At 38.8% G+C, this 135,477-nt stretch overlaps 1 protein-coding gene across 1 annotated transcript; it reads left to right on the top strand.

The window, feature by feature from the left end:
- Nucleotides 1–18,036: 18,036 nt before the first annotated feature.
- On the top strand, nucleotides 18,037–116,663 carry WDR44 (WD repeat domain 44). Its single transcript, XM_002763194.6, has 20 exons — nucleotides 18,037–18,477; nucleotides 47,857–47,890; nucleotides 56,563–56,637; nucleotides 61,978–62,614; nucleotides 63,399–63,529; nucleotides 64,600–64,695; nucleotides 66,315–66,451; nucleotides 67,966–68,049; nucleotides 78,021–78,127; nucleotides 80,245–80,396; nucleotides 82,863–83,001; nucleotides 84,197–84,261; nucleotides 99,652–99,765; nucleotides 102,769–102,891; nucleotides 107,945–108,136; nucleotides 108,816–108,917; nucleotides 109,136–109,251; nucleotides 110,745–110,872; nucleotides 111,240–111,374; nucleotides 115,596–116,663. Exons 1-20 carry the CDS (start codon nucleotides 18,401–18,403, stop codon nucleotides 115,688–115,690), a joined length of 2,739 nt encoding a protein of 912 aa, XP_002763240.1. The 5' UTR covers nucleotides 18,037–18,400; the 3' UTR covers nucleotides 115,691–116,663.
- Nucleotides 116,664–135,477: the final 18,814 nt, after the last annotated feature.

Here is a 135,477-nt window from a genome sequence, read left to right on the forward strand (position 1 = left end):
GAGGCAGGAGAATCGCTTGAAACCAGGAGGCGGAGGTTGCAGTGAGCCCAAATAGTGACACTGCACTCCAGCCTCCACGACAGGGTGAGAGTCCATCTGAAGTAAACAAATAAAACCAAAAAGTCGATTGCACTGGAACTAAACATTAAATTTAATTTAATTTAAACGTTGATCATGATTATGGCAGTCCACTGCTTAAAGCCCTTCACTGGCTCCATAAAAATGCATTAAGTACAAATGTCTCTTCAGGGCCTTTTAAGATCTGGCTCCTGCCTACTTATTCAAACATGTCTTTCACAGCCCCTTCTTGTGCATGCTAATATCTGACACTTCTGAACTTGCAGTTCCTCCATGTATGCATTTGCAAGTGCTATTTCCTCTGCCTATAATGCCCTTCCTCCTCTTTTTTGTGTTGTGAGCTACTCAGCATTCAAGATTCAGCTAAGAGGTTTCCTTCTCTTTCCAGGCAAAAGTAGTCACTTTGGTTCTGCCTGGGCATCAGGATTTTTAAAAGGCCTCTGGGTGATTCTGATGTGCATCCCAGACTGAGAACCACAGTCACCATATATCTTTAACATTATATTGCATTTCAGCTAGTTTTTAGCATATCTGTCCTCCCTTCTAGACTATGAGGTCTTTGAGGGCAGAAACCATGTCATACTCAATTTTGCAATCCCAGTTCCTGTTGAGAATACATGATTGAGTGCATATACCAGTAATATAAAGGCACAAATTTCCTTTAATATTCTTGTTGTATCATAAATATATATAATTCTCTTTTGTAAAATACGATGTAGCGTTACCTTGTAAGAGTACTGTCTTGCTCTACCTGTTACAAGGTAACGCTACATCGTATTTTACAAAAAAATGTCTTGCTGATTTAGACTAAATATTGTCATCAATACTGTAAAAGAAATGGCTTCTCTCACTGACATCAACCTCAACCTGCTCAGAAATATACCCGTAATAATTCCAAGTTCCTGTAATAATTTATTATAAAACCATTATAGGTGAATTAATAAATCTATTCAGAAGCTATTTATAATTTCAGTTAGTCCTACTTCCTGGGGATAAATTCACTCTTGGCATGCAGCAACATTCCAGGGCCTGGTAACAGACTCAGAGTGCAATGAAGCCACCTAAAATTTTCTTTTTTAGACAGAACTCAATCCTGGCACCAAGGACAATTTATCCCAAGAGCAGTTTCCCTAGATGGCTTCATTACACCATCACATTCTTATCAACAGCTGCTTAGCTAAAAAGTTCTGAGGACAGTTCAGCCAGCCCAGCTCAAAAAACTTGAAGATATTTCTGGAATTATAAGAGAGATATTTAGGAGGCCATGGAAATAGAGGACACCTGTTGTCATTTCACCACAAAAAAAGACACTAGAAAACTTGATCCTTTATCCTATGTAGGAGTGCCTAACCATAGGTTGGAGGTCTTTGGCAATGGGGAAATGTGAAGATCTAGCCTGAGTTGAGTCTAAGACATGTATTCTTCAAACCTGCACTCTGCTTTGGCAGGGGTATCCTGTTAAAGAGCCCTCTCAACTCCTTTCACCACATTTACCCAGACACATATAGGGTACATGTGGGCCAGGACCATTACCTCTTTCCAAAAGAACAGGAACCTGAATATTTTCTAGAGCCATGAGCGGGCAGCAAGAAAGTGCTTAGTTTACCTGTTGTCAGTTCAAGAAAGCCAGGGTTCAAAAGTGGGCCAGGTGTGGTGGCTCAATCCCAGCACTTTGGGAGGCCAAAGCAGGTGAATCACCTGAGGTCAGGAGTTCAAGAGAAGCCTGGTCAACATGGTGAAATTCCATCTCTACTAAAAATACAAAAAAGTAGCCAGGCATGGTGGCACATGCCTGTAGTCCCAGCTACTTGGGAGGCTGAGGCAGGAGGATCAGTTGAGCCCAGGAAGTGGAGGTTGCAGTGAGCTGAGATCGTACCACTGCACTCCAGCCTGGGCGACAGAGAGAGACTCGGTCTCAAAAAAAAAAAAAGTAGTTGAAATACATATCAACAAACTTTTATGTAGGAACATAGTCTTAAGTTACAGATACAAGGAAGCTAGACATTGCCTCAACCATAGTCTAACAAGGACTCTTTGGGATAAAAATGACATTCTTCCTATTTTCAGTACTTAAGGGGTAAGCATCTTTGTTCTTCACCTAAAAGCTTGATTGGGCTTGCAGATGCAGTGAAATGGATATGGACACCCTCTAGCTGACTCCGACTGGCTCCCTCAGTCTATTCCAGAATGTAACTAAACTGAAAGCAATGAAAGGAGAATTGGGGGAAGAGGTACTTATATTTGTAGTGATGACAAATGATTGCTTAACTTTGCACAGGTGAGACTATTAACAAAGTTTTTTGAATATTCACTGTTAACACTCCCTCTAATACAGTGACAATAGTCACTACACCCCAAACTTTAAGTTTTAATTTTTCAAATTAATCTTCCCTACTTCCAATTTTCAGTTCCAGATTACAATACAGGCTTTAACGTCTTTCTTGGTCTCTCAAGAGGCAAAGTCCTTTGTTATCTGGTCTTCAACAGACAGTTTTTGGCTTCTGATTGAAAGAGCACTAACTTCCTGGCTACCTCTCATCAACCGCTTGACTAGTTTCCCTCTGGCTGCTCCTAGGATGTCCGGTTTCTCCCTATCTCCTCCTCCCTGCTTGTGATAGAGGCTCTGCTCCCACACTATTCCCGGTCGCTGTCTACAGGGTTATAACATACTGAATGTCTGCCACCGTGCCTGGATCCTGCACTTTGCAGCCACCATCATATATTCTGTACCCAGCTCTCATAAGCTTCTTCCTGACCCTGACACTGATCATCTCATGTGTTTTTTGTCTCTTCCTTTTTTCCCAAAAACACTCTTGAATTTTGGATTCGATTTTTTTTTTTTTTTTTTTTTTGAGACAGAGTCTCACTCTTGTCACCCAGGCTGGAGTGCATGGCGCAATCTCGGCTCACTGCAACCTCTGCCTCCTGGGTTCAAGCGATTCTCTTGCCTCAGCCTCCTGAGTAGCTGGAATTACAGGCCCGTGCCAGCACACCCAGCTATTTTAAGTAGAGATGGGGTTTCACCATGTTGGCCACGTTGGTCTCAAACTCCTGACCTCAGGTGATCCACCTGCCACAGCCTCCCAAAGTGCTGGGGTTACAGGCATGAGCCACCGCACCCGGCCTTAGATGTGATTTTTTTCAAGTCTACACCTGTGAATCACTCATCTGCCATATTGGGCTGCATGTCCTTACTTTCTTCCAGTTTATACTTTCCTCCCATTCAAAAATTAACAATACACATTTTCAAAAGCATGCCCACCACCACTAATTGCCACAAGCATTTATAGATACTTAAGATTCTTATGTTTATATTTTAACACTTCCATTTTCTGAAGTCTCCTCTCCAAATTTCACAGTCACTTGGAGGAAGAAAGGCATTTCTCCATAGATGCCTCTGAATATTATGGCTGGAATCCTCAACCTGACAATGAAATGGCAAATCTTCACATCACAAAAATATAATGCAATGATTCCTCAAACTTTGCTTGAAGTGTTATCTCAGGACCACTTGCATCACAGTCATTTTGGGAAAGCTTCTTAAAAATGCTGATTTGAGGGACCTCCCAGAGGTCAAAATTCAATAGATCTGGAGTGAAGTCCCAGAATCTGTATTCTAAAAGTCTCTCTAGTTGAGTGTATAGTTTGAAAACCATTGAAATAAGAGATGCTGTTTATGTAGCTTCGTTCACTTTAGGCATCAGGATCTTGACGGTGGTCAGCAGGCAATGCACCTGTAAGAGTGTGTGGTATATGGAAAGTTCTTTAACTTGAGACTTTATGAAGACAGAAGATATATCTGTTGAGAGTAACTGAAACTGGCTGGGTGTGATGGCATGTGCCTGTAATCCCAGATACTTGGGAGGCTGAGGCCGAAGAATTGCTTGAATCCAGGAGGCGGAGGTTGCAGTGGGGTGAGAGTGCACTGGTGCACTCCAGCCTGGATGATGAGCAAGACTTTGTCTCAAAAAAAAGAGAGAGAGAGAGAAACAGAAGCTGAACTCCAAGAACTATATACTTGCTCATGCACACACACAGATATACACTACTTATTTACTTATTACATATATTTCAATAAAGCAAACTATAAAGGTCTGTGGTGGGTTTTGATATCAGTCTCCAGGTCCTCTTTTCTCAGGAACAGACCCTGTATACATTTTCCTTTTAGTCTGGGAATCATCACCTATGTCTCCCAAGTTATCATCCCAATGACGACTGATGTGGGAGATCCAATTCTCAGTTCAGCATGCTTATTAGGAATCCCCTGCACTTGCTCTAAGTATCAAAAATTTATGCATTCTGATATTAATCTTTATTTCCTTTTGATGTGCTCTGTAATTGGTGGGCTACCTGCTGTACTAGTTAATAGGAACTGGCAATACTTTCAGTCAATATCTAATCCAACAGCTCCAAAAGCAGGAGTTGGCTGGAAGGGAAAATCATCTGAGGAGCTTTTTCAAGTGACACGTGCTTTCTGCCCAGGATCTATGACATTTTGGCAAGACCCAAGTTTGTGGATGGGGAATGGGGGTCAAGAATCCCTGGTCTAACCAGCAATCTGCATTCTCTGAAGCTGTTATATTCTCTCATTTTTAAAATCAGCACTCTTCAAGGTGAGACAATAGGAGGTGCATTTTAAATCCCTTTTGCTTTTTTGTTTTTGTTGGAAAAGCCACTCCTGGTTTGGAGTGTAAGCTGAAAACAAATTCTCCCATTTTCTTCACTATACAGGTCCATAACACAACACTTCCTGCATAACACCATAAGCATTCCTCTGCTACCATCCCAATCCTTACTCCTGGGGGAGCACCAGCTCAGGGTATTACTAATCACTTCTTGCCTTCTACCCCCTAATTTATAGAATGACTTCTGGATTTACAATGAGCATCCTCAGAGACTGATGGGTTGAAAGTCTTTCCCAGGGCTGGTATGATACATGGCCTAGACTTCAAGTTTCCTACCTATAATATATGACAATGGGAAACTGGTTTCTGTTACTGGCCTCATTGACTTTCATTCCTCATTGAATGGCTGTCCACTAACAAATGTATACTCAATGGAAGAAAACTTGGATTTCAAAGCAATCAATGACCCTTTTTATTTATGTATTTATTTAAGACCACACAATTAATAGGTTCAGACTCCTTTTTAGACAGAAGTTATGGATCCTCAATAATAAATTAGCTCAGTTTCAAATGGATTGAACCTCTATCCTTTATGGACAGAGTAGATATCCTTACACTCTCTTGGAAAAAAAAGAACTCTCACCTTTTACCCAAACAGTGTTTGATCCACTTTCTGCAGTTATCCAGTCCCAAGAGTAACTGGCCTCTTCAGGACTTGCTGCTAGTAGAAGTAGCTATGGCATGCTATCTGATCCAGGACTTCAAACACCATTGTTTCCAAATATATTTTATATAGTTTGAATCTGTGTCTCCACTCAAATCTCATGTTGAAATGTTATCCTCAAGGCTGGAGGTGTTGCCTGGTGAGAGGTGATTGGATCAAAGGAGCGGTTTCTCATGAATGGTTTAGCACCATTCCCCTAGTGCTATTCTTGCGATAGAGTTCTCACAAGAGCTGGTTATTTAAAAGTTTGTAGCACCACCTCCCTCTCTCTCCCTCTCTTCCTCTTGTTCCAGGATGTGAAGTGCCAGCTCTACCTTAGCCTTCCACCATGATTGTAAGTTACCTGAGGCCTTCCCAGAAGCTGATGCCAGCATGTTTCCTATACAGCCTGTGGAACTGCAAGCCAGTTAAACTTCATTTCTTTGTAAATTACCCAGTTACAGATATTTCTTTATAGCAGTGTGAAAACAGACTAATACTACACTATAAATAATGACATATACACTGCAACAACTATGCAATATCCTAATCAATATAGTCCCAAAAGCAGAACTTGTATACAGTTTGACTTTCTGCCTAAAGGACTGCCTCCATGACAACTCCATCAGAACTTAATCCAACCTATCCAAATCTCCATCTTTCTGTGGAATAGATTTTAACTGAGGTTATATAGCAGAAGAGATAGCCAAAGAAATACCTCCCAGTACAGCACATCTTAAAATGATGATAAATTATAGATAGTAGATAGATGAATAGATAGAATATATCCTTTTAAATGCATGACTGATAGCTGAGATGGTGAGAATAAGAGCCAGTAAGAATATGTTAGTATTAATCCAGAAGGAAAAGGAAGCTATGAATCTGGCATTTGCCTTTGGATAGCTACTGGTTCCTAGTAACCCTAGAGAGTAGTTTGTTTTGTTTTGTTTTGTTTTTTGACCAAGTATTGCTCTGTCGCCCAGGCTGGACTGCAGTGGTGTGATTTTGGCTCACCAAAACCTCCACCTGCCGGCTTCAAGCAGTTCTCCTGTCTCCACCTCCCAAGTAGCTGGAATTACAGGCATGCACCACCACACCTGGATAATTTTTGTATTCTTAATAGAGACAGGGTTTCACAATGTTGGCCAGGCTGGTCTCGAACTCCTGACTTCAGGTGATCCACCCATCTCGGCCTCCCAAGGTGCTGGGATTACAGGCGTGAGCCACCACACCTGTCCCCAAGAGAGTAGTTTTAACTGATTACTCAAGTGCATAGGACAAAGGAAACAAATCCCAGAGCCCAAGCAAGGTTATACATTGGATCAGACACACACCATCCCCATTCTTCCCTGGTTAAAGTCAGACACCCAAATGATAATGAATGAACATGGGGTAAAACTACCACTCAAAGGCAGATGGTAGAGGTATGGGCCTGCCTCAGTTTTAGCTCTGTGAAGTATGGGAAAAAAATGCTTCATAACTCCGAACTTGTAATCAGGTCTAGGTTCAACTTTCACATATCTGCATGGTCAAGACATTTCACATTGGAAATTAGGCTTAAAATCAATCTGGATTGATAGTAGTCCCTAGTTACTAGTAGGGTTAAGTGCAACTCTTCTCTGGAAGAATACACTTTTTATTTATTTATTTATTTAATTTAATTTATTTTTGAGACAGAGTGTTGCTCTGTTGCCCAGGCTGGAGCGCAGTAACGTGGTCTCAGCTCACTGCAACCTCTGCCTCCAGGGTTCAAGCAATTCTCCCTGTCTCAGCTTCCCTAGTAGCTGGGATTACAGGTGCCTGCCACCATGCCCAGCTAATTTTTTGTATTTTTAGTAGAGACAGGGTTTCATCATGTTGACCAGGCTGGTCTTGAACTCTTGACCTCAGGCAACCTGCCCACCTCAGCCTCCCGAACTGCTGGGATTACAGGCATGAGCCACTGTGCCCAGCCAAGAATACACTTTAAACCTTGGTCTCAAAGAGTTTCCACAGAGGAAGTTCCAATGAATATACGTTCACAAATAAAGATCATAGTACACATTTTAAAAATACAAAATACAGGTTAAGGTATATGGGTGATATAATAAGAAGGACCAATGTGTACCTAATGTGAGTGCCAGAAGAAAATATTAAGGAGAATAGGAGAAAGGCAATATCAAACAGTTAATGGCTGAGAGTTTTCCAAAATGAGAAAAATATACAAATCTTCAGATTCAGGCCACATTTAATTAGCATCCTCACTCTTTCTACTAAACTAATTAGGCTAATGCCAACCCTTCATTAGCCTACATGAGAATCCTGGATTGACCACAGTCAAGATACCCAGTCATGATATCAGCCTTTAAAAGAGCAAGGGACAATGAGTGCACTTGATTGAATAAGCCTCATGGGTTGTTTCAGAACACTAGAATTGAAATTATGTATGGTCAATGTAGACTTTCTTTTCAGAATCAGAAGCAGCATCTGGTAGGTAGGCTCTGTTAATACTAACTCCTAGCTGAGCCACTCTGCAATTTCCAAAAGGAAAAATGGAGATAAAAGTATACATTTAGTGTGGTATATCAGGAAAAGCATGCACTTAAGGCTCAGGACTCATCTAAGTTCAAATTTTGACCCTGTCACTGTGCTTTAGATTCCTACCTACAAAATATAAATAAAAATACAGTGGAGAAAGGTTTGAGAATTAAATGATTGAGATAGCTTGTAAAATATTAGTTAGATCATAGGTATAGACTGAATTATTATTCCCTTTTTTACCCCCATCCCTCTTCTTAGGTCATGACTTTCAGACTTTTGCCCAAGACTGAGGCCAGATCCATGTTTCATTTTTAAACAAGTTGTCTACTCTTTTGTTTCGTTTTGTTTTGAGATGGAGTCTCCTTCTGTTGCCCAGGCTTGAGTGCAGTGGTGCAATCTCGGCTCACTGCAACCACTACCTCCCAGGTTCAAGCAATTCTCCTGCCTCAGTCTCCCAAGTAGCTGGAACTAGAGGTGTGTGCCACAATGCCCGGCTAATTTTTGTATTTTTAGTAGAAATAAGGTTTCACCATGTTGGCCGGATTAGTCTTGAACTCCTGACCTCGAGTGATCTGCCTGCCTTGGCCTCCCAAATTACTGGAATTACAGGCATGAGTCACTATACCTGGCCACAAAGAGTTGTCTACTCTTCACAAAATGATCATTCTTGGTATAAAACTTTGTCAGAAAATTTGAAAAACTAAAATTATGTCTACTGTTTCCCAATTTTAAGAGGTATATGGCAGGTCTAAAAGAATAGATATTCCCAACCATACCAGCCAGCCACTGTGACTTAGGTGGGCAGTGTGTAAAGGTGGACAGGATGACAGAAGAAAGCAAAAAAAAATCCAGCAGGACAAGCTAGGTTTCAAGTCCAGACTTAGTATTGGCCAGGGAACATAGGAAGACCATACTCACAGCAGTCTAATATGCAGAATATTTGGCTTCACAGATGAGGAACACAGACAAAAAAAAAAAAAAACATAAGTGAAAAGTTAGGGATTTCATTTTTCAGGGACTGGGCAATGACTAATGGGAGCCCCACCCCCAGATGATATGGATCATATGTCAGATTCCAGGTTTAAAAAACGAAGATGAAAAGCTCAGTCAAGGACTGGGCCATACCACTGTTAACCCAATATGTAGTACAATATCTGGCATATAGTGAGCCCTTAATCTGTTGCTAATTCTGTGGAAGAAGGGATGAATGATAAGGCAACCACAGTGACATCAATTAATGACACCAGAAGGTTATTAGTAAGATTAACATTGAGGAATACTATTCAGCCTTTAAAAAGAAGGAAATACAGTCATTTGTGAAAACACAGATGAACCTGGAGTACATTATGCTAAGCGAAATAAGCCAGGCACAGAAAGACAACTACTGCATGATCTCTCTTACATGTGAAATCTAAAAATGTCAAACTCATAGAGACAGAAAGTAGAATGACAGTTGCCAGGGCCTAGGGGGAGTAAGGGACCACAGCCAAGAAATGGGAAGATACTGGTCAAAAGATACAAAGTTTCAGTTAGGCAGAAGGAATAAGTTCTGGAGATCTATTGCACAACATGGTGAGTATGGTTAATAATAATGTATTGTATACTTGAAAATTGCTTGCAGCCATAAAAAAGAATGCGATCATGTCCTTTGCAGGGACATGGATGGAGCTGGAGGCCATTATCCTTAGCAAACTAACTCAGGAACAGAAAACCAAATACTGCACGTTCTCACTTATAAGTGGGAGCTAAATGATGGGGACACATGGACACAGAGGGGAACAGCACACACTGGGGCCTATCAGAGGGTGAAGGTTCAGAGGAGGGAGAGGATCAGGAAAAACAACTAGTGGGTACTAGGCTTAATATCTGGAGGATGAAATAACCTGTACAACAGACCCCCAGGACACAATTTTACGTATGTAACAACTTGTGTCAGCTAGGGGCACTTGTACCCCTGAGCTTAAAGTTAAACAAAGAAAAAGTGAAAATAAACAGGGAAAATGAGACCAATGGCTAATATAAATTACAGAAAAGAGAACTGAGAAAAATAGGAAGCAGGAAATTAGCAAATAATGGAGAATGTGCCTGATTTGAAGGATGTGAGTTTTCATCTGAAAGAATTCTGCAAGTGTTCTGCATCACACACACACACACACACACACACACACACACACGTACATCATTAGAAAGTCTAAGGTATGAAAAATAAAGAAAATTGCTAAAAGTAGATCTTAAATGTTCTCATCACAAATAGTGATATGTATGTCAGGTGATGGATGTGTTAATTCGCTTGATTTAATCATTTCACAGTGTGTGTATGTATATTTAAAACATCACATTGTACCCCATAAATATATACAATTTTGTTAATTATACCTTAACATCTAAAAGTATCTGGAATGAAAAAAATAAAGATTAACGTTGGAACTGAGCTCAAGTTCTAAAGGCAAGCAGATTCACCCAATGGGAAAAGACCACAGAGGAAGGGATCAGACAGTCCCTAACATCACATGTGTAGCAGGCTTGCTGGGGTTCTGGAGAAGGTTTTGTAAATGGGGTTGAATTTGGGTTACAGTGTGTGTAGTGTATATGACACTAAACACTTCTTTCATATCTTAAATGCATGTTAGGTGGTTTTTTCTGAATTCACTGTTTTTCTCTTAAGAGAAACACACCATAATGTTCACTCCAGTGTTACATTTATTCCCAAGTGCACCCAAGGACTTCAGAAAGCAAAGAGTCCGTGTTGATGTGTTACATGTGCTTTTACCGTGACCTTCCTAGATCTGTGGTTCTTAACCAGGAGAGAGGATAGTGATATGTGCCCCTGCAGTAGTTTTATATTGCTTCATAACAAATGACCACAAGGTTAGTGGCTTAAAACAATGCCAGTTTATTAGGTCACAGTTCTGTAAGCCAGAAATCTGAGTACAATGCGACTCACAAGGCTGAAACCAAGGTGTCAGCCAGGCTGTATTCACATCTGGATCTTGGGGTCCTCTCCTAAGCTCCTGCTAGCTGTTGGCAGAATTCAGTTCCCTGCAGCCACAGGACTGAGGCTCCCATTTCCTTGCTATCAGCTGGGGGTTCATTCTCAGCTCTTAGAGGCCACCCACAATCCACACCACATAGCCCTCATAGGCAGTTCATAACATAGATGTTTGCTTTCTTCTAGGCCAGCCAGACAGAGTGTATTTTTCTGACTTCCTCTTCACCGTCAGCCAGAAAAAAAATCTCTCTGCTTTTAAAGAACTCAAGAAATTAGGTTAGATCCACCTATATAATCTACCTAACCTTAAAGTAAACTGATTTAGGACTTGAATCACATCTGACAAATCTCTTTACAACAGCGTCTAGATTAGTTTTGGATTGAATAACTAGGAGATGTGTGTATACCAGGGGCTGGGAATCCTGGAGGCCATCCTAGAATTCTGCCTACCACAACCCTCCAATGTTGAGATGTACACATTTAGATAAAGTATATCATAAAAAATGAAAAAAGAAATATCAACCAATTGCTTTTTTACTTGTTGCAATATTATTATTTTAGATACTTTACTCATTAACATGGCTCATTTGCTGCAGGCTAATGAAACTCCAAACTCTGGAGAGGTAGTGAAAAAAATAAAATACTAAAATCAAATCAAAGTGTAACCTTAGGCATATCATCACTTTCAACATCTCAGTTTTCACACCTGTAAAGGTGATAACATGATCTTTCCTACCCTCAAAGCGCTTAAGAGTTCAGGCTCTGCACTCAGAAGGCCTTGGGCTCAAATCCTGACCACTAAAAACTAGCTGTGAAACATAGGGCAAATCACTTAACTCTTCTGAACTTCAATTTCTCTACCTGTAAAATGGGGAAAATAGTAGCATCTTCTTCAAATAGTGTATGAATTAAGCTAAATAATATATGCAAAGTACTTAATGTGGTGCCTGTTACCTAGTGAGCAGTAATTTAATGATAGTGATTATATTATCATTAAATAATAGATGAAACTGTCTTAGAAAGTATTGTTTTGTAACATATTATTACTACGTATGCATAGAGAACATACCATTATACAGGTACTGTTCACATATGGTGAACATATATAGTATCTACACATATTATTGCATGTTTATGTAATGCACCACCTTAATTGTATAGACAAAATTCCCATTTCTCTGTCTCTTAACACATTCAGTGTAAGCATATCAGTATATATTCCCAAGATAAATATACTACAGAGACTTGATAATCATCTTTGAAAAGATGAAAGGTTTTGTATGGACTTAGTAGCCAGAATCATAACCAGTGGATGAAAATTGCAGAAATGTAGATTTGGGTTAAATAAAATGAAGAAATGTGCCAACATTAGAAGTTACCAAAAAATTGATTGGATAAATACTGAACTCCATGTCCTTCAATGACCATTTATTGGTGAAGTTTGTAGAAGGAGTTCATGTATGAGATATGAGGCTTGGACTAAGTAACCTTGAAAGTTCCTTCCCACTTCCAGATACCATCACATTGGGGATCGGTTTTCAACACATGCATTTTAAGAAGACACAGTCTATAGCACCAGAAAATTCTAGTTGTTGCTATTGAGTGTGTCTATGTGCATATTAGCCTGGTGATTGATGTTTCTATATAAATATTTGCCATTACATTGAGTTTCAAGCAATTAAAAAAATAAACAAAGATACCATAAGTGGTGGACAAAAGATATCTTCTCCAGTTTGTGACCTAGAATAACTTTTTTGAGGACTAAAGTTCATATGTCTTTATTTCTCTTTAGATCATGCCATGTATACTCAATGTTTTGAAAAACAAAACTGTGCTTAGTCCATATTGTTAGAAGTATACCTCCAGCATTTTACCTTGCTGCAAAGAGCTCCACATCTGTTTAACAGATTCACCATTTCTAGTTGCTTTAGAAATTACCATTACTTATTACCTTTATGTATCAGGCTTGCAGTGCAGAAAATATGACTTTCGAGTGATAGACTAACTGCATTTCAAGATTTGCATCGTGGGTATTTTTTCAAAGTTCAGCTTCTTGGTGACATTTATTGAAGTGTTCCAGAAACTGTTTTACCTACAATAGGCTCAGGATTCATAGTCATGCACTATGTTGGAAATTAATTTTAGATTCTAATTATGTATGTAAATCTACCTTGTATATGATAGGTTATATATTTTCTTTTAATAATTCCCCCTTATTTACAATGTAATACATATTCATTGTAGAAATTCAGTCATTACACAAAGGTACAAATAAGGCACAAACCTCATATTATTATTTTAATCAGTAACCAAAGACACAATAAATCCTTTGTGAATATTTTTCCAGAATTCTCCATACACATAGGTATACATATGTGCATAGATAAATGATTTACATGAGTGGGATTATTCTATACACAGTATTCCATAACATCTGTTTTCATTTAACACTTTATGAGCTCTTTTCATGTCAATGAATATGGAGACTTACCCCTTAATAACTTATATAAACACGTTGTTACTGTCGCTAGTATCCTCTGTGTCCTTTTGTTTGTTTGTTTGTTCGTTTTGCTAGTATCCTTTCCTTGAAAAAACACCCACTGATTATTCTACACAGTCCTAGTAAGGAAGATAATCAGTCTCTCCTGATTTGGCAAGTGGCAAGGAATCAGCCGACCCAGGCCTGAACAAATGAGAGTTCTGTATGCTCCTAGTTAGATGGGCCTCCTAAGAACAATCAATATCCTCTCTGAGATTTAATATATAAACACTGACAGAGAAAGTCTCCCTTCCTTTAGGACTGAGAGTTATTCATTATAAGCTAACATTTCTTGCAGCTATCTTCACTAACTACAAGAAGGAAGTTGTTTGCAATAGGAAAATTGAAGTCAAAGCACAAAACGAAGCAGATGGACAGAAGGAGAGAGTATTGATATATCTAGGGCCCTGGATACAGCCATGCCTGAAGCTACTACTTCTGGACTACAGTCAGTTCTGCTATAAAGCGACCTGGGCATTCCTAAAAATCACTCTGCTATGCAAAATTATTCAATAAAAACCACAAGGTTTCTGGGGAAAATGGGTTAGGGGCAAAGAATTTAAAAATTCCATCAGTGATATCAACACAAAAAGATGAGAACCTAATAAAAATGGCAGCACAGTTTTACACATGTAAAATGATTAGGAAATACATAAATGCTGCAATAAAGACGGATCTTTATTTTCAAAAAGACCTGAAATTTGCTTGTGGAAGTAGGTATCAGAAGGGTTGCAGGTAGTAGACCAGGTACAGTGGCTGACACCTGTAACCCCAACACTTTGGGAGGCGAAAGCAAGAGGATCACTTGAGGCCAGGAGTTCAAGACCAACTGGGCAACATACTGAGTAATATTAAATCTTTTATGTCAACATTGTGTCTCAAGTCACCTGATACTGTACATTAAAAAAATTATTTTTCCTGAGTTATCACTTTAGCTCTTGTTTGTAATAAAAGGCTACACTTATTAAGATGTACTTGGAACACTGATGTTCTGAGTGATTGGTTACCTGTGGGGTTGGGGCAAAATTGGCCTCAAGGATGTTGCCAGTTTGTATTATTCCTGCCAAGAGGAGAGAATTAACATCCCACAGGTAAGTTGTTCCATACAGTGGCTGTGACCTCTAGTCTTTGGAGAGTAGAGTATTTGCTATGCAGATAAGGAATTTAGTTAAGCATAAAAATTTTCCTTAAACTCACTTACCCTTAGATCTATGAATTTTTATAGTCATTGGGAATGAGCCAGCAGAAAAAGGTTTTATTCTTATTTTTATCTACACATACGATTTTGCAACATCATATAATCTGCTGAAACCATTTAATTTGAGGGTATTTTTAGTTTTGAGGTACTCTAGAAAATAGTACCTTATGGACCAAGGATCTATAAAATTTTTCTGTAGAAAAGGCTAGATAGTAAATATTTTAGGTTTGGTGGGTCACACAGTCTCTTTCCCAGATACTCAACTCTGCCATGATAGTGGCCATATACAATACATAAACAAATAGTCCTGGCTATGTTCCAACAACATGTCATTTACAAAAACAGAGAGTGGGATGGATTTGTCCTGTGGAGTATAATTTGCCAAACCTCTGCTTTTTCATTTCTTCTTTTTCTATGAAGCCTTGGAACAGCCTCTGGAGATTTAAGGAAGGTCAAACAGACAGGGACCTCAACTTTGAAACCCTGTTTCAAACAGAGCAGTTTTTATTTGTATGCCACATGAACTTTTGCATAAAATTAAGTTTGATTAAGTTTCCATTTCTAATACAGAGAAAAGCTTCAAAATTGCTGCCTTGGATGATACCTAAAATCTGCTGCTTTAAAACTCAAGAACTAATATTTCAGGCAAAATAAACACATCTTTTACATCTTCAAAAGTGATGCTAGGTGGTATTTACATGTGTTTTAATGTTCCAGCAATTCATTCTAGCAATTCACTTTCTCATACAATTGATAAAATCATTTAAATGGGCAACTTTAAAAGCTCTAAAAATATTACCACTTTATCATTCTTATCCATTTTATCATTTTCTAAGTATAATGTTTAAGGCAACTTAAAAGGTCCAAGAGAGCTGATATAGTATATTAAAAAATAAAAAAGCACCAAACTAGGACTCCATATTTGTCTCTACTACTAGATTATTAGCTCCTGATACGCAGAAACTGAAGTTGTCTTTCTCTGTTTTGTTTCTGTTGTTGCTTTTGAGACAGAGTCTCACTCTGTCATCCAGCCTGGAGTGCAGTGGCCTGATCTTGGCTCACTGCAACCTCTGCCTCCCGGGTTCAAGGGCTTCTCCTGCCCCAGCCTCCTGAGTAGCCGGGACAATAGGCAAGTGCCACCATGCCTGGCTAACTTTTGAAATTTTAGTAGAGACAGGCTTTTGCCATGTTGGCCAGGCTGGTCTCGAACTCCTGACCTCAAGTGATCCATGTGCCTTGGCCTTCCAAGGTGCTGGGATTACAGGTGTGAGCCACCGCAGTGGGTCTAAATTGCACCAAATTGTATATGTTTACTGAACTGAGTGACTAGTTTTCACACATGGCATATTTGTGTGTGTGTGTGTGTGTGTGTGTAAGAGATAGAGAGATAGGGTGTGGCTCTGCTACCCAGTCTGGAGTGCAGTGGCGCTATCTCAGCTCACTGAAGCCTCAACCTCCTGGGCTCAAGTAATCCTCCCACCTCAGCCTCCAGAGTAGTTGAGACCACAGGCACATGCCACCACACCCAGCTACATTTTGAACTTTTTTGTTGAGACAGGGTTTTGCCATGTTGCCCAGGCTGGTCTGAAACTCCTGAGTGCAAGAAATCCACCTGCCTTGGCCTCCCAAATTGCAGGGATTACTAATGTGAGACACCACACCTGGAGCTAATACCTCTATCATATAGAGAAAACTAAATTTTTTTTTTTTTGGAAACCGTAAATTCACTATTAGATAACTAGAAAGAAAATATATTCAGGTAGCTATATCTTTCCATAAATATATATTTCTTTACCTTACACCGTGTATCTTTCCATAATCCAAAAAGAAAAAAAAAAACTATCTTAGTGAGCAAAACATTTTTAAAAATTAGTATTCTGAGGTACATTTTTATACCTAGGAAGTTAATTAACATGTTTAAGACACATAAAACCTAATAATTTTTAGCTTTTGACAAAAGTCAAACTCTCACAAGGATCCACAAATCCCTTGTCTCCAATCCTGAAACTCAAAAAGCTCTGGAAACCAAGTTGTGGGTTTTTTTTTTTTAGTAATTTATTTGACAGTCAAATGGATCTATCCTAAACTTATTTGGCAGAAGCGTCCGACTCAAACTGAATGAGGCTATTTACTAGTATTTATTTATCCCGTATGAACAATCATATGTCTTGCTGCAAAAATATTAATATATTTGATTATGGAGTGTTTTCCTTTAACTCCCTGGGATATTATAGAATATACAGTATATGACATTTGGTTTTACCCAAGTCCAGCAGACCACAACAGACCTTGCCCTGATTGCTTGACAGTCCAGTTTTCCTTTCCAGCCTGAGGCCATGCCCTTGGCTCCAATCCAGTCTTTTCTTGAGTAGTAATTGAGGCTGCATGAACAGCTCAAAATGCCTATTATAATGTCATTTGGAGAACTAAAAATGCTTTGTGATCATATTGAGTCAATGCTATCATCTTGATGGTCAATTACCCGTGGTTTAAGAAGGAACATCTCGGTTTTTTAAAAAGTACCTTTCTATTTTTATCACCGGACACTGGGCAGTTGAGGATCAGAATTAAGCCATTAGCTCGTAGCCTTGCAATGATAACTGCTCGATAAATATTTACCATTTAGCTGACGCACATTTTGGGCAGTATGTAAGAACTTCTCTTATATCAAGTGTCGGCAGAGACAGAGATGTGCGGACAAAAAGTAACCGGAGGCCTTATACTGGCTCAGCTCCAGCAATAAATCCATCATTACTCCACGGAACTGGCAGACTCCCCGTGTATATCTCAAGGACCCCACCTTCTGGCCGGCAGGATCGTATCTAGGGATCTCAATTATAACTCGTAGTAAATAAAGGCCAGTTATCCTTGCAATAACTCGCTAGAGGTGGTGGACCTGTCGATGCCCTAGGGTGGGACATTCCGGGCTTGGATAGTAAGACACTGTAAATATACGCCAAAATGTCCCTACCGACGTTTCCCGAGAGCATTTCTTTACAAGAAAAAAAAACGACTCAAAATCATCCCTCTCAAAATGCGTCTCTTTGGAACTGCAGAGTTAGAGAGTAAGACCTTCTGCCCAACCCCACCTACGTCGGGCGCGCGCCCTCACAGTCCGGGCACCACGCTGCTCCTGCGCAGGTCCTAGACTCCTCCCTTCGGGAGGCTCACTCCCTCCCTTCTCGGCTACTTCCGGCCCTCCCCGAACGCCCTCAACGCGCTTGCGCTGTTTTGATAGGCTTCTGAGGCAGAAGTAATCGGAGCGCTGCCTCTCTGGAACCGCCCCCGCCACCTCTTCGCCCCGCCTACGTGTTGCCGCCCCTCCCGAAATCTCGCGATGGTAGGTGCGCGTCGGTATTTTGCGGGCAACTAGCTCTCGCAGCTGCTGTAAATTGCTGCTGCGGGAGAGACTGGAGCCGCTGTCGCCGGCGCGCCCTCCCTCCCCCACTGCGAAGAGCCACCGCCTCTTTCGCGCTCCTTATACACCTATCACTGGGAGGGGTGGCAGCAAGAGTCTCTGGACCTACCGCCGCCTCTTCAGGCGGCCGCTCTGCGGGTTATTCCCGAAGCCCGGCAACTGAGGGCGGCCCCCTTTCCTTAACAGTCTCCTCGCTACAGATCGTACGCTCCCTCAGCCTTGCCCGGGACCCACTTCCCCAGTCTCGCCCGGGCGGAGGTCGACTAGAAGACGAGAGTCACCCTTCCTCCAGGCGGCGCCGGCCCCCTCACCCGCGGGTGTGTCCTATAAATGGCGTCGGAAAGCGACACCGAGGAATTCTATGATGCCCCTGAAGATGTGCACCTAGGGGGCGGCTACCTCGTGGGGTAAGTAACCGCAGCTGTGTCCAGGAAGCCGGACATCCCTAGCCCCCTGCATCTCCTGTGCCTTCCCCTTACACCCCTCCCAGGTCCCGCTGTGTCCGCCACTGCTGTTCCTCTCCGTCTCACTGGAGCACTTCAGAACCCAGACCTTGGGCTTCTTAGGGCGGGTGACTCGGAGAAGGGGGAGTCGCCCACCTCGGGCAGCCTTCAGGCAGTTTCCCTACTGAACGGTCCCAGAGTCTCTCTCAGAGCCGGTTTCTCGTCTGGTCCAGGATTCTGTGAGGGGGAACAGCCTACATGCCTGAGAGCCGGAGATTTCTATCTGTAGGGTTCAGAGCTTACCTTTCAAACATCCGTTTTGGCCTCGGGGACCGTAGATTAAAGGAGCACTAACAGGAGAAATGTGACTTGTAGTTTTTATTCTCCCCTTTACCGCTAACATACCTATTCATTTCAGAGGTGGCTGTAAGTCTCCCCTATTTGCCTTGCACACAGCGAGAAGGAGCGGGGAAAAGGTTGGGTATTTGCTTAAGAAAATCCTCTAGCTGATGGACTCTAGATGAACAGTGTTTTATTAAAGTAATACCTTGCCGTGAGATAAAGGAGATCGAATACACGGTCCCTACCATTAGGAAGAATGCGATCTAAAAGGATAGCCAGACAGAAATGTACACAACTGACTACAGAGGAACAAACAAGTGCTGAGTAATCTGGTGATTGGAAAGAGAGCCCCAGCTTTGTGTTTTGTATCTAATTCTGCAAGATGTTTTAGTGGTGATTAATATGGGTGATTCTGAATAGGAAGTACAGTAGTTGGAATGCTCGCTTGACTAGGACTTGTATTTACTTACCCACTTCTCCACTTTTCAAAGTTGAGGTAGTGCTTTAAAACGATTTCGCCGAACTCCCCTGCGAATGTTCGTGGAATTAGAGGCAGTTAAATATGTTTTCATGCTGTAATAACTTGAAGATTGGTAAAATTTGTATGTTAGTATAAATGACTAATATGATTACAGAAGTGAACTGGCTTCAATTCTCGAACTTATTCCGTGGGAGAAATGCCCCCTCTGATGCAAGTACAGTTAGCCGTGCATGCCAGAAGTCATTCTAAAAACTAATGTATGTTTATACACAATATACACCAAAAAGTTACAATACAAATAAATTTCATATGTGTGTCTTTCCACCAACCTTTGGATTTTGGGGTGGCAGTGGCCAATCTTGAGATGGCACTGAATCCCCTTCAAGTTCAATATCTGAGACAAGTTTAGAGCTAGGTAGTAGAGGATAGGAAATACATTTGGGTTTTGAAATATATTAGATTTCCGTGAAGTTTAACTTTTTTCTGTGTGGTTTTCCCTTCAAAGTAATAAACTGACAATACAGGTTAAATGAGAGACCAAGTCCTTTGGTACTTGTGTGTGTGTGTATTGGGGTGGGGGAGGGAAATAATCAGTTTACGAGATGATCCGTTTACAAGATGATCAGTTTAGAACTACTGTGTGGATGTTGTTTCTTTCCATTGAATAAGTTTAACTTCAAAGGACGCAAGTTATATCAGGACCTGTGTAAACTGTCTGTCTAGTACCTGGGCACAGAGAAAGCATTCAAAATGTTCATGATCTCCTTCCTTTCTTGGCATTGGCAAATTTGTTAACTTTACACAGAGCTTACTTTGGGAGATACAGAACTTGGAGCTATTTTACTTATCTAAACCAGATGAGTCATTTTGATAGAACTGATAGTCACTTCTCTCGTGAGGTAATATAGCTTCTCAAGCACTTTGATCCTCTGATATTAGGAAAGTTGCTTGGAACTCAGCTTTCTAATTTTATCTTTAACCTGCCCAATTACTAAGTGTGTTGAGCTCTATGGATAAAACTACTACAGGGTCAGTTTGTGGGTTTCAGAGTTCCTTACTGTATTAGAGGATTGGAAAGAGAATAGACTAATCTGGAGAATTGCATCTGAAAAGAACTGGCAGGACTGAGAGGGCAGTAAAAGGTTAGCATCATTTACATTTTCCTCTACCCTTTGTGGAAGGTTGTATCATTTGCATAAGACACTGTGAGCAGATCTGGCTGGGCAACTTATAACCTAGAAATGTAGTGAGAAATCTTGATTTGTGGAAACAGATTGCCTTACTAGATATTGGTCATCAGAAATATGTTTTGTTCCTTGATATGACTTGGAGTGGCAAACCATACAATTTTTAAAGTTAATAGACTGAATTTGGGCACTTCAGAAATGTTCCTTGCTGTTGTGTGTTTGGGAGTACATAGACTATGCCATCAAATCGTAGTAAACTGAGTAGGCAGTGGAGATTTGTCTCATGTTTTGTTAATTAGTGCAATCCTAATACACAGTCTATTTCCTAAAATTAATTTATTTCTTGCATTTCCCTACAGTGTTGTCTTCAGCTTTATTAATCTACTCTTTGAAAGCAAATTTAATATGTTAAAATCAGCCCAGTTTTTTAATAGAGAGTTTTGATTACAATACAGCCTACTTTTACACAGTGGCAGATCATCTTCACTTGCCCAGCAATATATACCATATTTATAATGCTTTTTTTAAATTGATATTTTAGGTCAGGTTTTCTTTATTCTTTTTTTTTTTTTAAGACAGGGTCCTGGAAAAAAAGGCTGTTGCCCAAGGTGGAGTGGTGGCGAGATCATGGCTCACTGCAGCCTCAAGCTCCTAAGCTCAAGTTATCTTCCCACAGGTGCACACCACCCTGCTTAGAGAAAGGTTTTTAGAGATGGTGTCTTGCTGTATTGCCCAGACTGGTCTCAAACTCCTGGCTTCAAGTGACCCTCCCACCTCAGCCTCCCAGAGCACTGGGATTACTGTCAGGCATAAGCCATCTCGCCAGGCCCAGGTTTTCTCATTCTTATCTTCATTTTTATGTGTGAGGAACCTTAGACTCGAGACGGGTAAGTGAATTGCCCTAGGAGACACCTTTCAAGTGGCAGAACTGGGATTTGAAACAGGCTCTTCAAACTCCTAGTCCAGTATTTTTTTTTTTCTGTGGAGGGTGGTGAGGGAAGTGATAAAGAGGTAGAGAGAGATCCTCCCTTAGTGGATTCTGGAGTAAAATGCTTTAGGACCAAATTGCTGAATTTAACTGATACATATTCTTTAAAACTAGCACCCCAAACTTTTTTGTTCTCTTGGTAAGGAATTCCACTTTCTTTCAGGAAAGTGTATTTTTCTTTTGTCAGATAGGAGTTTTGTAAGATCATAGCCTATTGTAGCTAGAAGGGACATCTAGTTAAACTCCTTCATGTAATAGGTTGTGAAAACTGAAGCCTAGAGAGAGAAAGGAACTTGTAAAAGCTGCCCCAGCAAATTAATGGTGGAACTAGGTCTAGAACCCGGTTCAGTTTAACAGTATGGCGTTCTTTCTGCTACTGGGCTGTCTTTTGATACAGTAGGAAAGAGGAGGAACTGTGTGGTATACTAGAAAAGAGCTGTAGAGTGTGAGTCATTTTATTTCTTCATCTTTAAATTGAGGGATTACACTCTTGAGAACCCTTCTAACTCTAGATGTCTTTATAGTGAGGTTTATTAGTGTGCTTGTATTGATAAGCTTTCGTTCTTGGTAAATCTTTCTGTGATTTTTTTTTTAACCTTTTAGTTTAACTTAATGGTATTTGGTACATAGTTCATGACTCATAAATTTGAAATAAAGTATTTACTGGGCAAATTATATATGAGATGAATGCCCCTGCTAACTCGTGTGGTTTATACTTACACATACTAAAGGCGGGCACTGAGAACATGTTGTAAAAATAAATGTAACATTTTCAGCACTCTTTGTTTTTTTAGTGGCAGCCAAAATATTTTTGAGGCCTTGGAAGAAGGCTAGAATCATAACATTTTTAGAGTAGGAAGGGATTGGCGATCATTTTAGCCCAGCCTTCCTTTTTAACTGAAAGTGAAATTTAGCATCTGAGAGGGGAGGTGACACATTGCTAATAGGGGCAGACTGGTAACTAGAGCACAGGTCTCTTGATTCCTCACTTATAGCACCTCCATCTGTGGAAGGAGGGAAGGTATTGCTGGGTATTCCTGTCATAGGTTTTGGCACTTACTCTATTAGCTGGGCTCTTAAGATGGTCTGCTTGACTGTTTCTTCACACCTTGCCTATCAGACCTTTCACTGTTCTAGGATCCTAATTTTGCTCTCTAGTTTTCTCCAAGTCAGGGTGGAAAACAATGGCAAAATAGCTTGTCTAAGAACAGTGATTATTTGTATTATTTCATTTTATTCTTAAGCATTTAGTTGCTATTAACTGCAATCTACCATATTCAGACTGGAATAATGATAAAATCTTAAATCATGGGAACCCAGACCAAACTGTCCTGAAGAACTTTTAGGTCTGAAAAATAAAAAGGTATGTAGCTGCCTTTGTTGAAAACTCAGCTTCTCACTTTACTTAGGTGTCAGAAACATTTCTCTCTGAATTGAACATTGATACAAGTTTTAATTTTAAAAATATCTGTGCAATATTTATTGCTTTAGGAAAGTTTCCTTAAAAATGGCTGTTTGTTGATGAGTTGACATTTAATCATATGTATTTGATCACAATTAAATTTGATTAATGAAGACTTTGTGGAATGATAGAAATATATTTACAAATGTTGTTTTATCACACTCATATAACATATTGAAGTGAGAAAAAAAACCCTCTGCATATTAATTAGTAAATTCAAGTTCTAAATTTAGTGACATCTAGCTGAGCACTGTGGCTTATACCTGTAATCTCAGCACTTTGAGAGGCTGAGGTGGGTGGAACACCTGAGGTCAGGAGTTTGAGATCAGCCTGGCCAACCCCATCTATACTAAAAATACAAAAATTAGTCAAGCATGGTGGCATGCACCTGTAGTCCCAGCTACTCAGGAGGCTCAGGCAGGAGAACTGCTTGAATCTGGGAGTCGGAGGTTGCACTCCAGCCTGGGTGACAGAGCAAGACTCCATCTCAAAATAAATAAATAAATAAATAGACTATATTTAGTGACATCCAACTGTCAATTGGTAACTCACAGGGCAAGACAGTCCATAGTGGCGTGGCAATTTGAGGGCTCAATTTGAATCTGTATAAACTCCTGTAAATTAAAAACTTTATTCTGTTCTTGTGATAATCCACTTTATAAGATAGGGCAGATAATTTTCTTTTTTTTTTTTTTTTTTTTTTTGAGACAAGCTCTCACTCTGTCACCCAGGCTGGAGTACAGTGGTGCAATCTTGGCTCACTGCAGCCTCGACCTCCCCAGGCTCAGGTGATCCTCACACCTCAGCCCCCCAAGTAGCTGGGACCACAGATGTGCACCACTATGCCCCGCTAGTTGTTTGTGTGTGTATGTGTATTTTGTAGAGATGGGTTTTCACCATGTTGCCTAGGCTAGTCTCAAACTCCTGGGCTCAACTGATCCACCCAACCTCGGCCTCCCAAAGTACAGAGATGACAGGTATGCACCATTGTGCCTGGCCCTTGATTTTAAAAAAGTATTAAAATCCTAAATAGTTGTAGGATATGAAGTACAGTGTTGGTCTTAAACAGAAAATAATTTCTAATTATTGGTATTTTAGACTTACTGTATAGCCTTTACATTACCCAACACTCCATGCGTTTGTTCTCTTCAGTTCGTTGTTAAGACTTTGACAAAATCAGGTGAATTTGCCAGGCAAGCGCCTTTAGGAGATTTTTTGTTTCTTCCTCATACTCTGCAATTTTGTTACTTCCTGGGGTAGTAGTGGAAGTGGAGGAAGGGAGTATAAAGAGATCATGCAGGTTGTGGTGATGGAGGTGGAGGAGGTAAAGGTAGCCCCAGCAGTAGGTATAGAGACCAAGTTACAGTGCTGCTTCCTGGGGCATGGATAACTGAGATAAGACAAATCCCATCATTTGATACACATGTTCACAGTATGAATTAAATAGCCCCTTCTGTAAGAGATTCATAACCTCTTATGAAATACCTTAAATAAAAGTTAAAGTAACAAAAATTGTAGGTACTTTATGATGCCCTACTGATATTTAGCTTGAATTGACAAATAACCTACGTTTCTCATTTCTATCCATAGTTATGCTAATAGCTACAAACTTTCACAAGGTCTGTTCCCCTCTCAAAGTTGCATGTTATTCATCTAACCAGCCAAACCTTTAATAGGGTGCTTTCCTTACTCTTCAGAGTGAAACTCTTTCTATTCCCTTATTTCAGACTGAGTAGTCTGTGTTAGTCTGTCATCTCATAATTCAAAACCAAGGAAAAAGCACCCTCAACATAATGCGGGCCTCATACCTGATGGCAACCCTAATGTTTTTCCTCAGTCAGTATACAAATTTATCTTGCTTACTGTAGCAACCAGTCTATCAGTTATTCTTCCAGCTCTTTTGCCTTCCCTCAGATACTAGGATTACCATATAATCAGGTTCTGCCAGAGTGCTTCAGGTCTTAGAGTTCTATTACCAGCTGCAACTATCTGGCAGCTCACAATTTGGCATTCCATCAGAGTCACTTGTTTTTTAAGTCCACAAGACCTTTTTGTCTCCAAACTTTTTTAAACATTTTGAACATACAAAATTTAACAAAAACATATTTAGGCAGCAATTTCCTCATACTAATTTTCTCAGTCCAGTGTTAGTCATTGTCTTGAAGATTGAATGCGTTGCATCACTGCATCCAATGGCCATCCCTTTGTAATAACAAGTAGAATCGATTTCCGGATCAAGGGTGACCATTTAGGAAATATACTTGCAAATGTGATGTTAGACTCAGTATCACAAACTAGCTAAAATGACTTAAAAACATCTTGATCATCAGTGGCTACCAAACAACCCAGCTTTTAACAAAAATGATTTCTATAGGTTGTAGAAATAATGTTTGGCCTTTAGATTAATTCATTTGAATTTGAGAAAACTTTAGAAAATTAATAGGAAGTGTTATCTTTCTTTCATAGCCCTTGAATAAACAGGAGGAGAACAGTAAAGACTGAATAGTTGTGTGGGTCTTTATTTTTTAAAAGCCATATGTCTTTCATATTTTTTATATTTATTTTCTCTCTTAAAAACCTCAGAATTCATATAACTAAAATAGTTTTAAATTATAAATATGTTTACCTGTTTTCCTCAAAATAAGGATTGGCCAGGTATAGAAGCTCACACCTGTAATCTCAGCACCATGAGAGGCCGAGTTGGGAGGATCACTTGAAGCCAGGAGTTCAAGACCAGTCTTGTCAATGTAGCGAGACCTCATCTCTAAAAAAAGTTTTAAAAAATTAGCTGGGCGTAATGATGCATGCCTGTAGTCCTAGCTATTTGGGATATTGAGGCAGGAGGATTGCTTGAGCCCAGGAGGTCGAGGCTGCAGTGAGCTGTGATCATGCCACTGCAGCCAGACTGTCTCTTTTAAAAAACAAAAATAGTGGGCTGGGCGTGGTGCCTTACACCTGTAATCCCAGCACTTTGGGAGGCCAAGGTGGGCAGATCATGAGGTCAGGAGCTTGAGACCATCCTGGCTAACACGGTGAAACCCCCGTCTCTACTAAAAATACAAAAATTAGCTGGGCATGATAGCATGCACTTGTAGTCCCAGCTACTCGGGAGGCTGAGGCAGGAGAATCGCTTGAACCTGGGAGGCAGAGGTTGCGGTGAGCCAAGATTGTGCCATTGCACTTCCAGCCTGGGTGACAGAGCGAGACTCCATCTCAAAAAATAAATAAATAAAATAAATAAAAAAACTATAGTTAAATTCTGATAATGCTTTAAGGAAATCTTTAATTGTACAAACAGACTTAAGAGCGGTTTCAGTTTCTCCACAGGGTCCTGATCTTTAAAATTTTTAAAAGGAGGGGAGGGGTCAGCTTTTAAAAAAATCTGAGGATGAAATATAAGATCTTTTTGAAACTTCTGAGGGAAAACTTGAATGGTATTTTCTAATAGGTATCCCATGCAGAACAAGCCATACCTGAACAAGCTATCTATACCTGTATAAAACCTACTTGTCCTCTACTAATTGTGATAGACTATTCCAGTACAAAACTCACTGAACCATGGACATTTTTATGAACCACAGATCAAACTTTCTAGAGAACCAATAAATAGTATGTAGTGCTGTATGCAAATTCACTGTCTCAGAAGCAAGCATCCTGATTACTAAGCAAGCTCAAGAGAAGAGGTGGGAGTGTTCTTTCTGACATTGTTCTTGAACTGGTAAAAATAGCTGTGGATGAACTTAATATCCATAGTCCTCTTTTCATTCTGCACCTGAAAGTCTTTATTGAAATTGGAAGACTGAGGGAATCATTTTTCTGGTTATTAGCAGTACTGTTAACAATTGAATATTTTTTAAAACTCTGTCTTTTAAAATATGCTTACCTACCCATGCCAAACTAAAATGGCAGGTGGATTGAACATTTCCCTCAGCCCCAACCCCACCCCTTTCACTGCCAGCTTTTTCTTTCCTAGCTTATCCGATGTCATTAGTACAGAGGTTTCCTAGTATAACTACTTATTGTCCCTTAAAACTGAGAAGGGTCAGTGATGGAAGAGACATAAAGGCTGGGAACTTTTGGAAGGAGTAAGGGAAAAATTGTTTAAATTGTATATGGTGAACAAGTTGGTAAAAATTGTTCAGTGTTATGGTGGGGGGGGCTTACTCGTTGAATTAGTGAAAGACAGGTGAGCAGAATGAACAGGTAGCTTGAGAAAACTAGTACCTTTGTGAGTGAAAGGAGGTAGGTTTGTCTGTATTTTGCAATGGGTATTTTATCTTTATTAGCTTGGGTTAAGGTTAATTATTGAGATCAGTCTTTTTCCTTTAAGTGACTACCGTGCCTATTATGTCGCAGATCATAGCCCTCAGCTGTTGACTTTTAACCTTTGCCTTATTTCCCAGCATAGTCCACAGTTATGTGTAGCAGTGCACAGAAGGTTTAGTTGGGGAGGTGGGTGGTGAGTAAGCATGGTCTATGGTAGCTACTACTCTTCACAGTTTCTTCTGTTTTTGAACTTCCTGATTCTCTCCAATCTCCGGTCACTTCTAACCACACACAGGTACTAGTTCCTGTAAGAGGAGGGTGGTAAGAGAGCTGAGGCAAGGAGAGTGCTTTGGATGTATAGGATCTTCATAACTTGGGGAGATCCTATTACCCAGTAAATATTAAATGATAACAGTGAAACCTTGGGAGGTGCTGCCAGTTATCCTGTATTCATATCAGTTCCTTGTTACCAACTTTTTGTGGGGGGAATGAATGTGTCCACAGTAAGAAAGAAGTATTATAGTGCTACATGTTACATGCAAAGAATGATAATGGCATAATGCTAACTAATGGTGGGCATTTGTTTTCAAAGTTCTTTTACTCATGTTATTGCTTCTGATTCTTCTGCAGTTCTGTAAGATGGTCAGGACAATTTTTATGAGATAAGTAAGACAATTATTGACAGCTCAAGGTGGGTAAAGCACAGCCATCAAGAGGTGATGCTTTGCAAACTTGTGGTACTTAAATGAATGGTTTTTAATGGAGATGTAAAATGTTAGGTTCCTCCCTACTTTCATTTTCTAAACTATAAACATTGTGCAATTCACATTTTAAATGTGAATCGTTAGAATGGCAATGCCAACCCTACTATTTAGGTATGTATAATTTACTGTTTAAAACAATAAAAAGCAGTATTTTTATGCCCTTTATTTAAAGTTTTGACATAATTGATTACAGTATGGTAGCCAGGTCAGAAAATGACCTTGCTACTGAAAGAGCTGGAATCCCAGACACTGCTCACTGAATTTCAAAGGGTTATTTATGTTCTTTGTTCCTAAGGGAAACCCCCTCAGGATGTGTGAGCCATTGCTGAGTTGGGCTTCAGTGCCCTGTCAAAAAGTCTTAATCCCAGATTTTTTTTTCCACTATAATGTTTTATAGATTGTTGCCAGTTGCTTAGTTAGGCCACAATACTGTGTTGTGTTTTGTTTTTATTTTGGTATAACTGATTCATTTTTTTGGCCACAAGCCACTAACTAGAAACACAACATTTCTTTTTCCCTTTCCCTTCAAATGTGTTTTGTGGCAAGTTATTAACATTTTCCACCCAATCAAACCTCTATTGGCTATCAAACTAATGGGAAAAATGCATTTCTAACAGCTAGGTGATTACAATTTTAAATCATTATTAATTACTATTTAAGTTATAAATAAGATTGAATAATTTTTAATAATAAATAGTAAGGGACTTAAACTTGGCCTATATAATGTTTTCTGTAGGTAAGCATTCTAGATAATTTAAGATTTTTGTAGAATATATATATCAAGTCATTGACAAATATAAAAGAATATAGAAGTAGGAATTCAAGTACGTAAACCATAGAAATTAAATTTAGAAAATAAAGTACTTAATAGTAAATTTTACTGAAATATCTTTGAGTTTCAATTATTCATGATATTGTGGGAAAACATGAATAATTAAAAGTTACCACTTACACCAAAATCTCAGTTCAGTCATTAGTTTACAACTTTCTTTCCCATCAAAACTTTTATCAGAGACTGTAACAGTAGGTTTTCTTTCATTTTCAAAAATAAATAGTTTGGTTTGAGTTTTGTTCCTCTACTCATCTTTGGTGATGAGCAGTGAATTTAGAAGAAGAAAAATAAGGAATCTTGAAGTCTGAGTAATCAGTTCACTGGTAATAGAATTTATCAATTTAAATTTTTTAAAAGGGGACCTCGGATAGGTGCTTTAGAACGCTAATTTTTATTTAGAAGTTACTGACACTTACTTTTTAAAATTAATACCCCACCAGGTATACTCATGCCTGTAATCCCAGCTACTCCAGAGGCTGAGGCAGGAAGACTCCTTGAGGCCAGGTACTTGAGAGCATGCTGGCCAACACAGTGAGACCCTGTCTCTAAAAATACTTTTTCAAACTTAGCCAGGGATGTGGTGCTTGCCTGTAGTCTCAGAAGGGTGAACATGGGGAGGGGGGATCACTTGAGCCCAGGAATTCAAGGGTATAGTGAACCATAATCCCACCACTGCATTCTAGACTGGGCAACAGTCTCTTAAAACACACACACACACACACACACATTAATACTCCATTTAATGTTTTAGGTAACTTATAAAATTAATATGGCCAAGCACGGTGTATCATACCTGTAATCCCAGCACTTTGGGAGGCCGAGGCTGGTGGGTCACTTGAGGTCAGGAGTTCAAGATCAGCCTGGCCATTACAGATGGTGAAACTCCATCTGTAATAAAAATACAAAAAGTTAGCCGGGCATGGTGTGGTGCACAGGAGCTCCTCCAGCTACTCGGTAGGCCGAGGCAGGAGAATCGCTTGAACCAGGGAGACAAGAGGTTGCAGTGAGCCAAGATCACACCACTACACTACAGCGTGGGCGACAGAGTGAAACACTGTCTCGAAACAACAACAAAAAAAAATCAGCACTTTAACTTGATAAAGCTTTTATAATACAGCCTGTAGCCCAACATTTTGTTTACTTTTTCAAAAGTAACCATGATCTAGCATGATTGCATTAGATACTGATTTCTCTAGGCAGACATAAATTTAGTTATCTGTTTCTGTCTCAATTTTACTGGAAATTACATCAATAATACTTTTATTCTAACCTACTTTGACAAATTGGGACATTGTGATACAGCTGCCTTACCTTGGACTTACATTTATGGAATGGTTTGTGAACATGTAGAATAGAATGTTTTTAGTTTGGAATTCTTGAGTAGGCCCAGGAAAATGGTTTTCTGTTTATGTCAGTAAATATATTGTCAAGCTGTTCATTTTTGTATTTTTTTACAGTCCAGAGGTCTTTTATATTTTTAACACTTATTATGCCATGAATTCATAGGGAATAGGTTCCAGCACCTCGGGCTCCTTCCCATGGTTCTCACACAGTGTGCTTCTCTGGGTGGAGCACGCTGGCGCTTCAGTTGAACCCAGGTCCCTTTCTCTTTGGCTTCTTTCTTTTTCTGATCATTTTCTTTCACGTGTTTCAGGAAGCTATCTCGGCTCTTAGAGTGCTTGACGTGCTCAATACACACATTGATTCTCTTGGCAAGAATCTTGCCCTTAACTTGTTTGTTTACAACAATGCTAACAGCATGCTGGGTAACATTGTAGACTCTTCCAGTTTTGCCCTGATAACATTTGTGAGACATTCCTTTTTGAACAGTACCCATTCCCTTGATGTCTACATTATCACCTTTCTTATAGATTCACATATGCGTGGCCAAAGGAACAACTCCATGTTTTCTAAAAGGCCTAGAGAACATATATCCAATGCCTCTCCTCTTTCCCTTTGTGTTTGTCATTTTGGCAAATTACTGGAAGATGGCAGTTCTGGCCGAAAGGCTGTCAAGCTGTTCTTTTAGGAATATGGCATAAAACTGCACTACATATATCATTTTTGAAAAATCACGTTGTCATTTTCGATAAGATATAGGTGTTTAAAGGTCCACTTGAAGTTTTGTAATTACTCTGTATGTGAACAGATATATATTTCATAACAAAGTTTCCTTTGATTTCATTGAAGTTCATTTATAAATATTCATTGAAGATCATTTGCAAATATTGCCACAAAACCTTTCAAAAGACATAGGCCCATTATGCCAAATTTTCTACTATCTATTTCTATTAATATCATTGATAAAATAATTATTAGTTGTTTTTAGATATTTTCTTCTATGCTTTCACAGTATTTAAAATTTAAATGTCCTTTCAAAAGGTCATAAAAGTAATAATTCACATCTTGAAGATTCAGTTAATTTCCTATTAGATAATTGTCATAACTATATTCTCAGCTTTTTGTGAATGTTGTTAGTAAATCAGTATTGCTTTGTTTTTAAGGAAATGCGAGTGATTTCTATTTTTTGCTGCCTAGTTACATGACATTTTGGGATATACTAGGAAAATCAGACTAATTTATGATTGCCTAGCACTTTTTTTCCTGCTATTTTTAGACTTTTCAGGTTTAGTTGGGATTATCACTTTTGGTAGTCAACTTAAAATATTCGTAGTCATCTTAAAATAGGACTGTGAGAATGAGAGTGGTACTGTTACAAATGATTTGGATTTGAAAGGCCAGCAGATGATTTTTCCCTTAGTTGCCGTTTCTTCAATTTGAGTAGTACTGTCTTTAGGTTGAAGGTGCTTATATACATTTCAACTCCAGTGTACAGTATTACATACCAAATTTTAAAAACTGTGTACTTAGAGCAAGATTTAAGAACAAAGCAAAACAGTTTCTTCTTTAAACTTGAAGTGTTTTTAATTTTTGGTTCAACCTAGGGTTAGTTGCTTTATTTGTTTTTATTTTTGGTTTTTGCTTCATTTTTTTTGTTGTCATCATTTTTCTGCCTGGCCTCAGTGGGCCCAAGAAAGAGTCCTTGTTAAGTGTTTTCTGAGCATCAAATATATCTGATTCCCTGTTTAGACTTAGCACTTCAGTGTTGGTCTTAGTTTGTTATCAAATCTTACTGTTTCAACTTGCTGGGCTTTGGAAATCAAAACCCTTAAATTAGTTGCTTACTTTAATGACTGGCTACGTCCTTATCTTGCTCATGTCCTGTTCACCTCAAGGACCTTAGAATCCTAGCACCTTCTTTGTACAGGCAAGCTATTCTTTGCTCTGCTTGGTTCAGTTCCTTGGTGTACTGCTTAAGCTCATCTCACTTTTATATTTTCCTTATAACAAAGGATAGAGGGGATAAAAACAAAATCAAGCTGTAGGGTAACTCCCTGGTGAACCTTTTGTAGTCACTTTCATGTAAGAAAATGTTTCCCAAGCAACCAGCTTTATTCTAGCTGACTCACTCCATACTCCCTCCTTCCATGTCATTGCTCCTTTTTACCTCTTTAGGAATCTGTTAGGAATTTTGCAACCTGACAAAAGGCTTCTGCAGAGCCAACCACCATTTTTCCCCCAGCTCAGGGCCTGAAAAAAAAGTGAGGCTTCTTACTGGCAGAAAAAGACAAAGAGAGCTTGTTAGTCAATTTTTTTCTGTATGTTCAATTGTTCTTATATATTCTTTTCATTGAGTATAATGAAAAGACTGAAAATAATGGTAAGCATGAGATTGCGCTCATGTTTCATTTTTGTACTTTAGGAGGTGGTTCTTTGAGTTCATAGTTGTTTAGTTGAATATGAAGCAGATGGCAAATGAGGATTTAGTCTACACAGTGATTCCTTCCTATTCGCAGAAGGGTTTGTGTGTTTTTAGATAATCTTCAGGTAAGGGATAGAGAAACACCAAGCCCAAGAGGCAGAAGGATCTGTCTATAGCTAATGAGTGAGAAACTAGCCGTAGGATGGTTTATGGTCTCTGGCTCTTTGAAACCACAGAAATTTAAAGTTCTTTTTAAAAAGCAGACTTGGCAGGGCACAATGGCTCATGCTTGTAATCCCAGAACTTTGGGAGGCCAAGGCAGGCAGATTTCTGTAGCCCAAGAGTTTGAAACCAACCTAGGCAATGTGGCGAAATCCCATCTCTTCCAAAAAAAAAACTTAGCCAGATATGGTGGTGCACACCTGTAGTCCCAGCTACTCTGGAGGCTGAGGTGGGAGGATTGCTTGAGCCTGAGGGGCGAAGGTTCCAGTGACTCAAGATCATGCCACACTGCACTACAGTCTGGGCAGCAGAGTGAGACCTTGTCTCAAAAAAAAAAAAAAAAAGGAAAAAACTTGACTTAAGTACTTACACCATTTTTTTAAGTACTGAAGGCCATAACGTGAGTGCTGAAGATCTGAATTTAAAATTGGAAAAGGTGTTCTATAATTGCCTGGAGAAAACCAATAATTGCCCGTAGAAAAACCAGTTGCAGAAGCTGTGAAAAACCGAGTTAGATTCCTACTATAGTTGGCCATGTCAGTAGCTGATTTCAGAATATGAGTTTTGCAGTAAGCCACGTAAGACAGTGCAAATAGCTTCTATTTGGGGAATCTAATCTATATGGGTTCTTAATATATACTTACATCAATTGCCATTCAAATCTAGGAGCTATTAGTGCTTCATTTGTAGGAAAATTGTGAGATTATGCATTGACGGAATTGAGAAGCAAATTCTGCTTCATATTGCAGAAAGCTCATCAGAGTTTAGATTGATAGAGAAATAATATAACTGAAATATTTCTAATACCCTTTTTGAAAAGTAAGGAAACTATTCTTAAATGACTGTATATATGTAATAACTGAATCCCTTTTTAATGACAATATAATTTTAATTGGCATTTATCTAGAAAGTTGGCTGTTGAGGGTTATTTGACCTATATAGGTTAACTTTATTTTGAACATGTTGACTGAGGACAGTTTCAATGATTATAAGTCAATTCAAAGTCAATTCACATATGTAGAGATTTTGTCAATGTATTAGAATAGCCATCTTGTTTCTCTGGGGGCAGTCTAAGCCAAAAATAATGAAGCTGTTTATATACCTTCCTGCTTTTTACTGAACATTTTTGATGAATTTTTATAATACTGTACATACAGTATTTGCAGAGTTGCTGGATAAAGTACAGGACACTCAGTTCAATTCCAATTTCAGATAAACACACTAAAAATGTATTCATTGTTTATCTGTAATTGGAATTAAACTGGGCATCCTATATTTTTAGTTCTTAAATCTGGTAACCCGAGATGGGGAAGAAGCAGGAGACTAGTAGATATAGGCACAGTTGTGAGACTTAAATACACCATTCAATGACAAGTGTAACCTTTACTCCCACAGGAATACTAAGTTTTGTGGGTTTTTTTTTTTTTTAGTGCAATGGTGTTTATTTTAGTGTCCAACACTCTGTTTTTGAAAACGCATCAATGCTCAAAGCTCAAAAATAATAAAATGTGGCTCACGCCTGTAATCCTAGCACTTTAGGAAGCAGAGGAAGGAGGATCACTGTAGGTCAGGAGTTCAAGACCAGCCTGATCAACATGGCAAAACCCCATCTCTACTAAAAATACAAAAATTAGCCAGGCATGGTGGTGGGCACCTGCAATCTCAGTTACTCAGGAGGCTGAGGCAGGAGAATCGCTTGAACCTGGGAGGTGGAGATTATGGTGAGCTGAGATTGTACCATTGCACTCCAGCCTGGGCAACAAGAGTGAAACTCTGTCTCCAAAAAAAAAAAAAAGAAAAAAATTGTTAAATGTAACAATATATTGTTACGGATACATGCATTTATGATGAAACTAATTTTGAAAACAAAAAGTAACAGAACAATAAACGAAATCTGGGTTAGTGGTTACCTCTAAGGGAGTGGCAGGCAGATGGAATAGAGCACATAGAAACTGCACTGGTATTAATGCTAATTCTCAGGTAACATCATAAGTGACACGATGTATTTTTTATGCTACATAATTACATGTACACATTGCACATGTCAAATACAGAATAATTTAAAAGATAAATTAAAACAGAGACTTCATTAAGAAAATTAGCCTGTGTGCAAAATTTAACTGTATATACTTTCTAAAATAAATCCAAAATCTGAAAAGGTCAAAAGGCATTCTGAAATTTTACCAGTTTGCTAAAGATCATATTGAGTAATTACTTGTCTGCTGTAATACATGTAAAATAATTAAACTCTTTGGTTTGTGAAAATTTCATTTTTATTATTTGCTCTCTACAGTGGTGAAGCTTCAGTTTTTGTCTTTACTTGGAAAGATTACTAATTGTTCAAATATATACCAAGTTAAAGGAAAAAAAAAGACAGCTGGAGCATGCATGATGTGATTAATTCAGATGAGCTAGGCGTAAACATTAGGATTCCTAGAACAAAAAATCAGGAATCTCTGTTTTCCTCGACTAATTTTTAAAAATTAGATTTCTAACCCCTCCTTTGTAAAAACTATTATGACAGTCTACAATATCCATCAGTAAGCAGAAAACTTCATCTTTAGCAAGTGCCAGTTTAGAGCATTAAGCTGAAGTTAGTGTATAGTATATATTTATTTAGTGTGTTAAAGCACTTCTAGTTCTCTATATAGTCTTACACCGTTTTCTCTTGTAGAAATGGTTGGAGTGTCTATTCCAGAAAATCTGTCCAAGTATGTTTCCTTCCCCCACTTACATACACACTTAGGGGCCCTTCTGTGCTTCAGAGTTATCATGTGCTTCTGTCTCTCATGGCAATTGTTACATTATATTGAAATTACCTGTTATATTTTCCTCAACGTATCAGATTGTGACCTCTTTTTGGGCAAGGGCTGGATCTTTCTCACCCTTTTCATTTCAGTGCCTGAAAGTGCCTGACACCTGGTAGATAACCAGTAAGGATTTGTTGACTGAATGAAGGGACCTAAAGGCTCTACTAATACACCTCCTTCATTTTATAGGTGTAGAAACTGAGGTTTAAGGAGATTGAGACTTTAGAAATAGAAATGAGACCACAGAGAGTATCTGTTTCACCCTTCTGCAATATCGCTGTTGGGACATCATTCCGTTTCTGTTTTAATACTTTACAGGGAAGCAGCTCATTGCTTTCTCTAAACTCAGGTTGTTACTAAGATTGCTAGGTTTAACAAAAGCCTATTTCCTTGTAATTTCTACTCTTGGCCCCAGTTCTGCTACATGGTGCTTCAAACATTTGAAACCAACTAATTTTCTTCCTTTTCTTCTTCTGGTTAGCCATCCTTAGTTCTTTATATCATTCCACTAAGTTTCTACACCATTCACCAAATTGATTTCTCTCTTTTGCATGTGTTCCATTTCATCAATGTTCCTTTAAAAATGAATCTCAAAAAGTATATGATGTTCCTAAGTGTGCTTTTATCAATGAGAAGTAGAATAGAAGTTACCACTCCCCTCACTCTGGACATGATAGTTCTGAAAATTCAGCCTAAAAACACAGTAGCTTGGGCAGCCATATCACAGTCTTTGTCTGAGCAATCAACCAAAATACCTAAATGTTTTCACATGATTTACTGTTAAGCTATGTGTCTCCCCCATGATGCGTTTTACATTTATCCCTACTACATTTCATGCTGTTAAGATTTGACATACTGTTCTAGCCCATTGAAATATTTTCGTGGCTGCTTGCAGTGGCCCACGCCTGTAATCCCAGCACTTTGGGAGGTCCAGGAGGAAAAACTGCTTGAGCCTGGGAGGTCGAGGCTGCAAGTGAACCATGATCGTGCCACTGCACTCCAGCCTGGGCAGCAGAGCAAGAACCTGTATCCAAAAAAAAGGAAATATTTGGTGTCAGCCAGTATATTACCTGTCTCTCCCAACTTTGTGTTATCTGCAAATTTAGCAGATATGCTATCAGTGTCCTCATCCAAGAAATTAGTAAGAACATCAAGTAGGGTAGAAAATTTAGTGCTTAAAACCAAATTTTTTTGTTTGTGAACAATATTCCTTTTATATTCTAGGCCAGTAACCCTATCAGAAAAGGAAATTAGGTTAATCTTGTATGATTGGCTTCTGTGAATGCTTGCTGACTCTTAATATCTTTTTCTCTTGCATAGGGCACTTAAACAATTAAACAGTATTTAAAAAATTTGTTTGGAATTGACATCAAATCAATCTGTCTGTCGTTGGTGGCATCTAGGCATCTACCTGCTTTACACTGTTGACTATTAGTGTTTTCTTTACATCATCCCCTTCCATTCCCCTGATTCTTCAACGGTTTTAGATGGAAATTGAGTTCTGTAAATTCTCACATACACTGGGACATAATTTGGGAGGGTAGAATGGAAGTCACTTATAACATTAATAGTTAGGTACTTTTATCTCCTTGAATGCTTTGGGATTCTGTTTCCTCATTCTGCAATTTGTTTTTCCCTTTCTGGGGTTTGACTATCAGTAATCTTAATAGAAAGAAAGAATTGAGATACCCTTTTACATTATAATAATTTATACTTATCCACATATAAGTAGACCTGCACTTTATTTTTGTTGTGCTTGTTCTGAGTATAAATTAAAGAAAATCTTTGTCTCCAATGTTTTTAAAAATCTTAGCACATTCTGAATGCTAGCCTTTCTGATAATGTTCTTACAGGTTTTTGCAATTTTTCTTGGATATATACCTATTCCATCCCTCCAATCTCTCCTGCATGGTTTTTTAAAAAAAATATTTCTTCTGACATGTCACCATGGAGATGCAGTCAACAAAATTCAGACATGAGAATTTCTACAGGATGAGCAACCTACTTTCTTTAACACATGAATTGCAAGAAATAAGAGAGATTGAAGGGGAACCTGCTGATTTATTGAGAGAGACATATCAACTGATTGTAATATATGGACCTTATTTGATCGACATAAACCAAATATAAAAAAATTAAGGCCGTCTGGGAAGTCTGAATGTTATATAACAGCATGTTATATATAATATACATAATCTATTAATATAATACATTGTATATACTAAGGAACTTAAATTTTATAATAGTGTTGTGGTTATGTTTAAAGAGAAATCTTTATCCTTTTTCGATGCATACTGAAATGTTTATGTTTAAAAATGAAATCATTTCTGGGATTTGCTTCAAAATAATCTGGCAGAGAAATAGAAGGGAATTACTGATATTGATCATTGTTGAATATGATCAATATATTGTATATTTGGGTTTATAATATTATCCCAATTTTGTATATGTTTGAAATATCCATAAGTAAATGTTGGAAAAACTCCCCCTAAATATTTAGTCATGTGGATTGTTACTGGCAGACTTGGGAATAAAACTCAGGTCTCCTGATTCCAGCTCTTTAGTTTATTGTGTAGCTAAAATTACAGCTCTGTACTTTGAGATTGATGTCATGTTGTCCTTTCAGTCTCTGGGACCCACAAGCTTTCCCTGAGAAATTTGTGGTGGTACTTCTAGATAAATTAAGGCCTTACTAAAGGGCCACAGTTTCACTTGACTGACTACCTACCTGTGTGAAACTATAAGGAACATTAGACTTATTAGTGTAGAGAGGCTGCATGGGTTATTAGAACCAGCAAAGAAACTTGGGTCCTACTCTTCACTAGGTCTTAGCATAAGTTCTAAGATGGCAGAGACCATGTCTGTTTTGTTTACTACTTTATACCCAATACCTGGGACCATGCCTGGTACATGGAAACCATCAGTAAATGTTGAATCAATGGATTAATTTAACATCTGGCATCATTTCCCTCACATGTAAAATGAGACAATTGGTCTAAATGATTCTTAAGTTTCCTTCAATACTAAAAAAAAGTACTCTTGCCTTCTGACTGATTTTTTTAGAAAGCCTTTTAGGATTCTGAAAAGGATTACTGTAAATTTATTTAACACTAGGTAACATCAGTAAGTAATATGCTCACTTTGAATAACTGTGATAGAAAAACCACATTTGTTATATTACATCAAAATCTCTTTAAAAATAGACTACTGCTATATATTTTCTGTTGGATTGGTATTTATTTCTCTAAAGTACATGGGTACTTTTCTCAACATACTAAATTAGAGAGTCAGGTTTAGCAAGTTCCAGATTGTAGCCACCTAAGAAGGTTAATAAAATGTTGCCTTTGCTTACATATTTGTACTTTTTGTTCCAGTTGTATTGAATGCAGTACTATTACATCAGAGTTTATAAAGGATTTGAGATTTTGCTTCCCATGGAAAAAAATCAGTGGGCAACTTTTGGTTAAGTTGCAGTTATTGTCATCATATCATTGACTAGGCTCCTATCTTTGGAAGTAATGACTTTATGAAATTTTGCTTCAGGTATCTGAAGGTTATCACTAAATCAGGTCAGAATTTATAAAAGAAAAATAATTGCTATACTATCTTGTAAAACTACCAGAACAGTGCTTTGAAGCCATGTAAATTTTTTTGAAATAGTGACTTTCTGTGATTTTTTTTTTTTTTTGAGATGCAGTCTTGCTCTGTCACCCAGGCTGGAATGCATTGGCATGATCTCAGCTCACTGCGACCTCTGCCTCCCAGGTTCAAGCGATTCTCCTACCTCAAATTCCCGAGTAGCTGGGACTACAGGTGTGCCATGGCTGGCTAATTTTATTTTTTCTTTTTTTCTTTTTAGTAGAGATGGGTTTCACCACATTGGCCAGGCTGGTCTAAAACTCCTGACCTCAGACAATCTATCTGCCTCGGCCTCCCAAAGTGCTGCTGGGATTATAGGCATAAGCCAACATGCCTGGCCATAAAAATTTCTATAATTAAAATGCTAAATGAATAGGGACTGGAGAAAGCATGTAACAAATTATTTTATATTCAAACATGAGTTTTGTTAATATAAACTAAATGTAAGCTAGTGCATGAAAATAACTGCAATAGAAAACAGGATATAATGCATTAAAATGTTCTATTTATATTGGAAGTTGCTAAAGTACTAATCTTAAAATTGCCTTTATATTCAAAAGTTAAGTGGAAGACACACTAAATAATTTTAGTATTTGATCTGTAAGCCATGTGGGTTTTTAAATACAATATCAGTACTTATTTGAAGCAGAATTTATTTTGAAGCTGTTTCAGACATTGCTTTTTATGTTTAAATTCAGTAGCAGCATTGATAGATACCATCTTCAATTTCAGAAATTATGCTGCAGAATTAAAAATTTGCTGTTTTTGACATTAGTCTAGGCAATGATTTTTTTTTTATTTAACCCCAAATGCACAGGCAACAAAAGCAAAACTACACAAATGGAATTATGTCAGACTAAAATTGGTCTGACAAAATTGCACAGCAAAAGAAACAACAGTGAAAAGATAACCTACAGATTGGGAGAAAATATTTGCAAAACATATTTTTGTCCCCTCCAAATCTCATGTTGAAATGTGACCTTCAGTATTGGAGGTGGGCCCAGTGGGAGATGTTTCAGTCATGGGGCAGATCCCTCATGAATGTCTTGATGCTATCCTCGCAGTGAATGAGTTCTTGCTCTGAGTTCACGCAAGATCTGGTTGTTTAAAAGTATGTGGCAGAGCCAGGCATGGTTGCTCACACCTGTAATCCCAGCACTTTGGGAGGCTGAGGTGGGCAGATCACTAGGTCAGGAGTTTGAGAGCAGCCTGGCCAGCATGGTGAAACCCCATCTCTACTAAAAATACAAAAAATTAGCTGGCATGGTGGCCTGCGCCTGTAATCCCAGCTACTTGGGAGGCTGACGCAGGAGAATTGCTTGAACTGGTAGGTGGAGTTCATATGGGTGAACCTAGAGGACATTATGTTAAGTGAAATAAACCAGGCATAGGAAGACTACTACTGTATAATAATCTCACTTATATGTGGAATGTAAAAATGATGAACTCATAGAAGCAGAGAGTAGAACGGTGGTTGCCAGGGGTTCGGGGAGTAGGGAGCACCTTGTAAATGGGAAAATATTGGTCAAAGCCTACAAAGTTTTAGTTAGACGGGAGGAATAAGTTCTGGAGAACTATTACACAGCATGATGATTGTAATAATAATTGCCAGGAGTAAACTTTGAATGTTCTCACCACAAAAAAGATCAGTATGTAAAGTGAAGAATATATTAATTCACTTGGTTTAAAGATTTACCATATTTATAATTGATTTGTTAGAAGTTTGAGTTTTGTTTTGTTTCTGCTATTAGGTGAGCAAGGAAGCCTAGCTCTTGAAAGGTATATTTTTGTTCAACTTTGTAAGTAGCATATTTATTATTTAAAGATTTATTGATACTAAATGCATCAGAAATACTTGATTTAAGGGTGTCCTATATTGAAGGCTTTGGAAAGGAAAGTGAACTTTCAAACTCCTATTTTGATTTGTCGGGTTTTCTTTAAAGTGGAACACATCACCAGTACTCAAATATGTCTACATGTAACTTTTCCACGTGTGTGTGGTGTAATAAAGTTATTTTATGTAGATATTTGAACTGTTTCTGGGAAAAATTACTGACCTTAATATGTAAAAAGGATAAATTTAATTTATTCCGTTTAGTATCTACAGAATATTTTGAGAAAATATTTTTCTATGTTTCTTTTTTTAGCTCCCTACTATCACTGGGGAAAAAATATTTTTCTAGTTAACTAGATAATAGCAAAGTATTATTGGACATTTCTGGGTATGTGCGTGTGTATCAGATTATATCCATGTTTAATATATTTCAAATTTAAGGGAAATTAGAGGACATAATATGTAGATCATTAATCATGGTGCAAATTATATCTTCACTCTCAAACTAATGAAAGGTGTTAAGACAAAATTCTCTAAAATTACAGGAACTCTAAAACCCCTTGCTTAAGATCTTTCTGCTAGTTAGTGGGAGAGCCAGGAGTAGAACTTAATTTTCTTGATATCTAGTTGCTCATTTCTCCCTCCCATCCCCAAACTTGAAATGAATAATTGTTTTCTATAAGCACATAAACACTGAAATTGTCTACTGTTATTATCTCTACTTTGAAATTAGAGACTTATTTACAGAGAATTGTTGAGTTGTCTAGGGATACTGAAGATTAATAACACCTCACTTATCTGGTGGCCACCTCTGTGGTAATGACAGTTCTCAAGATACAGCTGCAAACAAGAAATAAGCATTTTAAAAGCCTCTGAATAGTTCAGTCTTTTAAAAAGTGCCACAAAGTTCAAAATAAGGTTATGTACATAAAGTCTTGTAGGAAGATCCTTAGGATCCCTAGATTCTTCAGCATACAATTTCATGTTAAGGAAATCTGGTTTCCTAGCTCAATGCAAATTTGAAGAACAAATGAGAAGGACGGTGGGGAAAAAAGCTTTTAAACGCAGGCACATGACTGACTTCTTTAAGAAGTGACCACTTACTGGCCGGGTGCGGTAGCTCACCCCTGTAATCCCAGCACTTTGGGAGGCTGAGGTGAGCGGATCATCTGAGGTCAAGAGTTCAAGACCAGCCTGGCCAATGTGGTGAAACCCCTTCTCTACCAAAAATACAAAAATGAGCCAGGCATGGGGGTGGGTGCCTGTAATCCCAGCTACTTGGGAGGCTGAGGCAGGAGAATAGCTTGAACCTGGGGGTTGGAGGTTGCAGTAAGCCGAGATTGCACCATTGCACTCCAGCCTGAGCAACAAGAGCGAAACTCCCTCTCAAAAAACAAAACACCAGTGACCACTTAAATGAGGAAGGAAATATAAAACTATAAAACACAGACATTCTAGGCCTAGGGTTCTTTACTGTGAAGGCAAATAAATCTGTACTTTAGGGTCCCTAAAGTGTATTAAAATATAGTGTAGTATTTGAGCATAATTAGGAAGGAAAATTGTATATCCTTTGTTTAAGAATATATTTTCAGGGAAGGAGTAATGAAACTGCAATGTTTAACCTCCTCATGTACTTACTTACAAATTGCTTTTGAGATTTTAAATTCAAAAATAGTTCAAATATTATCAAAAGTTTGGCACTCGAAAGCTTCATCTCTCTGGAAATTTTACATGTTGAACATTTCATTATTTCATTCCCTAGCAGTGCCACGGCAATGAGATGTTGATTGTAGCTGTTAAAGGCAGGTCAGGATTCAGAGCCTTTGATTTAATCAATTTAGTCCAATTTAAGAAGCAGCTCTAATTGCCTTTAGTTTGGTGCTCGTACACAACACCAATTACAATGTTTTCATAGTTATCTTTTAAATCCTTACCCAGAGAGGAGGCAATATTGCAAAGTGGTTGAGAGAATGGGCTCTGGAGTCAGACTGCCTAGGGTCAAATTCTGGCCCAGCTATTTACTAGCTGTACAGTGTAAATGATCTAATCTGACTCAAGCCAGTTTTTTGTTCTGTAAAAGAGAGTCAAGTAATATAACCACCTAATAGGAGGGCTATGAGGACCAAAGAAGCTGAAATGTTAAGTGTTAAAAGTTTTTGGCAAATCCTTAATAAATGATAGCCATTGTTTTATTTATTTTCTGTTTTTTTAAATTTCATTTTAAGTTCTGGGATACATGTGCAAAACGTGCAGGTTTGTTACATAGGTATACCTGTGCCATGGTGGTTTGCTGTACCCATCAACTGGTCATCTACATTAGGTATTTCTCCTAATACTGTCCCCCTGCCTTACACCCAACCTGACGACAGACCCCCGTATGTGATGTTCCCCTCCCTGTGCCCATATGTTCTCATTGTTCGGCTCTTACTTATGAGTGCGAATGTGCACTGTTTTATTATTTTTACAAGGCCCTTATTAGGAAAGTTTTGTGTGGTAATACTAAATAATGTTTTTATTGCTTCTTAGGATGAAATGAATTGTTCTTTTTTCATCTTGGCACATGATACAAAGCATTTTAGTCAACTTTGCAAGTTATAAATATGCCTTTTTTTTTTAACTAGTCATTAATGTTCTATAAATGGATTTAAAAATGTGTCACAAAAGAATTCTCTTATAGACTACCCTGTTAAAGACAGTTTTAGGCTTAATAGACTTGAAACTGTAATAGTTTGAAATGTTCCTACCTACCAAGGCCTTAACAACTTTGTAACAAAGTATGCTTCAAACTTGAGTGTCTTTTGTTACTAGATTTTTATTTAGTGATGTCACCCAGTTGCAAGGAGGATCCCATTTTAATCACCAGCTCAATATGATCTGGCTTTTTCATGTTCTCTGTTGTTAAATGTGTTGGAGTTTTACAGGCTATAGGGAACCTTTTCTGTATTCCAGAAATTGGTCTCAGGCTCCCCACTACTGACAGACTGCCAAAGTGCCTTTGAGAAACTTTGAGCATTTCAGAGCTGCTGAAGAGGCTACACTATTGTGTGTCCCATGTACTCACTCACTTAATCCTCATAGCAGTTCTATAAAACAGATTGTTTTACCTGCTTTTGCAGAGGATGAGATTGAGGCTTGGAGAAATTAAATGATTTCATCATACATAGGATAAATGGTAGAAACAATATCCAAGCAAGGTTCATCTGCTCAAAAACCTGTATTGTACTATCTCCTTGTCTCTTCAGAAGGAAATAATAAATTATTCTATATAGTTTGTATACAGTTATATGTAAAGCCCCACCAGAATCAATCTAGAATATTTCCATACGTGTCAATAATTAGCCAGTAACTTTGATCCTATGAATCAGCAGCCAGAGAGTGCTGTTTTTGAAGCCAGTGACATACAAGAAATGTGGTTTCCTGTTCTTTTTTTTTGACAGCTAAAAAGCCTGGTCAGATTTTTCAAGGTGTGAGGGTTGCTGGAAAGGCCAAATTTCTTCCCTTCTCTACCTTATATGGGGCATAATTTTAAAATATCTTACCCTTCTTGCCTTTATCCCTTTGTTGCAGGTGATTGGCATTCTGAATTTGTACCACATGGAAATTTATGCCCCTTAAAGAATTTTTGGGCTAGGTGCAGTAGTTCATGCCTGTAATCCCAGCACTTTGGGAGGCTGAGGTGGGAGGATTGCTTGAGGCTAGGAGTTCAAGACCAGCTTGGGCAGCAAAGTGAGACCCCCTCTCAAAAAAAGAAAAAAAGGTTTTTCATTTTTACTTTTTAATATTTGTTGTTGTTTTGATTGCACTTGTATTACTTAAGACATCCATTTTTGTGGAATCTTTTACCAAATATGGATTAACCTCAGTCCTAACTAATGAACTCTAGATAAACAGGATTTTGATACATTGCAGTATAAGTTCATTAGAGGACCCAAATAGTTAGCAATATAAGTTTTTATTTCTGGAAATTGTCCTTTGTTAACACATATTTATGTTGACAGACATTGTAATTAAATGGGTACTATTTTATGACAGCTACTTTTTTTTTGTTTTCTAAACAAACTAACCCCCTCCTGCAAACTAGAATTGTATCTAATGTATCTTTGTATCTCTAGTCTTGGTACATAGTAGGTAATTCACAAATGTTGGTTTTGGGGGTCTGGTTTTGTTTTTTGTTTTGAGACAAGGTCTCACTCTGTCACCCAGGCTAGAGTGCAGTGGCACAATCATGGCTCATGGCTTCTGGGCTCAAGTGATCCTCCTACCTCAGCCTCCCAAGTAGCTAAGACTACAGGTGTTCAACCCCACACCTGGCTGGTTTATTTTATTTTGTAGAGATGGGATGTCACTATATTGCCTAGGCTGGTCTCAAACTCCTGAGATCAAGTGATCCTCCTGCCTTGGCCTCCCAAAGTGCTGGGATTACAGGCGTGAGCCACTGTGCCCAGCCCATAAATGTTTGTTGAATAAAGGGATTGATTTTCTGTTACTCAAAAGTAATTTTTTATCAAACTAAGTTTTTATTAGAGGTCAAGGATTCCTCTACCAAATGTCATTACCCAATGTAGCATATAAAAAACATGTTAGTAGGACTCAATGCTTCTCTTGGTTGTGCTCCAAAATATGACTTTGGGGGAAAGTCACTTAATCTCTCGGAATCTGTTTCTTTATCTGTAAAAAGAGGCTATGTGATTAGATCATCTTGAAGGTACCTTTCAAGTCAAAGTTGCATCATGTAATCATTGGATTTTACAAAAAAAAATTAGGAACGGTATATTATATAAAACTTTTTTATTGCATAACTCCAAGGTATACTAAGTAGCCTTATGCTTTGAAGCAGATATCAGACTGTTCCTATTTGGAAAAAAATGCCAGGGAAGGGGTGAAAATTACTTTTAAAAATCATTACATCCAGGCCATGCCCTGTGGCTCCCTCCTGTAATCTCAGCACTCTGGGAGGCTGAGGCAAGCAGACTGCTTGAGCCCAGAAGTTCGAGACAACCCCTGAGCAATATGGCAAATCCTGTCTATAAAAAAAGGTACAGAAATCAGCTGGGCATGGTGGCATGTACTTGTAGTCCCAGTACTTGGGAGGTTGAGGTGGAAGGATTGCTTGAGTCCAGGAGGTTGAGGCTGTAGTAAGCCATGATCGTGTCACTACACTCAAGCCTGAGACAGAGTGAGACCCTATCTCAAAAATATATATATTACATCCAGAGTAGTCTGTGTTTCGGAACAGTCTTGCTTCAGTAGAAAAATGAGCTGAGAGCGGGGCACAGTGGCTCATTCCTGTAATCTCAGTACTTTGAGAGACTGAAGTGGGAGGATTGCTTGAGCCCAAGAGTTCGAGACCAGCAGGGGCAACATAGTGAGACGCCATCTCTACAAAAAAAAATTCAAAATATTAGCTGGGTGTGGTGGCGCATGCTTGTAGTTCCAGCTACTTGGGAGACTGAGGCAGGAGGATCTCTTGAGACCAGGAGGTCAAGGCTGCAGTGTACCATGATCACACCACTGCACTCCAGCCTGGGCAACAGCAGGACTCTTGTCTTTAAAAAAAAAAATGAAAAGAAAAAGCTGAGAACACAAATGATATCTCTCTTCAAAAGCAATGTAAATATCTAATTTGTATGACAATTTTAATCTACACTAGAAATCGAAGTATACATTCAAACACCAATGAGATATACTTTTGCCTGTCAAATTGGTAAAAACTTTAAAATAACAATTTTGGTGAGTGTACTAAGAAACAGGCATCCATAGAATGGTAGGAGTGTAAACAGGTACAACTGTTCTGGTTGGCGTTTCAGAAAGTTTCTCAAAATTCTGGAAAGTTTGTATACTTCTGACTTCTAATCCCACTTCTAGAGAAACTTATTTCAAGGAGATGTATTATGGAAATGCACAGATTTTCATTTACAAGAATATTTGTTGTAGTATGTCATATACAACTATATACACATACACACACACACACACACACACACATACATATATGAAGACAAAAGATACTCACATCTCTAAGTGATAAGATTATATATGAATCACTTTAATGTCTTCTCTCTCTCTCTCTCTCTCTTTTTAAGAGATGGGATCTTGCTCTCTCACCCAAGCTGGAGTGCAGTGGCACGATCATGGCTCACTGCAACCTTGAACTACTAGGCTAAAGTGATTCTCGTGCCTCAGCCTCCCAGGCAGCTGGGTCTACAGGCAATAGCCACCACACCTGGATAATTTTTAAATTATTTGTAGAGACAGGGTTTCACTCTGTTGACTAGACTGGTCTTCTCCATTTTTTTTTTCCTTTTTGAGATGGAGTCTCGCTCTGTTGACTGGGCTGGAGTGCAGTGGCATGATCTCGGCTTGCTGAAACCTTCACCTCCTAGTTCAAGTGATTCTCCTGCCTCAGCCTCCTAAGTAGCTGGGATTACAGACATGCACCACCATGCCTGGCTAATTTTTGTATTTTTTGTGGAGGCAGAGTTTTGTCATGTTCAAGCTGGTCTTGAACTCCTGACCTCAGGTGATCCACCTGCCTCAGCCTCGCAAAGTGCTGGGATTACAGGCGTGAGCCACTGTACCTGGCCTCTTCTCCACTTTTTAATGTTTTCTACGTTTTCTATATGCACACAAGACTTTTCAATCCTAAAATATATACACGTTTTTTAAATGTGGACTTGTCTGTGATAAGTGTATAGAAGTATTTCTCTTCTCATCTCCTCTATTCAACACCTCCTTACTTTTATTTCTGAACAGGTCTCCAGGAAAAGTTGGGCTTTCAACATTCAAGGTAAGTTGTACCTTCTGAAAGTTATGTTTTTAGAAATTGTATCATTTTCGTGTTTATATGTAATTCTTCATTTTCTTGGTTTTGCTTTCTTTTACTTATTTTGTGCTCAGTAATATTGTCATTATGTCCTACTTGGTATAAATAGATACTATAGAAATACCAAACTAAATATTATGCTGTAAGGAAGGAACTGTAAGTATTTTTTTATTTTAACTAATTTTTATTTGGTCTGTAATATCTAGAATAAAAGAACACTGTTGTGTGTGTGTGTGTGTGTTTTATAATATCTAGAATAAAAGAACGTGTGTATGTGTGTGTGTGCGTGTGTGTGTGTGTGTTGAAAAAGTAATACTTGGCCCGGTGCAGTGGCTCACGCCTGTAATCTCAGTGCTTTGGGAGGCTGAAGTGGACGGATCAGTTGGAGTCAGGGGTTCAAATCAACATGGTGAAACTCCATCTCTACTAAAAAAAACACACACACACAAAAATTAGCCAGGTGTAGTGGCACACACCTGTAGTCCCAGCTGCTTGGCAGACTGAAGCAGGAGAATTGCTTGAACCTAGGAGATGGAAGCTGCGTTGAGCCGAGATCCTGCCATTACACTCCAGGCTGGGTGACAGAGCAAGACTCTGTCTCAAAAAGAAAGAAAAATTAATACTTGCATGACAAAAATGTACAGTAACTGAAATGCATGTATACTTCTTGTGGGCTCATGTACCATCATTACTATATATAAAAATCAATTCCAGCTTATATTCAGGCAGAGGAGTTTGATATTGAGACATTATGCCACTGAGAGCCATTTTAAGTATATCACCAAACAGAACTATTTATATCAGAGTATTTATTGTGTATGTGTATATGTATATTCATATGTATTGTGTAATCTCAAACATGCTGTATTTTTTTCAGTTCCAGTATACCGACCTTCTATTTATACACATTGGATACCAGTCTCTTTGATAAATTATGGTATATTTATATGGACTATTCTACAGCAGTAGAAGTGAATGAATTAGTTATATACAGTGACATGGATGAATTTCAGCACTAGACTGTTGAGTAGGGGGGAGCTACTCGTAGAAAAAATATATCGTAACATTCCATTTGTATTAAGTTCAAAAGCGTGCCAAACTAAAGAATATATTGTTTAGAGAATAGATTGTTTAGAGATACAAGCATGGTAAAACTGTGAAGAATTACAAGGGAATGATAAACACAAAATTTAGGATATTGGTCATTGTTTGAGGGGGAGAGATTGTAATAGAAATGGAGAAGGATACACAAGAGACTTGAAAACTAATAATAATGTTCTCTTTCTTAAATTGAGTGCTTAAGAAAGGTTATTCTTTTCCTATGTTAAATAAAAATTATTTTGTATTTACAAATACAAATGAAATGTTGCTTTCCCTACACTTCTTATCCCCCGCCCCTCAAACTTCATATCCATAGGTGATTACTGTTTCTGCTTATAGATCTTAAAAGTCATTTAGCTCTAAGATATTTTTAGATGATAACAAATAGATTTGAAGAATTTACTTTACCCCAGTAATTATAGATTGTCCTTAACTTGAATAAAATTAGATAACGAGTTTACATATTTAGTAAATAAATACGAAGTTGGATATTGTTCAGTGTTTTAACTTTTTATTTTGAAATAATTATAGATTCACAGGAAGTTTTTAAAGATAATGCAGAAAGGTCCTGTAAGTTCTGTATATTCTTCACCATTTCCCTGGTGGTTATATCTTAGTTACAGTACAATTTTAAAATGAGGAATTTGGAACGGCAATGTGAGTGTATAGTCTGCGCCAATTTATCATATCTGTATGTTTGTGTAATAAACAATCACATCAAGATGCAGAACTATTTCATCATCACAAAGATCTCCCTTGTACTACCCCTTTATAATCACACCCACCACCTTCCCCATATCATCCCTAAATCTGTTTTCCATCTCTATTAATTTTCTTACTTGAGAAACGTTCTGTATATGGAATTATATACCCATTATGGGATTGGCTGAAAGGATCGCAATCTATCCAAGTTGTTCAGTGGTTTGTTTCTTTTTACTGCCAAGTAGCATTCTATGATAAAGCTGTACTGAGGTACTGAGTGTATATTATGAATAACAATATATCTATTGATACCTTAGTATAAAGAAAGGCTTGATATAGTTCTGATTGTTGGTAATTTTACAGTCTGATGGAAGAGATATGTACACAAGAGGGTGATTTATGAGGTCTCAATGTTTGTAAAATAGATTAGACATGTTAAGTGCCAAAAGGGGTTTGGAGGAGCAAGAGGAAGATAGAGTTGACATGAGAGCACTGCTACTTGGAATAGCAGAGAAAGGGAAATAGAACTTTTGCTGAGTTTTGAAAATTGGGAGAGGTTTGTATAGGTTGATAGAGAAATATTGGGAAAGCATTGTAGTTAGGAAATGGTAGGGAATAATTAAGGTGCAAAATCATGGGATTTGCTAGGAGAATTGAAAGACTAGTGTGACCAGTGTAAAAGCTTCAGTGGTAGAGTATTGGAAAAGTAAATTAAGGCCAGATTGTCATGAGCTTTGAATATCAGGTTACCCAATTTGATCATAATACTATGTGTACATGCATTGAAACATCACATTGTACCCTGTAAATATGTATCATTATTAATGTCAATTACAAATTACAAATTAAATAATTTAATTTTAGAAAATTAAATTTTAATTTAGAAAAGAGGCTGGGTGCGGTGGCTCACACCTGTAATCCCAGCACTTTGGGAGGCCAAGGCTGGCAGATTACCTGAGATCAGGAGTTAGAGACCATTCTGGCCAACGTGGTGAAACCCCATCTCTACTAAAAATACAAAAATTAGCCAGGCCTGGTGGTATACAACTGTAATCCCAGCTACTCAGGAGGCTGAGGCAGGAGAATCACTTGGAGCTGGGAGGCTGATGTTGCAGTGAACCAAGATTGTGCCACTCTACTCCACCCTGGGCTGTAGAGTGATACTCTGTCTCAAGTTTTAAAAAAATTTAGAAAAGAACTCTGATCTTTAAACTTTTGAAGCAGATTATTTTTGTGGGTTTTTCTTTGTTGTTGTTTTTGTTTTGTTTTAAGATGGAGTCTCATTCTCGTGAGACTGGAGTGCAGTGGTGTTATCTTGGCTTACTCCAACCTCCTCCTCCTGGGTTCAAGCCATTCTCCTGCCTCAGCCTCCTGAGTAGCTGGGATTATAAGCACCTGCCACCACACCCAGCTAATTTTCGTATTTTTACTAGAGACAGGGTTTCACCATGTTGGCCAGGCTGGTCTCAAATGACCTCAAGTGATCCACCCTCCTTGGCATCCGAAAGTGCTCGGATTGCAGGCATGAGCCACTGGGCCCAATCAGGATATTTTTGTTTTTTGAAGGTCTCACTTTGTCACCCAGGCTAGAATGCAGTGGCATGATCACAGCTCACTATATCCTCAAACTACTTGTCTCAAAGACTCCTCCCACCTAATACTCCCAAGTAGCTAGGACTGTAGACTCACAACCCCACACCTAGCTATTTTATTTTATTTTTATTGCTTAGAGACAGGGTCTTGCTAGGTTGTCCAGACTGGCCTGAAACTCCTGGCCTCAGCCTCCGGAAGCATTGGGATTACATGAATGAGTCACTGTGCCAGGCCTAAAATGGGACATTTAAAAAGTCAATTTTTATATGTCCTACAGCTGTGTTGCCCAAGGTTTTTTTTTTTGCTGGGCAATTAAGAAAACTGGTGGAAGGATGGAATAAAGTTTGGAGGAAAAAGACTAAAGTGCAGAGAAAGCTGTCAAGAGGCAGTTAAAATGTCAAGACATAAGACTACAACAAAGGGAACAGCATCGACAGGAATGGAAGTATGGATATGATAATGATTTAAGAATTGTTTACTTTTTTAAACAATTGTATCAGCAAAAAGAGTGGAAGTCATATTTCTGGTTTTTGGTTTTTTTTTAATTTTCACTTTAGTAGATTCCCTTCCCTTACTACTAAAAATTAAAAGTTACCTGAATTTTTCTATAATTAATGTTTTTAGCTTAATGTTCTTTAGTAGGTAATAATGAAGATTTCTGTGAGTGTAGATCACTTTCATACAAATACTTTGTTGGGAGTATTTATTAAAATTAAAAAGCTGAAATCTTATAACCAAATACTGCAAGGGGGTTACAGACAGCTCTCTACTATCTAACACAGATGGAGGTAACTGTGATATGAATTGCTAAAAATTGAATAAGTTACCATACCTTTTAAGGAAGCAGACTTTTGATACTGTGATAGATAGGCGTTAAAGAAATGGCCTGATAGTGGGGAAGCTGAGATTTAGTAAGTACTGCATTTTAATAATGGGTCAGCACATCACCAGAAGTAGGTAATGGACTGTCTCAAGTGTAAATAAGTTGGCATTGCTTGTCTGTGCATTCTTGGCCTCCATTCCTTTGTCCCAAAAGCCTGATCAAGGTATTAGAAGGACCTGGATCTTATACATCACTGAGAGAGAATCATAGTTGACTATAAATCCTAAGTCTGATTTTATTAAGAAATCTTCTCTGGAGATCATGCCCTCTGGTAGGTGCCATATCACTCCTTTAAGCTTGTGACTTAAAACAACAGAGTACCTTGAAGGAGTTGCTACCTTTTAAAAGTTCAGACTCCAAGACAGTTTTGTTAAAGCCAAATAAAATAGAAGTCTAATCACTGCTTGGCAGTTTTGGCTAGTGTGGGAATGTTAATCTTTTATAAGTAAATAATTGAAACAAATTAGACCGGGTGCAGTGACAAATAGGCCAGGTGCAGTGACTCATGCCTATAATCCCAACACTTTGGGATGCTAAGGTGGGAGGATCACTGCATTCCAGCCTCGGCAACTGTGAGACCCTGCCTCTAAAAATCAGTCAATTAATCAAATTGAGGTCCAAAAATTATTAATGTGTAATTTTGTGTAGCTTAATTTAGGGAAAATAGCCACAGAATTATGTTGTACAATGCTTCTGATTTTCGTACTGATGAACAGTTACTAGAAAATAATTGGATAAAAATAATTAGTGGGACAGTTGAAGGTGTTTCTCTAATATGCATCAACTGTTAATTTATTTTTTATGGTTTCCTATGGACCCTGTTCTGCTGAGAGTATCAACTATTCTTACTGGTGATCAGCTTCCAATTATTCTGCCTCCATCTTGTCAAGGTTATCTTACCAATTGGTGTTGGTTAGATTTTTATTTCTTTTTTCTTTTTTTTCTTTTTAGAGACAGGGTCTTGCTCTCTTGCCCAGGCTGAAATGCAGTGGCATGATTATAGCTCGCTGCAGCCTCAAGCTCCTAGACTTAAGTAATCCTCCCGCCACAACCTCCCAAGTAGCTGGGATTGCAGATGTGTACACTTGCCTTGACATTTTTTTTTGAGAGGCGGTGTCTCACTGTGTTGCCCAGGCTGGTCTCTAACTCCAGGTTTCAGCCCATGCCTGGCCTTCTTTCATATAAGACCAGGATCCAATTAAAGCCTATATATACTTAAGATGTATGTATTAACTGAAGAAAGAGCATGCATCATTCAACATTCATTCAGCAAATGATTATTTAGTGCTGGACACTGTTTTAGGTACTGAACAAACTGTAGCTAGAGCAAACAAGGTCCATGCTCTCATGGAGCTTACATTCTAGTGGGACAGGGAATAGACAAAAAAAATAAGCAAGTAAATAAAGTTATTTCAAACGATAAGTGCAATGAAGGAAAATAGGATAATGTTACCCCAGCACCATTTATTGAATAGAGAAGCCTTTCCCCATTGTTTGTTTTCCTAAGGTTTGTCAAAGATCAGATAGTTGTTAGGTATGCGGTCTTACTTCTTTATTTTCTATTCTGTTCCATTGGTCTATGTGTCTGTTTTTGTACCAGTATGATGCTGTTTGGTTACAGTAGCCCTGTAGCATAGTTTGAGGTTGGGTAGCATGATGCCTCCAGCTTTGTTCTTTTTTGCTTAGGATTTGCCTTGGCTATTCAGGTTCTTTTTTGGTTCCTTATGAATTTTAAAATAAATTCTAGTTCTTTGAAGAATCTCAATGGTAGTTTAATAAAAATGGCATTAAATCTATAAATTGCCTTGGGCAGTGTGGCCATTTTAACACTATTGATTCTTCCTATCCATGAACGTGTAATGTTTTTCTATTTGTTGTGTCATCTCTGGTTTCTTTGAGCAGTAGTTTGTAGTTCTCTTTTCACCACCCTAGTTAGCTGTATTCATAGGTATTTTATTCTTTTCGTGGCAGTTGCGAATGGAAGTATGTTCCTGATTTGGCTCTCGGCTTGACTGTTATTAGTGTATAGGAATGCTTGTTATTTTTGCACATTGATTTTGTATCCTGAGACTTTGCTGAGGTTGTTTATCAAATTAAGAAGCTTTTGGGCTGAGACTATGGGTTATCTAGATATAAGATCATATTGTCTGCAAATAAGGGTATTTTGACATCCTCTCTTCAATCCTATTATTTGGTATATACTGAAAGGAATATAAATTGTTCTATTATAAAGAAACATGCACACAAATGTTCATTACAGCACTGTTCACAATAGCAAAGACATGCAATCAGCCTGAATGCCCATCAGTGATAGACTGGATAAAGAAAATGTGGATATATACCATGGAATACTACACAGCTATAAAAAAGAAAGAGATCATGTCCTTTGCAGGCACATGGATGGAGCTGGAGGCCATTATCCTTAGCAAAGTACACAGGAATAGAAAGCCAAATACTGCACGTTCTCGCTTCTAAGTGGGAGATAAATGATATGCACACATGAAGACGTGGGGGGAACAACACAAGTTGGGGCCTATAAGAAGGTGAAGGGTGGGAAGAGGGAGAAGATCAGGTTAAATGACTAATGTGTGCTAGGCTTAATACCTGGGTGATGAAATAATCTGTCCAACAAAACCCTGTGACACAAGTTTACCTACGTAACAAATCTGCACAAGTACCCCTGAATTTAAAAGTTAAAAAAAAAGAAAAATAGGATAGTATGATAGAAAGTTAAGGGGTTAGATAAGTCTGTTTTGAGATGATCAGGGAAGTATTTTCTGATAAAATAGCAATTGAGCTGGGACCCTGATGTCAAGGAACCATCCTATTGGCCAGAGTGTAATTGTGGGGGAGTGATATGTGAGGGAGATGAGGAATGTAGAAGATATCAAAAATGTAGACCGAGGTCATGTCATGTTTAGGCCTTCATGGGACTTGGTAGAGTTTGGATTTTATCTAACACTTAGGAGCCCATGAAACAATTTTTTTCTGGAAAAATCTGTATAAAATTGGTAGTATTCCCCAAATTCTGAAGAGGAATTCAATGCTTGAAGATATTGCAAGTTCTACAGAAATTTCACTGGCATGTTAAATCTTTAACATTTTAATAATCCCTGGAGTAATTTCATTAATGAGCCTATCATGATCATATCCTGATACTTGTATAAGTATATAAATAATTACTTTTCCTTGGGTCCCTTATCTGTCTAAAATGGTTATAGTGCCCTTCCTCTAACAAGCTCTGTGATGTGTACAAAGAATTATGATTTTTTTCTTACTATCAAGAGTAGCATTCAAATTGCTGTACTTCCATAAGTAGAAAGACAACTTAAGATTGAGGAGTATTGTATTGAGATTTGCAAATATGATTGCCTTATTTACCCTATTTTTTCCAGCAGAAATGCAGTACCAATTTCTAACCTCCCAAATATATATATATATGTACGTATGTGTATATAAATGTATACGTAGATATATATGTATTTTTGGTGGGTTTAATTTTTTTCATCTTTATTCATACTTTTAGGGGCTTCATTTAACTTCTGGTTAAGTCTTGATTTCTTTTATCTAAAGTATGTAGAATTTTAAGAAAACTATTCCCTGAATGTGATTTTCTGTGTTGCATACTTTTGTATTTGTGCATATTTTTGGAGCAATGCTTTGGGAAAAACAATAATTTTGATTCAACCCCTTTCTTAAATCCTTAATCCTTTTTAGCTACAAAGGTACTTAGAAGTTCTTATCTTCTGTTACAGTTTTCTAATGTTAAAAAGTTGAGTAAGTTTTCACATTTAAAGGTAAATATCCTATTGCAGAATAATAGAATCTTGCTGATTGGTGACTTTCTTATGCAAATTACATGGTCCCATTTGGCATAAAATTTCTGGGCATCAATCAGTATTCAGAAATCTAAGCCCTTTAGGCTGGGCACAGTGTAATCCCAGCACGTTGGGAGGCTGAGGTGGGTAGATCACTTGAGGTCAGGAGTTTGAGACCAGCCTGACCAATAAGGTGAAACCCTGTCTCTACTAAAAATACAAAAATTAGCCAGGTGTGGTAGCATGTGCCTGTAATCCCAGCTACTCGGGAGGCTGAGACGAGGCAGAGGTTGCAGTGAGCCGAGATGGTGCCACTGCACTCCAGACTGGTGCCAGAGGTTGCAGTGAGCTGAGATGGTGCCACTCACTCCAGACAGAGTGAGACTCCGTTTCCCCCCCCCAAAAAAAAGAAGAAATCTAAGCCCTTTAAGGGCCTTTGATTTATTAATGCAACATTTTCTCATTTGTCCCCCTTTAAAGCATATTTTTAAAGAAAAGATGTCATCATTTGGTCTCTATTTCTTTTCTTTTTCCAACAGGAAACAGAGAATACTGCATACAAAGTTGGAAATGAGTCACCTGTACAAGAATTGAAACCAGATGTGTCTAAAAAGGTTGGAAAGATATAATGTCAATATTAGTTTATAGCACACATATTTATATGGTGTATTTCAAACAGTTTTTATATTCTTTTAGTATAGTGCTCTGTACATGGTTGATGTTCAGTAAATATTTCACGAATCTGTCAAATTTGTGGTTGAAGACATTTTAGGCTTTTTAGAAGTCCTTTTCATAGTATAATTGGTAATTTATCCTTGTAACAGTATTTTGTAAAATATTTTATTTTCTATTGTATTTTCATCAGAATAAGCCCTAACTATTCCTGAGATTACTACCAGGAGTTTTAAGTATTTTCAGCTCAATGCAGCAACATTCTGATGTCTTTAGGAATCAGAAGTTATAAGAAGTCCTTATTCTGATAGTACCTTTGACACCTTTTAAAAAATTGATGCTACGAAACTTCAAAGGTTGGTTTACTAGAAGAGACCAAGCACAAGATCAGTAATTTGAAAATGGCCAGTTCATAGTATCAGAATAAAACTCAAGGAGAAAGACAGGATGGTGTGTTTTTATTCATTTATAAATGTTTTAAGTGTTTTCTGTGTCCTAGGCAATGTTCTAGCCAGTAGGTCTCCAGAGGCTAACAGAATGACACATTCTCCACCCCAGAGTTTCTCTCCAATAGTGTTACTTGACATTTTGGACTAATGGAGAGTAGGGCCTATTATGTGCATTGTAATGTGTTTTAGCAACATCCTTGGCTTCTACTTACTAGATGTCAGTATCATCTCCAACCCCCAATTATGACAACCAAATGTATCTCCAGACATCAGCAAATGTCTGGGGAGGGGTATGGAACAAAATAACCCCTAATGGAAAACCATTGTTTTATCTTGATGGAATTTAGAAATTTAATGGACTAAGTTTTTTTTTTTTTGAGACAGGATCTCACTCTCGCCCAAGCTAGAGTGCAGTGGCATGATCATGGCTCTCTGCAGCCTCTACCTCCTGGGCTCAAGTGATCCTCCCACCTCAGCTTCCTGAGTAGCTGGGACTACAGGTGTGTGCCACCACACCTGGCTAATTTTTGTATTTTATGTAGAGACAAGGTTTTGCCATGCTTCCCAGGCTGGTCTCGAAATTCTGAGCTCAGGCAATCCACCCACCTCAGGCTCCCAAAGCGCTGGGATTATAGGTGTGCAGCACTGTGACCAGCCAGACTACATATTTTAATATTGATCATACTTTTTCCTTTAAAAGAAAAATATTCCCTTTTGGAACAAATGGTGGATTGCATGCCAGTATACATTAACAGGAACTGAACCATTTTTTAAAAAAAATAAGAAATTGCCTGCAATTCTATACTATAACACACAGTTGTCTTGATTTTTCAGCATTTCCTTCTGATTCTCACCCATTAGCATACATTTTTCTGCCTAATTGTAGTGTAGGTAGAATTTTATATTCTTTTACAATTTTTAGATTTTCCTCATATTTCTATATGATTTCCATACTCAGATGCATCGATTTCCATCAAGTAAATGGATTACAATGTATCTAGCCATTTTTATTGTTGAAACTTAAAATATTCCTATTTTCTCCACTGTAGCTTTTCTTATCTTTTTAAATAATGTTTTTCTTAGGAAAAATTACAAATGGGTAACTATTTCTAGTTAATGGAGAAAAAAAGTTGTTCTTTTTTTTTTGTTTTTGAGAGAGAGTCTTGCCTTGTCGCACAGGCTGCAGTGTGGTGGCACAATCTTGGCTCACCACAACCTCCACCTTCCGGGTTCAAGCGATTCTCCTGCCTCAGCCTCCCAAGTAGCTGGGACTACAGGTGCGTGTCACCACGCCCGGCTAATTTTTTGTATTTTTAGTAGAGATGGTGTTTTACCATGTTAGCCAGGATGGTCTCGATCTCCTGACCTCATGATCCACCCACCCCGCCTCCCGAAGTGCTAGGATTACAGGCAGGAGTCACCATGCCCAGCCAAAAAGATGTTTTTAAGGAGAGTTTAAAAGTTGAAAAAGTTGTGAGAAAACACTATGGAGCAGAGTGAGGTTTAAGATGCTAAATAATCGCTTTTTACGTTCTAGCCTTTTCAATTAAATTAAGTATGAATCACTAATGATAAAGACTATGGGGATATACTGAGGATGACGGCACACTGCTTTCAAGTAGCCTACATTTTAGTAGAGGAAATTGGATAAACACAAAACTAAATGCAATAAGTGTTCAAATAAACTTACAAACTATTGTAAGAACACAATGGAAAGGAGACTTCTTGCTTGGGGGTAGGAATGAGGATGACTTCATGGAGGAAGTAGCATCTGAGCTGTTTCTTAAGGAATGCGTAAGATTTGGACAGGCCAAGATGGGAGAGGAAAGGCATTTCTAAAGGCATGGAGGTAGGGAATGTGCAGAACATTTGAGGATGAGCTAGAGAGAAAAGTTAGGGCCAGATTATACGAATGCCTTGTGTTATACTAAACTGTGCTTTTTATTTTGTAAACACTGGGAAAGGAGTGAGGTTTTTGTTTTTTTGTTTGTTTTTTTTTTAATTGAGATGGAGTTTCACTCTTGTTACCCAGGCTAGAGTGCAATGGCGTGATCTCGGCTCACCGCAACCTCTGCCTCCTGGGTTCAGGCAATTCTCCTGCCTCAGCGTCCTGAGTAGCTGGGATTACAGGCACGTGCCACCATGCCCAGCTAATTTTTTGTATTTCTAGTAGAGATGGGATTTCACCATGTTGACCAGGATGGTCTCGATCTCTTGACCTCGTGATCCACCCGCCTGGGCCTCCCAAAGTGCTGGGATTACAGGCGTGAGCCTCTGCGCCTGGCCCTTTTTTTTTGTATTTTAAGTAGAAACAGGGTTTCACCATGTTGGCCAGGCTGGTTTTGAACTCCTGACCTCAGGTGATCCGCCCACCTCGGCCTCTCAGAGTCCTGGGATTACAGGCGTGAGCCACTGTGCCGGGCTGCAGTGAGCTTTTGGAAGCAAACAGTGCTTTAGCATAATCATCTCTATGTATGTCTTGGTTCTCACTGTTCTTAGTCTTTCCCTTTTAACTGCCTCCTAAAACCCAGAAAAAAATGTCAGGGCCAGGCACCATAAGAAGGCATCATGGAGCATATCAAGAGGCCGAAAACATGGACCTTGCTCTCCAGGAACTAATTATCTGGTGTAGAGAAAGTAAATAGAGCTAGCCCATATACTGCTCTGTATTTGTTTTATAGTTCAAACTATACTGAACAGTAAGAAGAAGAATAATAGAAGTTCAGAGGAGGGAGAGATTGTTCTTAGGTAAGGGATTGGGGAAGACGGGATTTTCAACCACATTTCAGACCCCTCTTATGGCACAGACATTTCCATTATGCGTAGTGATTATTTCAAGCCTTTATACTCGCCTCATGCTCACTGTACCCACTCACACCCCCCCTTACTTTTGGCAGATAACCTTGTTTCCTTCTCCACGTAAATATTAGAGGCTAATAAGCCTGAACTCATTCCTTTCTATCATCTCTCACTTACTTTACCTACATATTTATTTTCATTTCTTACCTCTTTTTCATGTCATCCATCACTGAAGATTTGGTATTCTTGTTTTCTGTCCAAAGTAGTATGGTATAATACAAAGATCACTGGGTTTTTAAGAAAGACCTGGATTTCAATCTTGGCTTTGTAGCTTATTAATTGCGGGATTGGCAAAGTTCTTAATGCCTTTACCTAGGAGTCCTGCTTTTCTAGAAGAGAGGTAATCCATCTACCTCACAAAGGCCTGTATGACAATTAAATGAGAATACTAGGTCTAATACACAGTAGGCCTTCCTTCCTTTCTTTTCCAGAACATTGCTCTGTTATCTTCTTTTCCAGTGGTTTCTTCCCTTTAGGTTATAAAAGTGCTAGGTCACTTTATTGAAGTCTTTTTGCATTTATAGCTAAACTTTTTGATAATGCAGACCGTGCTAATGTCTCTATATCTTTACCTCTTATTAATTCCCAAATCCATTGTGATATGACTTCTGCTATCACTGTTATCACTGAGGTTCGCAGTGCTCAGTAACCACCTCATTGACAAATTAGTTGGACTCTGGTTAGTTTTGGTGAAAACAAGGTAATTTCTAAGGTTAATTTGAAGATTGAGAAAAACTAACGTATCAAATATGCTAAGGAATTAAGGATGAACAACAGTAATATCCAGTTCAAGTTTGCATGAAATTGTAGTAAACCAGATTAGGATGGTTCTGTGATACATTCCATTAACTTTCTGAAGCCAAGGAATTGAGAAAGCAGAAGTTATTCATGGTTGGACATGGTGGCAGGATAAGTGATCTGGGAGATTTAATGACAAGACTGCGGAGAAAATATATTTTTTTCTAAATATTAGTAGACGATAATAGAAAGCTTGTTTATATTTTCAGCTACGTGTAAGAAATAAAGAGGGCCGGGCACAGTGGCTCATGCTTGTAATCCTAGCATGTTTGGAGGCTGAGGCAGGCAGATCACCTGAGGTCAGGAGTTCAAGACCAACGACCAACATGGTGAAACCCCATCTCTACTGAACATACAAAAATTAGCCAGGCATGGGGCACATGCCTGTAATATCCCAGCTTCTTGGGAGGCTGAGGCAGGAGAATTAATTGCTTGATGGGAGGCGAAGGTTGCAGTGAGCCGAGATCCTGCCACTACACTCCAGGCTGGGTAACAAGAGTGAGACTCAGTTTAAAAAAAAAAGAAAGAAAGAAAGAAAAATAGGGATAAGACAAGGTTAACTGGGTATTTGAACTCTTTTCATGGTCCTGCCATGACTCCAAATAGTGGAGTTTAGGTGTAGTCTGTTTAAGAATGTTAATCTCCCTGCATCTGCTGGTTTTGGGTCATAAGCTTGAGTTCAGAGCTAAACAACTTGAATGCTTCTCCTGGGTGGATTTGGATTATCATGGTTTTGTTAAGTAGGCTCAAACCAGTAGGCTGGTATTACAACTAGTTTCGCATAAATATGTAAATGAATCAGGATATTGAGTCTTAATGTAAGTTTAGAATTGAACTTGATTTTACAGGGTTATTTGAACTTTTGTGCCTAAGTATTAACACAAATTCCTTATTATGAGGGTTAAGAGTATAGATTCTGGAATCAAACTCCCTGGGTTTATACCTGTTTCATCACTCACTTGCTTTGCGACCTTGGGCAAATCATTTGATTAGTTCCCTCATTTGTAAAATGATGACAGTAGGAGTGGAATCTCATAAGGTTGTCGTAAAGGTTAAAATATGTAAAGTGTTAAGAACATTGCCTGGCATGTACTAAGTACCATGTAAATAATTAGCTGTTATTGTATTCTTATAAATAGCTTCATTTTTAAAAACTGCTTTTAACCCTTTCATCAGATTATTGAAAGTATTATTGAAGAGAGTCAGAAAGTACTACAGCTTGAAGATGACTCTTTGGATTCCAAAGGAAAAGAACTCTCTGATCAGGCTACTGCCAGTCCTATTGTGGCTAGAACAGATCTGAGCAATATACCAGGACTGTTAGCCATAGATCAAGTACTACAGGAAGAATCCCAAGCAGCAGAGAGTCAGAATACGTTTGAAGAGACTGAATTAGAATTAAAAAAATATTTTCCTTCTGATGAAACCTGTGAGAAACCAATAGATGAAACCACAAAATTAACTGAAGTAAGTTCAACTGAGCAGCTTAATGTGCCTGAAACTGAAACAGAAGTATTGAACAAGGAAGCAGTGGAAGTCAAAGGAAGTGATGTTCTAGAGCCTGTGTCCTCAGACTCCTTATCTACTAAAGATTTTGCCACTGGGGAAGAAATGGCCCCTGCCAAACCCCCAAGACACCTTACTCCAGAACCTGATATAGTGGCTAGTACAAAGAAGCCTGTTCCAGCACGCCCACCTCCTCCAACTAATTTCCCGCCTCCTAGACCTCCACCTCCATCTCGACCTGCTCCACCACCAAGAAAAAAGAAAAGTGAACTGGAATTTGAGACTCTGAAAACTCCTGATCTAGATGGCAAGTATTAATTGGGAAATAACTGTTGGTTGTGCACAGTGGCTCACGCCTGTAATCCCAGCAGTTTGGGAGGCCAAGGCAGGCAGATCACTTGAGCTCAGTTCAAGACCAGCCTGGGCAACATGGCTAAACTCTACCTGAACAAAAAAAAAAATAGAAAAATTAGCCAGTCATGGTGGCATGTGCCTGTATTCCCAGCTACTTGGGAGACTGAGACAGGAGAATTGCTTGGGCCTGGGAGGCAGAGGCTGCAGTGAGCAAAGATTATGCCATTGCACTGCAGCCTTTGTGATCAGAGTGAAACCCTGTCTCAAAAAAAGAAAGAAAGAGAGAGAAATAACTCTGTGGCGAAATTTTGGAGTTGAAACTGTTTAGCTTCCTGCTTTTATTTCAGTTTATTTAAAAAAAAAAAACACTGGCAACCAAGTTATTAAAAGTATTTCTTTAGTAATAGACAAAATATAAAAATGTTTACATTGGTGTAAGTTACTTTACTATAATTGAACACTTCAGCAGACTTCAAACTTTCAAATCTATTGCCATCTGAGAGAGAGTGGCATGGTGACAAAAACATGGGATTTGGAGACCTAAAGTCTGAATGCAAGTCCTGCATCTCTTTTTGTATGAGCTGTCTAGTCTTGAGGAAGTTAAATAACTTGTTTGAACTATGGTTTCCCTGAATAGGAAATGAGAGTATTCAAGCCACTTTCCTCACAGGGTTGTTATAAGAATCGAACAAAAAAGGTTGTAATTGTTATTATTATTATTATCATTATCATTGCAGTTCCCAAAGAGAATATTACGTCTGATTCTCTCCTAACTGCAAACATGGCTTCAGAGAGTACGGTCAAGGATTCTCAACCTTCTCTTGATTTGGCAAGTGCTACCAGTGGAGATAAAATAGTTACTGCCCAGGTTGGTGAATTAGCATTCTATTCCATACAGGCTTTATCAGTTCTCTCCAACTGACTGGTTTGTTGATTGTTGAGGCTTCTGTGTTCTGCAGACCAAATATTTCTTTGTTCCCCAAATCTGGCCTCCTTACTTCTCTTGATCAGCTCTGCTGCAAACTAACTGGGTGAGCCTAGCAAGCTGTTGAGCATCTGGATCTCAGATGCTCCATCAATAACATGGAGGAAAAATCCTTCCTTGAGGGTTTGAAATGAGCTAAAATATGCCAAGTATCTAGCAGGTAATAGGTATTCAAAAAATGACAGATGCTACTATTTGTAATATTGTTGGTACTAATAAACACCAACTATAGTCTATATTTACCCGGCCTGTATTGCTCAAAATTGAAGACTTTTTTTTAAATAATTTCCTTTTCCCAATCAGAAAAAACTTTATATACTAGGCAGTGGGCTACACAAAAGACTTGATAACATTAATTTTACCACAGCTAGATTCTGTATCTCAGAGCTACTTACTTGGTAGCTATGGTGGTCCAGGTTACCGGACTAGAACATATGACACTATAGTCTTATTATAGCCTTAGAGCAAAGATCAGTCATGGCATGCTTTGGTAGGGTCCCCAAGCTAAGAATGGTCTTTACGTTTTTAAAAGTTGTTTAAAATAAGAAGAAGAATATTTGATAAAGACTCTATATGAACAAAAAAGCCTAAAATATTTACTGTCTGGCTATTTATAGAGAGAAGTTTTCTGACCCCTACATTTCAGATAGCTACATACAGTCCAGATTAATAGCACTCTTAGTAGAGAAATGCTTTTTTGGTCAGGTTCAAATAGAACATTTATTTGTTTTCAAGAATACTAAGACATTATTTCATGGGCAGCAGTAGTTTTGGTTCCTAATGTTTTTCAGCATGCTGGGAAAAATGAAGGACTGAAATGTAGTGTTCCATTTAGATTTTCAGCAGACTCCATTATCTGAATTATGAAATTCTTTAGACCTGTGTGTGGTAATAATTGAAAATTTATAGAAATTGATTCAGTCTAATTTCTGTTTATAAAATTATATTTCCAGGAAAATGGAAAAGGACCTGATGGGCAGACGATAGCAGGTGAAGTGATGGGCCCTCAGAGACCTAGATCCAACTCTGGGAGAGAGCTTACTGATGAGGTAGAAATAGATTATTTTGTTCTTAAAACAAAAAGTACAAAAGACATAATGGGAAGATGAAAATGATCTGGAGATGGATGATAATAATGGTTACATAACAATGTGAATGTTTTTAACAACCCAGAACTATACACTTAAAAATTGTTAAAATGTTAAGGTTTATGTTATGTGTAGTTTATTATAATTTTTAAAAAAATTTAAGTTTATTGCTGTTAAGCAAAAAACATACAGAAGAAAAAATGAAGATTGAAGATTGTCTTTGTTTTGTTGATATGTTGGATGTTGCATCTCTGACTTAAACTTGCCCTTTTTATATAGTGGAATAAATATATTAAAAGCAAGGTTCGTATTTTATAGAAAGTGAGCTTTAAAATAACTTGATATTGAGGCCAGGTGCAGTGGCTCACTCCTGTAATCCCAGCACTTTGGGAGGCTGAGGCGGGTAGGTCACTTGAGGTCAGGAGTTCGAGACCAGCCTGGCCAACATGGCGAAACCCTGTCTCTACTGAAAATACAAAAATTAGACAGGCATGGTGGCGTGCACCTGTAATCCCAGTTACTCAGAGGCGAAGGCAGGAGAATCACTTGAACCCGGGAGGCAGAGGTTGCAGTGAGCTGAGAATGTGCCACTGTACTCCAGCCTGGGTGACAGAGTGAATTTCTGTCTCAAGAAAAAAAAAAATTAGTTTAAATAATAATAATAAAAGAACTTGATATTATAAATATGTGTTATACCAACATAATTTTTTAAATTATTTTAATGGTTTCTTACTGTTAAAATTTACTATGCACCTATTAGCCAACTTATTCAGAATTAAATTTTACAGCAAAATTTTAGTTTATGTTTCTTTAAAGCAATACATTTTTTTAAATATTGCATTGTGGAAAACAGTTTGGTAGTTTCTCAAAATGTTAAACATAGTATTACCATGACCCAGCAACTCCATTCTTTTGTATATACCAATGAGAAATGGAAACATATGTTCACACAGAAAATGTACACAAATATTCATGGCATCATTATTCATAACATCCAAAAAGTGGAAACAGCCCAAATGTCCATCACTAATTAATGGATAAATAAAATGTGGTATATTCATACAATGTTTTATTTTTCAGCAATTAAAAGGAATGAAGGAATAAAGTACTGGTACATGCTACAGCATGGATAAACCTTGGAACCATCATGCTAAGTTAAAGAAACCAGATGTAAATGAAAGGCTATATGATTTAATTTATATGAAATATCCCGAATGGGCAAATCTATAGAGACAGAAAGTAGATTAGTATTTGCCAGGGGCTAGGAGGAAAGGGAAATGAGGTGTGACTGCTAATGGGTAGGGAGTTTTCTTTTAGGGTGCAGAAAATGTTCTGACTTAGTGGTGATGGTTGTACAACCCTGTGAATATACTAAAAACCATCGAATTATATGCTTTAAATGAGTGCATTTTGTGGCATGTGAATTATGTATCAATGAAAATCTTAGAATTTATTGTGTGCAGTATTGAATGTATCTAAAAAGCCTTTAGCTTACATTTTGGGGAATTCTGTAGACTCAAAAAGATAATTAAATTGTAGGTCATCTTGGTGTGATTTTTTTTTTTTTTTTTTAACTTCAGGAAATTTTAGCCAGTGTAATGATTAAGAACCTGGATACTGGAGAAGAAATACCTTTGAGTCTTGCGGAAGAGAAACTACCAACAGGCATTAATCCTCTCACTCTACACATCATGAGAAGGACAAAAGAATATGTAAGGTATGGCCTAATGTTGTTATTTGTCATTTGTCATTTATAGTATTTCGGATTAATTAAGATTTCTCTGTTAGTGAACTATGACAATCCCTAACTTGGTTTCATTCACCCTTTTTTTTAATTCTGGAATTAAAATAGAGTTAGATAATGTATGTATTCTTTAACTTGGCTCTCCATTATGACTGTACAGTTACTTGGGGGAAATAGTATAAATATTAAATCCCATAGCATTTAGTTTCTTTTTTTTAATGATTTATATTATATTTGAGACAATAAAAAACAGTGAGGCAGCCAGGTGTAATAGTTCACGTCTGTAATCCCAGCACTTTGGGAGGCTGAGGCAGGAGAATAACTTGAGTTCAGGAGTTAGAGAGGAGTCTGGGCAACATAGTGAGACCTCATATCTACTAAAACAAAAACGTCATTACAGCAACAACAACAAAAAATGTTGAGGCTAAAAACCTGTGTAGAATGAACACTTAGTCTTCTGAAACCTTACTTTAAGGATCATAAATTATATAAGTATTTGTACTGTTTTCGTAGGATAGGAAAATGGCTTTAAAATGAAATGACTTTACTATGAGATGTATTTCGACCTAAGGAATCATTTCTGCAAAAGCAGGAGCTATTTTATTAAATGTAATGCATGTTGTACCTAATGAGTAGCAAGGAAGATGCCCTCAAGTTACTTTATTATTTTTCTACAGCACATTTTGCCAAGCAAAAGCCTTGTTTGTAGGTTTTTCTTAAGTTTCTAAATTGCATTCATTTATATGTTGTATACTGTACCTTGCTTAAAGATTCTTTTCTGGCCAGTCGCGGTGGCTCCAGCCTGTAATCCCAGCACTTTGGGAGGCCGAGGCGGGTGGATCACGAGGTCAAGAGATTAGACCATCCTGGTCAGCATGGTGAAACCTTGTCTCTACTAAAAATACAAAAAAAATTAGCTGGGCATGGTGGCGTGTGACTGTAACCCCAGCTACTCAGGACGCTGAGGCAGGAGAATTGCCTGAACCCAGGAGGCAGAGGTTGCGGTGAGCCGAGATCGTGCCATTGCACTCCAGCCTGGGTAACAAGAGCAAAACTCCGTCTCAAAAAAAAAAAGATTCTTTTCTTCAATTTCTGAAGCCTTTCAGTTCTCAAGGTCCATCATTTAAATTAAAATTATATAGGCCAGGCACAGTGGCTCATGCCTGTAATCCTAGCACTTTGGGAGGCCAAGGCTGGTGGATTCCTGAGTACAGGAGTTCAAGACCAGCCTGGGCAACACAGTGAAACCCTGTCTCTACTAAAATATAAAAAATTAGCCCAGGATGGCAGCATGCTCCTGTAGTCCCAGCTTCTCGGGAGACTGAGCAGAAGAATTGTTTGAACCCAGGAGGCAGAGGTTGCAGTGAACCAAGATCACGCCACTGCACTCCAGCTTGGGCAACAGAGCGAGACTCTGTCTCCAAAAAAAAAAAAAAAAGAAGTGTAGAAGAAATGGTTTCTTTTAAAACAACTTCCCCTTCTTACAGTAATGACGCAGCACAGTCAGATGATGAAGAGAAGTTACAGTCTCAGCCAACAGATACTGATGGTGGAAGGTTAAAACAGAAAACGTGAGTTACAGTACATCCCTTTTCTTCATTTCAACTTTTTATTTTAAAAAAGTGAGAACTACCATACTATTTTAAATCGTGCTCCATATAGTTTTTATGACTATCCACCACCAATCCTCCCTGCCCCTCGCCTATGGATTATGAAGTTGTATTAATTAATTTTAAAACATCTGGGCTGGGCGCGGTGGCTCACACCTATAATCTCAGCACTTTGGGAGGCCGAGGCAGACAGATCACCTACGATCAGGCGTTCAAGACCAGCCTGGCCACATGGTGAAACCCCATCTCTACTAAAAATACAAAAATTATCTGGGCATGGTGATGGGTGCCTATAATCCCAGCCACCCGGGAGGCTGAGGCAGGAGAATCACTTGAACCTGGGAGGTGGATTTCACTGCACTCCAGCTTGGGAACAGAGCAAGACTCTGCTTCAAAAAAAATGTAATAATAATAAAGCATCTGGATGCAGAAAATGACCAGTAAGTGTTGTACAATACCTGTGTTGTTTTTCTACTGGTAGGTAAGTATCAGAAGTGTTAGTAGAAGAACATGATTGTCCTTAAGGTTGTCTTTTCCCTTTCTCTTCATCTCTGCAATCCTGTTTGTCTTTCTAAACCCAGTTATAATGAGATTCTTCCTGACTACTCCAGTCCGTAGCAATTTTCTTTCTTTTCTCAATTTTAACAATACCTGTAGTCTATAACTTACTTTTTCCCTTTATCATATATTATCTTAAACTGTTTTCAGACAAATACACATTAAACAATCCAAGCATATGTTGCAAAAGGATTGTGATTATGCCATCCTTCTGTTTCTCCTACAAACTTCTAGATCAATGGCAGGCCTATACATTTTGTTTGATTATACACTAAATTGATAATAATTAAGTCTAAGGTTCAAAGTAAATTCTCCACTTGAGTCTTATCTTTTCCTAGTGTATATCAAAGAAAGCATTGAGAATTTTTGGAACAATGTACCTAAAATGTAGGCAAATGATAGTACCTCAGATATTTGGATCTTGGCCATCTAGTAGTTGCCGTTATTGGGAACCTGAGAATTAGGAATTACTACAATTATTCAGAGACAGGTAAACATCCAGGAGAGATGTCACATAGTCCATGCACTAAAACTCATTATTTTTCTAAGAGAAAAGTTCCTCAGGTTTATTCAGAGCCATTATTGCTTATTTCTTACATTATTTTTTGAAAACTCTGGTCATCTAGTGTCTGAGCTCACTGCAAAATAGAAGCAGTAAACTGCAGCTGGGCACGGTGGCTCACACCTGTAATACCAGCACGTTGGGAGGCCAAGGCAGGTGGATCACCTGAGGTTGGGAGTTCAAGACCAGCCTGACCAACATGGAGAAACCCCATCTCTACTAAAAAAAAAAAAAAAAAATACAAAAAAAAAAAGCAGCAAACTATGACAACATGGAAGTTGACACGTAAGAATATCAGATAACCAGAAAAATGATAAAAGAACTCATAATATAGCCAGGCACAGTGGCTTATGCCTATAATCCCAGCATTTTGGGAGGCCAAGATATGAGGATCAATTGAACCCAGGAGTTTGAGAGCAGCCTAAGCAACATAGACTCATTCTTTACAAAAAAATTTTTTAAATTAGGCAGGCATGGTGGCACACACTTGTGGTCTCAGCTACTCAGGAGGCTGAGATGGGAGAATTGCTTGAGCCTGGGGGATATCGAGGCTGCAGTGAGCCATGATCTCATCCTGGACTCCAGCCTGGGTGACCAAGCCAGACCTTGTCAAAAAGAAAGAAAGAGGAGAGAGAAAGAAAAGAAAGAACTCATAAGGAAGGAAGGAAGGAAAAAGAAAACTCATAATATGGCACAATCAACGAGAAAGGAAGGAAGGAAAAGGGAAAGAAAGAGCTCATAGCACAACCAAAGGAAGGAAGGAAAAGAAAGAACTCATAAGGAAGGAAGGAAAAAGAAAAGAAAGAAAGAACTCATAATATAGCACAATCATTTTTTACCACAGTGCTTTTCAACCTTTTCTCATGCCATGACACACAGAGAACATAGTAGTATTGGCACTGAATACTGTGGTAAGCTGATAAGGCAACTGATGGCCAGAGAAGTTTGATCCAGGCTTCCCTGAGTCCTGCCCTGTTGCCTTGAAGGCTGAGTGGGGAACCAGTACAATAGTATAGCCTACCTACAATGCATTAGAAAGCCTCTGAATGTATTAACCAACCAAAGAGATGCTAACAATGATCTTATTCATCAAAGAATGAAATTTAGAGAACATTAAGTGCCATTTAAGAAGGCATAAAAGTAGATATTTTAGAACTATTCTCATCTGAAATGATTAAAATGTCTGTTTTCTTGGCTTTTAAAATGGTACTAAACCTATAATTTTCCAGAAAATACAGTTTCAGTTATAGGTAGCAGAGACCTTATAATGGTTTTAAAAATGGTTTATCATCTAGGTTTTCTGGCTATCAAAAGAAATACAAAAATATGTAAAATAGAAAATGAAAGTTTATCATAACCTCAGCCCCAGAAATCAGTTTTAATAGCATGGTGTATTATCCATAGAATTTTTTTTTCTCACAAAAGCAGGGCTACTCTGTGTCTATAGTTTGTCAACTTGATTTTTTTTTTTTTTTTAATTTTTTATTGGATTATAGGTTTTGGGGTACATGAGCAGAGCATGCAAGACAGTTGCGTAGGTACACACATGGCAGTGTGCTTTCTTTTCTTCTCCCCTTCACCCACATTTGGCATTTCTCCCCAGGCTATCCCTCCCCACCTCCCCCTCCCACTGGCCCTCCCCTTTTCCCCCCAATAGACCCCAGTGTTTAGTACTCCCCTTTCTGTGTCCATGTGTTCTCATTTTTCATCACCCACCTATGAGTGAGAATATGCCGTGTTTCATTTTCTGTTCTTGTGTCAGTTTGCTGAGGATGATGTTCTCCAGATTCATCCATGTCCCTACAAACGACACAAACTCATCATTTCTGATTGCTGCATAATATTCCATGGTGTATATGTGCCACATTTTTCCAATCCAGTCTGTTATCAATGGGCATTTGGGTTGATTCCAGGTCTTTGCTATTGTAAACAGTGCTGCAATGAACATTCGTGTACATGTGTCCTTATAGTAGAAGGATTTATAGTCCTTTGGATATATACCCAGTAATGGGATTGCTGGGTCAAATGGAATTTCTATTTCTAAGGCCTTGAGGAATCGCCACACTGTCTTCCACAATGGTTGAACTAATTTACACTCCCACCAACAGTGTAAAAGTGTTCCTTTTTCTCCACATCCTCTCCAGCATCTGTTGTCTCCAGATTTTTTAATGATCGCCATTCTAACTGGCGTGAGATGGTATCTCAATGTGTTTTGATTTGCATCTCTCTGATGATCAGTGACGATGAGCATTTTTTCATATGATTGTTGGCCTCATATATGTCTTCTTTCGTAAAGTATCTGTTCATATCCTTTGCCCACTTTTGAATGGGCTTGTTTGTTTTTTTCCTGTAAATCTGTTTGAGTTCTTTGTAAATTCTGGATATCAGCCCTTTGTCAGATGGGTAAACTGCAAAAATTTTTTCCCATTCTGTTGGTTGCCGATCCACTCTAGTGACTGTTTCTTTTGCCGTGCAGAAGCTGTGGAGTTTCATTAGGTCCCATTTGTCTATTTTGGCTTTTGTTGCCAATGCTTTTGGTGTTTTGTTCATGAAGTCCTTGCCTACTCCTATGTCCTAGATAGTTTTGCCTAGATTTTCTTCTAGGGTTTTTATGGTGCCAGGTCTTATGTTTAAGTCTTTAATCCATCTGGAGTTAATTTTAGTGTAAGGTGTCAGGAAGGGGTCCAGTTTCTGCTTTCTGCACATGGCTAGCCAGTTTTCCCAACACCATTTGTTAAACATGGAATCCTTTCCCCATTGCTTGTTTTTGTCAGGTTTATCAAAGATTGTATAGTTGTATGTATGTTGTGTTGCCTCCGGTGCCTCTGTTTTGTTCCATTGGTCTATATCTCTGTTTTGGTACCAGTACCATGCTGTTTTGATTACTGTAGCCTTGTAGTATAGTTTGAAATCTGGTAGTGTGATGCCCCCCGCTGTGTTCTTTTTTCTTAGAATTGACTTGGCTATGCGGGCTCTCTTTTGGTTCCATATGAAGTTCATGGTGGTTTTTTCCAGTTCTGTGAAGAAAGTCGATGGTAGCTTGATGGGGATAGCATTGATTCTGTAAATTACTTTGGGCAGTATAGCCATTTTCACGATATTAATTCTTCCTAACCATGAACATGGAATGTTTCTCCATCTGTTTGTGGCCTCTCTGATTTCGTTGAGCAGTGGTTTGTAGTTCTCCTTGAAGAGGTCTCTTACGTTCCTTGTGAGTTGTATTCCAAGGTATTTTATTCTTTTTGTAGCAATTGCGAATGGCAGTTCGCTCTTGATTTGGCTTTCTTTAAGTCTGTTATTGGTGTAGACGAATGCTTGTGATTTTTGCACATTGATTTTATATCCTGAGACTTTTCTGAAGTTGCTTATCAGTTTCAGGAGTTTTTGGGCTGAGGCAATGGGGTCTTCTAGGTATACTATCATGTCGTCTGCAAATAGAGACAATTTGGCTTCCACCTTTCCTATTTGAATACCCTTTATTTCTTTTTCTTGCCTGATTGCTCTGGCTAGAACTTCCAGTACTATATTGAATAGGAGTGGTGAAAGAGGGCATCCTTGTCTAGTGCCAGATTTCAAAGGGAATGCTTCCAGTTTTTGCCCATTCAGTATGATATTGGCTGTTGGTTTGTCATAAATAGCTTTTATTACTTTGAGATACGTTCCATCGATACCGAGTTTATTGAGGGTTTTTAGCATAAAGGGCTGTTGAATTTTGTCAAATGCCTTCTCTGCGTCAATTGAGATAATCATGTGGTTTTTGTTTTTGGTTCTGTTTATGTGGTGAATTACATTGATAGACTTGCGTATGTTGAACCAGCCTTGCATCCCCGGGATGAATCCTACTTGATCATGATGAATAAGTTTTTTGATTTGCTCTTGCAATCAGCTTGCCAATATTTTATTGAAGATTTTTGCATCTATGTTCATCATGGATATTGGCCTGAAGTTTTCTTTTCTCGTTGGGTCTCTGCCGGGTTTTGGTATCAGGATGATGTTGGTCTCATAAAATGATTTGGGAAGGATTCCCTCTTTTTGGATTGTTTGAAATAGTTTTAGAAGAAATGGTGCCAGCTCTTCCTTGTGTGTCTGGTAGAATTCGGCTGTGAACCCGTCTGGACCTGGGCTTTTTTTGTGTGGTAGGCTCTTAATTGCTGCCTCAACTTCAGACCTTGTTATTGGTCTATTCATAGTTTCAGCTTCCTCCTGGTTTAGGCTTGGGAGGACACAGGAATCCAGGAATTTGTCCATTTCTTCCAGGTTTACTAGTTTATGTGCATAGAGTTGTTTGTAATATTCTCTGATGATGGTTTGAATTTCTGTGGAATCTGTGGTGATTTCCCCTTTATCATTTTTTATTGCATCTATTTGGTTGTTCTCTCTTTTCTTTTTAATCAATCTGGCTAGTGGTCTATTTTGTTGATCTTTTCAAAAAACCAGCTCTTGGATTTATTGATTTTTTGAAGGGTTTTTCGTGTCTCAATCTCCTTCAGCTCAGCTCTGATCTTAGTTATTTCTTGTCTTCTGCTGGGTTTTGAGTTTTTTTGATCTTGCTCCTCTAGCTCTTTCAATTTTGACGATAGGGTGTCAATTTTGGATCTCTCCATTCTCCTCATATGGGCACTTATTGCTATATACTTTCCTCTAGAGACTGCTTTAAATGTGTCCCAGAGGTTCTGGCACGTTGTGTCTTCGTTCTCATTGGTTTCGAAGAACTTCTTTATTTCTGCCTTCATTTCGTTGTTTACCCAAGTCAACATTCAAGAGCCAGTTGTTCAGTTTCCATGAAGCTGTGCGGTTCTGGGTCGGTTTCTGAATTCTGAGTTCTAACTTGATTGCACTATGGTCTGAGAGGCTGTTTGTTATGATTTCAGTTGTTTTGCATTTGTTGAGCAGTGCTTTACTTCCAATTATGTGGTCAATTTTAGAGTAGGTGTGATGTGGTGCTGAGAAGAATGTGTATTCTGTGGATTTGGGGTGGAGAGTTCTGTAAATGTCTATCAGGTTTGCTTGCTCCAGGTCTGAGTTCAAGCCCTGGATATCCTTGTTGATTTTTTGTCTGGTAGATCTGTCTAGTATTGACAGTGGAGTGTTAAAGTCTCCCACTATTATTGTGTGGGAGTCTAAGTCCTTCTGTAAGTCCTTAAGAACTTGCCTTATGTATCTGGGTGCTCCTGCATTGGGTCCATATATGTTTAGGATCGTTAGCTCTTCTTGTTGTATCGATCCTTTTACCATTATGTAATGGCCTTCTTTGTCTCTTTTGATCTTTGTTGCTTTAAAGTCTATTTTATCAGAGATGAGAATTGCAACTCCTGCTTTTTTTTGCTTTCCATTTGCTTGGTAAATCTTCCTCCATCCCTTTATTTTGAGCCTTTGTGTATCCTTGCATGTGAGATGGGTTTCCTGGATACAGCACACTGATGGGTTTTGGCTTTTTATCCAATTTGCCAGTCTGTGTCTTTTGATTGGTGCATTTAGTCCATTTACATTTAGGGTTAATATTGTTATGTGTGAATTTGATACTGCCATTTTGATGCTAAGTGGCTGTTTTGCCTGTTAGTTGTTGTAGATTCTTCATTATGTTGATGCTCTTTAGCATTCAGTGTGATTTTGGAATGGCTGGTACTGGTTGATCCTTTCTATGTCTAGTGCCTCTTTTAGGAGCTCTCGTAAAGCAGGCCTGGTGGTGACAAAATCTCTGAGTACTTGCTTGTTCGCAAAGGATTTTATTTTTCCTTCACTTCTGAAGCTCAGTTTGGCTGGATATGAAATTCTGGGTTGAAAGTTCTTTTCTTTAAGAATGTTGAATATTGGCCCCCACTCTCTTCTGGCTTGTAGTGTTTCTGCCGAGAGATCTGCTGTGAGTCTGATGGGTTTCCCTTTGTGGGTGACCCGACCTTTCTCTCTGGCTGCCCTTAGTATTCTCTCCTTTATTTCAACCCTATTGAATCTGACGATTATGTGCCTTGGGGTTGCTCTTCTTGCAGAATATCTTTGTGGTGTTCTCTGAATTTCCTGCAATTGAGTGTTGGCCTGTCTTGCTAGGTGGGGGAAATTTTCCTGGATGATGTCCTGAAGAGTATTTTCCAGCTTGGATTCATTCTCTTCGTCCCCTTCTGGTACACCTATCAAACGTAGGTTAGGTCTTTTCACATAGTCCCACATTTCTTGGAGACTTTGTTCATTCCTTTTTGCGTTTTTTTCTCTAATCTTGGTTTCTCGTTTTATTTCATTGAGTTGGTCTTCGACTTCAGATATTCTTTCTTCTGCTTGGTCAATTCGGCTATTGAAACTTGTGCATGCTTCGCGAAGTTCTCGTATTGTGTTTCTCAGCTCCTTTAATTCATTCATATTCCTCTCTAAGTTATCCATTCTTGTTATCATTTCCTCAAATCTTTTTTCAAATCTTTCCTCAAGGTTCTTAGTTTCTTTGCATTGATTTAATACATGATCTTTTAGCTCACCAAAGTTTCTCATTATCCATCTTCTGAAGTCTAATTCCGTCATTTCGTCACAGTCATTCTCCGTCCAGCTTTGTTCCCTTGCTGGTGAGGAGTTTTGGTCCTTTCTAGGAGGCGAGGTGTTCTGGTTTCGGGTGTTTTCCTCCTTTTTGCGCTGGTTTCTTCCCATCTTTGTGGATTTGTCCGCTGGTCGTCTGCGTAGTTGCTGACTTTTCGATTGGGTCTCTGAGTGGACACCCTCTCCGCCGACACAACGAGAACTCCAATCCTGGGTTGTTCTCACAGCGCCATCTTGAGTCCTCCCCCCGATTTTTTTTTTTAAGAAAATCAAATATATTATGGACATGTCTTTATATATTAGCACCAATAATATATATATTTCAGTCTTTCTGTGAGCCAGACATGAGAATTAAGTGCTTGAGATATAACAGTTAAGAAGACATTCAGGACGGGTGCAGTGGTTCATACCTGTAATCTTAGCTCTTTGGGAGGCTGAGGCAGGCTGATCACTTGAGTCCAGGAGTTCAAGACCAGCCTGGGCAACATGGCAAGACCCTGTCTCTCAAAGACATACAAAAATTAGCTGGGCATGGTGGTGTGCACCTCTAGTCCCAGCTACTCAGGAGGCAGAGGCAGGTGGGTTCATTGAACCTGGGTGGTGAAGGCTGAAGTGAGCTGAAATCATGCCACTGCACTCCAACCTGGGCAAGAGAGCAAGACACTGTCTCAATTAAAAAAAAAAAAAAGACATTCATAGTCTCTGCCTTCATAGAACTTCCAGTTAAATGGGAGAATTAGGCATTAAACGCATAAATCTAGCTACAGATAAATCTAGTTAACATTTGTAGTGATTGCTTAAAAGAAAAGTTTCAGGTGCTATGGAAGTATTACAGTAGTCCCCTCTTATCCACGGGGTATACATTCTAGGATCCCCAGTGGATGCCTGAAATCATGGATAGTACCAGACTCTATATCTACTGTGTTTCTTTGATCTAATAACCAAGGACGCTACTGAGTAACTAACGAGTAGGTATCATATACAGCGTGGAAACACTGGACACGGACGATTCACATCCCAGGTAGGATGGAGCAGAATGGTGTGATATTTCATCATGCTACTCAGAATGGCATGCAATTTAAAACTTATGAATTGTTTTATTTCTGAGATGTTTCATTTAATATTTTTGGACTATGGTTGACTGGGGTAACTGAAACCATATAAAGTGAAACTTTGTATAAAGGAGGACTATATAACAAAAATTCAGTCTAAAGTCAAAAAGGCTGTTTTGAGAGAGAGCTGTTTGATCTGAGACCTAAAAAGTGAGTGGGAATTAGTCAAAGGAGAGGCGTTCCAGGCAGAAATAACCACACATGCAAAGCCTCTGAGGTTGCTATAAGAGCTTGGCACATTTAAAAAGCTGAGGTTTGTTTCATTCATTTTATTGTATTTCCTACCAGCACTTATTTATCCATTCCTCTGTTAACAAAAATCTAGTTTATTTCCACTTTTTAACTATTTTAAACAGTGTTACATTGAACATCTTTGTATATATAACTTAACAACTTTTAAAAATACTATCCCTCATGAGCTCCCATGAATCAGTAAAAATTTATTTCTGATTCATATTTCCTTTGGTTTTAAATATCATGTACTGTGTTTTGCTTTTTATAATCTTAATATATTAAATCTGAGACTTAGCTAATTGAAAAAGCAATAAATAAGCCCTATTTATGGAAGCTTGAGATGCATACTTGCATTACCTTGTGTTTGGGAATACCTGCCAGGAAAGCTCAGCCTTGAGTAGCATTACACGCAACTACCCAAACTGAAAGAGAAGGGACAAGGGACCATCTTAAGCTACCAGAGCCTCTATTTTGTAAGTAAATATCTCTTTGCCCTTTCTTTCTATTGGTAAAATGTTTTTTTTTTTTAAGGACAACTCTCTACAGCAGTCTTCTCAAAGCAGTTCTCACCATAGATTCATGGCTTCACCCCCGGGCTCTCTAAATTGAATTATCTGGGGGTGGATCCCAGGTATCTACACTTTAAACACTTCCCTCCCCTCACTACCTCTGCCAATCAATTTTTATTTACCATTGAAAACCAAAGCTCTAGAATATATGAATATTATAAATTGGGGGAAAGGGCATGTGTTTCCTTTGCCATATTGACTTAAATATGTTTATTCCATAGAATAAGGGATTTGGAACTCAAACACCTATTATTTATGATTTAAAAAAAAAGGTTATTTCAAAATAGTGTACTTTATCAGTCACACCTGATACATTTATCTGCAAATTGTTGAACTTTTACAGTTAACTGAGTTGATACCTTTTTCATTTTTGTTAAGGACTCAACTAAAGAAGTTTCTTGGAAAATCAGTAAAGAGAGCAAAGCACCTTGCTGAAGAATATGGTGAACGTGCTATAAATAAAGTTAAAAGTGTTAGAGATGAAGGTGAGTTAAAGCAGAACATTTCAACTGAATATTCAATTAATTTGTAATCATCTAAATTTAGCCTATAGTGTATAAGAAGCACTCTATTTTATTTAAAATAATATGCCTTTATAGCTGACATCTTTTTCAATAAATAAGGTCTTCTAGCTCTTCATTTTATGAGTTTGAAGAAAAATGAATTTATGCATATTTTGTGACTTTGACAGTCTGAAAGGGTTGAGTGTTCAATAATCAGTTATAAATTAGTTTTTTAAGGCTATTTGGTTTCAGTTTTGGTTTTTTGTTTTTGTTTTTTTGTTTTTATCTGAAACAGAGTCTCGCTCTGTTGACCAGGCTGGAGTGCAATGGCATGATCTTGGCTCGCTGCAACCTCGGCCTCCTGGGTTCAAGAGATTCTCCTGTCTCAGCTTCCCAAGTAGCTGGGATTACAGGCACACACCACTATACCTGACTAATTTTTCTATTTTTTGTAGAGACAGGATTTCGCCTGGCTGATCTCAAACTCCTGACCTCAGGTGATCCACCTACCTCAGCCTCTCAAAGTGCTGGGATTACAGGCATGAACCACCGTGCCAGGCCAAGGCTATTTTGTTTTTGTTTTTGTTTTGGGATGGAGTCTCACTCTGTTACCTAGGCTGGAGTGCAGTGGCATGATCTCGGGTCACTGCAACCTCCGCCTCCCAGTTTCAAATGATTCTTCTGCCTCAGCCTCTGGAGTAGCTGGGATTACAGGCACCTGCCACCATTCCCAGCTAGTTTTTGTATTTTTAATAGAGATAGGGTTTCACCATGTTGCCCAAGATGGTTTCAAATTCATGACCTCAGGTGATCTGCCTGCCTCAGCCTCCCAAAGTCCTGGGATAACAGGCGTGAGCTACCTTGCCAGCCAGCTATTTGGTTTTTACAAATACAGTCAGTCCTCCATATCCATGGGTTCCACATGCAGGGATTCAAACAACTGCAGATAGAAAAATATTCAGGGAAAAAAAAACCATAAAAAATAACAATACAACAATAAAACATAATACAAAAATAATAAAACAACTATATCACATTTACACTGCAGTAGGTATTATAAGTAATCTAGAGATTATTTAAAGTATACGGGGCGAGGCATGGTGACTCATGCCTACAATCCCAGTACTTTGAGAGGCCAAGGCAGGAGAACCACTTGAGGCCAGGAGTTCAAGACTAGCCTGGTCAAACATAGTGAGACCCTGTCTCTACTAAAAAATAAAAATTAGCTGGGTGTAATGACATATGCCTATAGTCCCAGCTACTCAGAAGGCTGAGGAGCAGGATTGCTTGAGCCCAGGGTTCAGGGCGACAGTGAGCTATGATTGCACCACTGCACTCCAACCTGAGACCCTGTCTTTAAAAAAAGAAAGTACATGAAAGGATGTGCGTAGGTCATATGCAAATACCGTGCCATTTTATGTTAGGATCTTGAGCATTCGCAGATTTTGGTACCCATAGCAGGTCCTGCCATGGACACTAGGGAATTATTATATTTTCAAAATTAGGTAGGGCTGGGTATGGTGGCTCATGCCTGTAATCCCAACACTTTGGAAGGCTAAGGCAGGAGGATCACTTAAGCCCTGGAGTTCGAGACCAGCTTGGGCTACATAGTGAGACCCCCATTTGTATAAAAATAAATAAATAAATAAATAATTTTTTTTTAATTAGATAAATTTTCAAAATTTGTACATATGTTAACCTCCTATGCCTTTGTCATTATTGTGCTCATTTGTTTAATAAAACATACATAGTACTTATTCAGTGCCTGGGACTATATCAGGCACTTTTACCTGTATTCATTTAATCTCATAAAAATCCTATGAGGTAAGTACCATCATAATCCCCATTTGATAGATAAGAAAACTAAGAGAAATCAAAAGTTAAGTAACTTGCCTATGGTCACACAGATAATAAATGACAGAGCTGGATTTGAACCTGGCAGCCTGGTATTAGACTCCATATTTTTAACCAGTATGTTATATAATAAATAAATTTTGCTCTTCCATTTTATGAATTTTCTTGGTAAGCAGGAATATGAAAATATGATAGTAGCAGTATCTATATTAGCTAGTAGTGATTTCTGTTGCTTTTCTGTTCAGTGTTTCATACTGATCAAGATGATCCTTCATCAAGTGATGATGAAGGAATGCCATACACAAGACCAGTTAAATTCAAAGCAGCACACGGTTTCAAAGGACCTTATGATTTCGATCAGATCAAAGTGGTGCAAGATCTTAGTGGTGAACATATGGTAAGCAACTTTCTCATTTTTTAGGATTGATACTGTCTTTGTTAAGAGAAATACTTTGGCTTCTACAAAACTGATCTCCTTCTACGTATGTAACTTTGCTAGCCTGACTCAAGAACGGTGAATTTATTTTCACATGATTTAATGAATAGGTAATACAGAGTCTGTCTCTAAATTATTCCAGAAGTGACTTATCAGGCCAGGTATGGTGGCTCATGCCTGTAATCCCAACACTTTGGGAGGCCAAGACAGGCAGATCACTTGAGGTCAGGAGTTTGAGACCAGCTCGGCCAATGTGGTAAAACCTCATCTCTACTAAAAATACAAAAATTAGCCAGACATGGTGGCCTGTGCCATAATCCCAGCTACTTGGGAGGCTGAGGCAGGAAAACTGCTTGAACCTGGGAGGTGGAGGTTGTGGTGAGCCAAGATCATGCCACTGCACTCCAGCCTTGGCTAAAGAGTAAGACTCCGTCTGGGAAAAAAATAAAAAAAGGTGTTATTGGTTATTGTCAAACTCTCAGCCTGTGTCACTAAGAAGGCTATATGCAAAGGCACCAGACTTTAAAGCAGTTAACTTAGAGGTTGGTCTGTAACTTCAGAAAAATGTTTAAAATGTTCCCAACCATATTTTAAATAATTTATAAAATATTTCAGAAGCTCAGTATATGTTATAAAGTGAGATATTCAGCTAAAACAGGGAGAGAGGTAGAAGTTCAAGTTCTCCTTTAGAGTTCAGATGTACCAATGTAGATGAAGTGCACAAACTATATTGCAGTGAACCCCTGAAAATGCTAGGAACACAGGGAAGGCAGTGATAAAATTAAGAACTGAATAAATAAGACTGTGCCCTTGGTTAGGGAATCTATTTACATTTTAAGTCTAAAAGTTGGCTTAACTGAAAGGAAGCAACCATAAATATATTGGATGGCAACCAAATTTGAATTTAAATGTCGATACTTAAAATCTACAGATAAAATGTTTGAGTTGATTCTGGTATTTTCCTTAAGGAAATTGGTAAATTTCCTAGTACTGTATTGACTCGTTATTTCCTGTTTTTAAATAAAATCTCCTTATAGTAGTCTCTAAATGACTCATTTTTTAATACACTTGAATTTTGCAGAAGTAAATGGTTATTTCAATAAATAGGCTGTTGCATAATTTTTTTGATACACCTGGATGTGTATATAATAGTATTTGTTGTAATAAGATTTGCTCTTTCCAGTTTAAGGGGTTCATGTTCTTTCCCCCTGCTCCTCTACCCCCACCACACACACATACTTTCCTACTGTTTTCAGTATCTAGAGATTCTGGCCATATGCTATGAAACCTTGTTTATAGTGAGAGAAGTAGGATGAGACCACACCATTGCAATACTACTACCTTTTTTTCTTTTTGGGGCAAGGCCTCGCTCTATCACCCAGGCTGGAGTGCAGGGACAGGATCTTGGCTCACTGCAGCCTCTGCCTCCGTGGCTCAAGCAGTCTTTCCACTTCAGCCTCCTGAGTAGCTGGGACCATAGGTGCGCACCACTACACCTGGCTAATTTTTTGTATTTTTTGTAGAGATGGGGTTTGGCCATGTTGCCCAGGCTAGTCTTGATCTCCTGAGCTCAAGTGATCTGCCTGCCTAGACCTCCCAAAGTACTGGATGGGATTACAGGCACGTGCCACCACACCCAGCCCATTGCAATACTGTAATACTTCTAAGTCCCTGATGCTGTGAGGGTCACTGCCAAGGTGGGCTTTAGTCTTTCTCAGTCCTGCTCAGTTGTTAGTGCTATGCTGAGGACTCTGCCACCCGTCTTTATGTTCAGCTAGGGCACTGAGATCCCTAACTAGGATTTGTGCTTTTCCAGTTAAGATTTCTGACCACTTTAACTCCCATTTTCATGAATATGTGGACAAGGTTTGAGTTCTTGAAATTGATAGTTTAGATTATGGAACACTGCAACTATCGTGTTCTGCCTTTCTTCTGAAAGTCTCCTTTTGTGGTATTATAGCACTATTGAACCGAAAGCCTTAAGTACCTGTTAGCAATGTGAGCATTATCTTAGTATGTATAATTTTGCATAATTTTAAACTTTGGCTGTAAAGTAATGGCTTTATTTTATTTTATTTATTTATTTTAGATGGAGTTTTGTTCTTGTTGCCCAGGCTGGAGTTTAATGGCATGATGTTAGCTCACTGCAACCTTCACCTCCTGGATTCAAGCAATTCTCCTGCCTCAGCCTCCCAAGTAGTTGGGATTACAGGCACCTGCCACCATGCCTAGTTAATTTTGTATTTTTAGTAGAGACTGGGTTTCACCATGTTGACCAGGCTGGTCTCAAACCCCTGACCTCAGGTGATCTGCCTGCCTCAGCCTCCCAAAGTGCTGGGATTACAGACATGAGCCACTGCACCCAGCCAAAAGTAATGTCTCTAAAGTTGTAAAGTATTAACTTTGAACCTTGTTTTGTTTTCATAGGGAGCTGTTTGGACCATGAAATTTTCTCACTGTGGCCGATTACTTGCCTCAGCTGGACAAGACAATGTAGTGAGAATATGGGCCTTAAAAAATGCTTTTGACTATTTCAACAATATGCGAATGAAATACAATACTGAAGGTATTTTTCATGTATTTAAAAATTTACAGAAATCTGAAATGTTTACATTTTAGGTATACTAATGCCCTACTTTTCTGGCAGTCATTTGCTGCAACCATTACTTATCATAATAGCCAAAAACTTGAAAGTAAGACAGACATCAACAGCAAAAATCTCTAAACCCAATGAAAAGAGTTGCCACAAATCTTTTGATTTATCCCTTTCAGGTGTAGTAAGTAGTTTGAGAACATGTTATTTAGTTTCCTAGGTTAAAATAGAATTGCTAATTAAACTAGAAAACATCCAGTAAATAAAAACGATTAAGGAAAGTCACGGAAAGTAAATGTGACTTGTCAGTCTATCAAGGGATATATGAAAAATGTTGAAAAGAGAAGGCTCAGAGCATTCTGTACGTATACACTGATTACAGCTATGTACAGATATTTTTGTATCATGATGTTATCGGGAAAGTATGTAGAACTGATATAAATTTTGGCTTTAAGTTTATGGGATTCTTTTCTAATAACTATTTAACCATGTAACAAGTTTTTTCCACACCCTCCCCACTATCAAGTAAGGCTGCAAAGAATAAGGAAGGCATAGGAGAAAGGAGAAAAAAGGTGACCTTGGGTGAGAATATATAGTCAAATTACCAATTTGAGGAGCATAGAAGTCTAGGGAGATTCACAAAACTGGCAAGCTAGTCCTCATACACTTGAGTAAACCCTGTGAGTATTGCTTGCATTATGTTGCAATACTTAGTTGAAGATGATGGTGATTTGATAAGAAGTTAAACCATGTTTATTATATGGTGAATATTTCTAGTCATTTCCTTTACTGCCCTGCCAGGAGCAAAAAGACTATTTTCAGTGGCCCTTGAGACTAACCCCAGCCCTGACCCTTTCTGCCCCTTTATTGCTTCTCTTGCTACTTGTTCTGATTAATAAGAATGTGTCCTATTGGAATACTGAGAATTTAGTGGTATTTTGTTTATTAAATTAGGGAAATGGTTAAGCCATTTTATGAAGTTTTTGTGTAAAAATGATCGAAAGAAATATTTTGGTTCTTACAGGGTTATGCCTCCCTTGCTAGTATTTTTCAAGAATACTATGATCTCTAACTGTTAGACATTGCTGTATCATTACTTTTGAATGCTGTATGTTGGTGGGTCTTTGTGTGTACATACATGCCTTTTTTATAATTATGTTGGTTTCAGGACGTGTGTCTCCATCACCCTCTCAGGAAAGTCTAAGTTCATCAAAATCGGATACAGATACAGGGGTATGTTTATTGTTTTATGGTTACTATGTGAAATGGTGTGATTTAATTTGTTTACCGTAAAGTATTTTTGTTTATCAGAAATTATAGTTGCATAAAGACACCTTATTAAAATTAAGATGTATCACTAGAAACACGAGTTTCTTCAATTAGAATAAATTGGCAAATGAAAATTTCTATGTTTAAACATTGCCAGACAGTGAGTAATATTCCTCAGGGTAATATACCACTAATGGAAACTTAAATAATACAAAACCCCCTCCCCTCAAATCCATATTAGATATTTTTAAAATAAGGATAATAGATACCCAAATAAGAGGTATTAAGGAAAGAAAAAAGATATTTAAGTATTTTAATTTTCTAATCTTCTTGGTTTAATAAACACTTTATCACAGTTTCAGATAAGGTAACTTAATGGTTTTCATTTGGTTTTAGAGCTGGAAGGTTAAATAAAACCAATTTTAAACCTAAAAAGTAGAATACACAGTATTGTGCTAAGTTGTCACCTGTGCCTCTTGTGTATTACATTAGGTAAGTGTGTTATAAACAAGAGAATCCAAAATGTCTACCTGCTTAACAGTATTTTCCTGATATTTCATTGGCTCCAGTATTTGACACTAACTTTACCCCTTCTCCTGGCTTTCCATGGTTCTCTTCCCTTGTTCTCTTATACTCCCACTGTTTCTTCTTCCACCTCCTTACATTTACTGTTTCTCAGGGTCTGTTCTTGGCAATTCTCAATAGACATATTTATGCACTTCTCCTAGTCCTAAACTGGCTTTAGATCTGTAATTCTTTGTTTACTTTCCGTAACTTTATAATTTTTAAACAAGAATGTTATTGTGCTTGCTCCCTTTTCACATAGCAGTATATAGGATCTCTCCACCTACATATAATTCAAGCATATCAACTGATAGGTTTTTTGAGTGCCTGCTATATGTGGCAGACACTGCTACATGCTGTAAAATCAGACATATTCTCTGTTCTTAGGGATCTTGTGGACTAGTGTAATGGGTAAACTCACAATTATAATATTAGATGGTGATATTCTACAGAACGCACTACACAAGTATAGGTTAGCCTTAGAAATCACAGTGTCAGGAATAGTTTCCTGGAAGTTTGTTATTTAAGCTAGGACTTAGCTATATGAGAGAAGAAAGGAAGGAGTGTATCAGACACAGAATAGCAAGTGCAAAGGTATGGAGAATAAAGTAGCATGGTAAGTTAAAGGTATTACAAGGGATTACACATGACTGAAAAGGTGCATTGGTGGGAGAGGTAGGCAGGAGTGGGATTTAAAATGGGTTTTTGTGTTAAACCAAGACATTGGAACTTTATCCTGCAAACTACTGGGAGCAGGGTGGGGCTTTGAAGGATTTCACTCAAAGATGTAATTACCATGTTCAGATTTTTGTTTTAGAAAGAGTATTCACAGCTACTTAGGAGGCTGGGGCAGGAGAATCACTTGAACCTGGGAGGCAGAGGTTGCAGTGAGCCAAGATCACGCCACTGCACTCCAGTCTGGGCGACAGAGTAAGACTCCATCTCAAGAAAAAAAAAAAGAGTATTCTGGTAGTACTGTGAAGGATAGACTAGATGGGGGCTTCAGGTTAGAGACAGGGAGACCATGTAAGAGGCTATTAACCCAGAGAAATGGCTAATTCCAATTACTATGATTATGATAGCAGTAGAGCTGGAAACTGTAAAGATAAGCTAAATTGAGAGATGTAAAAGAAGTCTAATTTCTAAGACTTGGTGACTGACTAGATGGGGTAGTAAAAGTGAGTAGCCTAGGATGAATCACAGGTATCTAGCTTGAGTAGTTAGCTAAATGGTAACAGTCATTCATAGAAGTATTTTTTATTTTAATTTTTCTGTAAGTTATTGGGGTACAAGTGGTATTTGGTTACATGAATAAGTTCTTTAGTGGTGATTTGTGAGATTCTGGTGCACCCATCACCTGAGCAGTATACACTGCACCTATTTGTAGTGTTTTATTCCTCACCGCCCCCCCCCCGCAAGTCCCCAAAGTTCATTGTACCATTCTTATGCCTTTGCGTCCTTGTAGCTTAGCTCTCACATATCAGTGAGAATATACAATTTTTGGTTTCCCATTCCTGAGTTACTCCTTTTAGAATGATAATATCCAGTCTTGCTGCCAATGCCATTAATTCATTCCTTTTATGGCTGAGTAGTATTCCATCATATGTATATACCAGTTTCTTTACCCACTTGTTGATTGATGGGCATTTGGGTTGGATCCATGTTTTTGCAATTGCAAACTGTGCTACTATAAACATGTATGTGCAAGTATTTTTTTCGAATAATGACTTATTTTCCTCTGGGTAGATACCCAGTAGTGGGATTGATGGATCAAATGGTAGTTTTACTTTTATTTCTTTAAGGAATCTCCACACTGTTTTCCATAGTGTTAGTACTAGTTTACGTTCCCACTAGCAATGTAGAAGTGTTCCTTGATCACTGCATCCATACCAACATCGACTGTTTTTTGTTTTTTTATTATGGCCATTCTTGCAGGAATAAGATGGTATCGCATTGTGATTTTGATTTGCCTTTCCCTGATTATTAGTGATGTTGAGCATTTTTTCATATGTTTGTTGCCATTTGTATATTTTTGTTGAGAATTGTCTGTTTATGTCCTTAGCCCACTTTTTGATGGACTGTTTTTTTCTTACTGATTTGTTTGAGTTTGTTGTTGATTCTGGATATCAATTAGTCCTTTGTTGGATGTATAGATTGTGAAGATTTTCTCCCACTCTGTGGGTTGTCTGTTTACTCTGCTGACTGTTCCTTTTGCTGTGCAAAAGCTCTTTAGTTTAATTAAGTCCCAACTATTTATCTTTATTATTAGTGTAGTTCCTTTTGGGTTCTTGGTCATGAAATCCTTGCCTAAGCCAATGTCTAGACGGGTTTTTCCAATGCCATCATCTAGAATTTTTATGGTTTCAGGTCTTAGGTTTAAGTCCTTAATCCCTTTTGAGTTGATTTTTATATGAGATGATCCAGTTTCATTCTCCCACATGTGGCTAGTCAATTATCCCAGCACCATTTGTTGAAAAGCGATTCCTCAAGGACCTAGAAATAGAAATTCCATTTGACCCAGCAATCCCATTACTGGGTATATATCCAAAGGACTATAAATCGTTCTACTATAAGGACACATGCACACAAATTGTTCGTTGTTTACAATAGCAAAGACCTGGAACCAACCCAAATGCCCATCGATGATAGACTGCACAGGGAAAATGTGGCACATATATACCATGGAATATTATGCAGCAATCAAAAACGATTAGTTCGTGTCCTTTGTAGGGACATGGATGAATCTGGAGAACATCATTCTCAGCAAACTGACACAAGAACAGAAAATGAAATACCTCATGTTCTCACTCATAGGCGGGTGATGAACAATGACAACACATGGACACAGGGAGGGGAGCACTACACACTGGGGTCTATTGGGGGGAATAGGGGAGGGACAGTGGGGTGGGGGAGCTGGGGAGGGATAGCATGGGGAGAAATGCCAGATGCGGGTAAAGGGGAGGAAGGCAGCAAATCACACTGCCATGTGTGTACCTATGCAACTATCTTGCATGTTCTACACATGTACCCCAAAACCTAAAATGCAATTAAAAAAAGAAGAAAAGGGTGTCCTTTCCCCACTTTATGTTTTTGCTTGCCTTGTCAAAGATCAGTTAGCTGTAAACATTTGGATTTATTTCTTGGTTCTCTATTCTGTTCCATTGCTCTATGTGCCTATGTTTATACCAGTACCATTGCTGTTTTTGTACTGTGGCCTTATAGTATAGTTTCAAATCAGATAGTGTGATGCCTCCGGATTTCTTCTTTTTGCTTAGTCTTGCTTTGGCTATGTGGGCTCTTTTTTGGTCCCATATGAATTTTAAATTGTTTTTTCTAATTCTGTGAAGAATGATAGTGGTATTTTGATGGGGATTACATTGAATTTGTAGATTGCTTTTGGCAGTATGGCCATTTTCACAATACTGATTCTACCCATCCATGAGCATGGGATGTGTTTCATTTATTTGTGTCATCTGTGATTTCTTTCAGCAGTGTTTTGTAGTTTTCCTTGTAGAGGTCTTTTGCCTCCCTAGTTAGGTATATTCCTACATACTGTATTTTTTGCAGCGATTGTAAAAAGGATTGAGTTATTGATTTGATTCTCCGTTTGGTTGATGTTGGTATCTAGAAGAGCTACTGATTTCCGTACATTAATCTCATGTCTGGAAACTTTGCTGAATTATTTTATCAGTTCTAGGAGCTTTCTGGAGGAGTCTTTAGGGTTTTTGAGGTAAACAATCATATTGTCAGCAAACAGTGACATTTTAACTTTCGCTCTACCAATTTGGATGCCCTTTATTTCTTTCTCTTGTCTGATTGCTCTGGCTAGGACTTATAGTACTATGTTGAAGAGAAGTACTAAGAGTGGGAATCCTTGTCTTGTTCCAGTTCTCAGAAGGAATGCTTTCGACTTTTCCCCATGCAGTATTATGTTGGCTGTCTGTGGGTTTATCATAGATGGCTTTCATTACATTGAGGTATGTCCCCTGTATGCCAATTTTGCTGAGAGTTTTTATCATAAAGGGATACTGGATTTTGTTGAATGCTTTTTCTACATCTATTGAGATGATAGTGTGATTTTTGTTTTTAATTCTGTTTATGTAGTGTATCACATTTATTGACTTGCATATGTTAAACAGTCCCTGCATCTCTGCTATGAAACCCATTTGATCGTGGTGGATTATCTTTTTAATGTGTTGTTGATTTGGTTAGCTTGTATTTTGTTAAGGATTTTAGCATCTATGTTCATCAGGGCTATTGGTCTGTAGTTTTATTTTTTGGTTATGTCCTTTCCTGGATTGAATATTAGGATGATGCTGGCTTCATAGAATGAATTAAGGAGGATTCCCTCTTTCTCTATCTTGTGAAATAATGTCAAAAGGATTGGTACCAATTCTTTGAATGTCCAGTAGAATAATACTGTGAATCCATCTGGTCCTGGACTTTTTTTTTGAGACAGAGTCTTGGTCTTTTGCCTCAACTGGAGTACAGTGACGCGATCTCAGCTCACTGCAACTTCAACCTCCCGGGTTCAAGGGATTCTCCTGCCTCAGCCTCCCAAGTAACTGGGATTACAGGCACTCACCACCACACCCAACTAATTGTGTTTTTAGTAGAGGTGGAGTTTCACCATGTTGGCCAGGCTCATCTTGAACTCCTGACATCAAGTGGTTTACCCACCTCAACCTCCCAAAGTGCTGAGATTACAGGCATGAACTATCACGTCCAGCCTTGTGGTTTAAAATCTTTTGATGGCCCTTTATTACCTCCATAACACGATTCTTCACTATATTGCTTAATCTTAACTTTCAACTCAGTTCTAATTCCCTAGTGCCTGTGCATCCTATCTGCATGCCTAATACAGGTCTATGCACTAAACACTTTCACCTTCATGTCTGTCGCTGCTGTTTGCCACAGATGCCCTGTGTTTCCTTCACAGGGCAAAGCCCTACTTATGCTTCAAGATTCAACTCAAACATATTATTTCCCGTGAGTCCAGCAGGTAAAATTGTCCTTCATTTGTATTCTAATAGTACATAATAGGTACTTTTGTACTGATATTACCATGTCTTTCTTGTTAGTCTCCCTGGCTAGGCTGTGGGCTGACTTAAGGCAAAGACTGTACTTCACAGATTTTAATATCCTTTGAATCTAACTCCATTCCTGACTGTACTAGACCTGTAATCATGTTGAATTCCTGCCTGTGAACCTTTATTCCTGTTGTTCCCCTTATTTGGATGCCTTGATCTTCTTTCTATTCAAACCATGCCCATTTTTCATGGCCCACTTCCTCCATAAAGCCTCACTGACTAATGTAGCAGTGATAATTTTAACTGCTTTGCTTTACGGAAAAGGGCTTACTTTTATTAGTTTAATTTACCATACAGTTTCCAGGGATTGATTACTGTTAAAAATAGAGATTATCTGTACTAGCTTTCATTGTGCTTATTCAGCAATCCTACTTACAGATCCTTAACTATGTCTGTCTAACCCCAAACAAACCTAAGTAACTCCCAATTTTATTGAATACAAAGCCTTTTAAATGAGAAATAACATTTATATCCACGGTTTTTGGGAAGAGATCATTTGGGGTTTGTTTCCCTTCTGTCATTTTATTTGGGGACAGTTAAAAGAGGCTTCTATTTCACATACCATTAGAGTTTGCCACCAGGAATTATCTTTTAACCTAGTGCCAGCCACAGTGAGACACAGTAAACACAATGAAGTTTATTTTCCTAATGTGGATATTCCTTTTTTCCTTGTGATAGTGATATCTTTTTCATCTCTTTTGAAGTACTTTTTCCCTCTTTTGCCTTAGCATCTGTGTGAAATATGATATATAAAAGTATTATGCCATACAGAGTGATGTACCCAAGATCACTCACCTACGCATTGGTAATGCCAAGCCTAGAATTCTGGCTATTCTCTGTTTCTGTTAATTTTCAAAAATAGCTCAATAAATGTCAGAAGACAGGAAGAATTTGCTTCATTATCAAAGTAGGGATTTTTTTTAATAGTTGGCTCTTGCAGAGACTGTTAGACCTCATGGTTTCTAAGTATTGATAATTACATCAGATTGCAAATATCAATACTGTATTCATTTTAATAAGTATAAATTTTCTTTTTGATACTAGAAGCTGTAAGTATGCTGTTTACTTAGCAATTAATGTTTTTCTGCAAATTTATGTTTAATGTGCATGATAGGGGAACGTCAGCATAAGTGTTATAGCATTTAACTGCTGCTTAAAATTTTTGAGAATAGGACAGGTGCAGTGGCTCATACCTATAATCCCAGCTCTTTGGGAGGCCCAGGCAGAAGGATCACTTGAGGCCAAGAGTTTGAGACCAGCCTGGGCAGCATAACAAGACTATGTCTCTATTTTTAAAAAAATAGCCAAGCATGGTGGCATGCTCCTATAGTCCCAGCTACTTGAGAGACTGAGGCAGGAGGATCACCTGAGCTGAGGAGTTTTAGATTACAATAAGCTGTGATCACCATTGCACTCCAGCCTGGGCAGCAAGAGTGAAACTCCATTTCAAAAAAAAAATTAACCTATAATATATTACAAAATTTACTTAATTTTCTGTCTTCTTCCACTAGAATGTGTGCTCCATTCTATTTTTGTCTCTTTTTTTCACAGGTATTTTTGTCTCTTTTGTGTACTTACTATATGTCTAGCTCCTGGAACAGTGATTAATAAAAAACAGTAGTCACTTAATAAATATCTGTAGACTGAATGAAGACATAGTCCCAGACTTCAAGATGTCAACTATTGGAGCATAATGGTTAAGAACATAAGCTCTAGAGACAGAGCTGGGTTCTAATTCTGATGCTATGACTGTATGAACTTGTGGAGTGACCTAACATCTCTAAACCTTCATTTGTAAAATGAGGCTATTAATAGTACCAAGACAAATCTGTATCAAATGCTGCATACCTACATTTCACAAAAATATTCTCTCTCATTCCCTTATAGTTAGCTTCCTTTACCCAAGTTCTAGAGTCTAATGATTTATTCTCAAAAAACAAAAAATTTTTTGAGATGGAGTTTGGCTTTTGTCACCCGGGCCTGGAGTGCAGTGGCGAGATCTCTGCTCACTGCAACCTCCGCCTCCCGTGTTCAAGAAATTCTCCTCTCCCAACCTTCTGAGTAGCTGGGATTACAGGCATATGCCACCACGCCTGGCTAATTTTTGTATTTTTAGTACACGTGGGGTTTCAACATGTTGGCCAGGCTGATCTCAAGCGCCTGACCTCAGGTGATCCACCTGCCGTGGCCTCCCAAAGTGCTGGGATTACAGGTGTGAGCCACCACGCCCGACTTTAATTTTTTAAACTACTTCATTGAGGTATTATTGTTGTACAAAAAGCTGTATATATTTATTGTATATAACCTAATGAGTTTGGAGATAAGTATACAAGCATGAAACCAGCACCACAATCTATACCATAACCCAAGCATCACATGTAAAGGTTTCTTCTCATCCTCTTATTTATTAAGTATACGATACAGTATTGTAAACTGTAGGCACTGTGCTATATAATAGATCTCAAACTTAATCATTTTGAAAGTGAAACTTTGTACCTTTTGACTAATACCACCTTTTTCCCCAGTCCCCAGGCCCTGGCAGTCACTGTTCTACTCTGCTTTGATTTTTCTAGATTCTTCACATACATGGTATTATGTAGTATTTGTCCAAAAACTATCTGGATTAATTTCACTTAGCATAATGTTTTCCAGTTTCATTCATGTTATCACAAATGGCAGGATTTTCTTTACTAAATAATATTCCGTTGTGTGTATATGCCACATTTTCTTTATCCGTTCATCTGTCAGTGAACATTTAGGTTGTTTCCATGTCTAGGCTATTGTGAATAATACTGCACTGAACGTGGGAGTTCAGATACCTCTTTGACATACTGATTTTATTTACTTTAAATATATACCCAGAAGTGGGATTGCAGGATCATATGGTAGTTCTATTTTAAATTTTTTCAGGAACTTTCATCCTGCTTTTCATAGTAGGTGCACCAATTTACATTCCCATCAACAATGTACAGGGTTCCCTTTTATCTACATCTTAACTAATAATCATTTGGTTTTTTTTTTATTATAGTGGTCATCCTGACAGGTGTGAGGTGATATATCATTGTGGTTTTGATTTGCAGTACAAATCAAATTACCTGGATAATTGGTGATGTTGAGCACCTTTTCATATACCCACTGCCCATTTTTATGTCTTCTTTGGAGAAATGTCTATTTAGATCTTTTGCCTATTTTAAAAATTGTGTTATTTGTTTGAGTTTTGGGAGTTTTAGCATTCAGTTGTAGGAGTTTCTTATGTATTTTAGATATTAACTATACATAAGTTACATGATTTGAAAATATTTTCTCCCATTCTTTAAGTTGCCTTTTCATGTTGTTGGTTGTTTCTTTTGTTGTGCAGAAGCTTTTCAGTTTGATACAGTCCCATTTGTCTATTTTTGCTTTTGTTTCTGGTGCTCGTAGTGTCATATTCAACAAATCATTGCCAAGGCCAATGTCAAGAAGCTTTTCCCCTGTTTTCTTCTAGGAGTTTTATAGCTTCAGGCCTTACATTTAAGTATTTAATCCATTTTGAGTTTATTTTTGTATATGGTATAATATAGGAGTCCAATTTCATTTTCTTGCATGTATATCTCCAAAAGTAATCAGTTTTGTTAAGAAAAGTAAAGTAGTCAAAGTGGGATGGCAGGGAGTAAATAAGATGGGTGAGCAAAGCTTCATTGAGAAGTTGTTTGAGTGAAGTATGAAGGAGGTAAGGAAATGATCATATGATAAGGCTATTCCAGGTAGAGAGAACAGCAAGTGAAGGTGCTATAAGGCAGGAGTTCTGGTGTGCTACAGCAGCAAGACCTGGGCAGCTGGAGCCAGTGAGTAAGAAGGAGAGGAAAATAGAAAGGGAAAACACAGAAGTGTGGAAGCAAGAATCAGAACATATGGGCCATTGCGAGAATTTTGGCTTTTGCTCTGAGTAAGATGGGAATCAATGGGTTTCCAAACAGAGAATGATATAATCTGATATATTTTAAAAGAATCATTCTGACTTCTATACTAAGAACAAATCATAAAAAGATAAGGCCCAGGCATGGTGGCTCACGCCTATAATCCCAGCACTTTGGGAGGCTGAGGAGGAAGATCACCTGAGGTCAGGAGTTCAAGACCAGCCTGTCCAACATGGTGAAATCCCATCTTTACTAAAAATACAAAAAATTAGCCGGGCATGGTGGTGTGTGCCTGTATCCCAGTTACTCAGGAGGCTGAGGCAGGAGAATCGCTTGAACTCAGGAGGTAGAAGTTGCAGTGCGTCGAGATCACACCACTGCACTCCAGCCTGAGTGACAGAGCAATACTCCATCTCGTGTGTGTGTGTGTGTGTGTGTGTGTGTGTGTGTGTGTGTATCTTTAGATGATTAGGATATTTGAGTATGGATTAGATACTAAATGATATAAATGATATTTTTTAGGTATGAGATTGGCATGGTAATCATATTTAAAAGAAAGGTTATCAGTTGGAGGTATACATAGCAGTATCTACTGGTAAAATTATGTCTAGATCTTGCTTTCAGTGCTGCAGCAAAAATAAACAAAAATGAGAGGATTGATAAAACAAAGTAGGTAAAATGTTGATAATTGTTAAAGTAGGTGATGGATGCATGGGATTCATTATATTATTATATGGAGTTTATTATACTCTTTCGTCTACTTTTGTATATATTTGAAATGCCCATAATAAAAAGTAGGCAGTGGCCGGGCATGGTGGCTCATGCCTGTAATCCCAGAACTTTGAGAGGCCAAGGCGGGAGGATCACTTGAGCCCAGGAGTTCAAGACCAGCCCAGGCAACAAAGAGAGACCCTGTCTCTACAAACAAACAAAAAAAGTTAGCCAAGTGTGGTGGCACATGGCTGTGGTCCCAGGTATTCAGGAGGCTGGGGTGGGAGGCTCACTGGAGCCCAGGAGGCAGAGGTTACAGTGAGCCAGGGTCGTGTGAATGCATTCTAGCCTGGGTGACAAAACAAGACCTTATCTCAAAAAAAAAAAAATGTAGAGAGAAAAAAAGTATGTGTATAACATTTTACTTAGTAATTCTACCTTCAATAATTTATCATAAAGGAATAATCAAGAAAAAATAACAAAATAAATACCAAAAAATAGAACAAAAACCAAAAACAAACCAAAAAATTATTAGATATTCTGAAAGATAAGTAAAAAGATTCTCATCTTAGTGTTCTCATAATAGCTAAAATTTGAATAACCTAAATTTCTAACAGTTGGAAAATAAAAACTATGCTATAACCCATGTGATAAAATTAAATTGTTTTCAAAGTCCTTAAATTGTTTTCAAAGACAATTTAATGATGTTAAAAATGGTCACTATAAAACATAAAGTCAAAAAAGCAGAATGGAAAATTGGATACAATATTATCACAATTTTGACTAAAAAGTATTTATAAATATACATATGTATTTTAAAAGATAAGAGTCTCACTCTGTCACCCATGCTGAAGTGTTGTGGCACTATCATAGCACATTGTGACCTCAAACTTCTGGGTTCAAGCAGTCCTCCCACCTCAGCCTCCTGGGTAGCTTGGACTACAGGCAAGCACCACCGTGCCTGGCTATTTTTTATTAAAAAATAACTTTTGAGCTAGGCATGGTGACGCACACCTGTAATCCTAGTACTTTGGAAGGCTGAGGTGAATAGATTACATGAGATCAGGAGTTTGAGACCAGCCTGACCAACATGGTGAAACCCTGTCTCTACTAAAAATATAAAAAGTAGTCGGATGTGGTGGCAGGCACCTGTCATCTCAGCTGCTCAGAAGGCTGAGGTAGGAAAATCACTTGAACCCAGAAGGCAGAGGTTACAGTGAGCCGGGATCGCACCACTGCATTCCAGCCTGAGCGACAGAGTAAGACTCCATCTCAAAAAATGATGATAATAATTTTTTGTAGAGACAGTCTCACTATGTTGTCCAGGCTGGTCTCAAACTCCTGGCCTCAAGCAATTCTCTCACCTCAGCCCCCAAAGCGCTAGGATTACAGGGGTGAACTACCATGCCTGTCCCTGTACCTATAAATATTTATAGATAAAAGACTTTAAGGAAATATGCTAAATTATTAATGATATTCTTTATCTCTAAGTGATAAAATTTTAGATCTTTTGATTCTTTATACTCTGTTTTTCTAAAATTTTCTTTGGTATACCTACCTACTTTTATTAAAACAAACAGAAGAGGGGAATGTAAATTAGTTCAACCTTTGTGGAAGACAGTGTGGCAATTCCTCAAAGACCTAGAACCAGAAATACCATTTGACCCAGCAATCCCATTACTGGTTATATACCCAAAGGAATATAAATCATTCTAGTATAAAGACACATGCACTTACATGTTCATTGCAGCACTGTTCCCAATAGCAAAGTCAATGCAAATGCCTATCGATGATAGACTGGATAAAGAAAATGTGGTACATGTACATCATGGAATACTATGTAGCCATAAAAAGGAATGAGAAGATGTCCTTTGCAGGGACATGGATGGAGCTGGAAGCCATTATCCTCAACAAACTAATGCAGGAACAGAAAACCAAACACCACATGTTATCACTTATAAGTAGGAGCTGAACAGTGAAAACACAGGGACACAGGGAGGGGAACAACACACACTGGGGCCTGTTGTGTGGAGGGGGAGGGAGAGCATCAGGAAAAATAGCTAATGCATGTGGGGCTTAATAGCTAGGTGATGGATTAATAGGTGCAGCAAACCACTCTGGCACATGTTTACCTATGTAACAAACCTGCACATTCTGCACATGTATCCTGGAACTTAAGAAGTATTATGTTTTAATTCAAGACATCAAAAAAAAAAAAACAGGACAGACTATAAAAGTTTCAGGTTTAAACCTTTTGACCCAGTAACAAACCTAATATAAGGATAAAGAAATCAGCCAGGCGCAGTGGCTGACAGCTGTAATCCCAGCACTTTGGAAGGCTGAGGCAGGTGGATCACTTGAGGTCAAGAGTTCGAGACCAGCCAGGCCAACATAGTGAAACCATGTCTCTACTAAAATACAAAAATTAGCCGGGTGCAGTGGCACATGCCTATAATCCCAGCTACTTGGGAAGCTGAGACAAGAGGATCACTTGAACCCAGGAGGCAGAGGTTACAGTGAGCCAAGATCATTCCTCTGAACCTCAGCCTGGGCAATAGAGCAAGACTCAGTCTCAAAAAAGCAAACAAACAAAGGAAATAGTCAAATATGGATAAAAATTCCAAGATTCATGTTCCAGGGTATTCATTGAATTTTTTTATTTGTTTGTTGTTGTTGTTCGAGTTCCAGTGATTCTCCTGCCTCAGCCTCCCAAGTAGCTGGGATTACAGGCACACACCACCATGCCCCGCTAATTTTTGTATTTTTGGTAGAGAAAGGGTTTCATCATGTTGGCCAGGCTGGTCTTGAACTCCTGACCTCAGGTGATCCAGCTGCCTCAGCCTACCAAAGTGCTGGGATTACGGGTATGAGCCACCTCGCCAGGCTGAATTGCTGTTTTTATTAGCAGAAAAGTTGGAAATGTCTAAGTGACCAACAAAGGAAGAATGATTAATCATGATCCATCTTTATTATGCAGCTATTAAATGTTTTCAAAGTATGAAATACAGAAAATACTCATGGTATAATAAAAAGAAAGCTTGGTAAATTACATGCTCAATATGATTCAAATACATTTTATAAAATGAAAGATTGGAGACAGACAAAATGTGAGCAGGTTTGGGGTGATTTTAATTTTTCTGTTTTTTATTTCTGAATTGTCTACACTGATCATGTATTACTTTATAATTTAAAAAATTTAGTCTGGTTATGGTGGTGCATGCCTGTAATCCCAGCACTTTGGGAGGCCAACGCCGGTGGATCACGTGAGGTCAGGAGTTCAAGACCAGCCTGGCCAACATAGTGAAACCCTGTGTCTACTGAAAATACAAAAAATTAGCCGTGATAGCATGCATCTGTAACCTCAGCTACTCGGGGGGCTGAGGCAGGAGAATGGCCTGAACCTGGGAGGTGGAGGTTGTAGTGAGCCAAGATTGTGCCATTACGTTCCAGCCTGGGCAATAAGAATGAAACTCCGAATCTGATTTGTGTATAATGAGGGAAGCCCTTTTAGCTGTATGTCTCCTGACAGTGCTCACTAGTCTGGTAGCAAAATTGGGCAGTAGGGGATGGTAGTCATCTAGCATTAGATGTGCTTGGCAAAGGTGACAGGAATCTGTGTTGCTTGTCTACTTCCATGGTCGATGTGAAGATGTTTTTTATAAACTGTAAAGTTCTACACAAATAGTAGTGGTAGTTTTTGATCTATCCCCATGCCACTGTCCTAATTTAAGCCCTCATTATTCTTACATGAACTTATTGACTGCTCTTCCTGCCTTCACTCTCTCTCCAAATCATCTTTTACATTACTGCCCAGAGTTCTTTTTCTGAAGCACCAGTAAGATGGTGGTGGTTTTTCTTCCCCTTCAGAAACCTGCATTGGCTATCCATGTCTGAACTTTTAAGCCACAAATTTGAGGCCTTTTTAAATGTGATCTCAAACTATCTTTCTACCCTAATTTCCTGCTACATCTCCATGTACTGTTTGCTCTGTCCTCATCATCCTACCTACCTTTCCCTAAACATGCAAGGCTTAGCTAACGCTCTGTTCTTGTTCATGCTGCATCATGTAAAACATGTGAAGGACACACTTTGGACTTACAGTTAAGATGACTTGTATTACTGCTTTGTTTCTGCTGTTTATAGGTGGCTATGTGGCCTTTAATATATTATTTTAACCTCTTTGAGCCTCAGGGTTTTTTAAAATTAATTTCTTCATCTTTATAATGTTAATACCTACCTCAAAGAGTTGTTAGAATTCATTCAGATAATGAATATGAAAGCATGTTGTAAGTAGATGCACAGTATGTAGATCCACACATGTATGGCATTATTTTCTACCTACCTCTGTCAGTATGCTTTTGACCTCAAATAACAGAAATCCAACTGAAAATGGCTTAAACAATGAGGAAGCAACTCTGGAGGTAAGGCAGTTCCAGGGTTTTTTAATTCAGCAGCTCATAGCATCATCCTACTATCTTCCTGCTTCATACTCTTTGTTTTGTTCTTTTGGGCTTGTTACGCTCATGGTCCTAAGGTGGCTGCTAATAGTCTTAGTTGTCACATGAAGACAGCAACGTTCAGGTGCAGGAAAGGAGAAATCCCATTAGTATGCCTCTTTTTAAGAGTGAGGAACCTCTCTAGAAGCCTCCCCTCACCCCCCACCCCATAAACTTTGCCTGATGTCTAATCCACGGAAATTGTACCAACGCCTAACCAGTCATCATTGGGAAGGGAAATCAGCTAATCTTCATTAGCTTAGACCAATCACGATTCACCCCCTGGTACTGGCCCTCACCTCTCCTGAAGGAACAGATGCTCAGGAAAAGGACAAAGTGGGGGCTTTGTTAGGGAGGGAAAAGATTACGATAGCATGATGTCTTCAGGGTTGACCCAGGTTTGTTAGGGCAAGGAGATGAAAGGAAGGAGTGCTAAGTAGTAAATAAGCATAAAGGGGAGCTTGCTTTCAGTGACTCAGGATTTCAGTCAGGCATCATACAAAATGATGAAAGAACAGGTGGGGTGGGAAGAATGTGAACCTTTGGTTTCACTAGTTTTACATTGCAGTTTCAAAGTTTATCTTTATGTCCAAGTAGGTATGTGGTGGAACTGATGAAGACCCTGATGATAAAAATGCACCCTTTCGGCAACGGCCATTTTGCAAATATAAAGGACATACTGCTGATCTCCTTGATCTTTCATGGTCTAAAGTAAGAAATTCTTATTTGAATTGTATGTTAATTCTGTTTGTAAGGAGCTGATGGTGTAGTCTCAGCACAATTTCTTCTCTGGGAAACGTCAGATTTTTTATCTTATGACCTTCAACTGATTGGATGATGACGAACATCATCATCATTATCATCACTATCTGCCAAGTAGCATTTTAGGCACTGAGGACACAGACAAAAGTTAAGTACTTGACATGTGCTCTGTTCATACCCTCAAAACAACCTTATGAGATTGTTGATGTTTTCTTATCAAGGATTTAAAAAACCAAGGATCCATACATGTTAAGAAACATGGCTAAAGGCGTATAGCTACAGTTAAGGGATTTTAGGTTCAAACCACATGACTTTGGAGCATTACTCTCTAGCCCATTCCAGTGTCACAATAGTTAATCACTACAAGGAAACAGGATGACAAAAATAAATGTGGTGGCATGCGCCTGTAATCTCAGCTGTTCGAGAGTATATTTTCTTTCCTGATGTTCTTTCCGTTCTATCTCTTAGGAGGCAGCAATAATATGATTTAGTATCTATCCAGCTACCTAATTGTCTCAAGTGAGTAATGTGCATTTTTAAGGACTGGTGCCAGCCTATAAACAACCTGGTCTTCCTGGTCCCTGATGATATGAGTGTAGAACACCAGTCTGTGAAGGCATAAGTACAGACACCAAGAGTAAACTGTTTAGAAGTGTTTATGGCAGTTTTTCAGAATAAGTTTATGCCTGTTTAATCTTTTAAAACCTGGGCTTCTATTTTGTATAATAATACAAAATGGGGCTTATATTTTATATGCCTTTTATTTTTATTTCATTTATATAGTAATTGTTTTCTGTATTTTAAAATAGTTTCAATCCACAACTCATTGGAAATTTTAAAAAAAAACAGTCCTTCACCAGTCTGAGAAGCACTAGTCTAGGTGAGTTATTTCAATGAGGTGCTGCCCCATATAGGAATGGTTCCTAAGGGTCTATCCTCATATCCCCAGCCCCTCCACCCCACCCCCATCCAGAGGAAAGGAACAAAATTTCTGCAGCAAGATTCTAAGCCCCTTCAGGGTAGGAACCAGATACTATTTTACTGTTTGGTTTTTTTTTAAACACCAACTCAAACCAGATATTGTTTCTCTTTAATGTCTAGCACAGTGTTTATAATGAGTTTTTCTCTTTGTCGAAGATGTATTTTGTGCCATTAACAAGAATTACCCTGTTAATTCTTACAGTAACAACACCATGAGGCAGACAAGCTTTGATTTTTGTCTCGATGAAGAGATTGAGCCCCTGTGACCTATCTAAAATCGCAAAACTAGTTATGGGTAGAACTTCGGTTTTAATCTAATTTATCTGACTTCCAAAACCAGTGCTTAGTTTAAGAAAATTATTTAATTTCGTTTATTTAATAAGTATTAAATTCTTATAAAAGAACAAGTCTTTCTTAAAGAATACTTACTAAGAACAAGTCTTAACATGTCTTCTGCACCTTCACTTAATATTTTAGGGATGTCTACATACCTCTTTCATATGCTCAAAGCAATGAATTATCGCAGGAATTTAATACAGTCAGTTTTTGTTTTTTGTTGTTTTTTTTTTTTTTTGAGATGGAATCTCACTCTGTCTTTAGGCTGGAGTGCAGTGGTGCGATCTCAGCTCACTTCAACCTCCATCTCCCGGGTTCAAGCAATTATCCTGCCTCAGTCTCCTTCAGTAGCTGGGATAATAGGCATGGGCCACCACACCCAGCTAATTTTTTTGTATTTTTAGTGGAGACGTGGTTTCACCATGTTGGCCAGACTGGTCTCGAACTCCTGACCTCAAATGATCCACCTGCATTGGCCTCCCAAAGTGCTAGGACTACAGGCATGGACCACCACGCCTAGCCAAATAAAGTCAGTTTTCATGAACGTAGGTTCATAACTGTTTTTATACAGTTGTTATTAATCAACAGGAAATTATAAGGCAAACTGCATTTACTCTTCAAAACTTTTCTGGAACTGAGTGGATTTTGAAAATAAAAGTTACTATTATTATTTCAAAGATTTTTGTTTTCTTGTAAATTCTGTTTTTTAATTCCTTACTTTTAATCATAAAGTATACCATCTATTTGAAAACAGGTATACCACATAAAATGTGTCTACCTCACAGGGTTGCTATATAATGTGAAGAACAATGCTTTACACATCGTAAGTATGCAATAAATGTCATAATTGCCTTGATTTGTTTAGCACCTTTAGGCACATCAAAGAATACAGGGGTGTCAGTTAAGTTTTCTCATTCAGTATAACTCATAGTTCTCCTCCTTAAATAGATTGTGTTTAGGAATTAATGAGCTTCTGCTAGCTGAAAGCTTTTGACAGATAAATGGTTGGTTCCTGGGCAGTGGGCCCATCACAGTGCCTAAGTCAGTTACACTACCGTCTTCTAGCCTTGAACATTCTGTAATCTATTCTGAAAGATTTGAGAATTGCTCTTCTCTAATTTTCTTGCCTAGGGTTCGACAGGTACACAATAACTTTTCTTTTCCATGCTGCATTATAGGATAATCTTTTGAAGATATTTTAAATGACAATTAGAGATCTTTATGAGTTAAAATTCACCAGTGTTATCAATGTGAAAATAACTGAACTAAAGTGACAATAAAATGAATAGATGCCTTATACTGATAGCTAAGTTCCAATATATGCAGGCAGTGATAACTGAGGCACACCGTAGTTCTCTGCTGCTGCCTGGCAAATTTCTTTAGATATTGACAAGATTCATCCTAATTTCAGAACAGGTAATGTGAAAAAGTTTTACAATCAACGAAATATGGTATTTAACTTTTTGCGAGAAAATAGGATCTTCCAAGTGAATTTGATAATCTTTTGTTCTTTCCAATGCTGCATTTAACAATAACAAAACTGTTGGGATACAAAAACCAAAAGTTCACTTTTATTGTATAAATAGGGTTCTTTTTCATATAGTGATAACCTAATCAGTGTCATTTTCTTCATAGAACTACTTTCTTCTTTCTTCTTCAATGGATAAAACAGTCAGATTATGGCACATTTCTAGAAGAGAATGCCTTTGCTGTTTTCAACATATAGATTTTGTCACTGCCATAGCTTTCCATCCAAGAGTAAGTAACTGTTTATATGTGTTTTTATCACCCTCTAAGGAAGGTGAGAGAACGTGGTTTCTCTAGAGGGCAATTGGATTACAGGAAAAAAATTATTAACAGCTACATAGTTATGAGCAATTTAATTTTGTGTTTCATTTTGCTTTAGAAATGAGAAAGGAAATATTCTTCTGATCTGCAGTAGAAAAACTGGGGATGTTATATACTAAATGTAACAGTAAAAAGTTATCCTAAATCTTTATTAAGACATGCAAAGTATAAATAATGAAATAAAGTATCCTGTTAAAGATGTGAGATATTGCAGATGGAGGAAGAAGAGACAGCAGATGGATAAATGAGAAAGGGAAGTACCTCAGCAGAAATAGAAGACTGGGGAGGGAAGAGACAGAGGAAAAAATTGAAAGAGGCAAAGACCAAAATTCATTACAAGATATACTGAATTTGTATTGTTAGTCTTGATATCTCTTCTTAATTCCTTTTCAGTATGAAAATCATTTCATATCTTTCCCCCAGAAAGCAAGTATTTCATATGATTTCAACCAAAGGAGAAAAATTTGCTGTCATGGAATTGCAGACCTATTATATGCCCTTAGAGGACAGAGCCACCAAATGCTTAAGGCTAAATTAGTTATAGTTTTTTGCAACTGTAAGCAAAAAGGAAATCACATGTTGATGCTGACTACACTGGCTCAATTAAAATAAGCAGAGGTCTCAAGATGACCCTAGCGACAAGTTTCCCTCACCTATGTTGATGTTATGATCACATATCCAGTGGTGTCCTGAACTTTATATGTTTAACACCCATTATCTTTTTAATGTAACGTTTTAATCATATTCACATTTCTTCATCTTTTCCCCCAGATGAAGGAGAAGACTGACTTGTTTTCAATATACTTTCCTTCCCTGAGCAGGCTTATAACATAAGCAGTGATAATTCTGAACCCTTAGAAGACTTGGTTAAAAATTTTTGAAATTTACAAACATTTAATCTAGGCCAGGCATGGTGGCTCATGCCTATAATCCCAGCACTTTGGAAGGCTGAGGTGGGAGGATGGCTTAAGGCTAGGAGTTCAAGACCAGCCTGGGCAACACAATGAGACTCCACCTCTTATCACACACACACACAAATTATGTTAATACTTACCAGTTTTGATGATCAAGTCATTAGAGTCTTTCTGAAAAACACCCCCATCCCTGTACCCTATACATATAACGAAAGGATGCATTTACCCCATCAGCCACTGTGAGCAAAATCTTTCCATCTATAAATCTTTCCTAACTCTATTTTAACTATAAAGTATCAGGGTGGAAAGAGATATTTGGTTGTGATCGTTTTCTTTCTCATTCTTTTTCTTTTATTTTCCTTTTTGTTTGAGACAGGGTCTCACTTTGTCACCCAAGCTGTAATTAAGTGGCGCAGTCTTGGCTCACTCCCACCTCAACTTCCCAGCTGCCTCAGCGATCCTCTTGCCTCAGCTCCCCAGGTAGCTGGGAATACAGGCATCCACCACTATGCCTGGATAATTTTTGTATTTTTAGTAGAGACAGGGTATTGTCATGTTGCTCAGGCTGGTCTCAGATTCCTGGACTCCAGCAATCTGCCCACCTCAGCCTCCCAAAGTGCTAGGATTACAAGCGTGAGCCACCGCACCCATCTGATTGTTTTCCATGCAGTATTTTATTATTTATTAAAGTTTCTGTTCATCCAGTATTTTTTTTTTTTTTGAGACAGAGTCTCTAGGCTGGAGTGCAGTGGTACAATCTCAGCTCACTTCAACCTCAGCCTCCTGTGTTCAAGCAGTTCTACCTCAGCCTCCCGAATAGCTGGGATGACAGACATGCACCACCACACCCAGCTAATTTTTGTCTTTTTAGTAGAGACAGTTTCACCATTTTGGCCAGGCTGGTCTCCAACTCCTGACCTCAAGTGATCTGCCCACCTTGGCCTCACAAAGTGCTGGGATTACAGGCATGAGCCACTGCACCCAGCCCAGCCAATGATTTTTTCACAGTGCTTTTATTTGGTTTTATTTTGGAAACTATAAAGCCCTATTTCTAAAAATTTTACTGACCTGGAGTGTTTTTAAGAAGGGCTGGGATTAGCCAGGCATGGTGGCGCATGCCTGTAATCCCAGCTACTTGGGAGGCTGAGGCAGGAGAATCTCTTGAACCTGGGAGGCAGAGGTTGCAGTGAGCCGAGATTGTGCTATTACTCTCCAGCCTGGGCAACGAGCGAAACTCTGCTCAAAAAAAAAAAAAAAAAATGCAGCAGTGGCGGGGGAGCTGGGAAAGAATAGGGTAGTGATGAGGTTTTTTTTTTTTTAGGAAATAATATGTCTCTTACTATAATGTCAAAGGAAGCAAAGTAGCAGAGTTATAAAAGAAATAGCAAAACAGCCCGGGCATGGTGGCTCACGCCTGTAATCCTAGCACTTTGGGAAGCTGAGGCAGGTGGATCACCCTAGGTCAGGAGTTCAAGACCAGCCTGGCCAACATGGTGAAAACCCATCTCTAATAAAAAGACAAAAATTAGCTGAGCATGGTGGTGCATACCTGTAATCCCAGCTAAGATACTCAGGAGCCTGAGGCAGGAGAATTGCTTGAGCCCCAGGAGGTGGAGGTTGCAGTGAGCCAGAATCCTGCCACTATATAGCAAAATGGAGATACACACACATAGATATATATATGTAAAAATTCTGAATTAGAAGACTAAGTTAAAGTCTTAGTCTTTGCCCCCTCCAAAAAAAAAAAAAAAGGTATTTTTACCTGTTCAGCTCTTCTACTGGCAGACATTGAATATTGAATAGAGCCTACTATACCATAACCATGGAAATGTCCATCATTTATAGCTTGTCTTTGACAAGTTTCAGAGATGGGTAAGAATAATAATCTTTGGCAAAGAACAGAAACTCTTAGGGTGGAGGGAAAGGGGGAAAAAAAATAATCTTGGCTGGGTATGGTGGCTCACTCCTATAATCCCAGCACTTTGGGAGTTTGAGGCAGGAGGATCACTTGAGGCCAGGAGTTTGAGACCAGCCTGAGCAACATAGGGAGACCCCATTTCTTTCTCTTTTTTTTTAGATGGAGTTTTGTGTGCTTGTTGCCAGGCTGGAGTGCAATGGCATGGTCTTGGCTCACTGAAACCTCTGCCTCCCAGGCTCAAGCAATTCTCCTGCCTCAGCCTTCTGAGTAGCTGGGATTGCAGGCATGCACCACCATGCCCAGCTAATTTTGTGTTTTTAATAGAGATGGGATTTCTCCATGTTGGTCAGGCTGGTGTTGAACTGCCGACCTCAGGTTATCCACTTGCCTCGGCCTCCCAAAGTGCTGGGATTAAAGGTGTGAGCCACAGCACCTGGCCAGGGAGACCCCATTTCTATAAAAATTTTAAACATTAGCCAGGTATGATGGTGTGCTTCTTTGATCCCAACTACTTGGGAGGCTGATGTGAAAGGATCACTTGAGCCCAGGAGGTTGAGTCTGCAGTAAGCCGTGATCAAGCCTCTGTACTCCAGCCTAGGCAACAAACGGAGACCCCCATCACCAAAAAAACTACATGGGTGTATATATATCTTATGTTGCCAAAATCAAAACAAGCTTAGTGGTAGGACTGATTTAGTTTAAAGCAGGGGTCTCGACCCTAGTACTATTGACATTCTTTGTTATAGGAGGAGAGATAGCTGTGCGTTATAGGATGTTTAGCAGCATCTGGCCTCTCTACCCACTAGATACTGGTAGCATCCTGATCCTCCCACCAGTTATGACAACCAAAATGTCTCCAGATAATGCCAGATATCCCTGGTGGGATCAAATTGCCACAGGTTGAGAATCCCTGGTTTGAGAGCAGAATTTGAATAATGAAGCAATTATCTGTTGACATGGTGTCAACAAAATGACTGGTTTGGGGGCCACTAACAGATGTTGATCTTTTATCCAAGCATTACATGTATCCCAGAGGAAGGTATAATATACGATAGATTTCCCATAGCATGTTCCTGAAAGGTGTAGCACCTCCCCTAACATGCCCCCCAAAAAAAGTCTGTGGTTAAATATGTTGAAAAATGCTACCTACTTTATCCTCTTTTTGGAGGTTCAGAATGCAGGTTAACTGAAAATCATGTTTAACTTTCTGTTACCCAGAATTTCTCAAAGTTACTTTATCACAGAACCTTCTTCCATACACTGTACACTCAAACACATTATCTGTTACCATCCGTATTTTGCGAAAGGCAGTTTAAGGATATGATAAAGTGATTAGAACCTTATTTCTGCAAAATGAATAGTGAGGTTTCTAATTGTTGTTACTGCTTTTGTCGCATAAAATAATGCTTGCTTAAAGAATAGTAATTTTTGTTGTTGTTGTTGTTGTTTTTGAGGCGGAGTTTCGCTGTTGTTACCCAGGCCGGAGTGCAATGGCACGATCTTGGCTCACTGCAACCTCCACCTCCTGGGTTCAAGCAATTCTCCTGCCTCAGCCTCCTGAGTAGCTGGGATTACAGGCACGTGCCACCATGCCCACCTAATTTTTTGTATTTTTAGTAGAGACGGGGTTTCACCATGTTGACCAGGATGGTCTCAAACCCCTGACCTCAGGTGATCTGCCTGCCTCAGCCTCCCAAAGTGCTGGGATTACAGGCTTGAGCCACCACGCCCAGCCAAGTGAGACATGATGTAAGTCTCACTCTGTTGCCAAGCTGGAATGCAGTGGCGCGATCTCAGCTCAGTGCAACCTCTGCCTCCCAGGTTCAAGTGATTCTCCTGCCTCAGTCTCCCTAGTAGCTGGGACAACAGGCGCGTGCCAGCATGCCTGACTAATTTTTGTATTTTTAGTAGAGATGGGGTTTCACCATGTTGGCCAGGATGGTCTCGATATCTTGACCCTGTGACTCACCCACCTCAGCCTCCTATAGTACTGGGATTACAGGCATGAGCCACTACACCTGGTCCTGAAATCTGCATTTTTAAACTATTATAATAGACTTACTGATTTGATATGCTAATGAGTTTTTTCTTGATGGGGTAAAATGGAAGCTTTCTCTTTTGCCACTTTTAGGATGACAGGTATTTTCTAAGTGGGTCGTTGGATGGAAAGCTCCGCCTTTGGAACATACCTGACAAAAAAGTGGCTTTGTGGAATGAAGTAGATGGTCAGACGAAATTGATCACAGCTGCAAATTTCTGTCAAAATGGAAAATATGCAGTGATTGGGACATACGATGGCAGATGTATTTTCTATGATACAGAGGTAAATGATTGTTTTCTGTAAATTATATAATTTTATGCTTAGTAAACACTTTCATGATTTTGGACAAGTTGTTTATCCCCTCTGAGCTTTAACTGCATTTTCTCTAAATTGGGACAAATAATACCATGTCTGTCTTAAGAGTTGGAACAGATGACTTTTGAGATTTCTTCTAATTCGAATTAAAAAAATTTTTGAGATGGAGTCTCACTCTGTCACCCAGGATGGAGTGCAGTGGAGCTATCTCGGCTTACTACAACCTCCTTCTCCCCGATTCAAGTGATTCTTGTGCCTCAGCTTCCCAAGTAGCTGAGACTACAGGCACATGCCACCACACCCAGCTAAATTTTGTATTTTTTGGTAGAGACAGGATTTCACCATCTTGGCCAGGCTGGTCTCGAACTCCTGACCTCAAGCGATTCACCTGCCTCAGCCTCCCAGAGTGCTGGGATTACAGGTGTGAGCCACCACTTCCAAGCAAAAAGAATTCTTTTATAGAGACAGAGTTTCATTCTGTCACCCAAGTTAGAGTGTAGTGGTGCAATTATTGGCTCACTACAGCCTCAAACTCTTGGACTCAAGCAGTTTTCCTGCCTCAGCCTCCTGAGTAGCTAGAATTACAGATGCAAGCCACCACACATGCTCCTAATTCTAATATGTTAAATGTATGATTTATTTTTAGCATTTGAAATATCATACACAAATACATGTCCGATCTACTAGAGGGCGCAACAAAGTTGGAAGAAAAATTACTGGCATTGAGCCTTTACCTGGAGAAAATAAGGTACTACAGTGTTGAAAACCATGTCTCTCTATATTATATACCTAGATTCTTGAAAGTTAGTTATTAACATCTTGGCAAAAAATGTACTCTTTTTCTTATCGAATACTACTTTTTCTAGTTTTGGGGTACATTTGTATGTGTGTAACACCCTTTTTGGATTGTAGCTTAACTTGTATTAAAAGATAATATTTTTAACTTTTCATTTGATCTACTTTTAGATATTGGTAACCTCAAATGACTCCAGAATCAGACTATATGATTTGAGAGATTTGTCACTCTCCATGAAGTATAAGGGTTACGTCAATAGCAGCAGCCAGATCAAAGCAAGTTTCAGGTAAATTGGCAATGAGATATTCCCAAAAGAGATCAGAATATTTCTCCCCTACTTCTGTTTTTCCATTGGTCTATGCCTTATGTTTAATAAGGTTTTTATTTTCACTTTTGCAACTGGTATTTTATTATCATGCAATAATTTACCTTGTCCACCTGTATAATCTATTGGATTAGAATTTCCCCTATTCCGCAGATGAAGAAACCAAGACTCAGAAAATTAAGTGATTGGCCTAAAGTCATAGTTGTAGAGCCAGGATTAGAAAACTCTCATCTCTGAAGTTTTTGCTTTTGTACCTTTGTTTATGCTTTTAAGAGGGGGCTCATCCTGCCACTCCCCTCTCTGCCGCATTGTCTTGAACCTTTTAGGAAACGAAGGAACCTTTTAGGACACTAAGAAAGCATTTTAACACCACACAGCCCAGTGTCCTCTATCCAAAACTTTACATAGCATTATTATTTAAATTTCTAATTTGGGGCCAGGCAAGGTGTTTTACACCTGTAATCCCAGCAGTTTGGGAGGCCGAGGCAGACAGAGCACCTGAGGTTGGGAGTTCCAGACCAGCCTGACCAACATGGAGAAACCCTGCCTCTACTAAAAATACAAACTTAGCTGGACATGGTGGTGCATGCCTGTAATCCCAGCTACTTGGGAAGCTGAGGCAGTAGAATCACTTGAACCAGGAGGTAGAGGTTGCGATGAGCTAATACCACGCCATTGCACTCCAGCCTAGGCAACAAGAGCAAAACTCTGTGTCAATAAAAAGGGGGGGGGGGCCGGGCACCATGGCTCATGCCTGTAATCCCAGCATTGGCACTTTGGAAGGCCTAGGCAAGTAGATCACAAGGTCAAGAGATCGGGACCATCCTGGCCCACATGGTGAAACCCTGTCTCTACTAAAAATACGAAAATTAACTGGGTGTGGTGGCATGTGCCTGTAGTCCTGGCTACTCAGGAGGCTGAGGCAGGAGAATTGCTTGAACCCCAGAGGCGGAGATTGCAGTGAGCCGAGATCGTGCCACTGTACTCCAACCTGGCGACAGAGCAAGACCCTGTCTCAAAAAAAAAAGAAAAAGAAAATTTTGAGTTCTGGACACTCTCCTAAAATTGGGTTAGCTGTCTTTTATTCTTTCTAGCCCTCTTCTTTCAGCCCTTTTCTTACCAATTCTTCTTTTTTCTTGAATTGTGCAGTAATTACCCAATAATTCAACTGGTAAAGTATTCTGCTTCTGTCTTTCACACCTTAAATTATCATTCCTCCCAACGTAAATTAACTAACACATAGTTACCTAGAGCACTGATGCAAATACAAGTGCCAGGCCCCTACATCATACCTACACATTTAGAACATCTTGAGTGACACCATGAGTCTACGTATTTGACAAGATCCTTTGTGTGTTATTTTAGGTATCACAAAGTAGGAAGCACTGATAAAGGAAACCTTTAAACATACACACTCACATTTTATTTGTTTTTTCTTTCTTCCCCAAATTCAGCCATGATTTTACTTACCTCGTTAGTGGTTCCGAAGATAAGTACGTTTACATATGGAGTACTTACCATGACCTAAGCAAGTTTACTTCAGTCAGGAGAGATCGTAATGACTTCTGGGAAGGTATTAAAGGTAAGTAAATACTTGCTTTTGTGTGTCTTATAAGAGAATCAGGTTAAAGTGGATATGTACTAGAAGTAAATTCATTTAGGCATTATTTTAGAGAGGCAGTTTGACAGTGATAAACTGCTTTGCATTTGGCTTTGCTTGTTTGATTTATCTATACTAAGGAAGAACTTTGATCTAAAATTTGATAAGTCAGGGAATTTCAGAACTTATATGTGGCATTTTTTTAGAAAATATTTTTGGGTTTTAAATCACTCGTAGTTACTTCTATGTTAGTTTTTAAGGATATTTGGTATATAACATACACTGTCGTGTTTGTCTTGATGTTTGGTATTCCATTTGTCAGTTATCTTGAAGTAAATTTTTTCCACAGCCCACAATGCAGTTGTTACATCAGCCATCTTTGCTCCAAACCCAAGTTTGATGTTATCTTTGGATGTGCAATCTGAAAAATCAGAAGGGAATGAGAAAAGTGAAGATGCTGAAGTTTTGGATGCCACACCTTCTGGTAAATCTTTATTTGTCCTATATTTTTTCTAGTCAGCACTTAGTAGCCTCATTTATCTCATATCAGTATAATGAGGTTTTCACTAGTATAGAGAATATTTCTTTTTTCTTTTTTCTTAAGGCAGGGTCTTGCTCTCTCATCCAGGCTGGAGTGCAGTGGCGCAGTCACAGCTCACTGCAGCCTCAACTTCCCTGAACTCAGGTGATCCACCTCAGCCTCCCGAGTATCTGAAACTACAGGCCTATGCCACCATATTTTTTGTGGAGATGGGGTTTCACCATGTCTCCCAGGCTTGTCTCAAACTTCTGGGCTCAAGAAATCCACCCGACTTAGCCTCCCAAAGTGCTGGGATTACAGGCATGAGCCACCGAAGAATATTTCTTGTTTGCAACTTAATGGTTGTCAGATATCCATTCCTGAACATGTCAGTAATGTATTTCCTGAAAGTTTTACTTCTTTTACATTCACCTGAGGATTAAAAATGAAAAATTTGGATGTTTATAACTATTTATAGGTAACCATTCTCTTTAGAGAAGTACAAACAATATACACAAATGTAAACCTTCTTTATTATCTGTCTCTTCTACTAGTCTGTAATCTCTAGAAGACAGAGTTTTCATGTCTAATTTATTGCCATATTGCCGGTGTCTTACACAGTGCTTGCCTGCATATAGTAGGTACTTAAAGAACAACTGTCTTATGAAATGAATTAAACCCAAACAAAGCAGGGCTAATTTTTCTACTTGCCACAAGTTTAACAGCTTTTCGAGATAGATGGCTATTTACAAATTTGTATATTTTTAGTAGAGACAGGGTTTCAACGTGTTGGCCAGGCTGGTCTTGAACTACAGATTTCTTGCCATTTGTAGCATATGCTTTGAGAATGAGTATTAATTCCAGTTTTACAAAGTGCTAATATTAGAAAGGAAGAAGAAACTTAACAAGTAATATTGAGTGCCAATCAGTTATATAAAAATCTGTAGTAGACCTGCTAGTCCTTAAGAGTATGGTAAGACTGAAAATTTGGATCAATTGTTAGTGAAAACAAGATTGTATTATTAATACCAATCATGGCTGAGCGTGGTGGCTCATGGCTATAATCTCAGCACTTTGGAAAACCAAAGTGAGCAGATCGCTTGAGATCAAGAGTACAAGGCCAGCCTGGCCAACGTGTTGAAACCCTGTCTCTACTAAAAATATAATAAGTAGCCAGGTGTGGTGGCACAGACCTGTAATCCCAGCTACTCAGGAGGCTGAGGCAGGAGAAGTGCTTGAACCCAAGAAAGTGGAGGTTTTAGTGGGCTGAGATCGTGCCACTACACTCTTGCCTGGGTGACACAGCAGGACTCTCTCTCAAAAAAAAAAAAAAAAAAAAAAAAAATTGTGCCCGGCATTGCGGTGTGTACTTGTAATTCCATGTACTTGGGAGGCTGAGGCAGGAGAATTGCTTTAATTTATAGATACATAAATTGTTATTAATTTTTAAATCTATTGCATAATAGTTTATTGAATGTTTTGTCTCACACTACGGATTACAAACAGGTCATAAAGCCACAAGAATAGATACAATATACAAAGAGTGCTTCTAAAGAATTTGAATGCTAAAAAGTTATCAAGTACTTTAATCTCAAGTAATTTTTCTTGTAGTATTATTTGCACTGTCTACTCCACTCACTACACTATTCGTCTTTGAAGAAAAATTTTGATAACAAAGATGAACTTCAGTCTAGCACTTCTCAGTACAACACACAAAAATAAGCCAAGTTAGAATGATTAAACCTTTACTAAATGCCTGTTTATGTTCTGTTTTACTTTCCTTCTCAGAATCAAATCCAACTTCTCTCTTCTAACTTAAGTCATTTAAGTTTTTCTTTCTTTTTAATTACCTTTGTTTGTAGGTAGCTAGGTATGTATCTATGTATGTATGAATGAATGAATGACTGGGTCTCGCTCCTGGCTAGAGTGCAGTGGTGCAATCGTAGCTCACTGCAACCTGGAACTCCTGTCCTCAAGCAATCTTCCTGCCTCAGCATCCTGAGTAGCTAGGACTACACGTACTACCATGCCTAGCTAATTTTTTTTTTTTTTTTTTTTTTTTTTTGCTTTTTGGTAGAGACAAGTTCTCATTATGTTGCCTTGGCTGGTCTTGAACTTCTAGCCTCCAAAAGGTTAGTCCTCCTACCTTGGCCAAAGTGCTGGGATTACAGGCATGAACCATCACACCTGGCCTATTTTTTTTTTCTTTTCTTTTTTCCCCAATACTACCATTTTACATTCTATTTACCTCCCCTGCACATTCCACAGGAAGTTCTAGCTTTTAAAACAATTTGAGGAAAAGTAAAAAATACAGTTTTTTTTTCTTAACTTCTCAAAAATGTACCACTTTAACAAGGTTCAGTTAACTAACTGGGTCCTTTTTGAAGAGCCACAAATTGTAGTGGATTGTACTCAGATTTGTGTTTGTCATTTATACCCACGTAGGTGTAGTCTAAGAATAAACTCTCAGGCTAGGCACGGTGGCTCATGCCTGTAATCCCAGCACTTTGGGAGGCCAAGGCAGGCAGATCATGAAGTCAGGCGTTCAGGACCAGCCTGACCAACATGGTGAAACCCCGTTGCTACTAAAAATGCAAAAATTAGCAGGGCATGGTTGCCCATGCCTGTAATCCTGGCTGCTTGGGAGACTGAGGCAGGAGAATCGCTTGAACCTGGGAGGCAGAAGTTGCAGTGAGCCGAGATAGCACCACTACACTCCAGTCTGGGTGACAGAGTGATACTGCGTCTCAAAAAAAAAAGACTAAACTCTGTCTTAAACCCAAAGTGTGGGATCAGAAAATATGTCCAATTGCCTTCTTTCTTTGTTGCTGACATATTTAGCAATTTTAGCCCAAATTTTCCTTATGTGTAAAGTGATAACCTAGTTTACAGGGTTTTATTAAGAATTAACTATGACATGTATAGGCTGGGCATGGTGGTTCATGCCTGTAACCCCAACATTTTGAGAGGCCAAGGCGGGAGGATCACTTGAGGCCAGGAGTTTGAGACCAGCCTGGAGAGCATAGCAAGACCCTGTCTCCATAAAAAATTAAATAACTAGCTGGGCACAGTGGTGTGTGCCTTAGGGAGGCTGAGTTGGAAAGATCCTTTGAGCACAGGAGTGTGAGGTTACAAGTGAGCTATGATGGTGCCACTGCATTCCAACCTGGGCAAAAGAGTGAGACTCTGTATCTAAAAAATATATATATACTTATATGTGTGAAAGTGCCTGGCAAAATGCTTGGCATGTAGTAGGCATTGTTACCATTTTCATTATTATTGTGTCTTACAAAGCATTTTATATATATGATGAATTCTTTTCTTCTCTATCCTTTCTCATATCCCTAAGTCCTTTGATGCTGTTGCTACTACTGCACAGCACTGCTGTGAGATACACCAAAAGGGCGGAAAAGGAATGCTCAAAGGCTTAGGATACGTTTTTAGCACATCTAAGTGAAACCATTTTGTGTGACTCATCCTGTACACAACTTTACAATTAAAGCTTGGATTATTTTCTTTTTTAAATCTCAAGTTAAAATCTCAATTTTTACCTACGTATAATAGAGTTAGTTAACACTGAATTTGTTTATTAAATGTTTTTATGCAACTGGCAAATGTAAGAGGTAAGCATCTATGCCATTCAGCATAGTTATATAGCTTTACAGTAAGGACCATATGGCAAAAGGTTCTGTCAGCATTCACACAGCGAATGTGTCTACTTCATTTCATGGCAGTTTCAGTGTGTCTGCTATACAATAAACCTTACTGGCAACCTTATTAGACACCCCTGTTAGCAACAGACTTGCTAGCTGATCCCATTCTGCCAGTACTCTAGTCCTGGGGCTGAATGACACACCAGCTTCTTGCCATGCAATGAAGCATTAGATGACTTAGATGCCTAGGTTGCCTAGGAATAAATCCAGGCATCCAGGCCCCAAGAGACTATAATATTCTCAAGCCAGGGAAAGATCAGGTAAGACAAGGCAAGTGGAAGTGAGCCACAGAGAGGAGAAGAGATTCAGCAGAATGAAAGAATTACAGGAGCCAGCCAGAAAAGGAGACTGAAAAGGTGGGAAGACGATCTTCTCCCCTGAAGATGGAGGGTCAAGGGCATATGATAATTGTGGCAGCAGATTTCATATTCCTTTACAAACCAACTTAAAACTTTTTTTTTATGCTTTTAAGGTATTATGAAGACAGATAACACAGAAGTTCTTCTCTCTGCTGACTTCACTGGAGCAATCAAAGTGTTTATTAATAAAAGAAAAACTGTATCTTAATTTGAAATGACATTTAAAATAAACATATCAGTAAGTTTCTGTATGTATCAGAACTGAAAAAATATAGTGTTCCAGGCTAACATACTTTTTAAATTTTTATTGAAAGTTGTTCAAATATAATATATTTTTTGAGAGGCAGTGTTAATGATCTAGGAAACCCTGGGATGATAGAATAGAAAGGAATATGGCTAGAATAACATTGCCAGACATTAGGCTTTATGTTGTGTTTTGTTTGTGTTTTTGTTGTATAATTATGAACATGCACAGGTTTCTGCATGAAAAGATATTAATATATTAATCACATGTGTGTGCCTTTTGGTTACATGCATTAAATCTAACAGAGTTAAATTATTTCAGTGGCTCTTTTGGCCTCTTACTAGGGGAGATAGTCTTGTTTCTAGCTTAAATAATTTTTTTTGCACAAAATTTCATTTTTAAGAAAAGTGGTATCTTTTGACTGAGTTATTGTTTTGAAAATGTTATATAGGTTTCCAATAGGTCAATAACCATATGTAAATGGTTTTTATAAATCTCTCAATTTGGGGACAAGATTTTTTTGTGGTCTAAATTGTGGGCTTAAGATTCTTTTCTTTATATGTGTACATATAATTTTTTTCTTTGCCACACTGGAGCACAATGTTTCTATGTAAAGAATTATTTTCCATTCTTTATCCATGAGCACCAGGCTTTGCTCACTTAAAAAAAAATAAAGCCACATTAAGGAGTGAGTCTTCTTTTTTACAATAATGTAAAAATGAAACTGTTTACATTTTTTTAAAGCATTGTAGTTTTTAAAAATTAAGCTGTTTTGTTTTGTGTTGTTGAATTTGAAAGCCTTTGTAAATATCAATACAATGTACCAATGAAATAACATCTGGGGCAGTGGAACCCTGATCATGTTGTTGATGGTTAGCATATGTTTCTGAAAATGAAATATGTATTATTAAAAGTTGGTCTCCAACACTTGTTTAAACATGGCTTTATTTTTAATTGACTTCAGTAAATCAAGGAATGCAAGAAAAATAAACTCTTGTTTTAATCATTTAAATTTTAGCAAACAGAAGACCAGATTTTAGATCCCTAAATTATAATGCATTAGTTACATACCTTTAAACATTTTTTAATTCTAGCTTTAAATTGAACAGGGCTAAGAATTCATCTATATGCTTATATGTTCCTTACTGCATTTGTTCTCAGCATGTAATTGAGAAGTTGCAGAGCCACAGTCATATCCTTGTTAATCTAGCATGGTCTTACAGTGTTCTGGGCTTTCTAGTAAGTTAAGTATTGTTTGCTGCTTTCTTCTTGCCAGTGCTGTGCCCTCTACCCGCCCTCCTCCCCTCTCCTCATCTCTCTTTGGTTACTTTGGCTCCCTCATTCTCCTGTACTCTCCCTGACTGACTGAATTGTTATGCCATTGACATTCTAAAATCCAGGCACCCAGGGTCTGGGTGGCATTGTGATTGATCCAGTTTTTCGTTTTTTGTTTTTTTGTTTTTTGGTTTTTTTTTGAGACGGAGTTTCACTCTTGTTACCCAGGCTGGAGTGCAATGGCGCAATCTCGGCTCACCGCAACCTCCGCCTCCTGGGCTCAGGCAATTCTCCTGCCTCAGCCTCCCGAGTAGCTGGGATTACAGGCACGCGCCACCATGCCCAGCTAATTTTTTTTGGTGTATTTTTAGTAGAGACGGGGTTTCACCATGTTGACCTGGATGGTCTCAATCTCTTGACCTTGTGATTCACCCGTCTCGGCCTCCCAACAGTTTTTCGTTTTTGAACTTGATGTCTTCAACTCTTTGAGGCAGCTTGGCTTGCACTAACTTCTGCCTGAGAACTTGTAGTCTGCTGCAGTGTTGTTTTAACTGCAGATAACCAGCGTATTATTATATGACTATCTCCTGACAGGTTTTATATGGTTACTTGAACAAAAAGACAAAACGAGTTAGGATGGAAGCTTAAAGGCATAATACTGACACTTGTTATTGCTATATGAATACACTGAATTTGAAAGGGTAGCATCAAAATATATACCCAAAAAATTGAACACTGTTTCTCTTTAAAATGACTATTAGATGGCCAGGTGCGGTGGCTCATGCCTGTAATCACAGCACTTTGGGAGGCCAAGGCGGGTGGATCACAAGGTCAGGAGATGGAGACCAGTCTTACCAACATGATGAAACCCCATCTCTACTAAAAATAAAAAAATGAACCAGGTGTGATAGCATGCACCTGTAATCCCAGCTACTCAGGAGGATGAGGCAGGAGAATTGCTTGAATCAGGGAGGCAGAGGTTGCAGTGAGCCAAGATCGCACCACCAGTGCATTCCAGCCTGAACAAGAGTGAAATGGCATCTCAAAAAAAAAAAAGACTACTAGATATTCTCTATACTAACTAATATGGTATTCTTAAAAAGAGCACAGGTTCTAGAGTCAGGTAAACTTGGATTTGCTTCCCTCCCGTTAGCACATTACTTGGGCAAGTTATTTATCCTATAGTGCTACTACTTTCTTATCTGTAATAGGAGAATGCCTAACTTAAATTGCAAAGATTTGCTAAGAAATCATGTACATGTGAAGCTTCGTGCCTAACCAGTAGGTATACTCAACAGATGTACGTTTCTTTCTTTTTTTTTTTTAATTCAAGTTCTGGGGTACATATACAGATCTTGCAGGATTGTAGCCTAGGTACACACATGCCATGTTGGTTTGCTGTCTCCATCCTTCCATCACCTACATCAGGCATTTCTCCCAGTGTTATCCCTCCCCAACCTCCCTGCCCCGCTCTATCCCTCCCCTAGCCCACAACCCTGCGACATACCCCAGTGTATGATGTTCCCCTCCCTGTGCCCATGTGTTCTCATTGTTCAACACCCTCCTATGAGTGAGAACATGTGGTGTTTGGTTTTCTGTTCTTGTGTCAGTTTGCTGAGAATGATGGTTTCCAGATTCATCCATGTCCCTACAAAGGACACGAACCCATCATTTTTTATGGCTGTATAGTATTCCATGGTGTATATGTACCACATTTTCTTTGTCCAGTCTATGATAGGTGGGCATTTGGGTTGGTTCCAGGTCTTTGCTATTATAAACAGTGCAGCAGTAAACATACGTGTGCATGTGTCTTTATAATAGAATGATTTACAATCCTTTGGGTATATACCCAGTAACGGGATTGCTGGGTCAAATGGAATTTCTATTTCTAGATCCTTGAGGAATCGTCATACTGTCTTCCACAATGGTTGAACTAATTTACACTCCCACCAGCAGTGTAAAAGTGTTCCTATTTCTCCATATCCTCTCTAGTATCTGTTGTCTCCAGATTTTTTGATGATCGCCATTCTAACTGGCATGAGATGGTATCTCAATGTGGTTTTGATTTGCATTTCTCCAATGACCAGTGATGATGAGCATTTTTTCATATGTTTGTTGGCCTCATGCATGTCTTCTTTTGAAAAGTGACTGTTCATATCTTTAGTCCACTTTTGAATGGGTTTTTTTTTTTTTTCTTGTAAATCTGTTTTAGTTCTTTGTAGATTCTGGATATTAGCCCTTTATCAGATGGGTAGATTGCAAAAATTTTTTCCCATTCTGTTGGTTGCCGGTTCACTCTAATGATTTTTTTTTTTTTTTTTTTGCTGTGCAGAAACTCTTAAGTTTCATTAGATCCCATTTTTCTATTTTGGCTTTTGTTGCCATTGCTTTTGGTGTTTTAGTCATGAAGTCCTTGCCTATGCCTATGTCCTGAATGGTTTTGCCTAGGTTTTCTTCTAAGGTTTTTATGGTGTTTGGTCTTATGTTTAAATCTTTAATCCATCTATAGTTAATTTTAGTGTAAGGTGTAAGGAAGTGGCCCAGTTTCTGTTTTCTGCACATGGCTAGCCAGTTTTCCCAACACCATTTGTTAAACAGGGAATCCTTTCCCTATTGCTTTTTTTGTCAGGTTTGTCAAAGATTAGATGGTTATAGATGTGTGGCATTGCTTCTGAGGCCTCTGTTCTGTTCCATTGGTCTATATCTCTGTTTTGGTACCAGTACCATGCTGTTTTCATTACTGTAGCCTTGTAGTATAGTTTGAAGTCAGGTAATATGATGCCTCCAGCTTTGTCCTTTTTGCTTAGGATTATCTTGGCTATGCGGGCTCTCTTTTGTTCCATATGAAGTTTAAAGTGGCTTTTTCCAGTTCTGTGAAGAAGGTCATTGGTAGCTTGATGGGGATAGCATTGAATCTATACTTTGGGCAGTATGGCCACTTTCATGATATTGATTCTTTCTAACCATGAGCATGGAATGTTTTTCATCTGTTTGTGTCCTCTCTTATTTCCTTGAGCAGTGGTTTATTGTTCTCCTTGAAGAGGTCCTTTACATCCTTTGTTAGTTGTATTCCTAGGTATTTTATTCCCTTTGTAGCAATTATGAATGTAAGTTCACTCTTCATTTGGCTTTCTGTTTGTCTGTTATTAGTGTATAGGAATCCTTGTGATTTCTGCACATTGATTTTTGTATCCTAAGACCTTGATGAAGTTGCTTATCAGTTTAAGGAGATTTGGGGCTGAGAGGATGGGGTCTTCTAAATATACAGTCATGTCGTCTGCAAATAGAGACAATTTGACTTCCTCTTTTCCTAATTGAATACCCTTTATTTGTTTTTCTTGCTTGATTCCTCTGGCTAGAACTTCCAATACTATATTGAATAGGAGTGGTGAGAGAGGGCATCCTTGTTTAATGCCAGATTTCAAAGGGAATGCTTCCAGTTTTTGTCCATTCAGTATGATATTGGCTGTGGGTTTGTCGTAAATAGCTTTTATTATTTTGAGATATGTACCATCGATACCTAGTTTATTGAGGGTTTTTAGCATAAAGGGCTGTTAAATTTTGTCAAAGGCCTTCTCTGCATCTATTGAGATGATCATGTGGTTTTTGTCCTTGATTCTGTTTATGTGATGGGTTACATTTATAGGTATGTATGTTGAACCAGCCTTGCATCCCCAGGATGAAGCCTACTTGATCATGATGGATAAGTTTTTTGATGTGCTGTTGCAGTAGGTTTGCCAGTATTTTACTGAAGATCTTTGCATCAATGTTCATCATGGATATGGCCTGAAGTTTTCTTTTTTAGTTGAGTCTCTGCCAGGTTTTGGTATCAGGATGTTGTTGGTCTCATAGAATGAGTTGGGGAAGATATCCTCTTTTTGTATTGTTTGGAATAGTTTCAGAAGGAATGGTACCAGCTCCTCTTTCTATGTTTGGTAGAATATTCAGCTGTGAACCTGTCTGGACCTGAACTTTTTTTGGTTGGTAGGCTATTCATTGCTCCCTCAACTTCAGCCCTTTTTATTGGTCTATTCAGGGTTTCAGCTTCTTCTTGGTTTAGTCTTGGGAGGGTGCAAGCGTCCAGGAATTTATCCATTTTTTCCAGGTTTACTGGTTTGTATGCATAGAGTTGTTTTTAGTAATCTCTGATGGTAGTTTATATTTCTGTGGAATTGATGATAGCCCCTTTATCATTTTTTATTGCATCTATTTGGTTCTTCTCTCTTTTCTTTTTTATTAGTCTGGTTAGCAGTCTAGTTTGTTGATCTTTTCAAAAAAACAGCTTCTGGATTTATTGATTTTTGGAAGCTTTTTTTTATGTCTCTATCTCCTTCAGTTCTGCTCTGATCTTAGTTATTTCTTGTCTTCCGCTAGGTTTTGAGTTTTTTTTATCTTGCTCCTCTAGCTCTTTCCATTTTGACGATAGGGTGTCAATTTTAGGTCCTTCCTTGCTTCTCATGTGGGTATTTATTGCTATGAATTTTCTTCTAAACACTGCTTTAATGTGTCCCAGAGATTCTGGTACGTTGTGTCTGTTCTCAGTGGTTTCAAAGAGCATCTTTATTTCTGCCTTCATTTCATTGTTTATCTAGTTGTCATTCAGGAGCCAGTTGTTCAGTTTCCATGTAGTTGTGTGATTTTGAATGTGTTTCTTAATCCTAAGTTCTAATTTGATTGCACTGTGGTCTGAGAGACTGTTTGTTATGATTTCCGTTCTTTTGCATTTGCTGAGGAGTGATTTACTTCCAATTATGGGGTCAATTTTAGAGTAAGTGTGATGTGGTGCTGAAAAAAAAATGTATATTCTGTGGTTTTGGGGTGGAGAGTTCTGTAGGTGTCTATTAGGTCCGCTTGGTCCAGATCTGCATTCAAGTCCTGGATATCCTTGTTGATTTTCTGTTTCGTTTATCTGTCTAATATTGACAGTGGAGTGTTAAAGTCTCCCACTATTATGGTGCGGGAGTCTAAGTCTCTTTTTAGGTCGTAAAGATCTTGCTTTATGTATCTGGCTGCTCCTGTATTGGGTGCATTTATATTTAGGATAGTTGGCTCTTCTTGTTGTATCGATCCTTTTACCATTATGTAATGCCCTTCTTTGTCTCTTTTGATCTTTGTTGATTTAAAGTCCATTTTATCAGAGACTAGGATTGCAACCCCTGCTTTTTTTTTACTCTTCATTTGCTTGGTAAATCTTCCTCCATCCCTTTATTTTGAGTCTATGTTTTTGCATGTGAGATGATTCTCCTGAATACAGCACACTGATGGGTCTTGACTTTTTATCCAGTTTGCCAGTCTGTGTCTATTGATTGGGGCATTTAGGCTGTTTACAATTAACATTAATATTGTTATGTGTGAATTTGATCCTGCCATTTTGTTACTGGCTGGTTGTTTTGCCTGTTAGTTGACGCAGTTTCTTCATTGTGTCATTGGTCTTTACCATTTGGTACATTTTTGCAGTGGCTGTTACTTGTTCCTTTCTGTGTTTAGTGCTTCCTTTAGTGCACTTGTAAGGCAGGTCTGGTGGTGACTAAATCTCTCTGTGATTGCTTGCTTATAAAGGATTTTATTTCTCCTTCACTTATGAAGCTTAGTTTGGCTGGATATTAAATTCTGGGTTGAAAGTTCTTTTCTTTAAGGATATTGAATATTGGCCCCCACTCTCTTCTGGCTTATAGGGTTTCTGCTGAGAGATCCGCTGCGAGTCTGATGGGCTTCCTTTGTGGTGATCTGACCTTTCTCTCTGGCTGCCCTTTGCATTTTTTTCTTCGTTTCATCCCTGGTGAATCTGATGATTACGTGCCTTGGGTTTGCTCTTCTTAAGGAGTATCTTTATGGCGTTCTCCGTATTTCCTCTATTTGAATGTTGGCCTGCCTTGCTAGGTTGGGGAAGTTCTCCTGGATAATATCCTGAAGAGTGTTTTCCAACTTGGATTCATTCTCCCCATCACCTTCAGGTACACCAGTCAAGTGTAGATTAGATCTTTTCACATAATCCCATATTTCTTGGAGGCCTTGTTTGTTTCTTTTCACTCTTTTTTCTCTTGCCTTCTCGTTTTATTTCATGTTTCTATGCATCCATGTTGGTGGAAGACAGATGTACATTTCTTACTGCCTCTCCCAAATCCCTGAGTACTCTCCCAGACCAAAAAAATAAAAAGACAATATGATATATGAAAATGCTTTTTAGACATAGGGATTTCATGGACACACAGTATTTCAGTGATTGACTTAGGGCACTAACATTTTTTAACACTTTTTAACAGACACCATCTACTATTCCCACTTCATAAAAGAAAACAATGCTAAAAAAAATAGGCAAGCACAATTATGTAATCTTTGAGCAACCAACAGTCTATTAAAGTGAATAAACTTAACTTTCTTTTTTTTTCTTTTTTTGAGACGGAAGAGTTTCAGTCTTGTTGCCCAGCGGGAGTGCAATGGTACGATATCAGCTCACCGCAACCTCTGCCTCCCGGGTTCAAGCAATTATCCTGCCTCAGCCTCCTGAGTAGCTGGGATTACAGGCATGCACCACCACACCCAGCTAATTTTGTATTTTTAGTAGAGACGGGAATTCTCCATGTTTGGTCAATCTGATCTTGAATTCCTGACCTCAGGTGATCCACCTGCCTCAGCTTCCCAAAGTGCTGGGATTACAGGTGTGAGCCACCACACCTGACCTAAACTGAACTTTTAAAACAAGTAATTGTATCCCTTATTTTTCTAATGATACCATGTTATATTTTTCCATTAAAGAACCAATATCGGTATATTACTATTAACTAAACTCCACACTTTATTCAAATTTCACTAGTTTTTACCCATGTCCTTTTTCTCTTCTGAGATGTCACCCAGGATACAATATTATATTTAGTCATCATGTCTCCTTAGATTTCTCTTAGCCATGACAATTTCTCAGACTTTCCATGCTTTTGATGACCCTGATTGTATTGAGGAGTACTGGTCAAGTATTTTGTTGAATATTGCTCACATTGAGTTTGTCTGATGTTTTCCTCACATTTCAACTGGGGTTGTGGACTCTAAGGAGGTGAATTGCTCTTTTCATTACATTACATCAAGGGTACATTCTTATCACCTGGCTGAGGTAGTGTCCTTCATACAGGCACACTTCAAGCAATCCATCAGACATTCAGGATATACCTGTTTTTTTATTACTGTGAATAACAATAGGAGATAGAGAAATATATATCTTGTCAGAATTTCCAATCAATGATATATATTTATATTCTGACAAGATATATATTTCTCTATCTCCTATTGTTATTGGTAGGTCCTTAAAATGAAGTACAAAGCATGAATTCTTAACAATAAGCACCTGCCTGGGCAACATGGTGAGATTCTGTCTCTATTTAAAAAAAAAAAATTAGCCATATGTATTGATACTTACCTGTGGTTCCAACTTGGGAGGCTGAAGCAGGAGAACCGCTTGAGCCCAGGGGGTCAAGGCTGCAATGAGCCACATTCACACCACTGTGCTCCAGCCTGCACAACAGAGTGAGACCCTGTCTCTAAAAAAATAATAAGCCATGTATGAATTATAAGAAGTTAATCCTGTCCCATGCCTGTATTCCCAGCACTTTGGGAGGTTGAGGCAGGTGGATTACCTGAGGTTGGGAGTTCAATACCAGCCTTATCAACATGGAGAAACCCCGTCTCTACTAAAAATACAAAAATTAGCCAAGCGTGGTGGCGCATGCCTGTAATTCCAGCTACTTGGGAGGCTGAGGCAGGAGAATCACTTGAATCCTGGAGCTGGAGGTTGCGGTGAGCCAAGATTGCTCCATTGCACTCCAGCCTGGGCAACAACAGCGAAACTCTATCTCAAAAAGAAAAAAAAGTTCATCCCTAGAAATTGGGAGCCCCAATTTTTGGCCTTGTGACTTCAGGAAGATAAGTAGTTCTCTGCAAGTCTATTAAAATGAAATCTTTGGACTAAGATTTCTAATTTTGATGGTCCATGAACTTGCTGGCAGTCCTTCACTGTGCAGCTGAGGATTTCCTCACTTTCTCATTTATTCAAATTCCTGCTGACTTTGTAACTTGTGATCTTCTGTGGCACCAGAATGGCACAATCAGTGACTGAGTTCTACTCTTAAAATGTCTAATATCTAAGATTGGTATATTGTGAAGCGTTTTCCCTGATTTTTTTTTTCCGAAAGTGTGTTCATCAACTGGATCAGTAAATACTGTCTCCTCTAGGTGGTACCCAACATTTAAAATATTGCAGTGTATATTATTATTTGGATAAGAAGACCAATGGCATAATTTAAAATTGCTAGGAGAACAAAATGCCTTAGATTTTCATCATCCCTAGTTGGAGGGTTGGGGAGGAACATTGCAACAGATGTCAGTATTTTGCTTTTCTTAGAACCAGAACCAAACAGAAAGGGGAGCAAGAAACACGAAAGAAATGCACTATTTTATTGAACCTCTGAGCAGATTTCAAATATGAAGTTTTTAGTGAACCATGAAACTAATCTAAGGTGTTTACAAAACCAAGTGTTTAGTAAAGCAGTGCAAACTAGAATCTGTTTTCAAAGCCTATTGAACATTCGTAAAACTCAACTATTGGCCAGGCACGATGGCTCATGCCTGTAATCCTCACACTTTAGGAGGCCAAGGCAGGTGGATCACCTGAAGTCAGGAGTTCGAGACCAGCCTGGCCAACATAGTGAAACTGCATCACTACTAAAAATACAAAAATTAGCTGGGCATGTGACACATGCCTGTAATCCCAGCTTCTCAGAAGGCTGAGGCAGGAGAATTGCTTGAACCCAGGAGGTGGAGGTTGCAGTGAGCCAAGATGGTGCCACTATACTCCAGCCTGGGCAACAGAGTAAGACTCCATCTCAGGAAAAAAAAAATACTATTTTAAGTATGGCCAAAGTGAACTTAAATTGAACCTACCCTTGTTAAGTCCTTTATCAGGATGGTCTTCTACAGGGTGAGTTCTTCACCTTCACCTTTCTTTTTTGATGGGGCAAAAAAGAAAGGCACACTTGGTCGTAATGAAGCTCTGTGTATGGCAAGAGCAGGAATGGTGAAGTGGTGTGGGGCGAGAGGTGCACACAACTGGAGATGCAGCAGCAGCCGGGACAGACAGAGGTGGCAATGGGAGTGGAAGGTGGTGGGAAACCTCAAAACCCACAGGGAATCAAGTTGAAGCAGATACAGAAGAGAATCATTCCATTTTATTGATTATTATGGTTTGACTTCCCAAAGAATGTGTATGAAAGTCAATCATAGGTCCTTGTAAGTAATGTTCAACAAATGTTTGATCTGAATTGAGTCTGCTGCAGTGCATGCAACAACATGAGAAAGGTTAGAGTAATTGAAGAGACACTGGAAACTGACTTCCTTGGGTCGGTTTTAGCCTTAACATGGTCATTCACTAAATCAATGGAATAAACTGTTAGATAAACCATTCAGTCAGCCAAGTTTCCTTGCATCTTCATTAGGGAAAGGACTTACTTTACACTTACAAGCAATTCCATGAAAGCTTTCACTCTTGTGTTCTAATGTCAAGAGCAGGATATTTTGTTTTCGCTTTTTGCAAGTCCTCTCCCTTCAACCCTCTAGGTACTTCTAAAATTGTGGCCTGCTATACCTTCCTCAGAAGCACCTGGAAGTTAGTTAAATATGCACTGAATCACAATCTATTGGACAAGGGATGCAGGAATCTGTTTTCAACAACTTTAAGAATCCCTGAAATAGGAATAGAAGTTGAAGTAGCTAACTCATTCAGGTAAAGGCCAAGAGGCAGACAAGTAGGGTCATTAATTGCCCAAGGCCTACAGCCAGTGATGTACTAGTAAATGTTTAACAGTCCACCCTCCATAAAACAAAAATTTGTAACATTTGCCAATTTCCATGGTGGAAATACTCCCACGGGGGCCAATTTTAAGCTAACAATGTGACATCACCTAACATGGTTCACAGTAGTATTATTACATAGTATTTGTACCATAAAGATACAATAAATAATCTCAAGATCATAAATGGTAGTACAGCATAGTAAAATAATCAGGAAGTGATGAGTTTTTGGTATTTATTACCTGTATCTTTATTATAACTTCGTTGTAATTTAAATTTTAATTATGGCTGTCTTTAACAAATGGCTTGCAAATTTTAATGATCAGCTCTCACCGTGACCTGAAAACATTCTTGAAGAAGACACACAACCCTCCTTTGACCTGTGGACTAATCATAGCACATGAGCAGTCTCAGAGAACCTGCCATGCATCAAGTAAGGAAGAAGTGTTAGCCGAGGCATTGTTTAGGGATGGATTTGGCCAGTAATCAACAATCAGGAAGAGCTATTATTGTGTTCACTCCCCTGGGGCCTGTGGGCCCACGCAGAACCAAGTAGGCAGCTTAGCCTCCTCATTCAAAGACTTGCCCTAGAGCTTGAGCTAGCAAAAAAGACCACCGCTTTTGGCCTTGTATGCACTGCAGCCCACAGGCAAACTGCCTTCTGCACCTTATACATACTCTAGCCCAGGATTTCTTAGCACAGATGACCTGCATAGAGTTGTGCTTAAAATTCAAAGGCTTGGGCCCCACCACAGACCTCCTGAATCAGAATCTCTAGGAGCCTGGTCTGGAATTTGCATATCTAGAAACTCACCAAGCAAGTCTGATAATCACCAAAATTCAAGAACTCCTGGGTTGAAGCAGCTGAGTTAAGTATACATACCCCTGAGGGTAATGAAGATTTTCCAAGGCATATACAGATAGTTTTAAAGGAATCAGTTTCCAGATCATTCACATTCATATGTACTCAGATTCCCAAAATCCATCTGCCTGAGGAACGGATTCCCAAAATCCATTCTGCAACCTGCAGAATCTTCTTTCCCACCTCCCCTTTCCTGAGTGCCAGTCTCTACCTTCACAAAAGAAAACCATACTTCTCACCCATCCCAAAAGTTAGTGTGGAGCATGACCACAGGATGTGAAAACCTCCAGATATACAACTAGGACAATCCAACATATTGATGTTTGTGCTGAGAAAATTAGTGATATCTTTTTGCCAGTCAAGTGGTTTCTAATTCATTGCTTTAGGTAAAATTGGAGGAGGACCTAATTGCCAGCTATTTGTTAAAAAAACCTTTGCTCATAGAATACTTTTTCATATATAACTTGGAAAGGGTTCAAAGAAATGGGTGGCATTGCTCTAAAAAAGATTTCCATTCTCATCTGTTTAAATTTGTGAATGAGGTTCCTCAATGCTTATATCTATAAAAGAAAAGAAAAATAGGAACAAAGTTGATATTGAACCCTGTCTCCCAGCAGTAAGTGTAATCCACAGAAATATGAACTAAAAATGGCCCCATACACTTTAGAGCAGTGTTCCCAGTAAAAATTTACTTCTCATGCTTAATAATTATTGATTAAAATTGTTGTGGCCAGGTGTAGTGGCTGATGCCTGTAATCCCAACACTTTGGGAGGCCGAGGCAGGTGGATCACTTGAGGTCAGGAGTTTGAGACCAGCCTGACCAACATGGTGAAACCCTGTATCTACTAAAAATGCAAAAATTGGTCAGGTGTGGTGGCACTCATCTGTAATCCCAGCTACTGAGGAGGCTGAAGCAGGAGAATCACTTGAACCTGGGAGGCAGAGGTTGCGGTGAGCTGAGATCACGCCATTGCCCTCCAGCCTGGGCAACAAGAGGGAAACTCCGTCAAAAAAAAAAAAAAAAAAAGATACCAAAATCCTTCCAGCTCTGTCATCAGATAAAATGGCATTTCGGGTCTTTTATTTAAACTGGTGTACACTATTTAGGACTGTTACTTCTGAATTTACACCTAGAGGGACTGTGTATTGTAGACTTTAAGCTGGGATTCCCCAACTGCTGGGCCACGGGCTGGTAATGTGGAATGGGCAGAGGACTGGTAATGTCCATGGCACATTAGGAACCGGCCACACAGCAGGAGGTGACCAGTAGGCTGGTGCGCATTTTACCACCTGAGCTCCACCTCCTGTCAGATCAACGGTGGCATTAGATTCTTGTAGGGGCACAAACCCTATTGTGAACTACATATTCGAGTGATCTAGGTTGCACACTCTTTATGAGAATCTAATGTCTGATGATCTGAGGTGGAACAGTTTCATCCCAAAATCATTCCCCACCCCATCCCGCCCTACCATCCATGAAAAAATTGTCTTCCACAAAACTGGAGCCTGGTGCCAAAAAGGTTGGGGACCACTGCATTGAGTAATTATCTCTTATAACCTTGTCCCACATGCAGAACTGCATAAAAATTCATTTGAAATCACAGAACCATCACTTGGATCAAGTCCATCACCCTCAACTTCCATCTCTTTGGATGACAGTTTTTTTGTTAATCACTTTTTCTTTCAACAATTTTGAAAATAATTGGGAATGGGGTAGGGTGTATGGCACTTTGACATAACTACTTTACTATCCATCCCCATTCCTGAAAGTGAAGTTCTGAATATATATATATATATATATATGTTTATATATCAGTATATAGAATACATATAAGGTAACAAAAGATAAAAATTAAGTCAACTCTTATGCATTAAAATCGGCTTTTTTAGTAGAAAAGTTTTCAAAAATTTCTTTTTTTTTTTTTTTGAGACGAAGTCTCTCTCTGTTGCCAGGCTGGAGTGCAGTGGCACAATCTCGGCTCACTGCAACCTCCACCTCCCAGGTTCAAGCGATTCTCCTGCCTCAGCCTCCCAAGTAGCTGGGATTACAGGCATGCACCACCACGCCCAGCTAATTTTTTGTATTTTTACTACAGATGGGGTTTCACCATGTTGGCCAGGATAGTCTTGATCTCCTGAACTCATGATCTGCCCACCTCGGCCTCCAAAAGTGCTGGGATTACAGGCATGAGCCACCGTGCCCAGCCCAAAAATTTCTTTAAAATGATGCTGCATATCAGGGAGCAGAGTATGTTCTGGCTCTGCCATTAGTTTTATGACTTTGGGCAAGTAGCTACCCCCTCCATGGGCCTCAGTTTCCCCATCTGCAAAATAAGGGATCAGACACAAAGATATTTCAAGTTTCTCTAGCTCTAACTGTGGTGATCTCATCACCTAGTTTACCTGTAGCTGTTTCTTTTCCCCTCTAGGCTTGCTGTTTGTAGGCCATTGTATAATTTCATTTCATCTCCACTAGAGGGTGGCCAGGGAAAGCAGATGAGGCTCAAACCAGCTATTTGTATTCTTTGCTTGCAAAAAATAAAGAATAATGTTGGCAGAAGAAATTGATATTACATGAACAAGAATGAAATTGTGATTTCTGTTGGTTTTGTTTGTCTTAGCTGTTAGGCTCCTATGTTATACAAAGGAATTATGAGAGAGGTGTTTTACATAATTTTCTTTTTAATTAATATAAGGAAATCAAGCACAGTTGACCACCCATATCCTCAATTCTGCATCCATGAAGTAAACTAACCTCAGATCAAAAATATTCTAACATAAAATAAAATATAAAATGACCATACAACAGTAAAAAGTAATACAAATTTTTAACAATACAGTATATCTACATAGCATTTACATTGTATTAGGTATTAGAAGTAATCTAGTGATGACTTAAAGTATACAGGAAGGCCGGGCATGGTAGCTCACGCCTGTAACCCCAGCACTTTTGGAGGCTGCGGTGGGCAGATCTCTTGAGGCCAGGAGTTTGAGGTCAACCTGCCATCATGGTGAAACCCCATCTCTACTAAAAATACAAAAATTAGCTGGGCGTGGTGTTGAGTACTTGTGATCCCAGCTACTGAGGAGGCTGAGGCAGAAGAATCACTTGAACCGGGGAGGCAGATGTTGCAGTGAGCTGAGATCATGCCACTGCACTCCAGCTTAGATGATAGAAGGAGACTGTGTCTCAGAAAAAAACATGTATACAGGAAGATGTACATAGGTTATAGAAATACTACACCATTTCCTGTAAGAGATGTGAGCATCCACGAATTTTGGGGCCCATGAAAATCCTGGAAACAATCCCCTTTGGATACCAAGGGACAGCTGTATATGCTTGCCTCCTCCAGACTGTCTGTCCCCAACCAATAAATACAATCTCTATTAAATAAATCTTCAAGCACACCCCTTTCCCAAGAATTCTGATAAGGAATCTTCACTGATTCTGATTTGCTTGCCATAGAAAATTCTAGCTCTCTGGCCAAGTTTTCTGACCAATTTTCTCTCCCATTACTTCTCAGAAAATATCCTGTACCCAAGAGACATAGCTTTTCATAAAGATCCCACAAACGTAGCCTTGGTGTTTTCAGGGCTGACCCAGCTGCATTGTGATAAAGCTGCAAGCTGGAGTCGAAAGATCTTACTGGACCAGAGCTTGTTAGAGAATGGCTGATTCCAGGGCTGGGCAAGGTAGGCACAAGGTGAGCCTGGAGCATATTGTTATGCCAGAAATTAAGGAAGTGCTCAAAATAAATGATAGCAGTATGTCACAAGGACAGGTACCACCTTGAAGGGACCATGGGCCAAATCTGGGACAAACTGAGAACCGAAATAATTAAACACAGTAATGAATTAGGACGTGTTGAAAAAATAGTAAAGACACAAGTTCATGCCAATAATAGCTAAATAAATAAAATGAAGAAGGGAGATAACTTTATAGCAGAATTCAATTGTAAAATGTGGAAGAAGTGCTCGAGTTGGAAAATTAGTATTTTGCAACCATCATAGTAAATATTGGTTCAGACAAGAGTCATCAACGGATTTTGATGAGGAATAGGTTATTTGCATTTTTATTAATCTATTATTTGTAGATTACAGTCTTAAAGTATTACCCCACTGGCCGGGCATAGTGGCTCACCTGTATTCCCAGCACTTTGAGAGGCTGAAGTGGGCAGATCACCTGAGATGGGCAGATCACCTGAGGTCAGCAGTTCAAGACCAGCCTGCCCAACACGGCAAAACCTCATCTCTAATAAAAAATACAAAAATTAGCCAGGCTTGGTGGCAGGTGCCTGTAGTCCCAGCTACTCAGGAAACTGAGGCAGGAAAATTGCTTGAACTGCGGAGGTAGAGGCTGCAGTGAGCTGAGATCACATCATTGCACTCCAGCCTGGGCAACAAGAGCTAAACTCTGTCTCAAAAAAAAAATTTTACCCCACTGACTACTTGTTAATTGCATAGCTAAAAGAATAACTATACAGTGAAGAAATTGGACATCACCTTGACCAAGTGATCAAAATTAATATCACCAGTGTGGCAGATGGATAACGTGTGCCTCTGGTTTGACACCCTGAGAAAGACCCAGCAACACTTGTGTAGGATTCTAGCTGAGAATGCATCACCTGAATCTAATCATGAGGAAACACCAAAGAAACCCCAAATAAGAAACACTATTTAAAAAAAAAAAAAAAGAGGAGGGTGGGGACTATATTCTCCTCTCTCTCTCTCTCTCTCTCTCTCTCTCTCTCTGTCTCTCTTTGAGATGGAGTCTTACTCTGTCACCCAGGCTGAAGTGCAATGGTACCATCTCGGCTAACTGCAACCTCCACCTCCTGAGTTCAATCAATTCTCCTAACTCAATACTCCTCCTGAGTAACTGGGATTACAGGCACCTACCACTACACCCAGCTAATTTTTGTATGTTTAGTAGACACAGGGTTTCACCATGTTGGCCAGGCTGGTCTCGAACTCCTGACCTGAGGAGATCCACCCACCTTGGCTTCCCAAAGTGCTGAGATTACAGGCGTGAGCCACCACGCCCGGTCTCTTCATACTATTCTTATTCTTGCAACATTTATTTTTGTTTTGTTTTGTTTTTTAAGACAGGGTCTCGCTCTGTCAGCCAGCTGGAGTGCAGCTGTGCCATTAGAGCTCACTGCAGCCTCGACCTCCCAGGCTCAATCGATCCTCCTGCCTCAGCTTTTCCAAACCCCCCCACCCACCTGCACCATCACCCCTGGGTAGCTGGCGCTACAGGCACATGCCACCATGCCTGGCTAATTTTTAACTTTTCTATAATTTTAAAATTATTTCTAAATTTAAAAGTTTAAAATAAAAAAGATGTGGTTGCAAATCTTGGCCCTTCCCCTAATATCGTTATGACCACAGGCAATATATATGTCTTCATTGCAGAGAGAGTTACCAATGATGGAGCACTTACCATGAGTAAGGCACTGTGGTAAACATTTTAGCTGCATTATCTGACTCCTTACAACAATCCCTCAAGAGAGGCTTCCTCCTGGTCTTACAGATAAGAAAACTAAGGCTCAGAGAAGTTAAATAACTTGCTGAAGGTCATGTACTCATTAAGTTGCAGGATTGAGATTTGAACCCTCAAATCTAAGAGGAGGGTCAAGCATTCCTCCTGCCTTGGCCTCCCAAAGTGCTGGGATTATAGGCATGAGCCACTGTGCCTGGCCACCATATTCTAAAATATTATTGAATTAACTCATTTACCATGTTAACAGTTTATTGTTTGTCTTCTTCCACAAGAACAGAGATCCTTGTCTATTTTGTTTAATGACGTACCCCAGGAATCCAGAATAATGTCTGGCACATAGTAGGTGCTCAGTAATGTTTTCTGTTGTTGTTGTTGTTGCTGTTTTGAGATGGAATCTTGCTCTGTTGCCCAGGCTGGAGTGCAGTGGCATAATCTCAGTTCACTGCAACCTCCACCTCCCAGGTTCAAGTGATTCTCCTGCCTCAGCCTCCCAAGTAGCTGCGATTATAGATGTGCACCACCATGCCTGGCTCATTTTTGTATTTTTAGTAGAGACGGGGTTTCACCATGTTGTTCAGGCTGGTCCTCAGTAATGTTTTGAATGAAACTTATGACATAGGAGTGTTAGGTGTATTTTTTTTTTTTTTTTTGAGACAGGGTCTCATTCTGTCGCGTAGGTGCCATCGTGGCTCACTGCAGCCTTGACCTCCCCTGGCTCAGGTTATCCTCGTGCTGAAGCCTCCCAATTACCTGGGACTACTGCCACCAGGCTGGAGTGAGTAGTGCCACCATGCCTGGCTAATTTTTGTATTTTTGTTTTGTTTTGTAGATACAGGATTTCCCCATGTTGCCCAGGCTGGTCTTGAATTCCTGGGCTTCTCAAAGTGCTGGGATTGCAGGCGTGAGGCACCACATTTGTCTTAGGTGGATTAAATAAGATTATTTAAATAATACTTTTGTATGAATGAATAGGAGCCAAACAGATGTCCTATCAGTTCTGCCTCCCCTTCAAGGCTTTGGGGAGTGACGAATCTCTCCTCACAGAACAAAGTCTCTATTTTGCCTGTTTGTAATTAGATTAAACTTTTAGATGGAAAATGTCCAGGCCACAAGGCATACTCTATTTGCATCTATGAAACACCTTAAAGGCAGTCACTGGGAAGTTTTTCATAACTCAAGACAGAATTTTAAAATACAAGTACTTTCCAATCTTTTGACTACTGGACATTGGCAGAGAAACCCCTCATTTCCCAAAGGAGAGAGATTTTTCCCTGGAAATGAAAATGTGATAGAAACACCTCTGTTCTGGGAACCTAAAAGAAGTTAAAAACTCAGGCCAGGCATGATGGCTCACACCTGTAATCCCCGCACTTTGGGAAGCTGAGGCAAGTGGATCACCTGATGTCAGGAGTTCAAGACCAGCCTGGTCAACATGGTGAAACCCTGTCTCTACTAAAAATACAAAAGTTAGCCGAATGTGGTGGTGGGCACCTGTATTCCCAGTTACTTGGGAGGCTAAGGTAGGAAAATCGCTTGAACCTGGGAGGTGGAGGTTACAGTGAGCTGAGATTTTGCCACTGCACTCCAGCCTGGGCAACAGACAGAGACTCCCTCTCAAAAACAAAACAAAACAAAAATCAGGAGTTGTCAGGAGGTAGAAACCGGAGATCAGACTAAACAATATTGAGATGAGATCTCAGGCATGTTCTTAGTACATCATGCTGACCCCACTTTAAGGAGGAAATAAAGAGAAATCATGAGAAAAAAAATGTCAGCCAAACAAAAGTAAGAGGTAGTACATGATTTTCATGAAAACAGTGTCTACTTTTTGCTAATGACTTAATCTCTTCTCCTAGCCCAGTGCCTAGCATATAGTAGGTACTCAGTAAATATTTGTAAATGAATAGACTGTCAGCTTTTGCTGCAATAACAAACAACCTCTCAAACCAACCCCAGATACTTACATCAATAAATCTTTATCTCTTGCTCATGGTTGTGTAGGTTGGCTGTGGGTCTACGTGGCTCAGCTAGCTTGGCTTTTTTTTTCTTTTCTTCTTCCTTCCTTCCTTCCTTCTTCTTTTCTTTTCTTTTTTCTTTTTCTAAGGCAGGATCTCACTCTATGGCCCAGGCTGGAGTGCAGTGGTGCAATCTCAGTTCACTGCAGCCTCAAACTACCAGGTGATCCTCACACCTTAGCCTCCTGAGTAGCTGGGACTACAGGCGCACACCACCACACTTGGCTAATTTTTTGTATTTTTGTAGAGACAAGATTTCCC

This window comes from Callithrix jacchus, chromosome X, assembly GCF_049354715.1.
Source record: "Callithrix jacchus isolate 240 chromosome X, calJac240_pri, whole genome shotgun sequence".
NCBI classification, from domain to species: Eukaryota; Metazoa; Chordata; class Mammalia; order Primates; family Cebidae; genus Callithrix; species Callithrix jacchus.

Bases quoted from the DNA above. Each gene is read 5' to 3' on its own strand.
- WDR44 (XM_002763194.6), top strand. From the start codon at position 18,401: ATGGCGTCGGAAAGCGACACCGAGGAATTCTATGATGCCCCTGAAGAT. The intron at 56,638-61,977 runs GTTGGAAAGATA...CCCTTTCATCAG, and splicing joins AACCAGATGTGTCTAAAAAG to ATTATTGAAAGTATTATTGA. The intron at 110,873-111,239 runs GTAAGTAAATAC...TTTTTTCCACAG, and splicing joins CTTCTGGGAAGGTATTAAAG to CCCACAATGCAGTTGTTACA.